This window comes from Amborella trichopoda, chromosome 10, assembly GCF_054954075.1.
Source record: "Amborella trichopoda isolate Santa Cruz 75 chromosome 10, AtrichopodaSantaCruz75HAP2 v2.0, whole genome shotgun sequence".
NCBI lineage: Eukaryota > Viridiplantae > Streptophyta > Magnoliopsida > Amborellales > Amborellaceae > Amborella > Amborella trichopoda.
This window is the reverse complement of record NC_142345.1, coordinates 5,071,529-5,193,424: the sequence shown is the minus strand read 5'-3', so window position 1 is coordinate 5,193,424 and position 121,896 is coordinate 5,071,529. Positions and strand designations below refer to the sequence as shown.

General features: G+C 37.0%; 7 protein-coding genes and 1 non-coding gene across 66 annotated transcripts; 6 read left to right on the top strand and 2 right to left on the bottom strand.

Annotated features, from left to right (window-relative positions):
- The first annotated feature begins 554 nt into the window (after positions 1-554).
- LOC18434686 (uncharacterized) lies at positions 555-31,806 on the top strand. Of its 10 annotated transcripts, none has more exons than XM_088850515.1 (10): positions 555-753; positions 3,407-3,458; positions 3,816-3,846; positions 4,359-4,441; positions 4,869-4,992; positions 10,629-10,687; positions 30,825-30,931; positions 31,141-31,190; positions 31,296-31,378; positions 31,470-31,806. In XM_088850515.1, exons 5-10 carry the CDS (start codon positions 4,912-4,914, stop codon positions 31,582-31,584), a joined length of 495 nt encoding a protein of 164 aa, XP_088706641.1. In that variant the 5' UTR covers positions 555-753; positions 3,407-3,458; positions 3,816-3,846; positions 4,359-4,441; positions 4,869-4,911; the 3' UTR covers positions 31,585-31,806. The 10 variants fall into 10 exon arrangements, 9 of the variants coding, with proteins under 9 accessions (XP_088706641.1, XP_088706638.1, XP_088706643.1 ...); XM_088850512.1 differs by having other exon boundaries at positions 4,869-5,027; XR_016043424.1 differs by lacking the exon at positions 3,407-3,458 and having other exon boundaries at positions 4,869-5,027; positions 31,018-31,190.
- Positions 31,807-37,483: 5,677 nt separating this feature from the next.
- On the top strand, positions 37,484-51,323 carry LOC18434687 (uncharacterized). 8 transcript variants are annotated; one of them, XM_088850508.1, is made up of 8 exons: positions 37,484-37,555; positions 39,387-39,545; positions 46,215-46,304; positions 47,703-47,795; positions 47,892-48,035; positions 49,834-49,941; positions 50,814-50,865; positions 50,950-51,323. In XM_088850508.1, exons 2-8 carry the CDS (start codon positions 39,528-39,530, stop codon positions 50,970-50,972), a joined length of 528 nt encoding a protein of 175 aa, XP_088706634.1. In that variant the 5' UTR covers positions 37,484-37,555; positions 39,387-39,527; the 3' UTR covers positions 50,973-51,323. The 8 variants fall into 8 exon arrangements, with proteins under 8 accessions (XP_088706634.1, XP_006844813.2, XP_088706636.1 ...); XM_006844750.4 differs by having other exon boundaries at positions 37,484-37,602; XM_088850510.1 differs by lacking the exon at positions 46,215-46,304.
- A 4,144-nt stretch (positions 51,324-55,467) lies between these two features.
- Positions 55,468-69,705, bottom strand: LOC18434688 (uncharacterized). 40 transcript variants are annotated; one of them, XM_088850499.1, is made up of 7 exons: positions 69,637-69,705; positions 61,723-61,919; positions 60,791-60,883; positions 56,589-56,936; positions 56,165-56,211; positions 56,012-56,071; positions 55,468-55,879 (listed from the first exon to the last, which is right to left on the bottom strand). In XM_088850499.1, exons 4-7 carry the CDS (start codon positions 56,881-56,883, stop codon positions 55,871-55,873), a joined length of 411 nt encoding a protein of 136 aa, XP_088706625.1. In that variant the 5' UTR covers positions 56,884-56,936; positions 60,791-60,883; positions 61,723-61,919; positions 69,637-69,705; the 3' UTR covers positions 55,468-55,870. The 40 variants fall into 40 exon arrangements, with proteins under 40 accessions (XP_088706625.1, XP_088706627.1, XP_088706628.1 ...); XM_088850501.1 differs by having other exon boundaries at positions 60,791-60,842; XM_088850502.1 differs by having other exon boundaries at positions 61,723-61,868.
- On the top strand, positions 57,768-57,872 carry LOC148780019 (U6 spliceosomal RNA). The gene has a single exon (XR_016043472.1). It is a non-coding gene; the product is annotated as a U6 spliceosomal RNA (small nuclear RNA).
- A 4,362-nt stretch (positions 69,706-74,067) lies between the features above and the next one.
- On the top strand, positions 74,068-76,936 carry LPA2 (low psii accumulation2). 2 transcript variants are annotated; one of them, XM_006844752.4, is made up of 2 exons: positions 74,068-74,601; positions 76,443-76,936. In XM_006844752.4, exons 1-2 carry the CDS (start codon positions 74,115-74,117, stop codon positions 76,580-76,582), a joined length of 627 nt encoding a protein of 208 aa, XP_006844815.2. In that variant the 5' UTR covers positions 74,068-74,114; the 3' UTR covers positions 76,583-76,936. The 2 variants fall into 2 exon arrangements, with proteins under 2 accessions (XP_006844815.2, XP_088706598.1); XM_088850472.1 differs by lacking the exon at positions 76,443-76,936 and adding an exon at positions 75,321-76,213.
- LOC148780018 (uncharacterized) lies at positions 76,526-84,244 on the top strand. Of its 2 annotated transcripts, none has more exons than XM_088850471.1 (3): positions 76,526-82,821; positions 82,914-83,041; positions 83,292-84,244. In XM_088850471.1, exons 1-3 carry the CDS (start codon positions 82,662-82,664, stop codon positions 83,331-83,333), a joined length of 330 nt encoding a protein of 109 aa, XP_088706597.1. In that variant the 5' UTR covers positions 76,526-82,661; the 3' UTR covers positions 83,334-84,244. Both variants share the same exon structure in this region; 1 of them encodes a protein (XP_088706597.1).
- A 7,414-nt stretch (positions 84,245-91,658) lies between these two features.
- Positions 91,659-95,758, top strand: LOC18434690 (transketolase, chloroplastic). The gene is made up of 7 exons (XM_006844753.4): positions 91,659-92,593; positions 93,191-93,281; positions 93,384-93,489; positions 93,670-93,952; positions 94,045-94,193; positions 94,293-94,446; positions 94,586-95,758. Exons 1-7 carry the CDS (start codon positions 92,096-92,098, stop codon positions 95,543-95,545), a joined length of 2,241 nt encoding a protein of 746 aa, XP_006844816.2. The 5' UTR covers positions 91,659-92,095; the 3' UTR covers positions 95,546-95,758.
- Positions 95,759-101,822: 6,064 nt separating this feature from the next.
- Positions 101,823-109,608, bottom strand: LOC18434691 (N-(5'-phosphoribosyl)anthranilate isomerase 1, chloroplastic). Of its 2 annotated transcripts, none has more exons than XM_088850470.1 (5): positions 109,481-109,608; positions 109,147-109,286; positions 103,782-104,143; positions 103,384-103,563; positions 101,823-102,253 (listed from the first exon to the last, which is right to left on the bottom strand). In XM_088850470.1, the coding sequence occupies exons 2-4, from the start codon at positions 109,175-109,177 to the stop codon at positions 103,390-103,392; spliced, it is 567 nt and encodes a 188-aa protein (XP_088706596.1). In that variant the 5' UTR covers positions 109,178-109,286; positions 109,481-109,608; the 3' UTR covers positions 101,823-102,253; positions 103,384-103,389. The 2 variants fall into 2 exon arrangements, with proteins under 2 accessions (XP_088706596.1, XP_011623578.1); XM_011625276.3 differs by having other exon boundaries at positions 103,397-103,563.
- Between the last annotated feature and the right edge of the window lie 12,288 nt (positions 109,609-121,896).

Here is a 121,896-nt window from a genome sequence, read left to right as displayed (position 1 = left end):
TTTTTTCCAATGGTTAGAGGGTGCAATTAGGAATTTTTTTATTGAAGTTCGAAGAGGTTATATCCCCAAAATTTGGAGTCCTAGAATTACTAGTAGGCCAGGTTTAACCCGCAGGAGTAATTGAAAGGATAGAATATAATCAAATTTAGAATAGAAGACATGAAATTTCTATAAAGCTTAGGCTTTATGAAAACAAAATAAAGCTTTACTTCAAATCTTTAATTGAAAAGCATTTTCTGCACTGGAAATCATCATGATGGCTCTAAAATCAATTTTACAATAAATTTTAAAATTAAAAAATAATACAAATCTTGGGGGTCCGTAAACACTTATTTTTAACATGAAATGAATAGCCTAGATGATATTTAAAATTTTAATTTTTTTTACTACCATAATATTCAAGCCGAGACGATAGATTTAAATTTTTTTGCACCACTTAAATCGCAATTTCAATCAATGGGTCATGAGGTGAGGCTTTACTTATTTTGATCGGGCTGCAGCCCTATCAAACCATTTTCCTATAGGAAGAGAGATTAGGGGGACGAGAGATTAAGGGGTGTGGAACTGGAGAATAGAAGAAGTTTCATGTGAAGGGAGCCAAACTAGAAATAGGCGGGAGAGGGGCGCTTTGCACGAGGAAATAAATCCAAAGTCTAGAGAGAGAGAGGTATTTGAGGGTTTATCAGGAGAGAGAGAGAGAGAGATATTTGAGGGTTTATCAGGATTTCCACAGAAAGCATCACAAATCAGGAGGTAAAAGTAGTCCTATTTCTCATTCCCTTACCCTCCTTTTCAATAATTTGCAGAGTCTCTGTTGGTTTTGTTATTTCTTCCCATTGTATTATCTTCGACTGAACTCTTACCCAATTCACTCAGCAACATTTGATTGCATAATTTATTTCAAGTAGGTATTATTTTTAATCTTTCTGTACTCACTTAATTTCAGTTCAGTGCATCAGTTTCATATAGTTCCTTTTATCTATCTAATTCTCCTTTTTGTCCTGAGTTGTTTCTATTGAATACGAGGATAATTATTTCTTGCTTTCTTGAAATATTTAAAATGCACAAATCGGTCATGTTATTTGTTAATTAATTGCAGAGGAGTGATAAGATTAATGCAGTATAACACTTTCGATTCTTATCTATTACGAGAGCTGCATTTAATTTTATTTTTTGTTGATTCCTTGCATCGAATAAGGTTTAAATAACTTCAGTATGGCTGGCTAGAATGTCTCTAGAGGGCCCTTCCTCCTTGGGTTGTTGCATAGGGCATGCGAGGCCCTTATTAATGTATGTATGCATTTAGTTCAAAAGGATTTTAGGCATGGTTGTGAGTATGCGTTGGTGTCATGGTTGAAGCATCAAGGATTACCAAATTTGATGATGTTTGGGAGATTTTTTTTTGGGTGAAATGATATTTGGGAGATGACAAGGGTGATTCTCTCAAGATGGTCATAGAATATAGGATCTCCTCCCATAGTTTTTTCTTTTCATATCAATATTCATGCCATAAATATGAAATTCTTACCACTGGCCATCACCAACAATTTTTTTTTGGGGTTGTCAAATTAATTAGCAATTTGGATCAGCACAATGGCCTATAAACACAATAGTTTTGATGCTGGAGTTCTTTGTTTGGCCATCCACTATTGCTTCAACCACCATTCTTATTCCTTTTTTCCAGATTTGTTTGAGGGCGAGCTTTCTATGGTCTCCAAACACTACCTAAGATATGTGTGTCTAGGGACCAAAAGCCATCCAGTGTTGATTAGGCCATTGGGAGTGAGCCAACAACAACTTCATACATTATTTACAACCTAACAAGGATATTTGGTGCTAGCATGTGATATTGTTGTTTGGTTTGCCATATTAAATATCCAAACCATGTCTAAAACCCTCCTGAGGATTAAAGATGATTTCCTAATGCTCATCGATGCAATTAGATCTTTGAGGTCCTCAATGAGGCGCACAAATATTCAGGGTGAGGAGTTGCAATGCAATCATATCCTGTGAGGTGTTTAAGTTCAGAAGCATACATTCAATGTGGAGGGATCCTCCATCATGGGTAGTGGGACGCTAAAATTCACTGTACTGGTGTTTAACTGCAATGAGTGCATCTGATGGAGGGCAGACTGAAGCGAGAGGGAAACTTTCCATTACATTTTTGTTAGGACTAGAAGGCATCGATCAATTTCCTCAATGCTATTTTTAAACCCAAAACCTCCAACTTGACCTAGCCAGCCAAATTACCTCATATTCCTCCTACTTGGCCTAAATCCTAAACCCTAAACCTTGCACTTTCAATAGAGCCTTGAGTAAAGTTGGGTGAGATTTGACTTTTGAGAAAGGTAATATGTAACCTATCACGAGAGAAAGCTAGATTGTGTCTTGTGGAGATCCCCAACCTGCCTTGCTTCTTACTTTCCAATTGCCCCTGCCACACAGCCCCCCCTTCTCTTCATGGGTAATCCTACATTTTCCATTTTATTGCTGACCCTCCTTCCCTTGCTTCTAGCTTTCCAGGTTTCCTACTGTGTGTGTGTGTGCCGGCACGCGTGCAAGAGGATAGTCCTTCCCCTGTACTCTCCTCTCTACTCCCACTCCCCTCACCAAAAAAAGAAAAAAGAAAAAATAGAGCTTGCCAAAGCCACAGTTTTCACATCAGGGCTTTGTCAAGTATTTCCTTCAGTCTTCAATCATGGTTTTGTCAAATCTTTTGTTGTTTAATATTGTTTCTGTGTTAATTTTGGCCTGGAATTTCTGTTGTTTGTTGTGCTATGGCTTTGTCCTTTGTACTTCAAAACTTGATGCTCATATCAATTCCAATTGCTTCCCTTCTATTGAAATTCTCATAAACTGCCGTTTTATGCTTGAATGTCTCTTATGTGGATAAGCATGTTTCTAACAGTGTTTTAAAACTTTATTTTTGATTCTTAGTGTGAAGTCCTTCTATTTCGAATTGCATCATTTGTTTTCTGATGTATTTATGATGTGGTGAGTGTGGTTATGGAAACTAGTAGTGGCTTCTGAATAAGAATTGATGTAGGTTTAGTTTTAGCTGGTGAGAGTTTGTTATTATCAGCACAGAAAGACCCTTGTGTTCAATTTAATATCATCGAAATAGATATCTGTAAATCAATGACCACATTTCTTGAAATTTTCATTGGAACCCTTTATGTGTTTGCCCCTTTTTCTTTAAGTAGCACCTTCCCCTGTGCATGTGTGTGTTTTTCTTCTAATGTTTGCTTGCAAATTACTTTCCAGTTACTCAATCATGACATTATAGGATGATACCATGCATTCTCTTATCAATCAGCCTCATTTTCCAATGTTGCTTACTCATCATAGGGTTTAATATGATCCTTCTGCATTCCCATGTTTTCTGAATCTTTTTTATGAGATGCAGAGAGTGGATTGATCTTCATAGACGTCTATGACATGGGCCCTCTTCCTTTAATGTACTTTGAGTGAGACTGCCTTTGCACTTGATTTTTCATGCCATGTAATAAACTCAGTGCTTGTCAAAAAACAGGAAAGAAAGAACGACATGCGACAAAAAAAAGTTCGATTATTTATATGCCTTTTTGACAATACTTCTTTATTTCTTTTTGATATTATTGCCTATCTTGAAGTTTTATGGACTCGGATCTGTATTTACCTGAGTTCTTCTAACTTCAAATTTGTCAAGGAGGTTGGCATACTATATTGTAATCTCATTCTTTTTGATGGCTTATATAAATGCGTGTTATTCTTCAACTTACTGAAATATTTATTTGTCTTCTATCTCGTTCACTTTCATGCGGTTTTGGAAACAGGAAATGGAGCTTAAAAGGATGATGGAGAAAGGTTGGAATCTTGGAACACTCCTCTTGATAATCCTTCTAGTCATGTGCTGATAGTTACCTCAAATGGATAAATGTTGTCAGAAAAAATTGCAAGTGTTATTAACGTGGTCTTCATTCCTTTTATGTTTAGTATAATTTCTTCAAGTAGTTGTCCTTTACTTTGAATAGTTTTACGAAGATAGACTGTTATTTGCTTCGTATGCAATCTTGCCTTTTCATTTTGTTTAGAATATTTTAATTTACTATTGCTTTATTCAGTGGCCGGTTTACCTTGTATGTTCAGATATTTCTATAAAACCTTGGTGCATTCATATATTATTGTGACATCAGCTAATGAGTCTTTCACATTCTTGTGGATATATTTTGACATGTTCAGAAATTCAAATCTTTATATGATGTTCGAAATCCCTTTATATGTGTTTGTTAGTCATGGTAGATCATGCTCGCATCCATTCCGGAATATTGTGAATAATATTTTTCCTATATATTTCTCACAATTTCTACATCTTACAGGTCTTTTGTCTTCCTTTTCAAGATCATTGCATATGCTCTCAAAGAACATTCAAGGATCCCTCAATCTGCATTTGCAACCTCTGGTGAGCAACTGTTATAAGGAGATGCATCTGTCAAAACTATCTGAACTAACTTTTGCATGTTGTCCTTGGGGCTGTTCGTCTTCTGTGGATATCTAATGCTTTTTATTCATTGTGCATGCCTTGATTATACATGAAATGTTCAACTAACTTTATGTTGTTATGATAATTCTGAGGACTTTGTTAAGCTACACTATATGTACTACCAATGGCTGCTAATGTGATAGATTACAAGTGAAAAATATCATTTTTAGTGTGGTGCCCACTCGGTAATAAATTTGCTGCTTTTATTAACTGTTCCGCCTGTTGATTTAGACCGTTAAAGGTATCTTTGGCAAAACATCTATTGGTGCGATTCTATTACTTTTTTAGAAATATCTATGCTACTGCCTTATGCAGTTTGTCTGAATTCTTTTATATATTTTTATAGGGAATTTTTGGTAGAAGAGAATATCTGTCTAAAGCCTACTTTGATGGTGACAAAGGATGGACCTCTTCTGGCTCTATACAGGGTGCAGCCCTCAAGAGTGGCAAGGCAGAGCTCCAAACTACAGGTCAAAGATTTTCAATGCTAATGGAGAGTTTAAAGGTCATTAAAAAAATTGTGCCTTAGCTAGCTTCTTATTCAGCATTTTTCATTATTTTTGCATTCGATCATGATATGATTTCAATTCCTCCTTCAGTTTTGGGTAACTACTTAGTTTCATTTTTCTCATTGATCATGCATGATGTTTTAGGAGTACTTTCACCATTGACTCTAGAGGAAATAAAGTGGCTGCATTCTTGTCAGTATGAAATTACCATGAAAATGGTGTGGTCTTTACTTTGAGACAGTGTAAGTTACAGTGTTAAAAAACCTCAACTCGCTCTGGGAACTGGGCAGGGCCTGGTTTGGGTCAACTCGTTGAATCCTTAGTTGAATTGGTAAGCCTTGCTTGGGTCCCAAAAAAGAAAAAAAGGGGAAAGCAATCCAAAAAAGTAAAAAAGAAAAGGGAAAAAAACCTTAAAAAATTATGAAAAAACTGAAAAACAGAACATGAAAATTTTAGAAAAAATTGAAAACATATAAACTGCTAATATTCATATGCAAAGGGTTGGCAGTGGGCATAGCCCCACCCAGGTCCTCTAGGGTTGGCCCAAGCTCTCCCGGCCTAGACAGGTTCGAGGGGCCTCTGGCCTAGGCGTGGCTCTGGCCCGGGCTGGCCTAGGAGACTTAACATTTTAAAAATAAAAAATTAAGGGGGGAAAGCCCAGGATGGGCTGGTCTTGTTGTGCTACTAGCCAAGGTCGGCAAGTCACATTTTGTGTCCCAGGCCATAGTTTTTTAGGTCCAGGCTGACAGGGCAGACCTGCCCATTTTCAGACCTACATATGTAGATATGTTTGCTTTGATGCCTGTCATATTTGGCATACATGTGATGAAATTATGGTGTAACATTTAATGATTCTACTGCAAATTCAGATGACTTCAATCTTCCAAGTACCAACACCATATTAAAGAAGTTCAACATTCAATCCAATCCATAAAAATCCTACTGGAGTCCAGAGACAATGACATAAACACTTCGCTAAAGATAAAAAAAAAGAAAAGAAAAAAGGAAAAATAAATGAGGGACTCAAATCCTCACCTACAGTTTACGATAAATATGAACGTTGTGGAGGATCATATTCATGCTGGCTATCTTGTTGGTGGCACCCTGAATGTCTTTGTGGGTTGGCTAGCCCCTATTCAAAAGTCTCCAAGGCTAGTCGAACCCTCATACACCCTTACCGCCTTCCTCATGGTTGCCACCTCGTTCTCTGGAGTTGCCATCACTATCTTCTTACATTGTCTTTAGAGGTGTTGTCATCTTACCCATCTTCATCTTCTTGTCCTCATCCCTCTTGTTGAGTCTCCTTGTCCTCCCTTCCTTCCATCCTCATTGATTGGCTCGGTCGCTTCTTCAAGCACCCTCTTGTTGAGGATTGATTCTTCCTGCTCCACTAGCCATTGTTTTGTCTGATCTTTTACTAATTTGTAATTGAGATGTACATGGTTGTAATCATACCCTCCCCTCAATTGCCTTTTCCTTAAGTTCAAGTTATATTGCACGTTCACCAATTTATGAAGCTTTGTCGTAGCCAACCTGTTCCTTGTTTGGTGTGTGAATCTGCTGGAGTGTACTCCAGTTTTGCTTGCACCTTGTTATGGAATATATTTGGCTTAGGATCCTGATTGCTTCCTGGTTGCGATTCTTTCAAGGTGGGGGTCTCATTTCCATGTATCTCCTACTGCTATGTTGAAAAAGTAGAAGACAAATTACTCAAGTGAGAGTGCAGTCATCAAATAAAATACATCACAAAAGTAATGATTCTTTGAGCCTGTGACTAATAAAAATTGAAAGCTAAACTGACTCTAGCTATGTGCCACTTCTTATCACATGGCTTTACCTAAAATCTCCTTGTGTATCCCTATATCGAGCATATGACACATGATCTCAGGATGGTTGCTTTGATCAGGGATGTGGTAGTATGCCGTTCTAAAGAAGAAACCTACATACGTTTATGAATTCGGCTTGACCATATATTCGTAGTGAAATAAAGAAACCCTCCACAAAGCTAAGGCACATAAATCACAACTTAAGATTTATTTTTCGAAGGTTACCTGCTGCATGGATTGGGCACTGCAGTGGAGAAATCCACTTGTCATGGATAATGTTCTAAACTTTTTTATGGTACTTGTGATTGACTCCTGCGGCTTGCTTTGCACGGTCCTTTGCTTCATAGGAAAGCCCATGTCAAGCTAATAATTTACTTACACTTATCTTAAAATCTTTGGCTATTGATGATTCTTTGACTTCTCTTGCAGCTGGAGTCTTTGAGATAGGTGAATGTAACCCCTTCCTCTGATCCTGAGGCAACCATATTCTTCCACCCTAATTGGGACTTGAGGGTTGACTCTATGGTCAAATGTGAGATTGCAAATCTAGTAATGTCTGACCTTATCATCTCTTACTTCTGTGCATGTCCTCCTGTTGTTTAGGATCCATTGGTGATTGTTTATGAACTTTGCCTTCCTTTCTCAACGTATTCCTTAGCTTGCTTCTGTTCACCAATTGTTTCCAACATAAGGTCAATGTAGTGAGCTGTGCATGTGCTCCAAACAAAATGTTTCCTCTTTTTCATAAGTCTCCTCCTCAATATCAATTATGACTTGAACTACATGCTACCCCCAAATGGCTCCACACTATCGAGTATCCCACTCTTGATTTTGTTAGAGGCATATACGCCACTAAAGTGGGAGATTGTGCTGCATGGACAATGTAACTAATGATTAAAAGCCCAAACTAAGGTCTTGCTCGTCGGGGTCTTAAGCCCGAGCCAGAAGCTGACTCTTCCGAGTCGTACTGCTGATCTGGAATAGTCAAAATAAAAAAGCACATCAGAATAAGTGACTTGGGTCAGAGGCGCCAAGAGTCTTAGATTATTCGCCAGACCTGGCACTATACCTTGTCTGAGTGTCTTGGGCATTTATAAACCTGAGTCATTGATTTCTAAAACACTGCAGTGTACCGAAAAATTGATTAGGCTCCTTCCTTTGGTGTCCTTTCAGCCATCTGACATTATTGTCACCCTTGTCCTTTTGCTACATTGTCTTATAATACTCCATAAATAAATCAACCTTGGCCACCTCCTGATTCAAGCAAGGTCCACCAAGCTCATATGTGTTTGAGGGCTTGAATCTAGGCTCCACAGTTGCAATAGTGGATATCATGGCTTCATAATATTCACTATTTGCATGACAACATCATAAAACCACTTACAATTGCCTTCATAATGCACTTCTTAATTGTCTTGCTCCATGGGAACTTTGGGTTCCTTACTTTTGACTGGTAATTGGACTAATAGGGGTCAATTTGACCCTAGATAAGCTGGAGAGGGTGAGGCTGGGAAGGCTGCATGGTCTGGGTAGGCTGAGTAGTATTATGAATTCTTGCCTTTCAAACATGCTTTTTTGACCTTAATAATCCTAGCCTACATCCTTTCAAGCCAGGTACTAAGTGACTTGATCCAACTCCATGCGCCTCACACCACTGTGCCTCCCCATGCTGTTCTGCTGACGATATGTATTTTCTAGACTAGTCCTCCTTGCATACTCAAGTTGGCCATGCAAAATCATTTTCCTCTTCCTGTCTGGAAGGCACCTAATATTTTGGCTTCCTATCTCTTCAACCATTTTCTGTTTTTGTGCCTTCTTCCCTTTTCTAATTTGATGGGTACAAGATTGCTTCCTTGATGTACTTGGGTACTTTATCAGTATATCAAGTGGCATAATATCCCTGCCAGACTTCTTCTTCCTATAGAATACATGTTTAAACTTTATCCTTCTCTGTGAATCCACCTCCCCCATATTTACACCCTGGATTCTCGCCCGCCCCTTGACATTTTCTAATGCTTGAAGTCTTGGAATTAATATCACTTGAACTTCGAAGCTTGAATATATGCCTACACTGGCAGAAGGTACTACTGGTCCTATATTTAAGTTGGCAATATGTATAAAAATATTTTCATGTACATTCAAAAAAAAGAAAAGGTTAATTTACTATTTTTTGAGTGAAAATGTTACTTTGAAAACAAAGCAAGCATGATAGAGGCATAAAAACCCTACGAAAAACATCTCATTAGGTGATACCACATATATATGTGTATAAAAATGGTTTCACATAAAAGAGTCATTTACTGTTTTTTTTTAAGGGAAAATTTTACTTTACAAACAAGTAAGCATGAGTGAAACCCAACCAAAAACATCTCATTAGCATCATCATCAAGTTGAAATGAGAAAATCAATAGATGATACCCGCATGCAGATACGTATAAATATATTTTTCAAGTAGATCTTTATCTGATTTTTTTGAGAGGAAGTGACATTTTATGAACAAAGTAAACCAAACAGAAAAGTCTTGCAAAGCATCAACAAGGTGAAAAATAAAATAAAAAATACTGGAAGTTATAACATGAAAAGAAATACTTTCACATACATTCAAATATAAAAAAATCTTTTGCTGATTTTTCTAGGAGAGTTGTTACTTTGCGGACAAAATAAGCATGCTATAGATATAAAAAAACTAAAAACAACATCTCATTGACATGAACAAGTCGAAGAATAGAATGCCAACAAATGATACCCCCATGTAGACATATACAAAAATATTTTCATGTACATTTAAATGTCAATAAAAATGTGAAATTATCGATTTTTGTTTTTTTGACTCCACAAATCATGTTCATCCTAAAAACAAAAATAAAAGAAAAGAATCATTCATAAGAAAAGGAAAGAATCATTCATAAGACTTTAAATTGAAAACACAAAACCTATTATCTTACCCAAATTTTTGAAGCTAATCCTCCTAAGCTGTATTCCCTTCCAATTGCGGCCTCCAATCTTTGCAAAAAGATCCTCAAATGCCACAAATCAAAGCCTCTAAACTATTTTTAAGGTGGGCATTGGATCCACTTGATCTGAAGATCAAAAGTTCTGCCCAAATCCTAAAATCTCTAATGGAAATCTTGGATTTGCAAGACTTCAGGCCCTTTTTTTTGGGGTTAAATTCTATGCCTTGGATGTGAAGGAGGGCATGAAAAATAACCCCAAATCCTTTTTCTTATAGCCTGACCACTGTTGTGGCTGGAAAACAGAATGAGGGGGTTTGGCTTTCTGGCCCCTCTTCCATCATATCTTTCTAATTGGTGTTAGACTCAGAATGTCCTTGAAGTTTCATTCCAGACTCAAAGAATTGGTCAAATCTGACACAAAAATGCACGTATCTGCACATTGGCTCTGGGGGTTTAGTAAATAACATGGCTTCTAGCAAGTTGGGGTATAGTAGGTGAGTTTGATTTGCCTGAGTTGGTACTGCTAATTTTTTGAATACTGATAAGGTGCTTTGTGGATTCTATAGCTCTTTTCAAATTTAGGATGCATTTTCCTTTTTCCCATGCTTTTTATCATTTTGGTTAAACGAAATGATATTCTATCAATACCCCCTTGGTGATGTATATGAAGGTAGTTTTGGCATTTTACACCACGTACATGTATATGTTTAGAGTGCATCAGAGCTATAATATTTCTTAAAAATGTTCTATTTTTTAGGTCAACATTTCTTAAAAAGTTTTTTATGGAGCCCTGAAATGATTGTATGTATTTTTTCAGCGCAGACATTTTTCAACAACTGGAAATGGTGCTGATGATCAAAAAAATGAAAAGGAAAAGTGAGTGTCGAACTTATCTTTCAGATATTGGGAATGACTATAAATGAATTGAAATGTACTTTTCTATATATATATATTGTGTGTGTGCGCGCGCGTGTGCGCATCTGCGTATGTGCATGTATACATGCACACGCATGCGCAGTCACACCTATCTCTTTTATGTAATCTTGGTTGTAAAAAGCATATTGTGTATCTGATAACCATTTCTTGTAACTGTCTTTTGAAACGATCTTTTGGTATCAAAGGTCCATAATCAAATGGCTAAAGTTTAGTGACCAAAACACCAAATTCTTCCGTATGACCGTGAGCCACATGCATAGGGAGAACATAATATGCCATATTACAATTTAAAAAAAAAAAAAACATAATATCCCATATTAAAGTGGGGCATCGGGCCTACTGCCAGCTTGAGGTGGTTGATAGAGCTATTGTCAAATTTTTCAGGTAGGTTTTCTTTGCAAAGGTTACCCCTCGACCTACCATGAGCTCTCTCTCTTTCCTACCCCTTCCTGATGCAAAACAATAGGAGGCCAAATTCAAATTTTATTTTATCTATAAATTTCATGAATGTGGTGGGTGGTCTTCATTTGTTATTGTAAGCTCACTTAGGGGGGGGGGGGGGGGGGGGGGGGGGACTAGATGGGTATTTTGTTTTTATAATGTGGCTTGGTAAAATTTAGCAAATTCTACTTATTTAGGATAGATTTGAATTTCCTCTAGTATTGAGTTCTTTGATTGGTAGTTCCATAATTTGAGGTTTGGATAACGTTGGACCTTCTCTTTTTCTTATTTTTCTTCCTTGAGGTATTTGGTTTCTTTAAATTAGATGGGGATAACATGGGAAGCCAAACGTGTAGGATCTAGAGAGAGAATCACGTGAGTTTGAATAGTGTCCTAGGTTAGCGGGTTTGTGGCATGTGTATGAAATGGAATTTTGAATTAAAAGGAAAGGTGCACGAGCTAGAGAGAGATATAATATTTGGGTTTTTCTATTTTTTATTTTTATGACTGGCTTTTAACATAAGGACTTAGCCATCCCATGACAAGACTAGGTGTTATTCTGTGAAGAGTTTTTTATCAAAGAAGAAAAGAATTCTTCCTTTTGGCTTCATTACGTTAAAAGCTAGTTGGCTTCATTACGTTAAAAGCCAGTCATAAAAATAAAAAATAGAAAAATCCAGATCTCTCTCTAACCTCGCATGGAACTTCTCTCTCCCCCTCTCTCTCTCTCTCTCTCTCACACACCTCTGCCATTACTGTTCTTCCAAATTATGCAACTCCTGAAAACCCCTTCTAACTCATTTTCTTTTGGTTAAGGAAGCAACCTGGTAGCTTGAACTTAGGATTGCAAGTTCTTCAAGTTGTAACCACCATCGAAGCTCCATGAGTAAATGGCATTGGTTTGAGTCAAGTTCCCATTTGCACCAGTGATAACCACAAATAATTCTTTGCCTCAAATTCTTGAGATTCTTGAGAGTTATTTGTGGATCGAAATCAAGGGTTTTAAGTGGCATGAAGCAATGGAATTACTGATTCTAACTTCAAGAGTGTGGGAAATAGAAGCTTGCTTAGGAGGTAAGATAAACGACAAATTTTGCTAGGAAGAATGGAGATACCATGCGCCTTACCACTCGACCCTTCAGTTCATTAGTCCTTGCTCCATCCCCATCTCTTGTACCTCCAAGCCTGCCCAGGAAGTTTGTAGCTCTAAAAAATCCTTCGCAGACATTGTGGTTTCTAATATTGCCCAACTTTCTTCCTCTTGTCCAACCTCTACCTCCCTTCCTGCACCCTCTTCTTCATCCATTATCCTTGTATCTTGTGACAAGCCAGCTCACCCCACCCCCCTCACCCTCCTCCTCCTCCTCCAGCCCTTTTTTTTTTATCCAATGGGGTGCCTCTTATTTTGCTCCCCAAAACCATTGAAACTCTGGAGCATATTTCCTCTTTAAAAAATTCCTTCACAGCTTCATTCCTGCCTCAGAGAAATGATATCAAAGGAATCACTAAATGGTTCCAGTCTATTTTAAATAATCATCACATCCTTTGTAGCCCTTTGCACAACGGAACCTATCTTATCTCTTTACCAGATGGTGCCCTCATCCCTCCTGATGTATCCCTAAATTGTCTTTCCTTCAGAGGGGGGCAGCTGACTCTCAGAACTTAGAATGAGTCCATTGATGCCGAACTCAAAACCAAGCTATGGATTCTTATCCAGGGTATTCTTATCCATCTTTGGTCCCATTTCATATTTAAAGCCATGTGGTGGCTTCATTCCAATTAATTGGAAATCCTTAGGCTTTCACCCCTTAGGCCGCCTTATCCTATGATGGCTTCCTGTGGTGGCTTCATTTCAATTAATTGGAAATCCTTAGGCTTTCACCCCTTAGGCCGCCTTATCCTCCTTGTTGAATTCCCTAATCCCGACTCCATTCCCTCATCTTGCGTTCTTAACTCTAATGGCTTCTCTTACCACCTCAAAATCTCTATCTAGGGGTCTGCAAACCCTGATTGCCATGAAAGGGTCCCTATAGACCATGAAGGTTGGACAATTCTGTCTGTGCCCAACTGCATATGGTCTCTCCTCAGGACCATCGTAATCTGGTGCACCTCAGCCCCAGCAGCGGGCTCCTGTGGTCGCCTTAAATGCTTCCCTCTCTTGCTCTCTCCAGGATTTGATATTCTCAAGGACCCACCACCTCTTGACACGTCCCCCACAATCATATCCCCCTAGCCTCTCCTGCCTAGACCTTTTGACGGCAATCCATCTTCTATGTCCCATTTCGCCACCTTGTCATCTCTTGATGCCATTCCCAATGCCCCTCATGCGCGGTCATGCGTTGGGGGTCAATCAATCACCTTTTTGGTATCCCCATCTCCGGTACCTGCTGCCCCTCATTTCCTTGGCTAGCTATTAGTACGCTCTCCCCGCCTCTTCCCAATGCCCCTGCCATTAATTCCATTTGCTGCTCTTCTATTCCCCTCTCTATTCCTTATTCTCTCTCCATGTCCCCCTCATCGAAAGCTGCTCCCTTTGGTAACCCCCTCTCCTCCCCTCGTCCTGTCCTCAAGACCTGCTATCCTGCCTTTTCCTCTTCCTATCTCTCGCTCCCTTTCCCTTGCTTCTTCTCAATCTGCCACCTCGCAATCCACCCTCGATATCATTTCCCCCCTTCATCATGGCGTTCTTCAGTCGTCTCTCCTTCCCTAGCCCTTTGATCCTTCTCCCCCTCTCTCAATCTCATCTCCATCCCCCATCCCCTCCACTAAAACCCCTATCCCCCCTTTCTTTCTCCGGCCTCACCCACTCTTTCCCTTCCGGATCAGTCTTTCTCTATCTCTGCATTCCCTCTCATGCCTAGAAGATAGAAACAACGCCTAGTCCTCCCGGGTAGGTGGTGGAAGCCTTAGTCCTCCTCTGCCCCCCCGCACTCCAACCCTCCTACCCCCCTTGGTTCAACTACCTCTCTATCCTTCTTACGTCCATTTCGATGGCTTTCCTACCCCTTCTTCAACCAATGAGTCTTCTCCTCCCCCTATATGTCTTTTTTTAATCCTCACCTTCTATCCCCATCCCTTCTAATTCCTTTGCCCTTCCTCTCCCTAATCCACCTGGGTCGGGTCTTGCCCAAACTGACTTGGACACCTTGGTCCCCCTTTCGCTAGAAATGAGGCTGCCTCTTAACACCTACCAGTCCTCCCAAGGAAGAATTCCCCCTGTCACTTCCCCTCTAAATTACTTTTTCTCCCCTCCACCTACCCCTCAATCCCAACTACAAAACCTCCCCCCTCTTCTCTCTCCACCCCTCTGCAAATAATTTCCCCTGTCTCCCCCCCCCCCCCTCCTGTTCACCCTTTTTTCTAATCAGAATCATCAAGGCTTCTTTGTCGATTTTGATGCCGACTCTAGTCGCATATAGAGGTGGATATCTAAGAGCTTTAGAGAATCGACAGAGGAGAGCCGCGTGCGGCTAACATGATTCGAACCATGGGCCTCCTTTTTTATGGCAATATTTCAGATATTACTGACTCCCTCAGGCAGGACACAAGAGCTGTGCAGGCAATTGCTTCCCCCATTAAACCTAAAGGATTTAGGGAACTTATTAATCTTCAATCTTACGTCAATTATGATTCTCCTGCCTCTTATTTTGCTCTTGTTCCTCTTCTAGCATCTCTATCACAGAGTTTCAAAAAACGTAGGTTTAGAAGAAAAACCTCCTCCACCCTAAGTCCCCCTTATGAAGATCCTTTACTGGAATATCTTGGGCCTTGGGCCCCATACCACTGGAATATCTTGGGCCTTGGGTCCCATACCAAGCGCTACGCGGTTCGATCCCTTATCTCCTTGCATTTTCCGGACATCATTGCTTTGTTCAAAACTAAACTCCCCACCCCTGACCTTAGCCTTATTAGGGATACTTGGGGGAGGAGACCTTGCAACTAGATGGCAAAAGGCTCCCTTGGAGCTTCTGGGGGTATCTGCGTTCTTTGGAACTTGATCATTTACTAGGTTGTCTCTTCCTCAATTAGAAGCTTCTCCATCAATATTTTCTTCTGTAGAATCTCCAATAGATTCTCTTCCAAAGTGTCCCTCATTTACGGACCCAATTTTCCCTCCATCTGCCAATCTCTTTGGCCGGTGCTCCTCTTTGAAAATCCCTCTTCTGGTATCCCCTGGCTTCTAGAGGGTGACTTTAATGTCTCTAGATGTGTTCATGAGAAGAGTGGTCCTATCACGACCGCGGTGAGAGCATTTTCGAAATTTATCGACTAGGTGCCCCTCTTAGAGATTCCCCTTTTAGGTGCCTCCTTTACCTGGTCTAATCATGTTACCCCGCTAGTCATGACCAACATTGACACATTCTTGGTCTCTAATTCCTGGGAAATGGCCTTTTTGGGTACCCGGTCTAGTGCTTTACCTAAAAAAACCTCGGATCACAAACCAATCCTTCTTGATATCAACTCCCTCCAACAGGTTAGAAAACCCTCAGATTTAAACTTTTCTAGTTCATCACGAACCCTCCTTTCCTCTTTCTTCAAATCTTGGTGGGCATCATATTCGGTTCATGGGGTTCTACCTGTCCAAAAACTCTAGCTACTGAAGGCTTCAATGAAACATTGTAGCCGGAACTTCCCTAGCGACTTTAGAGACCAAATCCTTGCCAGTAATAACCTTATCCAATCCTTAGACTCCCTGGAAGAAACCAGGCCTCTCTAATCAAGAAATTGCAGACAGATCCTTGGCAAAATCCTCTCTCCTCCTTCTCAAAAAGGAAGAGACCTTCTGGTACCAGAGGTCTAGAATCAAGTGGCTGAACGTAGGGGACAAAAACACTGCCTTTTTTCACAAAACCGCAGGTGTCAGAAGAAGAACCAATGCTATCACCCAAATTTCTGTAGGCCTTTCTACCTATACCCGCCCTGAGCAAGTTAATAGACTTATAATTGGATACTTCAAAAGCCTTTTCTCCGCCTCCGCTAGACTGAGGCCCTCCCTACCTTCCTTTTCTTCTCTTTCTCCTTCGGAAGTGGTCTGGTTAGAAAGACATTTTGCGGAGGAAGAAGTCCATAGGGCTGTTCTTGACTTCAGCAGAGATAAGCCCTTGGCCCCGATGGTTTCCCCATTGTCATCTTTCAAGAATTCTGGGACACTTTGGCCCTAGATCTTATAGCCTTTTTTAATGAATTCTATATGAGGAGCCGACTCAATTCTGTCATAAATTGTACATTCATCACCTTAATTTCTAAGATTGAAGGGCTGGAAAAATGAGAGACTTCCACCGTATCCGCCTTCTCAATTCTTCCTACAAAATCATGTCGAAAGTTCTAGCCTTCTACCTCCAATATGTCCTCCATACCATTGTCTCCCCCACTCAATCAGCCTTCATCGCTAATAGGCAAATCTTAGATGGGGCCTTCTCTGCCCACGAAGTTATTCATTCCAGATTTTCTATAGGGACCCAGGGCCTAACATTAAGCTAGATTGGAAAAAGGCTTATGATAGAGTAGACTGGGACGTCTTAGATGATTTGCAGGTGTGTATGGGTTTCAGCGCAAGGTGGAGATCTTGGATCAAAGCTTGTATTTCTAATCCCTATTTTTCTATCTTGATCAACGGATCACTCGTGGCTTTTTTCCTATCTCCAAAAGTCTCAAGTAGGGGGACCCGCTATCGCCCTTTCTTTTTACTCTCATTGGAGAATTCTTCTCCAAATCTCTTTCTGGACTTTATAATAGAAGTATCATGCGAGGTTTTCAAACCTCCTCTTCTAGTCCAATTGCGTCTCGTCTGCTTTATACAGATGATAGCTTGATTTTCTGTGATGCTGAACCACAACAACTTGATGACCTTTGGTTGCTCCTTAGATGCTTCGAAGTCACCTCTGGGATAAAATTTAATATGTTCAAAACTAAAATGATGGGGGTGAAGCTATCCGAGGTTGAGACCTTTTCCCTTGCCCATCATTTGGGTTGTGACATGGATCCTCTACCCACCAAAAACTTGGGCCCTACTCTTTGCTTTGGCCAAGTCAGAAAGCATTTATGGGATAACCTTTTCAAAAAATTCACCTGGAAATTCGCTAATTGGAGGTAAATTCCTCTCTTTGTGGGTTCAAATTATTCTCATAAAGTCCACCCTGGCCGGCATCCCTATCTATTTTATGTCCCTTTTTCAGATTCCCTCCTCCGTTGTTCTTCGCCTTGAAAACCTCGTGAGAAATTTCCTGTGGAGTGGCGCCACAGAGGATCATAAGCTCCATTGTGTTTCCTAGAAACGGTGTTGCATCCCACAAAAATTCCACAGTTTAGGTATCAAAGCCTTAAAAAATCATGAATACTGCTCTTCTGGGGTAATGGTGTTGGAGGTTTACCTCCCCACATCCCCTTCTATGGAAGGACATTGTCTGGGCTAAATATGGGTTGGAGGAGATGGTTGGCTGCCAAAAACTCCTTATTTTAGAGCCTCTGGGGCTTGGAAATCCATTTCCTCCTCTAAGAGTGCCTTCAATGTGTCTGCTAGATTTATGTTCGATGATGGTCAGATTAGATTTTGGAAAGACCTTTGGGTAGGTTCCTCTGCTCTCGACCTTCTTTTCCCTTCCCTATTTCATTTGGCCATTGATCCAGTGCCCTTATTGCCCATTATGTGCAACGTTCTGGCTCTGATCAGTCTTAGACTCCAATTTTTAGAAGGAGCCTTAATGATTCTTAATTTCCTACCCTTAACTCTCTCTGCCGTCTTTTGACTCTTGTTCTCTCTCCTCACTAGACAAGACTTCCTTCTCTAGGCCCCTAATTCTTCGGGTTGCTTCTCAGTCACCTCCTTTTACTATTCCCTCCTTCCCCCTTTGAATCCGACCCCTATTCTCAATAAAGTGTGGTCTTTTTCCATCCCCATAAGGTCCAGGGATTTTTTTTTATTCTGATCCATGGAAGATCTCTAATCCTTGACCAGTTGCAGAGGAGAGGTATTTCCTTGCCTAACCATTGTATCGTATGTCTGAAGGACAAGGAGACCATCCCCCACCTATTCATTCACTGCCCCCTCTCCTTTTCAGTTTGGTCTTTCTTTCTTAAGCCCTTCAGATTTCATTAGGTCACTCCTCAATTTGTTGTGGATCTCTTATGGGCCTACATAGGCTCTCCCTTCCCCAAAAAAGGTAAGAAACTCTGGACCATAGCCTTAGCAGCTATTTTGTGGTCGATTTGGCTTGAGAGAAACGCTAGAATCTTCTGTGGCCTTGCAAACCTCTACCCCCATTCCTAGGCTCAACTACCTCATTGGTCTCCTTTTGGGCAAGTAGCATCCCAATCTTCTCCCAAATCCCCTTTTCTCACCTCAGTGACAGTTGGTTTGATCTGCTTTCTCTTAATTCCGCTTCCCCTCTTCTAGGCCTTTGTGGCATCCCCCCTCTCCAGAAGTAATTAAATTGAATACGGACGGAGCCTGCTTTGGAATTCCGGGTCCCTTTTGTTATGAAGGTTCCCTGGTATTTTTCTCCTATTCTTGGGCCCCCTGGGAATTTCAGATTCTAACTCTACAGAAGCCTTCGCCTTATTGGAAGGCCTCAAGAAGATCCATTTCACCAGTTGTCATAGCTTGGCAGTGGAAGTAGAGTGTGATTCTAGCAATGTTGTCTCTTGGGCTTCCAAGTCAGTGCAGCCCCCTTGGAGATTGACGGCCATTTTTGACCTCATAGCCCTTACTTGCAGCAACCTCCCAACCATAACTTTCACCCATGTTCATAGAAGTGCAAACTCAGTGGCTGACGCGCAGGTCAAGGGTGGAGCTAGAGCCGCTTTCCCTACTATGGAGTTTCTGCCACAATCCCCTGCCTTTGGGGCCCTCTTCCTCGTTCCTTAGTAGGATCAGCCTTCTGCTCTTGCACATCGAGGCCGCTTGGTACAAGTTACTGGTACACTCTTCGACCATTCCCTCTACTCCCTCTTATCTTCCTCTTCTCTCATTCTCTCTCTCCTTTTCTGTCTGTTTCCAATACCGCATGTTCCCCTACCTATCTCTCTATCTCCCGCAACTCCCCCCCCAAAAAAAACGAACCCTGGGAGAAGGGGGTAAGAAAGTAGAGAAAAAAGGAAAAAAGAAGAAAGAAAACAAAAATGAGGAGAAAAAAAAAAAAAGAAATTTTTTTTTTTTAACTTTTCAAGAACAAATTGAGGAAAACTCCTGCCCCATCTATTTCACTTTCCTTTCAGGTCGTCCCCCTTCTCTCCTCTTATCTCAATGCTCTTCTCATTAATCTCTCCCCTCTGTACTTCCCTTTCACCCTTATCTCTCTCTGTACCCCTCATGTTCTAATTCGCTCGTAAAAAGAGTCAAGATTCAAGAGAAAAAAATGGAAAAAGAGTTTGGGGAAAATATAAAGAGAAAAAGTGAAAAAAGGAAAAAGAGTTGTAGGAAAAAAAGAAGAAGAGCAAGATAGATAAAGGACGGAGAATAAAAAAAAGAACCAAAAAAAAGGAAGTAGAAAAAAGATAAAAAAAAATTGGGTTCACTGCTTTCTTCACCCCCCCCCAAGTCTAATCTTCTTTTCTACCTCATCCCTTCTTTCTATCGCTTTTTTCACTCTCTATCTATTGAAGCTCTATTTGCTTCTGGTCTTCCTTTCTCTATTTTAACTTCTTCTCATCCCTATCTCCCCATCTCTCTCTCGTTTTCTCTTTTTATCTCTCTCTCATCGTTATTCCCCTCTCATAACTCGGCTAATTCCTGAGACCCCCAGCGCCCCCCCCCCCCCCCCCCCTCTCTTCTCTTCTTGCTCTCCTCCCCCTCCTCCTCCTCCTCCTCCTCCTCTTTCTCCCAATCCCTTTACCCTTCTCTCCCTTCTCTCCCCTAGTAGTGTTTACAAATAAATTCTTGTTACTACACTGAGCTGTACTAGATCTTTTTTCGCTTATTCCCACTGCCTCAGCCCAAGGATGATAGCGTACACCTTTTCACTTAAGGATTCCCTCGGCGTCCCGAAGCGTAGTCATTCATTTGACGGAGCGCACCAACCTAGTCTTGAGGATCTCAGTCTTGAGAAGACCATTTTTTATATTCTAGCAAATGGTTATAGACGCAGATTTTCCATGTTTTTCTTCTCGTTGTTTTTGTTCTTTGCTTTACTTTATCCCCCCGTTGTAGTCTGAGCACCCAACCTGTGAGATGCATTTTATTTTCTCCTTGTTGTTCTATTGTAATATTCTTAATTTTTATGCAATGAAGTTAACCATTCCCAAAAAAAAAAAAAAAATATGTTCGAAAACACTTAGTTACTATGATAGTTGGTCATGGAGTTCATGGCCATAGATAGCTGATATGATCTGATTGTGCAAGAAAATCGACAAGCGGGCAGAGATAGTTGCACAACTGCTGCATGAGCAAGACCAGCAACAACGTGCCCCAAGTGATAATAGATATTTGGGGTTAGATCCAAATCGTGAGGGTTTTCTAGAGATTGGTACGAAACTACAAATCAGAGCCCGAGTCTGAGAGGGAGCAGGCTGATGATGTTTCTGATCATCCAAAGGTGTTCAATGTGCGATGAGAGCATCAATTTGATGGAGAGTTGCACAACCGACCACCTTGAGGCTGATGTGACTGGCTTAGGGGCATGGACAGTGGGGAAACAGATATTTTATGAACTCTCTCCGAGGCTGATAGTAGAGAAATCACATTCCTATCTAATGGTTCCCAAAATTAACATGTCAGGGATTGGGATTCTCCACCAGTCTTTGACGAGTCCGGGGAGGATTTAGATTTTGTGAAAAGTTCAACTTTTGATGAATGATTGGAGTTTGAAGAAGAGAGGTTAAGTTTTAAAGAGGTAAATGATGATGATGGTGGTGAAGAGGTAGAAAGGGAACGAGTCGTAAGGGGAAGGTACAATGGGTTCCTTTCTCTCATCAATATCTACTTCGAATTAGAAGATTTCACCTACAGATGCATGCTGCCAATGTTAACTGTGCCAAAACTCTCAACCATTTATTCAAAAATATTTTGATTGGGCCCATTACCTGTTGGTCCCAAATCCCAATCAAACTTGAATGTCTGGGTTTAAAGGATTCATATTATCCCATTTCAAAACTCGATGATGAGTTTTCTAACCAGCGGAGTATGATGGAAATCAAGAGAAGGGTGAATTCAAATTTTATTTTATCTATAAATTTTGGAGACATGCTTGCTAGTTTTTATTTGATATTGTTAATTTGGGTTTACTAGCTTAGGGGGACCAGAATGGTATTTTTATTTTATAGTGTGGCTTGGTAGTAATTTAGCAAATCCTACTTATTTAGGATAGATTTGAATTTTCCTTAGGATTGAGTTCTTTGATGGGAAGTTCCACAGTTTGAAGTTAGGATAACATTGGGCCTTCCCTTTTTCTTATCCTTCTTTATTTAGTTATTTGGTTAATTATATGGGGATAACATGGGAGGTCTAAAAGTTTAGGATGGAGAGAGAAGCACGTGAGTTTGAATAGAGTCTTAGATTAGCGGGTTTGTGGGAGGTGTGTGGAATGGAATCTTGAATTAAAGGTAAAGGTGTGTGAGGCAGAACGTGAAAGGACATATCGGAAATATATCCAATAAGACCATTCATCTTGTGTATGAGGACGTCACAACTGTATTTTTAATTGCGGGATGCAGTCTCGATACGATCGGGGGGACCGATGCAGCTCGATACGGTCCAGATGCGGAGCATCACTTGATGCAATCGATAAATAGAAAATATTCACAAAACATCTCAAAAAATGGGTTAGTGCATGGAACAAAATATGGAGGTGATTTATGTAATAGTAGTTATTTGATTTATTCATTAACTCTAATATTATCAACTGTTGGAGATCTGAATCCCCTGATTGAAGACATTATAAAGTAGAAACTAGAAACTTGAAAGTAACTTTATAGAAGACATTAGAGAGACCTTGAATGATCTAGATCGTACAAAATCGCAAGGATCCCTAATTGGATTATGTTAGAGGCAATTGTTATCGAAGTAAATTATGACGGCAGCTCTCTAGACAATCCCGATCCAAATGGGGCCATTTTTAGGAAACTGAAACGAGACCTACTCATGTTCTTGGGACCTTTGGGTATTGCAATTGCCACTTGGGTAGACTTACATGCACTACTTACTGGGCTCGAAATGTTGGATAACAATTGGGGTTCCTCCCTCTCAGGGGAGGGAGACTCCCAAATGTCATAAGTTAGGACAATAACTAAACTAAATGCCCTAGGAGATTGGTGCAATCCTTTGATAAAATTTCTCTCTCTGTCAAAGCCTACACATCACTTGCATAAATATAGTGGAAGGCCAACACACTGTTGTGACTCTGACCAGAGAAGGGTATGTGATTGGATCTTTCAATGTGTGGAAGCCATCTCCCTGAGCTAGCGCTCGCATCTGCTAACAAGAAGTTTGTACTATCATGCTAACTCATAGTAATATTTTATGTAACCACCATCCGCAAATTTTTTTTTGCCTGTGATGCACGATAAATTGTACATTTTGACACAATCTATTACATTACCATTTCATCCAAAAAGTATAAAAAGAAAAAAAAAGATGGGCATGAGTGTGTGGGAGATCAGGGTTATCTGTGAGAGAGGGATGAATAATGGATGTGGAAGAGGAAGGGAAACTAGCTGCATATGTCATCAGCATCACACTAAGCTATTGGTTAGGTTAGAATTTCATAGTGTCAATACCATGCAAAACTTCAATTTTCATGCGTTAGCACCATGAAGAAGGGTGAGGGTGATCCTACTTCTGATATGGATAGCCTACTCTCCCTTCTCTCCCGTCTTCTACCCCTGCACCCACCCTCTTCCTTCCCCCCCCTCCCCTCTTCTCTCCTTACCTTTTGAACACTGTCTTAGGATAACGGACCTTTACAAGTGCTCTATGGTCCGTGTGTTCCATCCTCAAAGGGACGATCTCCAAGGCGTCGAGAAATGGGGGAAATTACTATTGGGAGACCCATCCCTTTACTGCAGAAAACTCTCTGATGGGTCCTTTCTCTTCTCCTTCTCATCTCAGAGCCTTGCCATCTTGGCCTCCAACTCTCTTGCTCCTGTTGTGCTCTTGCATCTCCCTTGCCCCCTTTTGATTCTGCTCCTCTCTCCCCTCCTGTTGTGGCCTCCATCTCCTTCGACCCGTCCACTGTTCTTCCTCCATCCTCAAACCAGTCATCACCCCCCCCCCCCTCTGGTGAACTTGGACTCTCCCCCTGGGTCACCTCCCCCCCCACCAAACCCCGAGACGTGCACTATGGATCCCTTCTCCTCTATCTACTGGAACCCAAACCCTCCCATCCTCATAGGTTTCCCTGCTGACCCCTCTAGTGGGGACCCCATCATTGTCTCTTTCCCAGTAACCATCCATTACCCTGCTGCCCCCCCTCCCATCCCCTCTTTCCTCTTTGAAACCCACCCCTTGTCTTGGAGGACCTCATTTCTTGGGATCCACCTTCTCTTTCTCTTGCGCCCTCTTTCCCCTTTTCTCTTTAACCCCCCCCCCCCCCCCCCCCAGCTCCTCCTAATTCTTTCGCTGTAAATCTTCTGGACTCCCCACCTTACAATTTCTTGGACGATGAAGCTGCAGTATTTAGGCCCACACCTCAGGACAACCTCAACGCTATTGGTCTGACTTCTTTCTTGATGCAGCCCTTTTCTCAGCAACCTCCTCCTTCGGGAGAAGGATCTTCGGTGCCTCGTAGCGCCCTTGGGTCAACATATTCTAGCTCCTCTTCTGTCTCTCCCGTCTCCAATGTCGGTGGACTCATCTTTCGTAGACAGAATTGATCTAGCACAAGGAAAGATTCATAATGTTATGGACGTCATGGGCTTCCCCTTCTTTGGACCTAAAGGACTCTTCAATGAGTTCTTCAAGACGAAGACCCCTGCCAAATTCAGGGCAAGTCGTAAAGGAAAACGAGAACTAGATAATTTGGTATGTGATATTAACTTAGATCGTGCTGCTTCTCTACCTCTATCGCCACCTGCCTTAGGCGTCATTCTCCAAGGGTCTCTGGTAAGAAGATCCTTGAGGATCTCCGCCTTAATACGCTTGCCCTGATGCTTATTCTTCCTTGGAATATCTGAGGGTTAGGCGTCCCTTATAAAAAACAAGCGGTGAGGGATTTTTGTATGAAATACCATCCCTCTATCCTTGCCCTCACAAAAACAAAGCTGCCTGCACCCACCTTGCTTCAGATAAGACGTGTTTGGGGCAGACGGCCTTGCCAATGGGAAGCACTTCTTGCTAATGGAGTCTCTGGAGGCATTTGGGTAATTGGGATCCAGCAGCAAAGACCCTTATCCATGTCTTCGTGGGTTCTTTCTCAGACTCAATATTATTGTCCAGAGTTTCCGATGCTCTGCTGTGGAAATTCTCGGCCATTTATGGGTCAAATTTGGACTCTTTGAGACCCTCTTTCTGGGAAGAAATTAACTCCATAGCCTCCTATCTGGTGTTTAGATGGAGATTTCAATGTTACTCGATGGTCCTTCGAAAGGAACTCTTCCCCTAGAATTATCCCGACGATGCAAAGTTTCTTGGATTTTGTTGCCCTAACAACCTCTTGGATATCTCTATCCAGGGCTCTCAATTCACCTGAGCTAACCATTCCCAAAGCCCCTCCTCTCCAAACTTGATCGTTTCCTGGTCTCCCTTGACAGGAATAAAACTTTTGCTGGTTCTCATGTCTCTGCCCTACCTAAACCAACCTTAGACCACTACCCATTGCTACTCGACACACACCTAGTTTTAAGAGGACCAAAACCTTTTAGATTTGAGCTGGCTTGGTTCGAAGAGGATTCTTTCTCCTTCCTTTTCCCTACTTGGTGGTCGTCTCTCAGGGACTCTGTGGTTGGATGGGCGAGTTTCAGATTTCAAAGAAAGCTGCAGCTCCTAAAATACTCTCAAAGCTTGGAGTAGCAACCTCCCAGGTTCCTTTGGACCTCAAAAACAGTCTACTCTTTTTGCCATCCAAGACCTGGATATGCTCGAAAAATCTAGACCCCTATCTGACTCTGAGCATCTATGTAGATCCCAACTTAAACTGGACTATCAAAATATCCTTAAGAAAGAGGAGATATTTTGGTTCCAGAGATCAAGGACCAAATGGCTTAAGTTGGGAGACCTTAATACTGGAGTTTTCCATAAGACTACAAACTGTACACGTACGGATAATTCTATCTCTCACCTTAAGGATGGGGACTCTCTGGTAGACCAACCTAATCAGATTGAAGATGCCATCCTATCCTATTTCTCTAACCTCTTCTCTGCTCCTCAAGGACCAAGATTAGTCATGGGGAACCTCTCTTTTCGCTCTCTTCCACTCTACAAAGCCTTGTGGCTGGAAAGACCTTTCCTAGAAGAAGAAATACTTGCAGCCATCTCGGACTTGGCTCTTGACAGGGCCCCTGGCCCTGATGGTTTCCTAGTTGCCGCCTTCAAAACTTATTGGGACTCTTTCCGCAGTGATTTCTTGGCCTTGTTCTCAGAGTTCCACTCAATGGCTGTCATTCACGGAGCTATGAACGCCACCTTCATAACCCTCGTCCCAAAGATTGATGGGGTAGAACAAATCAAAGATTTCATACTCATCAGCTTAGTCAACTCGACCTACAAAATTGTCTCAAAGGTCCTAACATCTCGCCTTAAAGAGATCCTGCCTTTTGTTATATCCATCACCCAGAGTGCCTTTGTAAAAGATAGGCAAATCTTGGATGGGGCTGTAGTAGCCCATGAGTGTGTGCACTCTAGACATCTAAGTAAACAACCAGGCCTAATTGCTAAACTTGAATGGGGAAAGGCTTACGATCACATGAATTGGGCCATCCTTGAGGAAACTCAAACCATAATGGGGTTCAGGGTGAAATGGTGATCGTGGATGAAAGCATGCTACTCCAACCCCTACTTCTCCATCCTCATCAAGGGTTTGAGACAGGGAGACCCCCTGTCTCCTTTCCTCTTTGCTATTGTTGCGTAGGTTTTTACTCAATCAATCTCCCGCCTCGACGAAGCTGGTATGCTACATGGTTTCTCTTGTGGAAACCAGGGCCCAATTGTCTCGCACTTGCAATATGCAGATGATACCCTGGTTTTTTGCAACGCTGATCCCGAAGAGCCTGATAACCTCTTCTTGTTTTTAAGATGCTTTGAGTTCGCCACGGGCTTCAAAGTCACTTCAAAAAGACAAAAATGATGGGGGTTTCCATTGATTCCCTTTCTCTTAAAGCCTATGCCGACAGCTGGGGCTATGAGGCCCAAGCTTTACCGTCCAATTACCTTGGACTGCCTCGGTGTTTAGGTAAACCTAAGCATAGCTCTTGGTCCCACATCATAGACAAAGTTGATAGGAGATTGGCAGGATGGAAGGGTCGGTTCCTTTCCCTAGTCGGAAGGACGACCCTGATCAAAGCAACCATTGCCAATATTCCAATTTACCAGATGTCTATTTTTCATATGCCGGCCACTGTGGCGGCCAGGATTGAACTACTCATTCGCAGATTCAACTACTCATTCGCAGATTCTTTTGGCCTGGAGTTGGGAACGATCACAAATACCATTTGATTTCGTGGGACAATCTGTGCCCAACCAAAAAGACAAGGAGGACTAGGTATTAAAATTCTCAAGAAACAGAACCAGGCTTTACTTGGAAAGTGGTGGTGGTGCCTATCAACTCAATCTGATCAACTGTGGATTGAAATCATCAAACACAAATACCATATCCCAGCTTCTCCTTGGATTCCCGAAATTTGAAATCACAGTAGAGCCTCTGGTATTTGGAGATCTCTTTGATCTTCATGCCACTCTTTCAAGAACTGCACTCGCATTCACCCTCGGAGGGGCAATCGAGTACATTTCTGGCTCGATATATGGCTTGGTCCTACTTCTTTCAAGGATAGGTACCCAAGCCAGTTCTCGCTGGCCTGCATCCAAGACTCTTCAGTGGCCACGGAGATGTCTTCCTGGGGAACTTCTTGCTCCTGGAACCCATGTTTCAGAAGAGTTCTGAATGACCTTCAAATCCCTCCTTTAATTGAGCTCTTGGCAGCCCTGCAAGCTTGTTTCATATCTCCTACAGGAGAGGACCAGCTGATTTGGACACCGCCTTCATCTGGTGCCTTCTCAATTTCATCCTTTTACTCTTCTTTCACTTCTCCCCCAACCTTTCCCTATTCACTCACCCACTTCTGTTGTAGCATTGGCGTGGGTGTCTTTGTCACCCCCTAAACTCAAAGCCTTCATGTGGGTTGACCTTTGGTAAAGGGTTCTCACTACTGACTGGCTACAGAGAAAAGGTCTGCCCTTGGCCAACCGATGTGCTCTCTGTTTGGAACTAGAGGAAACCAATGACCACTTGTTCCTTCATTGCCCTTACGCCTTTGCTATCTGGGGTAAGGTACTAGAATTGTTTCGCGTAAGTGGATACTAGCCGCTACAGTACCTAACATTCTTTCTAGTATCAAACCTCATCCATGGCCTAAACCAGGGATCCTTCTTTGGAAAACAGTGGTGGGAGCAACAATTTGGGCAATTGGGATCGAGAGAAACAACAGAATTTTCAAGGGAGTCTCTTCGACTTATCCAACTTGTTTTGCTAAGCTCAAATCTTCTATGGTCTTCTGGGCGACTAGCCATAAGGATTTTAAAGGCATCCCCCATACTGTTTTCTTCAATGACTGGAGAGCCATCCTTCAACATCATTATAAGAGCATCTCACGAAGTTCTGTTAGAGACCTCCTGAGCCAGGTACCCTCAAATCGAACCTCGATGGGTGCTAAACCCGGGTCCAGTCGGAATAGGGGCACTCCTAAGGGACAATTTCCGAGCCACTCTAGCCTCCTTATCTTTATCCATAGGTCATGCCAACTCCACGGAGGCGGAAGCAACTGCCTTTCTTCAAGGGCTCAAACTTTGCTTACCTTACCGCTCGGAGCCCCTCATTATTGAAGGAGATTCCAAAAATGTTATAGCTTGGGCATTTAATATTTTACCCCCTCCTTGGAACTTGGCACACATTTTTGATGAGATTCACTACATTTGCAGGGATGTTCGCGTCTCATGGAGGCATATTTGGAGGGAGGGAAACCACGCTGCAGACACTAGCTAAAGATGGAGTGGTTTTAGAAGAAGCCTAATTTTTGGGATAGACATCTTTTTGTTGGTTTCTCTGTTCCTCGCATTGTAATTGATAAAAAAGATGTTTTTTGGAACTTACTATCTCTCATTCCCCTTGGCATAAATGTTCTGTTTGCCTTCCGTCTGTGGAAGTGCACTTCTCACTTTCTCTCTGTACTCTCTTCTTTATATATATAACAGTTAACCTCTTCAAAAAAAAGAAAAAGAAAAAGGGTGCGGCATCAACACCTCAAAAGATGGAATTAACGTGTTCAAGCGTAAAAGCTAACTTTATCCTCAAAATGACTTGGTTTGGCCATTGGCGTATTACATGCATTTATAGCACTTCTAGGTTCCTAATCCTAGCTTTTATAAGAAACTAACTGCTATTACATAAGGGAAAACATGTGTAATGACTAACTTCTAGAAAGAAATTCAATAAATATGTAACCGTAAACTTTGTGGAAAACCAACAAGTCATCATTGTCATCATCATTTTAGCCTTTTCCCAATTAATTGGGGTCGGCTACATGAATGTTGGTTCTCCATTCTGCTCTATTAAAGGCTGTAGCCTCAGTGAGGCCATCAGTCCCCATATCTTTCGGATTACTTCCAACCACGTCTTTTTGGGCCTACCCCTTGACCTTTTCAGTTCTTCCACTTGAACTGATTCGCACCTCCTAACAGGTGCTATACTTGGTCGGCGCCACACATGGCCAGCCCCACCTAAGTCTACTCTCTCATTTTATCGCCTATTGGTGCCACGCCTAAATTCTCTCGAATAGATTCGACTTCTATCCCATCTTGTCTTGCCACTCATCCATCTTAACATCCTCATCTCCGCTACACTCATTCTATGGGTATGTTGTTTTTTGTCCGCCCAACATTCCACTCTATAGAACAAAGTTTATCGGGATTCATGATGGGTTTTGGCAAAATTTTACGTTGGCTACCTACATAACAGAACTATGCCCCTTTACCCAGGCATGGGTGGGGTTAAGGGAAAGTTTAAGGTCATCACGACTATATGGAAAACCAACAAGTAAAGAAAATAAATATCAATCCAATTGTTTTCACATTGTGGGCTGGGTGAATTAACAACATTCGAATGAATATGAATTCAGGAATGGTTTGTGGTTATCAATTAAACCTAAAATTCATGGCTAAATTCATCAACATACTTCTAATCATGATTTGGGCCTTGAGATGCATTCAGCATGGAAGTCCTTGGAATGAGGTGCCATAGATCTCAGAGAGATCTTCTAGTTGAGCTTTAGATCACTCTAAATGGACATGTGGGTGAAAGACTCATCTTCTGAAAGTGCTCTGCATCAATATAAGAGAGGCCAACACCACTGCTGTCAACCTGGCCAGAGAAGGGATTGTGATTTGGTCCCTCACCACGTGGAAGCCCTTGTCCTGATCTGTATATCGCATCTACTAACAACGATTTTGTACTGTCGTACTAACTCACAGTAACCCTTTTTGTAATTAACATCCACTAACTGTTTTTTGCCCTGGTGCAACAAGAAGTTGTACATTCTGGCCCAACTTAATACACTGTTACTTAAGTGGAACAATACGAAAAGAAAAAAAAAATGGGCTTGGAGTTGTAGGAGATCAGGGCAAGTGGTGAAAGACAGATGAAGGATGGATGTGTAGGAAAGGGAACCCAGCTGCATATGTCATCAGTTCCGCACTAAACTACAAGTTAGATTAGAATTGCATAGAGTCAACTCCATGCAAAACTTGGATTTTTCATGCATTAGCTCCATTAATAAGAGTGTGGCATAAACACCTCAAACTCTGGAATTAACATATTCAGGCTTAAAAGCCAACTTATTCTTAAAATAACTTGGTCTGGCCATAGGCATAGGACATGTATTTCTAGGGCTCTTAGGTTCCTAATCCTGGCTTTTATAAGAAACCAACTCCTATTCTGAAAAGGAAAACGCGGCCAATGACTAATCTAGAAAAAATTCAATAAATATGTAACCGAAAATTATGTGGAAAATCAACTAGTAAAGAAAACAAATCTCAATCTAATTGTTTTCACAATGTGGGCTGGACGTAGACGAATCGATAATTGTCGAATGAATATGAATTGAAGAATGGTTTGTGATTATCCATTAAACCTAAAATTCATGACTAATTCATCATTATTGTCTTCAGGAAGTGGTCTGCATTAGTATATGAGAGGGATGCACATGCGCAAACATAAAATGCACAATGATCATGCATACCTTTTCAGAAATATTTTATCTTGGATTTGGATCGTGATGAACAGTTGTCAAGTTCCATTTTTCATGTCTGTCTTCATTGGTGGACCTAAGGCTGCATGTTATTTTGGTATGGTAATCTGTGTTATTTATTCACATATGGACCTGAAGAACTCTGCTATCGTTTGACAGTTAACTTGCTTCAAAAAAAGAACTCTACTAGTTTTTATGCTTTTTGCTCATTCACTTAAGGCAAGAATTTGTTTGGTGATTTGGAACACAACAGAATCTCTGTGACATTCGTGGACAAGGATGGTAATGAGAAAGAAATAAAGGTCCCGATTGGCATGTCCATGTTAGAAGCTGCTCATGAAAATGACATAGATCTTGAAGGTAAATGTCCTTCATAAATTTATGCTGTTTATTTATTTGAGAAATGAAATTCAAGACTGTGATTGCCTTCCTCTCGAGTCATTCAGGTTTGTGGACGCTGATTGCAGTTTCTCAATGATCTTGATTTTCCTTTCATCTGTGGTTTATATTGCATCAAGTGCAAATCAGAATGAAAATCGGCCTTCTGATAGATGCTTTGTGATGTATAGGGGCATGTGAAGGCTCCCTTGCATGTTCAACTTGCCATGTTATTGTAATGGTACGCATGCAGATATCACTTTTCTTTCTTTATTTTTCTGGTTTGTTTACTGACGGCAATGTCTAAATGTAAAGATGATTAATCATGGTCTGGCTGCTTTATTAGGATGTGGACCACTATAATAAACTGGAAGATCCAACCGATGAAGAGAATGATATGTTAGATCTCGCCTTCGGACTTACAGAAACGTGGGTCTCTCTCTCTCTCTCTCACTCTCTCTCTCTCATGTTTAAAAGTCATGGAATGATCAGAAATGTCTCAGCTTCATTGTATCCACAGATCACGGTTAGGTTGTCAAGTGATCGCGAAGCCTGAACTGGATGGGATCCGCCTAGCTCTGCCGGCTGCTACCAGAAACTTTGCAGTGGATGGATATGTGCCCAAGCCTCACTGAAACTCGAATGATAGAATGCATCCTCTTTGAGTGTATAGAATGCGACTATAGCAGTTTTGTAATATCTTCATCATGTAGGCATACCAAGGAAGGGCTCTCGGCTCTCCCACCTGTGCTTGTTTGAGAAATCCATATTGACAGTTCATGGTCATGAACATTTGTTCTGTAATATTATGTACTGTCTGTTCTTAATGGGTATGCTACACATTTATTGATAACAAAGAATAGTTCAATTATGGAATTTTGTGGTATGAAGAGTGGGTCTATTGAGCACTGGTACCTCTTCTATATGGCGATTAAACAGGAAACTCTTATAGTCCTATTTATAGTTCTCTTTGATATTTAAAGCCTGGTATTTTTAGCTCTGAGGCCTGAGAAAATTATGTGGATTTAGTGTCCATGTCAATACATCAGGAAAGCCAATTTCAGGTCATACATGCACGAACACAGCACGCACTCACACACACGTACCCACAGAGGTATGCGGACACACGTACACCGAGACGATACAGAGACGTGCACATACACAAACATGGACACACGAGTTAACCCCACGTAAGCTGGTTTTGGGGTTTATAAAAACCCTGCCGAGGGTAGTTCTCCCAGGGTTTTTGGATGGAGCCCAGTTTTTTTCCTACCCTCAGCCAAACAACCAAAAGGTCAAAATGGATCATGGCAACTCCTGGCGTCTTCCTAGAGCTTAATCATGAGCGCATTCTGAAGTGTCCACCGCATTTAGTGAAGGAAAAAGTTTTTATATAAGTGCGAGCCTCTAAACAATTAAATTAAAGCGCACCTCAAAAAGAGGTGATTTCGATGCTGAAAAACCTTCAATTGATCATTTAAACCTCAAGATCCATGGACATGAGAAAAAAATGTTTCCAAGTATTGAAAACAGTGCATTTTGTAATGCACTATCTAGACAGTAAATTTTCAAGATTTTTAGGTGTTCATAGATCTGCTTTATCTACATTATTTTTCAACTTAATATTAGAAATAAAATAAATTTTTCTGGCCATTTTAAAGATTTTTAATATTAAAATAATATATTTCAATACTACTTAAAGGTGTGCCCCATTTTAATTGTTTAAAGCCTCGGCTTTATATAAATCACACCATTTAGTTAAGGGTGCAGTTTGTATAGAGCCGAGGTGCTAAACAATCAAAGTAAAGCTCACCTTCAAACAATCAAAGTAAAGCACACCTTCAAATAGGTGATAGGCTCCTATTAATTAAATTTGTGTTACGGAGGAGATAATTAATGTAATTTAATGCTTATTTGCCATATGTAGAACTAAAGACAACAATTAGAAGACAATTTTGAGAGCACATGGATGGGCTAGTCTAAAGAATACAAATTAGAGAGGGTATTTTTAGAGAGTGACTTAAATAGTCATGTAGAAAAGATATGAGATAAGGGATGCTATTCTTGATGATGCTATGGCTTATGACCTACCAATAGCAAATGCCCGCCATAAAAAGCGATATGAACATTTAATAACTTACAAAAGATGATCATAAAAGCGGGATAGACTTTCTTCTAGCTAAGAAGGCATATCGATTATCATGTAATGATTGTAAAGTTATCTCAGAAGAGAGTTTGACCGCTCAACATAAGCTTGTGGTTATGGATGCATAAAAAAATGGAAGAGGATGAGTGAAATTAAGAGGCGTCCAAGAAAAGGAAGTGGAGCTTAAAAATGGAGAAAATATATATATTTAGGAATGTAGTGATAAAATAAACAAAATAAAATTATAAGGACTAAGTTAATGGCATGTGGAATGAGATGGTTAATTGTATTAAGAAAGTGGCAAAAGAAGGTTAAGGATAATATAAAGGGAAAAGACATCCATATAAAGAAGCTTGGTGGATGAGTGATGAAGTTAAAAAGGCGACTATTAGCGAAAAGTGATTATGTTAAGAAGCTTAGCAATGGGATATAAATGGCCAAAACTTAGAAAAATGTACAAATGTAAAGAAGAATGCTAAGAAAATAGCAAGTAAGACTAACCTTAATGTATATGATGATCTATATAATAAATAGGGACAAGAGCATGTCAATGAGATGTCTTGAAATTGAGAAAATGAAATAAAATAAGTGTAGGAATCTAGATCATGTTAAATGCATTAATAGTGAGGATCGTAGGATCTTGGCGAAGGATGACAAAGTCGACGAAACATGGAGAATTTATTTTGAAATGTTAAATGATAACCACTTTGGGAGTACAACATTAGGAGGAACCTTTGACATAAATGATGTCAGAGGTCATATATATTTGTAGGATTACGATATCTGAAGTGAAAGAAACTTTAATAGAGATGAAGATAAAAAAGGTTTGAGAACCACATAATAGAGGTTTAGAAGTGCATGAGAGAGATTGACATATTCTGGTTGACTAAGTTGTTCAACAAGATTTTGAGAACAAAAAAGTCCCATATATAATTGTACGAACAAAATTTTTTTGTGATACATATTTATAAGAACAAATGAGACATACATAATTGTACGAACTATCAAGTGATAAAATCTATGAGCCACACTATAAAAAGAATGTATCAGAAAATTAATTTGGTTTTATGTCAGGTAGGTCAACTATTGAGACTCTTTTCATACTTAGGCAATTGATGAAGAAGTTTATGGAGAAGAGACAAGGCCTCCACACGGTATTGATTGATTTAGAGAAAGTATGTGATAGGCTACTAATACAGGTAATTTGCAGGGTGTTGGAAGAGAAACGAGTATCTAAATGATATATCAATATGGCGAGGGATATTTTCGATGTTAGCACTAACTAATGTGAGAACAACTATAGAGAGACAAATGAGTTTTTAGTGACAATATGCCTACATCAGAGGTCAGTTTTAAGGTCAATCTAGGGGATGCTCTAATAAGCAATAAGATGTAGGTGGTCGGGCCATGCAACCTCGATAGAGAACAACACTGGTTAGGAAGTGTGATTTAATTTTAGTAGGAAGCTCTAAAAAGGTAAGGGGAAGGTCCAAAAGGACATGGATCGAAGTAGCGAGAAGAAAAGTGGTGGCTTATGGTTAGACTGAAGTATGACCTTTGATTGATTGAAATGGAAAAAAAAATTTAAGTAGTTGACTCCAAACAATTGAGATAGATTATGATGATGATATAAATTACAAATTCAATAAAAATTTTCAAGGTAAAACAAGTATTCTAAGTTTAAAAACTTTAACTTTACAAAAACATTTTGTTGAAGCAGTAAGTTGCTTTAAATGTTATTATTTCTTCTAATAGTATGCTTACATAGTTCGAGATTTTTTATAGAAATTTAAAAAATGATAACGACCTAGAGATATTTAAATCAACAAATTTACTAATAAATGTTTGCTTTAAGAAAAATCCTTTGGTTACGGTATCATCAAGAATTTTGTCAAAAAAAATGCTCAAATAGTTCATTCTAGGTTTGCAAACAATGAACTAATGAGGGAATTTAGAAAATTTTACCCACTTCAATTACTTGAGATAATGGCTTAATACTTTTACTTGTTCTAGGTTTCAAATTTGGATTATTTTTTAGGGAAAATTACATATATATTTGTTATAGTTTTCGTTATTACGGCTCTACCGAATATTTTTCGTTATTACGGCTCTACCGAATAATTTATTATCACCGTGTCCGTTTTTTTCATGTCAAAATATGAATTTTTAAAAAAAACGACTTTACCATTTTTCGGTTGTTGAACAACCGAATTCAAAGTATTTTTCATTGTTAAAGAACCCAAAATACACCAATTTCAGTTCTTGAAGAACGAACAATTTAAAATTTTATATTATTGAAGAACCTAAATTTTCTGCTCATCAGGAGTCTGAAAAATATTTTCTCTACCTCTCTGAAGTCATAGTTATCACATAAAATCAAAGGGGAACAACTAGTTTGAGCCCCTAAATTTAGGAGAAACCTTACGGATTATGAGATTAGAAGATAAAGAGAAATCTTGTGGCGTATTCTCTCTCTACCCCTTTGAAGTCATGGTTATCCGATAAAATTAGGGGAACAACTAGTTTGAACTCCTAAATTTAGGAGAAATCTCATGAATTATGAACTTACCAAAAAAAGATGCTAAGTGAACGGGAGAGAGAGTAAAAAAAAAACCATTTTTACCCATGTAAATGTAGAGAGAGAGGTAGAGAGAGGATACGCAGACCCGCAAGAGAGAAAAAAAATTTAAGTTCTTGAAGAGCTGAAATTTTTTAATTTCGGTTATTAAAAAAGCCACATTAGCAAAATACTTTGAATTCAGTTGTTCAACAACCGAATATGGTTAAAATGGTGAATGAATAGATCTTTCATTAGTATTTTAATAAATTTCTCTTAATTGTTATATAAATATTTTTGAAATGGTATTCTCAAACTTTTTATTATCTTTATTAGAAATATTTGCTTTCGAACTTTTTATTATCTTTATTAGAAATATTTGCTTTCGAACAGGACATTTTAATAAGCCTACTAGTGTGGGCTCGAAATTGAGAATGTGTACAATTTGTTAGGACTGATACATCACTATTTAAATAAAGTTAATCATGATAATAAATTGTTTTCTATTTGGTAGCATCTCACATGAAAACTTATATGAAGATTTACATAAAGTTTATCTTTTCGAGAAATTGGTTTTACTTTATTAAGAGGAATTTGTTAAAATCACATTTTTAACCAAAAATAACTAAAATATAGCTAAAAGTATCAAAAAGTTGGACAAGTAAATATGTAGAAGGTTTCTATGAGTGGGCCGACTCACCTATCCAAATGAGTCCTCTCTAAAATATATTTTAGAGATAGATTTTAGATTCAAAATTTTGAGGAATGTATAATCTCAACTATGATAAGCAGTAACTTAAAAAAAAAAAGAATACAAAAATAAATTTTTTTAAGAAAATATGATAAGCAGTAACTTGAAAAGAAATAAGAATACCTTTTGGAGCTATCATCGTCCAACATCAATTTACATGATGGATGTTATATGCGTAAGTGGATGCTATTGTAGAACTACCTCAGTGGATGCCACTGTAGAAATGCTTCCCATGGAGCACGATCTTCTTTTCCATGGCAAGGCTTCAATGGGTTGGCCCACTCACCTATTCAAATAAATTTTTTGTCGAATAATTTATCAAAAAATATATATAATGGGATCGTCTACTATACAACGAGATCACAATCACTAATAAGTGTCATATTTAAAATTGAGCGGTTAAAAATATATTATTGATGGAACACAAAGTCCAAAACAACATTCGTCATAGTAAGTTTGTGTATTATTGATGGAACACAAAGACCAAAACAAAATTCGTCAAATTTCGTAAGTTTGTGACATACTTAAATATATCGAGTTACACTTCGATCTATTTAATTGCTCATCCAAGGTTAAAAAATGTTTTTGACCTTTTTATACCAATAATAAATAGTGTTGTAGTTTTCAATCCCTAATTTATATGCGTCTATGATTTGATGGCGAGCATTCGATTCAAACTTTCCCTGCAACTACGCGAAGGCCTGCCCCTGATCAGCTTCAGCACCGAACACGCTAACCCTGAATCGCCAGGCCCAGCGCAGCGCTCGTCTCGCATTTTCAACCTAATCCGGCATCAGACAAATTCGATTCAGAAAACTCGATAGTGAGATCCAGAGAAGAGATCGAGAGGAAATTATAGAAATATCCCACTTCCAATCCCGGTTCAGCAAAGAAGTCAATTAGCAAGATGGCCAGAAATCATCCCTTGCCTGATAACGGATGTTGACAACCAATTCTCTCTCAGACCAGTTATCTTTTGCAAGGCCAAGACGAGGCAGGACAAGGAGGTCAGAAAGACCAATCTCGAACTACCTTGTATACCCTTCTTCCATTGTTTTCCTCTTTTCTATAACTCATCAGTGATGGAGGATAACAAGGCCTCTAGAAATGATGACGCTCCGTTTTATGTTGTTCGCAAGGGAGATATGATCGGTGTGTACCGATCTCTCGAGGACTGCCGCTCGTTGATTCCTTCTTCTGTATGCAATCTCTTTTCTTTGCAATGTTTTTTTTATTGTCACAGTGGTTTTTCATGTTTGGATTCCTGAATGGATATGTATTTAAATGCAAGTGATAGTTTGTTGTTGTAGTGTTGTGAATTTTCATGTATAATGAATTAGATAGAAATAGTATTTCAAAAATTGCAACCTTGGAATCAGATGAGGCTCTCGATTTTTCATGAGATTTTTTTTTTCTTTTCTTGTTAAAGTTCACCGAATTCTATTACTTAGAACTGGGTATATGGTTACCCACGATGATAGAATATATTGATGCACTATATAATAATAGAAGCCATCAACATCTGCCTATGTTTACTTTGGAGGGAGGGAGGGTGTTATCGTAATAGAAGCCATCAACATCTTCCTATGTTTACTTTGGAGGGAGGGAGGGAGGGAGGGTGTTATGGTGTTATGATGCTCTTATGAGGTAGCTATTCTACCGTCCTCCAAATCAATATCATTTATTGGTTGGTTACTACATATTCTTGTTACATACATTGGGCTCTAACTATGACTATGAGATTGTGGTATAGAAGTTACATGCTGACCGTCAATTGCCCTCAGTAGATTTCAACACAAATGGACAATTGATTGTCCAATTGACTATTTAAATAAGCGTGCCCCAAGAATTGCAGATTTTATTGATCACAAATTGGTTAAGAACAAAAGATAAGACAAATGAAGTTGTTTGAAAAGGCAGATCAAATTCTTTTTTGGTAGAACTCAAAAGAGCTAATTAGAATGGTTAAGGAGTTGACATTGGTACACCACATCTAATGTTTGAACCCCACAGCTGGACAACCCAAAAGAAAACAAAATCCAGATAGCTAGAAAATAATAAAACCATATAGTAGGATACTAAACCTGAAAATTACAAAGGCATAAGTGAGCCAAGTAGTTCATGACTTGCATCCTTTGAGCTAATGGAGTACACAACATTCTTAAGATTGTGATAAAGAAGGTATTCTTCTAACTCTTTGCTAAAAGACTGCCCTTTATACTCAGTAACAAATGGGTCACGTACCTAAAGAAAGCATTGGATTCTCCTCAGGGGTTTGGTAAAATTCTTTTATGTCATTCAACATACGAGCTTGTGCAGTTTCCCTGTAATTCAAAATGTGAGACATGTTTTGAACATGTTAAATGGAAGCTAGTTTGTTTTTACCTCTTCCTTTATCCTTTCTTGCCTTTTACCTATGTCAAATAACAATCTTTTACCTATATCAAATATCCTATTGTGGTCTAATAAGAGTGAGTACCTTAAATTTTCCCTTAACCCGTCCCAATCCCGGGTAAAGGAGGTGGGTTGTGTTAAGTAGGCAGCCAATGTAAAACTTCGCCAAAAGTTTCCATGAATCTTGAATCTGTTTGGAAGTGGTGAGAAAAGATATGGGGACTTAAGGCCTCATTGAGGGTATGGTCTTTGATAGAGTAGAATGCCAAACCATGATTCGTATAGCCGACCCTAAATAGTTGGGAAAAGGCGATATTGATAATGATGATGTAATACTTTATTATATTGCATACTTCCAGAGTACTTATGGTTTGGAACTACTGCATGTGTTATATTTCATTCAAATATCACTTTCTTTTGAAGCATTTCCTCAGTTTTACATTCTGACCTATGTCTTATTATTTTAGGAGCAATAATGAATGTAATTTTATGTATGCACTTTCTTACAGATGTCAAAGTAGTTCCCTTCCTTCTTGATTATGCATAATCAATATATGGGTATGTTCTGATTTATATGTTTTTTCTTTAGGTACATGACCCATCTGTTACTGTGTATAAAGGGCAGTCTTTGAGCAAAGAGTTAGAAGCATACCTACTTTATCGCGGTCTTAAGAATGCTGTGTACTCCATTAGCTCAAAGGATGCAAGCGATGAACTACTTGGCTCACTTATGCCTTGTAATTTTCAGGTTTAGTATCCTACTGTATGGTTTTATTCTTTTCTAGCTATCTAGAATTTTTTTCTTTTAGGCTGTTCAGTTGTGGGGTTCAAACTTCAGATGTAGTGTAGCAATGTCAACTCCTTAATCATTCTGATTAGCTCTTTGAGTTCTACCAAAAAAGAATTTGGCTACCACTTATGACTTTTCATACATCTCTCCTTGTCTTATCTTTTATTCTTAACCAATTTGTGATCAATAAAATTTGCAATTTTGGGGCATGCTTATTTAGATAATCAATTGGACAATCAATTGTCCAATTGTGTTGAAATCTACTAAGGGCAATTGAAGGTCCGCATGTAACTTTTGTACCACAATCTCATAGTCATAGTTAGAGCATCATAGTTAGAGCCCAATGTACGTAGCACGAATATATAGTAGCCAACCAGTAAATGACATTGATTTGGAGGACAATAGAATAGTTAACTAATAAGAGCATCATAACACCCTCCCTCCCTCCAAAGTAAACATAAGCAGTTGATGATGGCTTCGATCATTATATAGTGCATCAATATATTTTATCATCATGGATAACCATATACCCAGCTCTAAGTAACAGAATGCGATCCCGAGTCAGCCACAAAATTCTCGTTCCTGATTGGACTCTAGCAAGTCCCAAGTTGGACAAGGGAACTTTAACAAGAAAAGAAAAAAAATCTCATGAAAAACTGAGAGCCTCATGTGATTCCTGGGTTTCTTTCAGCGTCGAATTGCCAGGCTCTGGTGGGAGCTTGCACATGCTATTTTTGAAACATTGTTTCTATTTAATTTATCATACATGGAAATTCACAATACTGCAACAAATCACCACTTTCATTCAAATATATAGCATCACCTCTTCAATTCTAGAATGCAAATTTGAAAGACAACTGCGATGAGAAGAGAAAATACAGAGAAGGAAAAAGATTGCGTACAGAAGAAGGAATCAACAAGTGGCAACCCATGAGAGATCAGCACACACCAATTATATCCCCCTTGCGGACGATGTAGAAAGGAGCATTAATATTACTAGAGGCTTTGTTATCTTCCATCGCTGCTGAATTCTAGTGTTTAGAGGAAGGCAAGGGAAGAAGGGTTTACATGGTGAGTGAGTTCGAGCTTGGTCTCTTCTCTGCTCCTCCTGAGGTGGGGCCAGGCGATTTCGAATATCATTTCATTTTCGTGGGCAGGGATTATCGGAGTAATAGTACACGGAATTGTGAATAATAATTGTCGGGCACGTCTCTAAAAGTTGGGCAAATGCAGCCTAAACTACAAACAAATGTCTGGATTTATATTTCCAGTGACATGCTAAATTCTTCAAGCGCTTTACTATTGGTTGTTGTCTATATAGTTATGTTATGCTTATGCTGCTATAGAGTAGAAGGAAAAACTGCAATTATGTATAGTGTACTATTCTTTGTGTCCATTTGTATATATATAAGGGTAGTGAAGTCTTTTCCCTGAGGGTTTCATTTCTTTAGTGATGAGAAACATTGTGAACATTATCATTAGGTTACATGGTATAAGAGTCTCACAATTCAAGCCCTAGAAAATTAAAATCCTAAGCTCCTTGTGTCTCAATTTCCGTGTAATCAGAAGCTATAACTTATAAAATGCACAAGCCCAGTGTCCCTTGCCTTTTATGAGGCTCGCTGAGAAGGCATCCTTGAACAAGGCTAAACTATGTCAGAACATGTTGCTGTCCCAAAACTATGAACATTTTTGTTCTTATTTATATGAGCATTGGGAGCTGTATTTAGAAAAAAAGTTTTAAAGAAAATGGGGCAGCCAAGTGGATATTTTCAAAACCTTGCCATCTTCTTCTGAGAACTTGTATGTGCCAGAAATTGGTATCATTTTAAGGATCTGCTGAGGTTTCCAGTAGTTCAGCTTAGATCCAGAGCTTAGCAAGAAAAAATCCTTATCTAACATGTGTCCCAGACAAGTATGAATGTAAGTCATTTTCTTAGTCCATCTCATGTGTGAAATTTTTGGATCTAGAAGCTTGGTGACCTGTCTAGTGGGAAAATATGCTTTATGATGCAAATGGGACATAGTATAAAGACTGAGATGTACAAGGATATAAAAGGTTCAGATGAGTATTCATTAGAGTATCACTCAAGCAAAGATATCTACCAACTATTTTATAATTTCGTATTCATTAGAGTATCACTCAAGCAAAGATATCTACCAACTATTTTATAATTTCTTACGCTGTTATCTAAAAGTGAGACTATTAAATGGATGTGAAGAACTCCTTTCTTGACAGTTATTATGTCGAGGGGTTTTATATGTCTTATCCTCTCAGTTGTAAAATATCAACTGCATCTATTGATTTCAAAAGCTGTTGTTGGACTGATAATCGCTTCTTGAGCTTGCTTTGAAATATGTTGTGTTCAGGTTATTTTTTATGGGCTTAAATGAGCATTTTATGTAATATTTGGTAGATGATCTGCTGATGCAATTGAGATACTCCTTGTTTATTGGTATAATATTGTCAATCAAGTTGTTATCATTGAGCCATATTTTTTTTATGAGCCAGTTTTTACCTAACTTTGTATGATGTGGATGATCTTCAATTCTTGCATTATGGTCCCATGGTTACAATAATGCAATTTCTACAATATGTTAGATGTAGCTACTACTGACTGTTATGCACTTAGATTTATGAACCACTTACATGCATAAATTTGAGTTTGACTAACTCTTATTCACTGTGTTCATGGCTCCCTCTCAAACATGACTGTTGTGCACAACTTACTTAAAATATATTGCCGTCTAGTTTACCACTACTTTAGTGGAGATATCAACAAGATGAGCTTTTATCTTGTTTTTGGGCATTTGTATGACCCAGGTCTCAACCGTTTATCAAGTGAAGTGTCAAACAACTGCACTATGATTTTACATTCATGGAATGCTGAGGTTGACACGGATGGAAGTCGGTTGTTCAAATTGACGTGAACGGGACAAGTGACTAACATTTCTACATCTTGAAGTAATGTCTTGAGTTTTGACATGTGCTAATTGCAGTCTATTCTTTACAACTGCTCTATGCTTCTCAATCTTCCATGTTGTAAGGATATCTCCAATCGTTCTGTAATATCTTGCAGTTGATCTTCTGTTCATAAGGCACCCAGTCCAATATGCGTCCAAGTGCAAATTATCAAATAGTTGCTGATTCGTGGACCTTAGCCTGGCCTTCCATGACAAAACTTCAAATATCTTCATATCCAAGTAACTGAATCCTTGGGGATTGCATGTTAATGTAACCTAAGATCAACAACTCACAGATCTTTAAGTATAAGATCCAAAATCAAATTTGGAGAACTCTTTAAATTCAAATAGAGTTAAATATCTAATCCACGAAACTAGATAAACAAACTTGTGTAAATAAACTGTGATTCAGGAATTTGCTTTAATGCCCATGAGATGAGATTCCAAATCCTTTATGGATTCTATTCTAGCCTTAAAGAAAATTAGCTGAATAAAATTGATTCTGATCAAATTTAAAACTAACCTATAGTCCAGATAGGAAAAGTGGGACGAATAACTTCAAAGTAATTCTGGATGTATCCACAACTAGATTTAGGTTAATGGTGTGTAGAGAAATTAGGTTTTTGACATTAAATGCGGAATAAGGATTTATGCTTTAAGGAATTTTATTTGGGCTAATTCTAGGAGGGGAAGGGTTATTTTAAGGATTTAGTGGTTTTTAATGGGGTGAGTGTTTGCTGGTCTGGAGGGTTATAATAAAAGCAAAAGGATTGTAGAAAGAAGAAAACATGAAAAATAGCAGAGAAAAAAAAATTAAGAAAGGGAGGAAGAGTACTAAAGAACTTGAGGAAAGGAAAAGGGAAGAAGGGCAAGAAAGGCAATGACAAAAGAATAGGGGAAGAAAAGGGAAGAAAGGAGAGGAAGATAGTAGGGCAGAGAAGAGAATAAGAAATTGAAAAGTACCTTGAAAGAGAGGGACCTTGGGAGGTGCTACCTTGTCTTGTCTTGTTGCATTCAATCAAAGAATTCAAGAAGCCCTTTCTAAAGTTTTTCTCTCTCAAGTTCTCAAAAAATTAAGACATCCAAGGACGTGGATGTCCCTCTCTCCCTTTTATACAATTCGTCTTACACATGAATGACCTAAAGTACCCCTAATGAAACATTTTTAATGAAATTAACCACCTCTGCAGGGATATATGCATCTTATGGAGGAGTACCTGGAGGGAATCGAACCAAGAAGCGGACACCCTCGCTAAGGAGGCGGCGACGCAGGGCAGCTTGTAGTCACTTGGTTTTGAATCGGCTTCTTTTTGTTAGTTGCCGTGCTTTCACATCATTGTACTTATAAAAAAGATGGCTTTTTAATTCTTCCCCCTTCCTCTATTTATGGTGGGGCTTTTTGTATATAGAGCTTCCGCCTTGTGGATAGCCTATACTTTTCGTTTCTTTGTAACTCTTTGTACTACTAATTAATGGTTAACTTTCTCAAAAAAAAAAAAAACTAAAATAAAATACTAAAATGCTGAACTACCCTTCAATTCTCTACAACTCCAAAGAAATAAGTACCCTTTGGTCACTAAAACATAGGAGAAAGAATGGTATGACCTTTCATCATTTGGGTTTTCTAAGTTTGAAAGCAATTATGACTGCTCGTAAACACAACCCTTGAGGTACTTGACCCGCCTTCCCTCTCTTCTCTCCTTACCCCAGTGGCTTTAAGTGTCTTTGCCAGTTGCTGGCTTGTGTAGCATCTTCTCGCTCAGGGTTCGTTGGCTACACATCAAAGCACTCGCTTCGCTAGGGGGCCCTTTCGCTAGACCTTCACCTTGGATTCTTCACACACCCCGGTGGGCCACAACCCCACCATGGTGGTAGTCTTACTAGTGATAGTGAGGCACAACAGTGAGAATCTCCAGAATCGATGACAGGCTATGGAATGACATGTTTTTTTGCCGGAGTCATATGGAAATAACCTAATGGTCTTTACGTCCCCTGGCTTCTACACATGGTGCAATGGACAAAGAGAAGTAGGATCGACAGAGCTGTGATTGTTGAAGCATATTCCCATGCATGGCTTGTGAAACTAAATGTGATCCCAAGCCCCATTTCAGATCACAGAAACTATGAGTGTCATGGGCCAACTTTGGCCCTTCCCGTAAGCTCGATTGCCACTACTGCTAGGGTCCTCCGCTACTCTAGTAGCAGGGGTTGACAGTCCAATAGAGTCGCTTCCTTAGGGGTCAAGAATAAAGGCTTGAATCTCTGGATTGAAACATAGGTCTTTGGAACAATGGGAAGGATGTTTCTTTTTAGTATTCTATCGATCGAATGGGAGAGCCCAATAGAGTGCTTTGACTAACTCAAATTGCTCGGGACTTTTCTTGTTGCGCTAATGACTGAACTCGTTGGGGCTTTGCTCGTTGCCTACACTGCCTTCAATGGAAGAAGAATCGCCCTAACATGATAGATCGATTTATGTTCAAGTGTAGGGAGCGGAGAACAATTGAAGGATCAAATAACCTTAGTTTTCACTCTCTAAAAACAAAAAGATCAAAACTCTAATGTGACAATGTCCTCATCACATGTAGTGTGTGCATGGATTGGCTATTCAAAAGGATTGCTACCTGCATAATTTGGTGTGTGCATGCTTATGTATGTGCGTGCCAATCTTTTATGACTTGTCATTTCTGTCCTTGCTTCTTATTTATCATTTGACATGTCAATTTGATTACCTAGCAAGTTACGTACTCAACTAGAGTGTGATCTGATTGGTAATGTAATGGAGGTAGCTTTTTATGTTTATATTCTTGGTTGAATTCTCTGATTGATTACGAATTTGTCATAGATTACATGTAGAGTTATTTCTATATTTCTCGGTAATAGACTATTGGTTTGCCAGATTCAGTTTGTTCTACTTCAACAACTAGTGAGCTTTTATCGCAACATTCCAACTTGAAAAAGAAAAGTGAGGAACCTGTAGTTTTGGCTCATCCTGTAATTTGATGTTTTTCAAATGAGTGGGATATACTGGTTAGTGGGGTTGTCACATTAAAGAAGTTCTTGCTGATAAATTTTGCAAGATTTTATCATAAGGGTTGGTATTTTTTTTGGGTCAATAAAAAAAAAATGTTGTGGATGTTTAAAAGGTGTACAAGCACCTTTTAATGGCTCAGATTGAACTATCCTCATCCAAGAGTTAACAATGAATTTCGTTTTTTTATTTTAATTTTTATTTCAAAATGATATTAATTTGAGATTTGTGTTTTAGCTGCGTTTTTGAAAGTAGAATTAACTAAAAATAGAAAATATTTGTCAAAATAAAGTTAAGAGGTGTTTCGGTTATTTTTTATTTAAATATTTTTAATCACTTTTATTTAGTTATCTTTATAAAAATAAATCTACACCCAAAATTCTGATAAATATTTTATTTAAATAAAAATGAAAATAAAATATGAAATTAATTTTGGGCCATTAGATATGGCCATGTGAAATCTCAACCATTAGAAGGGTGGTTGTGCACCCTTCCACATATCGCCATGATGTGGATGGGATACTTTTCTTTTTGTCTCTTTGGCTTAAAGTTGGCACGTCCAAATGTACTCCAATATCACACATGGATTTTTTTGGGTAGCTCATATTCTTTTGTTGCTTATGGATTTGTAGGAAGCTGCGGGTTGTACTTCATTTTCCAGTGAGCAGCCATTAAAGTGTTCTAAATTGAGGAAGATAGGTGATGCAGTTTCTTCTCGCCCTGTAAGTTAGCATTTCATGTAAATGATGGATGGTATTAAACGGTAGTGTAGTATGAAAAAATTCTGGCTGCTAACTTGCAATGTAAATAAATAATGCTGATAGAAAATCACTTCCAAGTTCTTGTTGTATCTATACTACATTATTAAGTCAGAGTTAAGGGGTAAATACATGTTGTGAAAATAAGAAGGGACCCTAATAATATAGAGATTGTAGGATAGGTCACATTGCCCCATCTTGAGAAAGATAGAGTACGAGAGGCGAGGATGAGAGAGGAGAGAAGATGCCCAACTTTATGGGAAAGAAATGGAAAGAGAAAGAAATGGAAAGAGAGATGTAGATGAGAGAGAGATATATGGAGAGAAAATTAAGGAGTAGGAGATTTTTGGAAGATAATTTTATGGATAGAGAATATTTAGAGAAATAAGAAATATAATTTAGGGAGAGAGATTTGGTTACTGAAAATGAAAATCAACGTGTAAGTAAGTTGATTCCTTTTTCACTCTTCAAATTAGAAAAATAAAGTTATAAGAAAGATAATCTTTTGAGAAAGGATTTGGTTAGTTATAAAGAAGTCAAATTGTAGGAAGGGTTAACTCCTTAACTTAGCTAATTTTAAGAAATAGAGATAAAATAGCGTAATTCTTCTTTCAGAAAGTACAATATTTATCCAAAATAAGTCCCTTTTTCATAATCTAATGTCTAAATTGAGTTCAAAAGAGAGGACAACTCTCTAGGGCTTTCCATTCTAAGGTGGATTTATGAAGATCTTCCCTCAGATTTCAAGGAGAGACTCCAAAGACATTAGTCGGTTGGAATATCTTTGGGATGAAATCAAGAAAGGGCAAGCTGAAATTCCTGAATTTGTACAATCTCATGACAATGATCTTGAGCGCATGCCTTTGATGACTATAGCATAGTGCCAGACCTTTTTTCATCTTCATGAAATGCCTTCCATGGGGTATTCATATATGAGGCAAGAAGAAAGGTGGATTCCACCAGCGTGCTCTTGATGTGTTTAGATCATTAAACACTTCATTATGAAAGTTTGTATATGCTTCAAGTCTGATATGTCAACAGATAGGGACGTATTTGTTTCCATCAACTTCACTAGGTGCCCAAGCTACTCTGTAACAAGGTATGGAGAGAGAGAGAGAGAGGGCATGGGTAGGAGGGTTATGTTGAGAGAGGGAAACACCGACTAGAGAGAGAGAGAGAGGAGAAAAAAAATAGGAAACACGCCATTGCCATATTGCTAAAAAGAAAAATGTTTCTCTTCTCTTCATTTCTACTTGATCAAATTTTGTATTTTTTATTTATGTTTTTTTGGTTGAGTGGTGTTCTTTGCATGTGTATTGTAACTCTAAATTCAAAACATCAGAATGACGATCTACTTAATAGGTCGCGTATCTTCTTGAATTTGATGGTGCTTCAAAAGGAAATCCAGGAAAAGGTGGTGCAGGAGCCATAATTCGAACTGAAGATGGAAGAGTGGTAAATGTTTGCTTTAGTAATATTTTTTGTTTTACTGTTACTTTAGTTGAATGTCTAGGATTGAGATCCTAACCAATTTATGAACCTTGTATGAAGGTTTGTCAATTGCGTGAAGGTTTGGGTGTCGTGACTAATAATGTTGCAGAATATAGAGCTCTCATATTAGGAATGAAGTTTGCTCTCAAAAAGGGATTTGACCGAATACGAGTACAGGGTGACTCCATGTTAGTTTGTATGCAGGTATGCTTTTGCATGTGAACTTTAGGCTTCTGGTTTTGTTTCTGTGAATATTGTGCCTCTTGAAAGAATGGTGATAAATTTGTCAAATTGCATTTTTTTTTTTGAAATTAATTCCTTAGGTTTCATTTAGAAAAGGCTTCTAGTATGGATTCTGGTGCTATATGCATGAGATGGTGTTGACAGTCCAATGTTCGTTTTGCAAGACCCAATCCCATACTCCCTATCATGTAAAAGGCTGCTAAATATACTATTTTTCCATTCTATTTAAAAGGGAACCCTTTTCTCTATTTTATGGAGAGCAATAGTGCACTGACAGTAATCCATCACCTTTGTCATCTATTGCCAATCCTGAACAAATTGTCAAAGGAATTGACCACATTCAATCCCTACATGTGGGGAGCTTGGCTTGGCAGTTGGCCATCCTACATCAGGATGTCGTTCTGGGGATCCTGGAGCCGGAGCTCAGATGGAGCTCGTTCAGCCCTGTCAAGGCACCGTGACCTAAACTAAAACGAATCTTGGTTCCTCTGGATTGGGGAGTGCAACCTAATTGAAATTGGGGGTGTGATTTTGGTTTGTAGGGATCTTAATCCCAAAGGGAGTTTCAAAAGTTTTTGAATTATGAACTTGAAGTTTTTTATTGTGTTGATCTTTTTTTGGTCTCTTGGTGATATTCTAGCTAATGATGAGCCATCAGCAATTTTGTTTTCCATTGTCATTGTTGCGGTTTGCATCAGTAGTAGAAAAGTTGTAAGCTGACTTGAAGTCGCCTGAGTCGGTTCGAACCTAGGGGTGTCCTCAGTCCCGGATGGTCCGTAGGCTGTCTAGAACCGGGCGGTTCTCACTTTAGTGAATCGCCTTGTCCCACCCAGTTCACTGTAGACTCAGCTGATTCCTTAAGGTTGGCGTATATCATGGGCCTACGATCTCATTTTTCTTTATTTTATGGGCTTTTGGGCTATAGAGTTTGCATTATGCATGTGTGTAAAATGATACTAGAAAGTGGATTATGTATTTTTCAATTTTTACAAGCACTTTAAACAATAATATTTGTGTGTATAAATGACTAAATGATCACTGGTGCAACCAAAAGGTTTAGAACACCTCATAGGATGTAAACATGCACAAAAACTAACAATTATAGTGGCACGCATTTAACTATGTTCCACATTTCCACATACTTGCTTAGTTAAAAACAAATCCTGGCACATACTAAAATTTGTGATTATTTGGGGTATATATTGAAGGAGTCTTGCCTTGCTATGTATCTAAGGTGCATTACCTGACCAAGACATGCACAATACACTTGTTTTTTTCTATAATTATTGCAGTGCCATAATATGTTAAAGGAATCTTACTTTTTCTATGTATCGTAGATGTATTACCTCTCCAATGCTTGGAAAATATACTTGTTTCTTGCTATAATTGCAATGCCTTGCTTTTCCATGCTTCATACACTTCCATTTGGCTGCCATAATCATTCCCAAGAGAAAATTTTGGTCTGATCTTTTTTTATTCTCAAGGCAAGTATGCTTGAAAATTGTTTGTTACTAATTTTTGCACCATTTGGATTCCTTTTTCTAAATAACCCAATGACTTCAACTTTTCTGATGTAACCTTTTGCCTGTGATCATGCTGTTAAGATCTCTACTATTCATTAAGTTTTTCAATATCTCTGTAATATTATTTGTTTACTCCATAGATACTTTAGTCCTCCGGTTATTATATGATGATCAGAAATACTTGATAGATACTATTTCCTGTGAAACTATCAGTGCTTATCTTTTGAAATTTGCAGATTCAGGACATATGGAAAACCAAGAACAAGAACATCATGGATTTGAGTATGGAAGCCAAAGAACTGAAGAAAAAGTTCACATCTTTCCAAATCAATCATGTTGGAAGAGTATGGTTTTTATTTTTATTTTTTTTATTGCATCATTTGTGTTTGTGTATGTGCCCATTCGTTTTATTTATTTGTTCAGATATATCTCTTCTTAACATAATTTTATATGCTGTTTATATTTTCAATAGATGTCGTCAATTTTGTATCTCGTGCATTTTATTATGTGTGCTTTATATGTTACAGCTTACCTAAAGCTATCCAATATTGGTATATTTCTTTGACAAGATTTGCAACAGAATAACTCAATTTTAACTTAGCCAAATCATTTTACTCACATCTCTGATGCCCTGTTGATCTTGTACCAATTTGACCATCACTCTCAAGCTATCTTGAGACATCTTGCATCCTAAACAGCTTTGTAAACTGAAAAGTTTGTCACAGATTTCATAGCTGGCCTGGTAAGTTCTCTATGCCTATCCACCACTTGAGAACAATGCAGCTGGCCTGGTAAGTTCTCCATGCGTATCCACCACTTGAGAACAAAGTGCATTGCTGTACTCGAGCATTCGACAGTTTAGCCACGTGTGTGACTTAATTGAGGTTTGCCATGTTTCTATTCTCTAGTATAAGGTCTATGTAATGCATGGTGCAGTGTATTTTATGCATTCTAGGATTGAGTTTTAAGCAAAATTCCGACATCAAAGTTGTTGACTATCCATCTATTTTTTATTGGACAGTATTCAGTATTCTCATTCATGGCTTCTTCCTACGGCATGAATGCTATCCATATGTTCCTTTATTTAGCTAGAACCTCTCTCTTCTTCCTCATCATTGTTATGAGTAACTGATTTTGTTCCTGCAGTAGACATAGGCTTTTTATGGATATGAATTCACCTTGAGTATTTATAAGTTTCGTTGGTTTGTTTTACAAGGAATACAATTCTGAAGCTGATGCGTTGGCCAACGCAGCCATAGGACTTGGAAGTGAGCGCCTCTAAACCAGTTAATTGTATTTCAGAATTTGTCGCATGTTATTCACATTGTCACAAGATTGGCTTCTCTTGCCAGGTGGTGAAGTTCAAGAAGCCTGATTAGATCTACTCTGATATAGCAATCTTTCTGACAATTTTGTGCATACATGCTAGCAGTGGTACAGTGATATGGGCCATACAATCCTTTGATGGCAACTGCTTGCCTTTCTGACTCCCTGTTCTTTTCTGGGAAAGTGATATTTGTATCCTGCAAACGATTGCTGAAAACTTAATTCCTAGCAGAAACAAGTGAAAATTGCTACTTTGTCTTAGACCATTTTCCCAAACTAGCTACTGGTTCATGGTCACTTGAGGGTGCAGTTACTGCAGAGATGCTATTGCTATTCGCACTTTCTTGCTTGATGTAAATTTATTGGAAATTTATAGATAAATAGAATACTGTTTCTCTAAGATAGAGAAAAGGTGCGATGCGTCTATTATAATTTTTTGTATGTAATCTATTTTGAGATGTCATTGATAGATGCCCCTTGTAATGTTTAATTTTCAAAGTAGATGGCATGTCATATTTTGGGCAATTGTGGTGCAATTTGAACTTGGTCGTAGTGTGGTAGCTATAAACAACTAAACCAACGAGCCCGTTCCTAAAGCAGATATGACCTTTCGGCAGCGTACGTTCTTTATCTTGGAAATGCAGAGTAGATGCATTGCTGAGATAGAGAGATACATAACGCATCTCCCCAAGTTCTTGTTTCATAACCGGGAAAACACGAAAAATACGTGTTTTCTTGGTTTCTGTCGCCATCCCTAGTGGATTGGGAACAGCCAAGAAAGATTCATTTCCACACTTTTCTCCATTTATGAAGGGATGCGAAGTGGGAGTGTTGGCAAAAGTATAAAACCTATGACTATAAAAGAATAAAAAATCTATAAAATTTCATTTTCATATATTTTTTTTCTTTTTTACATTTTATGTAATTAATTAAAAATTAGATTAGAATTCTTTTTCTTAATTTGTATTAATGTTTAGAATTTATGTAATTTATTATTTTAATTGTATTTGAATCCAATTTATTTTTTAATGTCCCAAGGTGATCTAATATCTTTTCAAAAAAATTACGCGATAACGAAGGGGAAGAAAGAAGGGAGACGAGGTCGCCCCATTCCCTATCTCTGTAGCCCAAACCCTTCTTCACTATCTCACTCTCACCATCGAGCCTTGTGACCTCACCTTGTCTCTCTTCCCAAGCACTAGACCCCTTTCTCTCTCTCTTCAAACTCTAGAATAAGAAGCCTCTTGTCTCTCTCTCTGCTCTCTCTCCTCTCTCTACAAGCTCGATAATAAGAAGCCTCTCTCTCTACTCCACTATAACAATGTCTCTCTTGCTTTCCCAAGTTCCCATTCGTTGCCTTGAGCTATCCTTTTGTTATTACATCAACCTGCCCTCTCTTCAACTGCTATATCTCATTTTTATTGTATTTTTCTTTTATGTTTTTTCTCTCAATTTCTTGCTAGGATCGAAGCAATTGAATTATAGGCATATTTCTTGTATGCATCATCATCATTAGTGTTTTTTTCTAATTATTAATGGTCGAGTACACGAACCTTGATATGCCATTTACTTTATCAATGACCATATTTTCAGTGAGGTCATAAGTTTTCATATATTTTCTCACTATTTCTAATCATCTTTTTTTTGTCCATCTTTTGTTCTTTTTTAACCTTCTACTTGAACTGATTTGTACTTCCTAACATGTACTATGCTAGGTTTGTACTGCACATGAAAGCCTACTTCAGTCTACTTTCTCTCTTCATATCGTCGATTAGTGCCACACCTAAGTTCTCCTATATGTATTCATTTCGAATTGCAACTTATCCATCTCAACAACCTCAACTCAATTGCACTTATCCTATGAGTATGTTACTTCTTGACTATCCAACATTCCACCTCATAAAATAAAATTGTCTTATAGTTGTCCTATAGAACTTGCATTTTGATTGGTATGCCGCGTTCACATAAAACTCCAGTTGCACACCTTCAGTTTGCTCACCCAACTTTAATTCTATGTGCGACATCATCCTCAATCCCTCTATTTTCCTAGATTATCGATCAAAGATATTAAAAGTGCGTGCTTTTTGGTATTTCTTGGCTATCAGTTTTAATTGCTTAATCATTTTTACTCTTATTATTATTAAACTTGCATTCCATATACTTTGTCTAAGTCTGGCTAATTTTAAAGCCTTTAGATTCTAGAGCATCACTCCAAAGTTCTTTGTGTTGATGCTGATTTGGATCGCATCGATCAAAACTATGTCGTTTGCAAACAACATCCACAACATTATCTCGTATTATAAGTTCCTAGTTAAGCCGTCCATAACTAAGACAAAGAGGCATGAGCCCAACGCTAACCCCTAAAATAGACCTAGTCACTGAAAACTCACTCGTCTCTCTACTAGTTGTTCGCCCGCTAGTTAGCACTCCCTCATATATATCTCTCACCAAGTCAATGTACTATTTGTATACTTCTTTCTTTTCCAACACCCATTAAATTAAATTTCAAGGTACTCTATCATAAACTTTCAAAAATTTGAAATATATTAATATTTATCAGTAAATAAAAAACTTTGAAAGCAAATTAATAAATTTGCCGATATCTACTATTTTTTATATTTATCAATAATTCAGTAAACTTGTCAAATTTATTATGTGTACTAGTATTCACTAATAATTATAGAGTTCAATTTCTGTTCATCACGCATTTGGGTTCAATTTCTCTGTATCATTTTGGTTTTAGTTTCTCTGCATATGGATGTTTCTCAATCCTTCTAAACTGGTTTTCAAACTCATCCAATTATAGTTTTAGCTGTTTAGTTATTTGCACGCAAACTTCTCCGGGGTTTGTTGCTTGAATTGGGTACTTATCATAAGGGGCTATTTACATGGTTTTACTCTGTATGTCTTTCATTTGTTTAGCCAATTTCTCCTATTGTGAGAGGATAATTCGATATCCAAAAATCCTCAAATATCCAAATATCCTCAAATCGATCATATGAACGTTAAGATGTATGGATATGGAAAAAAAGGGATTTCAACTCTCGGAAGCAGTGCATCTTGTAATGCATTTTCTAAACTTTCAATTTTTAAGATTTTTAAGTGTTCATAGATCTACTTGATCTGCAATATTTTTGAAGCTTCAAATTTTATAATTAAAGTTGAAAATAAATTTCAAGCTATTACAAAGATTTCCAGTACTAAAACATCTTTCGACACTATTTAAAGGTGCGCCTTTGATTATTTAGGGCTTTGGCCTTATACAAACGAATAGAAACAAGATTCAAACCAGATAGGAAAGTATATAACTCTTTCCTTGAGAGGAGAATGTAACAAAATAGGAAAATATACATACTGCATGTTACAAGAAGAAAGGTGTATATTACACCATTGTATTACCATTACCTATACAATAACAACCAAAAGACAATGTTAGGCACAATTATCTTTTCACAAAGTCCATTTCTCTCTCTAAAATTCTTTATGGTACCAGAACCATTGCCCCTTGTGATTCGATCTGTAACACACAGCCGATAGAGAGCAAATTCAAAAGTGAAACCTTACAATCGTTAAAGGTAACTCCACAGGCCCTCTTTCGTTCTTTTCATTTTCACATCTCTTGCTATCTTCTCATATTCCGTAACTTTTTCCGCCTGTTTTATCTTCCAAGCCATTATTGTTCCCAAAGTCCATATTCAATCATCTTGTTTTTATGTCTTGCTTTATTTTCACGTCTCTGGTTTTCACGTCTTTCTCTAAAATTCTTGTTCTATACCTTCAATCATCTTCATATCATATTCCCTTTCTCACGGTTTTTTTTGTTTGTGCGCTAAAAGCCATACCATCTATCATCGTCTTCTACATTAACCCATACCTTCCATTATCTCCATTATATTACTTCGTTAAACCATCAACTTCATATTCCTCTCTCACGTTTTTTATTTCAGCCATCCAAAACCCACTAACTTTTGTCTGCTGCGCCTCTCTTAGCTCATCAATTTATTTCCAAATATTTCTTTGTTCCAATGAATTTTACATCCTCAATGTCAGTTATTTAAACAGAAGTTATTAATAAGCTGCGAAATACTAGCCATGTTAGTATAATAATATAAAAGAGAAGTTGAGGAAAAGGGTTGCAAGAAAGCTTTTAGCCTTCCTGATTTTACCATTTTAAGCTGAAAATTTTAAAAAAGCAACAAAAAAATGGAGTAACAAAATGAAATAACTGGATCACCTAAGCATTTTCCCAATGCAGGTAATTTAAGAGCCCCTCACAAGTCTGGTTTGATACATCCAACAGTGAATAGCTGATACTATATAGTAGCAGAAGAAAGTTTAGGACTCCTGAGATTCTTCCATGCAACCCAAGAATAAACATATGATCTTATACCAAGAAAGGGATTATGCATCACCCATAAACTAAGGAAACAATTATAGAGAGAGAAGTTTACCATCAATGGCTTCCATATTTTCATTTGGAAAAGCTCCAACAGGTGAGCCATGAACAGACAGTAGCATTTCACCAGGTTTTGGTAGTCTCAGGATTTTGGAGTAATACCAATAGATAGCCTCTGAGCAGAAACTTGCAAAATTATAGTTCACAAACACTTAGGCAACAGTAAACGATGGTTAACATTACACTCGTGGAGACTTCAACAGAACCCTCTCAAAAAAAAATTCAGACTGGACACCAACACTAAAGTCATGAAGCACAACAATCTGATAACTATTATTATACTGTCAGCAAAATCAAATAGACCACAATTTGGTGCTGAGTACTTGAGTATTCACGTCATAAAAAGGATACAAGTAAATTGGGAAGGGATAGTACATGATGGTTCAATCAAGGATGGACTCAAAGCTACATCCACATCCGTTCCCAAAGTCAGAGATTAGAGAGTAACTCTACCAGGGTGAATGTCTATGGGGCTCCAACCCTGTTAATCATCAACCATCCTGCAACGGAATGGATGGAAATGTAGCTTTATATCAAGCCCATTGGACTTTGTTGTAGTTCCCCAGTCACATGATAGGTAACCAATTGAAAACAGAAAATGATGTATAAGAAATAGGGTGAAGTATACAAACCCCAGGAGTTTGAAAAGAATCTTGGATTCCTCGAATTTTCTTTTCCTGATTCTGAAAAAGCTTGAAAATAGAAAAACCCATCATAAAAACTTTTAAGCAAAGCCAGCACTAAATTATTTGGGTCCTAAGAAAAGCGCTAGCTTTATGACTTACAAAATCCTCGATCTGCGCACCTGAAGTCTTCATTCTGTTCTCTGCCACTGCAAGGGATTAGAAGAAGTTTTAATAGTCCAATATATTATGATTTGGGAAGGTATACTGTCATCAATTATATAAAGCATGCTTCAGTCAAATACCAATTAGGGTCATGACCAATGGATGAAATGATGAATGGCATGGAAGGAGTGGAACCTGCCAGAACAGACATTATAGTGGTATCCATCTCTCTCTCTCTCTCTCTCTCTCTCTCTCTCTCTCTCTCTCTCTCACTCACACACACACACATTTAGCCTAATGGTAGGTCTCTGTCTCTCTATCTCCATTTCATTGGGATGTTCATGGCCTTTGACCATGGTATAGCTTCTCATATGCTGCTACTAAAAAAAAACTGCCATGCCTATCACCTAAAATGCATTACCTGAAAATGGGAAGCCAACAAAAGCAGGCAGAGTATCACAATTATGAGGGTATGCCAAGTAGCCTTGTTGCCCAACTGAACCACAGGGTCCCAATAGTGGAAGCATGGTTTTGTCCTCAGGGAAGCTAAGCGATGGGTTGCAGTCCAAAGCTGTCCATTGTAGAAGGCATTCTCCATACTCATCGTGCTTGACAACCATAATATTAGGGCACTTTTCCTCTATAAACTGTAGAAAGGGGGTCTCAAGCTGCTCTTTTGTGAAGAACGAATGCAAATTACGCAAATGGCTCAGCATGTATTCAATCTCTCCATTGCCAATGGCACGGATTGCAGCTTCACGACGTTCAACTGTATAAAAACAGCCCAATATAAGGATTAAACAAACACCTATAACGAAACTGCATGTATGAAAAGCCCAAGCACCAACAAGAAAAGCTGTAATTGAAATCCACATAATATGATCAACTCTTCTTGGAAACAATGATACAACAATGACAATATTTATCCAACAAAAAATGAATATAAACGGACAAATCTAAAGGGACATTCTGAGTATTTATATTGGCATTTACAGGTTTAGAATTTCAGCTGATAATAAATATACACATGTCGGTTTTTACGAATTATCGTGCACACACTCTCTCTCTCTCTGATTTTTACGAATTATCGCACACACACACACACACACTCTCTCTCTCTCTCTCTCTCTCTCTCTCTCTCTCTCTTACAGAGTAATACACTATATAGATGTGTCTAAAAGACCAACTTTTTTACCTTTCATACGAGACACTTTAGACACACGTAGACACCGACACATGTGTCACGGTCTATGTAACACTGCTAATGCTACATACTCGAATTTGCATCTAAAAGTTCTGAAACCCTATCTCCACACAACTCTCCTTGGTCTTCTCGGAACAACCAGTAAATGAATCCCTATCGGCTACTGAATCAAAAAGAAGCTCAGACCTCAGTCCTGATGACATATCATATCAAATATTATCTCAAAAACATATCATATCAAATATTATCTCAAAAGACTTCCAAACGAACCCCATCCATATAATTAATGCCCCTAAGGAAGTTCAACCAAAGTGCCTTGTCTCTCACTTCGAACCTGGCACCTCACAATAGGAAACTGGTGAATCATTCACCCTAGTCACTCAAGCAGTCAAGCTACACTATCAATTATTCACCACAGTAAATTGGAATGACACAGAGAAGATTAGCATGGCCCCTGCACAAGGATGACATTTACCCAGAAACAACAAGGAAAATAATTATTCACGCAGTCACTCACGCCATGAAAGGCAGCACAAAAGATTAAGCTCATCAAGCATCAGAGACCATAAAACTCACAGTCAAGTAAAATGCGATTCACTAACCATGGGGTTTACGAACTCTGAGCTCAATTAGAAAGGCTTGACCTTAACCTTGAGGTGTTGGTTAAAATCAAGCAAACCCCAAAAGAAATTTTTTCGGAACTACAAAACTGGCAACTGCTAATTCCTATGGCCAAACCCAGTTTGATACGGTACTACCCTATTGGTTAATAAAAGTAACAATGCAAACACAGATATTGGTTACCACTAGGCACACACAGAGACCGGAAACACTACATGTAACAAGCAGTTAAATTTCAATTTCAATATTTATTTAAATGCTATATGGCACTCTGTTATATCTAAGCTCTGATACAATAGAAATTTTTGCTTCTTCCGATGGATATAAGATTTGCTGCTACAACCAGTTTTGAGTTGGTGTCTTCTCTTCTTAATAGAGGATTCCTCCTTATGAAGGCATCATGGTTCGGTCCTGCTATAGCTCATGTTACGTCCTCCCAGTGTCACTTCCTAGGCAGTAAACTTATTAGATTCCCTAGTGAGCAGAGAATTGTAGGTTCCAAGTAGGCAATGTAAATGGGTTGGGTCCAAGTCAGGTTGACACCCAAAGGCAGGGTCAAGGATTGACCTAGACCTGGCGGATCATGCCCCGGTCAATATATATAATATACATATAGACATGCACGCACACACACTGTGTTGGGGTGACCCTACCTCTAGGCTGGACTACCAGACCCAAGGCAGGCCGACCCGACCCATTTATCACTCCTAGTTCCATGTCCTAACTACTTTGGACCAACAACATAGATAGAGAGACTAGCCCCAATTTCACATTATTCATTCATCTAATTTGTCAACTTTGCCTTCTGAACAAATAAGATTACAAGATGAAAAAAAGTAACTGCATAACTACTTGATTCAAGCTTTGGACAAAATTATATGGACTCTTTTTTGGAGGAAAGTTCCATCCACGAGTATTACTTAAGAAAGGATCCTTTGACATACAACACTGAAGAGAAGATTCAACGGAACTACCGAACAAAACCAAAAACATTGAGATTGGAAATCAATCCCCATGAATCAGCAAGGCACTAACTCACACAAGACACGGCTGAAATCCACCAAATCATTGAGATTCAGATAAGACATTTTAGGGACAATGCCCATAGTTGTTAGGATTGGGAGCACATCGGAAGCAGGATAGTTATCGAAAGGACATGGATCGTAAACAGCTAGAAGATCATTATGGTTGGGAGTGTCGTCTGTACAATGTACATGTTGGAGATCGGGATCCTTAAATATTAGGGATCTCCCGATCTCAACTTTTTGGGAGTCTTGCTCTTAACCATAAAGAGTATATATAGTCTAGGACTATACATACTCTTTAAAGTAAAGATCTCTTTGCTTATGGCCAATGCAACTACATCAAAAGTGTAGTTGCATTTCTAGATGGCTTGCAAATTATATTTTTTGTCATTAACTTGGACTTTTAAGTGGGGATTAAGATCTCTAATAGTGGGGATCATGATCCGTAACAACGGATTGAATCCCGAAATTTAAAAATCTTGATCCATCAAAGATCCATTTTCCTAGACGCAGGAGCGAGTTTTCGGAGCGGGATCGCCACCTAAGTTGGGAGATCCTAGCCACCATGACAACGCCATTTTTATCTGTCAGCTCATTTTAAGAATCATGAACTTCCTAGCTTGGTCTGGCACTTTTCGCTAGTGAGCCCATTCCTTTTCCTTTTAATGATTGACTCCAATACCTTGTTGGCAACTTATGGCTAGTTTGATTGTACCCAAAATCATCAAATTTTTGGATTGTCATTCAAAAATCTAGCAATGAACACTTTAAGCAGTTTGGATAAGAGTCTAAGACCACGTTTTATATATTGAAAATTGTCCTATCAAAGCAAAAAGTGACATCTGAAAACTTCAAGTCAGACTTGAATTTTTTGGATGTCAAGTTCCACCCTTCTCTCAACACCACCTCCAACCCCCACCCCGCTGCAACCACACACCCCCCTCCCCCCCCCCTTCCCCCCCCCCCCCCCCCCCCCCCCCCCCAAAAAGCCCAACACACACCCCCTCTCTCCCCTTGCCCATTCAACCCATATTCCATCTCTCTTCTTGCTGCCTACGACAGAATTCTCTCTCTCTGAGTTCACCCCCTTTCCAAAATAGATACACCACTACTGCATGCTCAAAGAGTTGATCCCTCTCTGAACATATCCCACCAAGCCACCATAGTTCCAAGTTGAAGCTCAAAACCCTCACCCCCTATTTTGAGCAACAAAAGAACCAGTCTGCCTCAGAGAGAACGTTTAACATCCAGGGTTTGATGAGAGAAGCCCCAAGAGGACCTCACCCAAAGAGAACCACCCATGAGAGAAAAAACCCAAGCCCTCATAGAAAGAAGGATAACACATTTTATCCTATGTGTTATATTTTTGCAATATACGCTCTCTCTTTCCCGACCTTAAGTAGTTGGGATAAAGCTTTCTCTCTTTGATAAAGCTCTCTCTACATGAAAGGAGAGAGTAAGAGAGAATGAATAATATCAAAGAGAGAGAGCTTTATCCCAACTACTTAGGGTCAGGAAAGAGAGAGAGCGTTAATCGGAAAAATATAATACATAGGACAATAAGACTGCCATATATTGAGATCCGAGAGAGAGGAGAGAAAGGGAAGAGTTCTCCCAGTTGATGGCAGTGACCAGAATATAAAAGAACATCAAGTGTTATCTTTTCCCAAACTCATTTTCCTTCCTCTCTCATACACCACCAATTCGGCACCTCTCTTTCCCTAACACACACTCTCTCTTACATGAACATATGCAACAAGAGAAAATATTTACCTCACTGAATTGGGCCGGAAGTTTCTTTTGGGGATTTTGCAGGGATGACTTGCTGTGGTTTCAGATAGAGAAAATTATATGGAAGTAAGAGAGCTGTTGGTGGTGGTACCGATAGAGAAAAAAGACACTTTTAAGAAACATCCAACCAACTTTTGTAAGAGTAGAAAAATAAGTACAAAAAAATTTCTTTTTAATGTATAACTGAAAAGGGTGTCGTTTGCATAAGGTTGCAACCTTAGACAATCAAAGTAAGGTGCACTCAAAAATTTTATCATAAGATGTAATTTATGTGTCAAAATTTTTAGAATGGCTTGAGAATCCATTTTCATCTCTAATTATAATTTTAGACTCCAAATCTGATGCAAATCAAGTACATTTATGAACACATGAAAATATTGAAAATGAACAGTCAAGATAATATGTTGCTAGATGCACTATTTTTGGGACTTCATCATTTTTTTTTCATATTCATACATCTCGATGTCGATATAATCAATTAGTGGGTTTTCCAACTTCCAAAAAGTCTTTTATGATGGATTTTTTAGGTACACCGTAATTCCACATTTTAAGGTTGCAACCTTATATAAAATTTTTCCATCGGAAACACATGTAAGTTTTTTGAACAATGAGCATTTTTTATTTGACATCCAAACCAGCCCTTAGTATTATTTCAAATTATTTTAAGCATCATTACACACGATAAATGAAAAAGAACAAGAAACACAGTTCAGATGCCAACCCCATACTGAACAAGAAATCATAAATCATGCCAAGAGTGCATTAGCCCTTCAAAGTTGGAAACATGCCAAGAGTGCAATACCCCTTTATATTGTCACAAGGATTTATTATAAAATGGTCTACATACAAAAATTATCTAGGTTTGAAGCAAAATAAAGAAGCTAAAGTAGCTTGAGGTAGCTTTGCTCATTTACCTTCTTGTTCACTGAATGTAGAATACTGCTGCTTTTCAACCAGGGGCTCATGTTTACTCTCAAGAGAGGCAGGAGGTTCTTTCGTGGTCCTTTTGGCTCTTCGTTTTGGCATGATAGACCTATATTTATTGAATGTAAAAAAGTTGCTGCCATGTCGATAAAGAGTCAATTAAACTCCTATGCTTGGATCTCCACTTCTAAATGTAAGAAAAAGGTGTCATTGTCAAATATTTAAATATAGATGAAGCTTTTATATTGTAAAACTTATAACATAAAGAAGTAGAAATGATGAAAGAAACTAATAAGCTATTCATTCAGAAAATCATGAGTGACCTTGTAAGTTGACATAACAGATCTTTCTCTAAGCATGCATTCTTTAATAAAGCTTCTTTAGACAAGCATTTAGTCCTAACTAATCATTGAATGCCTCAATGCCCATAAAAATATCTCAGCTGATCAGTAACATTTTTTAATCATATCCTGAAACTCTGAGCATGCAAATAGAAGGATATTTTTCATTCCGCGCATTCAAAGAAAGAAGTAAAGAAAACATCAGTCAGTACAAAGTAAATCATGTGATACAAGGGGATACCGATCAGAAAACAATAATACTTCAACGAACTTGCAAATAAAAAGGGAATTTTTCTTCTACAAATTTAGCAGTCTTTGAAAACCAACCCAAGTATTAGGACCTGGTAGTGCAAGCATTAAGCATGTGTAGAAGCTAGAAGTACAAAATATTACTTCCACATATTAAGAGGTCTTTTAATAAACTTTTTCTAAAAAGCAGTGTTTGAAAATTTAGCCGCCCAACCGCCTAGGCGAAAAATTTCAAAAAACACCTAGGCGCTATTTGGGTGGTGGAATTATGCGGCCTGTCTCCGAGCGCCTGCCTCCTAGGTGCTACTATTTGGGCACCGGCCTAGGCGCTGCCCAGTGATTTAGCGGAAGGGCGAAAAAAACCCTTGGCGAGGGTCAAAACAATGTCATTTTTCCCCCCCTAAAAAGAGGGGAAAAGGGTTTTGGAGGATATTTTAAACCCCCAAAATAAAAACCGTGGCTGTTACGGTGAGAAAAACTCCCCATAAAACTAATCTTTTGTGATTTATCGAAAGATAGATAAAGATTTGATTTTTGCGATCCGAAACAAAGGCAATAGTTTGTGGTGTATTTAGAGCTTCTAGTAGTTGATTTTGAGGATTTTGGGCGACCCAAGAGACGAAGTTTGCACCATCGATTTGATTTTGATATTTTTTAAGTATTATCATATATGAAAGAGAGTTTTTTATTTTATTTTGCTACAAAATATTATGTTGTGAATCATGTATTTTTTCTTTTACAATATATTTACATGTTTGGTGGATGACTTGATGTATTTGTTTTTTTTATTTTGCCTTGTTGACTTTGTATATCGTTTCTAGTTTAGACTTCTAGTTTCCTACAATGATATTTGGGATTTTAAGCATTTTAATGTCTTACAAGTTACAATCTCTTTGAGACTTGTATCTGTAAATCTGTTATGTGATTATACTATTACATTTTTGTCTATTTCACAAGGAGTTTGGGGCTCTAAAATTGCCTTAAAAATTCCCAAAGTATTAAAAACATGCCTTAAGAACTCCCATGTTTTTTTTGTTTGCACAGGGAGGGTTCAATTTTGGTGAGGGCACCCTGTCTCTGGGCTGACACTCGGGCACCTAGGCAGCCAGGCACCCAAAACGCCTAGGCACCTGAATAAGCATTTTTGAACATTGATAAAAATAATTTTTTTAACAATAATAATTGTTTGGGCTCTAGAGGGAGGGAGGAAGGGCAGAGGGCGGCGGCGGAGGCGGCGGCGGATTTTTGGCGACCCAAATTTGGCTGATTTCTTGACTTTGTACAGGCTTAGGAGGGACACCACAGGGTAAGGTCCACCTTTGAGGTAGATTCGCCTGATTCCATGAAATTGTTCTAGGGATAATCAAATTAGACTTTTCAACATTAGTTTGGAAAATAGTAGTTTGGCCTTTAGAGTCAATTCTCCTAACATTAGGACAGATAGTGGTCATGGCTTTGTAGCAGACCCTATAGGTAACAACAATATTTTGTGACCCAGCATCCATGTCAAAACCATTAGTTAAAAGGTTAAGAGTAAGGACTTTCAAAATATGAGGGTCAGTCAAAGAAACAGAGAAACTTGGGGAGCAGTTAAAATAAATTGGTCCCTCACAAAGACTAGATTCAACAGCTCCTAATAAAGAGTCCATAAATTGTCTATGCCTACTGTCTCTTAAGCACAGGAGGATAGCAGTTTGAAGCCCAGCCTTGGTTAAAGGTCTAATACCAACTTGAACAAGGCCAATATGGAGATAATTATATTTTTTTCTTCTAAATTCTTCAATATGATCCTTGTTTAACAAATTTATGGTAGTTTCATAATTTAAGACAGATTTGGTTTCTTCTTTAGTTTTGATTGCATAATCACTTCTGAATTCAAAAGTTCCTTTACTATATATTTTGGAAGTAGAGACCTTAGGGATATTCCAATTGTTTAAATCTTTGTCAATGTTGGCAACAACAATTTCTTCAGAATTTCTTACTGATCTACCAGATGAACTAGCTTCAGCATCAGACCTTCGAGAGAGGAGTCTGAAAAATCCTGTTCATCGAATCAATAATGTAATTACGCACTCAAGTCAACCAAGTCAATGAAATATTGGCCTGTCTTTGGCACAGTTCACGACTTTGGCGACTTATGGTGGCTTATTACTATTACAACTGTGATAAACAGTATTTTATCAGGACTTAGAAAGAGTGCTGATACAAAAACTGTTTATACAGATAAGATCAGTAGCTCTGATACCAATTTAAAAGTACGTCAAGCGAATTTAATATAGCATTAAATGAGACAAATAAAATAAGGAATTAAGACAAAGACAGTAATATTAATTCAAACTGATACAAATTACAACATAGAAATACAAATTACAATATGGAAACAAAGTACTTACATCAGGTAGAAATCACACCAGTACACTACTAGCAATCCACACTAACACACCAATCTTCCAAACCTTAAACACACTCTAAACCTTTTTACAATCTTAGAGAGAAGGGAAAGATGGTAGATAGAGGAAAGAAGAAAAACTAGGTAAAGTCCTCGAAGTGGTGACCTTCAAGGAGGGGCAGATCCTCTTTTTATAGCCTCGGACTTCAAATTTCTTTTAGTCGAGTTTTCTTCATCTGGGAATGTCGGTCCATTCATATTCTTCCGTGTGGAAAGGTAGTTGTCGGTGGTGTCGGTGATCTTTGCCACATAGAAAGGTAAGGAATAGTAATAGCTATCCTTTTATTTCTGTAGGCAAGATCTGAGCCGTAGGATGAAAAGTTTTTACTTTAGTATTTTGGTGGGCCACATGTCTTGGAGTTTGGTGGAGTCATACCGGCCCATTAATTGAGTGGTGGCAGAATTCCAGCACTATTTCAAAATTTGATATGAAATCTGGATTCTAGCAAATTCAAATTGCAGAGAGAGATAGATATAAAACCGCATTTACTGTACCATGTGGACACTATGAATGAAATGTAATGCCATTTGGATTAAAGAATGCTCCCTCTGAATTCCAACACATCATGAATGATATATTTACACCATTCACCCAATTTATGATTGTCTATATTGATGATGTGTTAGTTTATTCTGATTCAATAGAACAACATTAGAAACATCTCACAATCTTTTTGCAGGCAATTAAAACTGCAGGACTAGTCTTGTTTGAAAAGAAAATCCAATTATTCCAAACAAAAATTCAAGTTTTAGGCCACAATATCCATAACCATTCTATCATTCCTATAGATAGGGCAATAAGTTTTGCACAACATTTTACTAATGAAATCAAGAATAGAACCCAATTACAATGCTACCACTCAATTAATGAACCGGTACGATTCCACCAAACTCCAAGACACGTGGCCCACTAAAATATTAAAGTTAAAACTTTTCATCCTACGGCTCAGATCTTGCCGACAGAAATAAAAGGACAGCTGTTACTATTCCTTATCTTTCTATGTGGCAAAGATCACCGACACCACCGACAACTACCTTTCCACATGGCAGAATATGAATGGATCGATATTCCCAGATGAAGAAAACTGGACTAAAAGAAATTTGAAGTCCGAGGCTATAAAAGGAGGATCTCCTCCTCCTTGAAGGTCATCACTTCGAAGAGTTTACCTAGTTTTTCTTCTGTCCGCTATCTACCATCTTTCCCTTCTCTCTAAGATTGTAAAAAGGTTTAGAGTGTGTTTAGGGTTTGGAAGATTGGTGTGATAGTGTGGATTGCTAGTAGTGTACTAGTGTGATCTCTACCTGATGTAAGTGCTTTGTTTCCATATTGTAATTTGTATTTTCATGTTGTAATTTGTATCGGCTTGAATTAATATTACAACCTTTGTCTTAATTCCTTATTTTATTTGTCTCATTTAATGCTATATTAAATCCGCTTGACGTACTCTTAAATTGGTATCAGAGCCACTGATCCTATCTGTATAAACAGTTTTTGTATCAGCACTCTTTCCAAGTCCTGATAAAATATTGTTCATCACAGTCATAATAGAAATCAGCCACCATAAGTCGCCAAAGTCGTGAACTGTGCTGAAGACAGGCCAATATTTCATTGACTCAGCTGACTCGAGTGCGTAATTACATTATAATTCTCATAGGGGATTTTTTTTCCTCCATTAGCATTTTTAAGCTTGGTTTTAACCTTTTCTCTGAATAGAGTTGGGAGTCTATTTAAGAATTGAGACTTCCAATGTATGTCTCTGGCATCGTTTCTGGTAAGTAACTGAGTATGAAAAACATCTTTGTACCATCTATAGTGAGAAAGATTAGGACATTTGAGGTTCTCTAAAAGTTCTCTGGTTCTTTCATTCCAGATAGAGGTATCTCCTATGAAGTGTAGGGCAATAGTATGAATTAGCATATTGACACAGTCATCATCCTGAGAAGGTATTTCTTGTTTGATACCCTGGTTATAGACGGTGGTGAGGGTCTGTTTTTTAGCACTTAGAACAATATTTCTCTCATCATCCCTTCGGTAGAAGTCCCACCATCCTTTTAGTTGCCCTGTAAACCCATTGATTATAGATCTAGTAATGTCGGGATCTCTATTTCCATGGTTAGCGGATGCTTGAGCATACATAATCATATGCTTGATTAGATTCATCTTTTGATATTCTGACAGAGCATCAATATTCCATTCAACTATAGATCTCTCATCATATTGAATAGCATTAGAAAATATATCTTCTTCATATTGGAGATGGACAGGAGAAGGCCTAGGATAATAAACCTTTGAAGTAGCAGTGGGCCTAGTCTTTGTTCCATAGTTTATCCTATTAATTTGATCAGGTTGATCAGGATTCCTAAACATATCCTCAAGTTTAAGGATTTCTTCATTGCTAATATCTTCAAGCATGTTTGCAGCTGGATTTTTATCTTTATTTTTGTTGCTCTTTTCATCACTTATTTTAAGAGTAGCAAGCCTGTTAACTAATTCATCAAAGAATTCATTCTCTTCTTTGAGAGTTGGTCCAAGTTTAAAAGTTTTATTGGAAAGAGGAATAGTAGGTTTAAACAAGACGGGTTTAAGTTTCTCCTTTTCATCAGGAGGCTAGATTTGTGCTGAGGTAGAGGGCCCATTATTTAGGCGTTTTTCTATCCTTGTGGTTTGTTGGCCTATACTCTGTAGAAATAGGTTAGTATAATTATTTTGTTCAATTAGGTGGTTAAGGCTTTCTAAATTTACGGGTCTTTGTAATATTCCCTCTTCTTTAGGGGTATAGGTCTGTTTATACGGAACAGCCCTAGATTTAGGTAAATCCACAGCTGCTTCAGGAGGATGAATACTTTCTTGATCTCCATTTGGAGTCTTGTAAATCTTATATATTCTTGTAAGGACGGAAATGGCTGCAGAATTCCTATTTTTAGGAACAAACAAGTTATTAGGAAATTTTTATTTTTTGAGTCCATATAATATTTTAACCAGGTAAAGAACCTTATATTAATTTTGTTCTTTATCATTGTTCTGATGTATTCATCATCAAGAAATTTCTTAAGGGGTTTACTATGTTTAAGAAACCACTCTCTTATTTCTCTATTTTCCTCAGAGAGTAAAAATCTTGTCTTAAGAGTTTGTAGTATTTCGAATTTTTCAATTTCAAGCATATTAAAACAGACCCTTCAGGGATATTGGAACTGTATCCCATATCAGAAAAAGTTGGTCATTGGGAGCCATCAGAATCTTTATCATTCTGTGTTGAAGGGTTTTCTACCTTATAGGTAGGTTGAACAATTTGTTGATTCTTAAGCTGATCAAGCCCCTCTATAACCACATCCTTACTATTATTGCTTTTTTCTTTAAGAGTTTATGTCTGTGGTACAGAAGAGAAAGAAATTCTAAGAGGTTCAACCATTCTAGATGATTCAGAACTAAAGGACATTCTTGGAGGCTGCCTAGGGATCCTATTTTGATTAAAGAAAGTTCTAAGGAGGGGAGAGAATAGAATTTTTACCTTTCCTTCAGCGTACTGAGTTATTTGGCTGATTTCCTGACTTTGTACAGGCTTAGGAGGGACACCATAGGGTAAGGTCCACCTTTTAGGTAGATTCACCTGATCCCATGAAATTGTTCTAGGGATAATCAAATTAGACTTTTCAACATTAGTTTAGAAAAGAGTAGTCTGGCCCTTAGAGTCAATTCTCCTAACATTAGGACAGATAGTGGTCATGGCTTTATAACAAACCCTATAGGTACCAGCAATATTTTGTGACCCAGCATTCATGTCAAAACCATTAGTTAAAAGGTTAAGAGTAACGACTTTTAAAATATGAGGGTCAATCAAAGAAACAGAGAAACCTGGGAAGCAGTTAAAATAAATTGGTCCCTCACAGAGACTAGATTCAACAGCTCCTAATAAGGAGTCCATAAATTGATAAACCAGTTATGGGGTATTCGGCTTATTTTGAAGTAATAGAGTCTTTTCTCGTGCTTCAATATAATCATAATAATTGTAACTCTTGATTTTAGAGTAGCTTTGTTTAAAATATCGAGGTTTAAGGGGATCAAATCCCTAATACTTGTAGGCCAGAATTTTCTTTATTCTGAATTTGGAATAGGCAACAATATCATGTCCCTTGTATTTCCGGATAATTTCTACTTATCATGTTTCCTTTAAGATCGTTTCGTAAAAGAGTTGTGGCTTGAATTCATCTCTTGGATGCATATGATTGACTAGATAATTTTTTGCGATTTCATCTGGATTGAGATGCATAATAGGGAGATATGATTTTTCCAAATATTCTGAATTTTCAGTATAAGTATCAATTAAAGATCGATTATTGAAGTTAGAATGAAAGTACATTCAGCACATAAAAAAATCAGTACTACATGACGTTCAAAAAAATTAAGAAAAACTTGATAACTAGTACTCCTACTTTCAAAAGATTTTCACGTTTAGGATGGAGAGACATGTTTTCCTTTTTCAAAGCAAATCTTCTTATTATGGACCAAACCACGCATCAACAGAAAATTAATTTCAGCAAAAAAAAAACCATAGCCTGCAAAATTGCCAAAAAAAAAAAAAAAGCTCAATAACCCATTAACTTGGGGTAAAATTGATTTATCACTTAGGAAACAGAATCAAAATGGTTTTAGAATGAAAAATTTTTATATCCCAACTCATTATCCAGCAAGAACGAATCATCTGTAAAAAATTAAAATACAGAGCTACATGACAACCAAAAAAAATTATCAAAAAATTAAATGAAGAATCACATGGTATGAGCATCAAAAACGGAGGGAGAAATGAAAAACTCCTACGCCATACAAAAAAGCCCCTAATATGTCAGAAGAAAACCCACTAAGGTACCTTTTTTCAGCTGATAACTCTCAGATCTGAGACGTTAAGGATGCCGAGAACAATGGGTGCATGATTCCTCCAACCCCGCTGCAAATTCAAATGTTGCGAGTCTTGTCGTCGTCGTCGTATACCGTCCACACCACACTCACGAATGTCGTCCAAGGCCGCACCTGTTACTATGCGGGCTTGGAGATATACACCATCCACCAAATAAAGAGTAGATCTACACCATAAATAATAGTCCTCCAAAAAAAAATAAAAAGTAAAATCACTAGTTCAAATATATATTTTTTTAAAAATTAAAATTTATTTATTTTTACAGATTATATATTTCCTAAAAATTAGAATTAAATTCTATTTCAAAAATAAATTATTAAGAGGCCCGTATTTCTACAAGTGAGTCCCGGGACTCATAAAAACCTTGTCAATAACCTTCAAATAGTCTCGAACTATACTGTTTCAGTATAAGGAATCTTTGTTATGGCTTTAAAATTTATTTTCATCTTGAATATAAAATTTAAAGATTAAAATTAATGTAGAATGAGTAGATCTATGATATTTGAAAATTTTGAAAATTGACGTTCTAGATAATAGATTACAAGATGCACTATTTTTAAAATTTGAAATCTAATTTTACTCATGTCCATACATCTAGAGGTAGAGATGATCGAATTTAGGGTTTTTTGAAATGCGCATTAATTTGATTGCTGAGGGCCTTGCCCTTATATAAACTTTTTCTATAAAAAAAATCAAAGTATATTATGCTCTTACTCAAGCATATTATTTGGTTATTCCCTAAAAAATAGACATGAATCACTAGATAATTATTTTAAAAAAAAAACATTACTCTAACACACTTGAAAAATTGGACCGTTCAATGTTGGAATATTTTTTGAGTGCATAAAGGGTATTATTTGGAAGATTTTATCATGAAATTGTTTACAAAGAGATAATTCATCTTTTGTACATGGATGTCATAATCATTCTTGTCCCTTAAATTTCAAAATGGGTGGTTGTAAGAGTATCATTGATTAGACATAAAGTTTCGAAAATAGATGTCAGACTTCGTGATTCACCCCAAACCATCCAATTTGATATTTAACGAGTGTAAATAATTGTGACATTCATGTAAAAAAGATAAATGATCTCTTTGTAGACAATCCCTTTATCTACCCAAATCTTGGGATCTTAAAAAAATTATTGATTGGGTTTTGCGAGAGGAAGTAAATAGACATTTTGCTCATGAGGGAGCTTGAAATCGTACGAAAGAATTAAAATATGAGCCTTAGAGATGAATTATTTTGTAATAAGTAGAGATTGCTTATCTTAATTCGGCAAATATTATATCTCTGTATTATTTTTGAAACTCCAACTTCATCGATCATAAAACAAGTTTAGAGTGACTTGAGATGTATTTTGGGTCAAGTTTAGAGTGACTTGAGATGTATTTTGGGTCAGAGTCCCCCAAAAATTAAAACAATCACCCCTATTTCTTGTAGCATATTATTTATTTAGGAAACCTTTAAATTGTGGTGCTACTTCATGAATAGATGGCTAGATATCTTTAATTAATGGCACTAGTTATCATTTGGGTCATGAGTCCCTCACAGTGAATACCACATTTTTATTTTTATTTTTTATTTTACAAGGAAGTACATGATTAAAATTTTAATATTGTAAAGGGTGTGGTTATATAAGGTTGCAACCTTAAACAATCCAATTAAGGTGCACCTCCAAATTTTATCATAACATATAATTTTGGTGTAAAAAATTATTAGGATTATCTAACAATCTATTTTTATATCTAATTATAAAATTTTAAACTCAAAAAATGGTTAAAATCAATTAGATCTATAAATATATGAAAATCTTGAAAGTAGACGGTCTAGATAATGTGTTGCAAGACATACTATTTCTAGGACTCAAAAAAATTATTATTATTTTTTTTATATTCATATATCTCGATGTCAAGATGATCAATTAGAGGGTTTCTCAACATTAAAACAACATTTTTCGATGGATTTTTTAGGTGCACCTATAATTCTACATTTTAAGGTTGTAACCTTATATAAACTTTTTCCTATTGTAAATTGCCCATTGTTTTTAGGGAAAATTGTCAGATTACCCATAGATTGACTATTTAACACCTTAACGTATCTTTTGATATTATCAAATTATCCATAGCATATTAACCATTTAACACTTCAACATAACTTTTGGTTTATTTCAAAATATCCATAAAAAACACAAGATCTTAGAATAGTTCTAAATGATAAATTGTTAAATAGTTCATCTCTCATGGTTATATTAATAAATTTTCCTTTTTTATGATAAATATTTTTATTTTATTTTATTACATTTGGCCCTATAAGAAGTGGGCACACCAGTCCAATTTCCATGTCAATGTGGTTTATTAAAAGGGATTGTCTACAAAGAGTCCATTTTTTTTTTGTGGATGGTGGTCAGAACTATTCTGTCTCATTAGATATCAAATTGGATGGCTTGGGGCAAGTACCGAAGATAATTTTTATTTTGGAACTCTGTGTGACACTCTTACAACCACCTATTTTGAACTTTAAGGTATAACAATGATTGTGCCCTCCATGTACAAACGATAAATAGTCTTTTTGTAGGCAATCATTTACTGGAAAAAAAACTTTAAGCAGTTATCCAACCGTTCATTTAAATCAGATGGTCTTAGGGGTGGCAACGAGTCGTGTCCGACTGGACCTGGGCCAGACTTGAATAGTATTCGGGTCTAGGTTTTGGACCCAAACTTGACCCCTTGGGTCCAAAACTTGGACCCAAACCCATACTTGTCGCGTCCCGGGTCTAGTCGGGTCCATTGCCACCCTCATTATGAGTTTCTTTATTTTTAATACTATATACTATATTATTAGCAACAATGTCGCAATCACCCGCCATTAAATTTCAAGTCGTCTGATTTGTTGTTTAATAGGTAAATATGACTATTTATAAGTTCTTACTCTATACAACCTTTAATACACCCAAACGATCAGGACTTAAAGTATTTTATGTCCAACAGTTTAAGGGTATAGATCGAGTCCAACCGGACCCGAAATGGTGTGAAATAGCATCTCCTATGTTTTATATGTGATGGCGCCACATAAAAAGGTTTCCCTTATCTATCTTAGCGTGGTAAATGTAAGTGAAAAAGGGAGATGTCTATGAACATGTGGCACACAAGAGAGCAAGTTATGTAGAAAGAGGTATTTTAAAGTCGGGTGAGGTCTGCATCTTATGCTAGACAAGTGGCGCATACCTCAAAATTCACTCGGAAGATATTTTGGTGTTGAAAACCTTACCATGACTTCAAAATCTATATTCAACCTTAATTATAAAATTAAAAATTAAAAAGATAATACAGACTGAACGGATCTATAAACACTTAAAACTTTTGAAAATAGATGCTTAGATAACTTGTTACAAAATATACTATTTTTAAGGTTTAAATTTCTTTCTTATCTTTATATCTATGCATCTTGAGGTTGAGATGATCAAATAAAATGTTTTCCAACTTTAAAACACTCTTTTCTACCTAACTTTTACCGAGTATAAGGTTGCAATGTTATAAAAACTTCCTTTTACAATAAGGTGCAATAGAAGGATGCTCTATAGTGATATAGGTGACAATGGGCTGGGCTTCCTAGCCAGGCCTGATCTTGCTCAAACAACCAATATTCCTCCCATGAAATTTAGAGTAAATCTAGGCTTAGTGGCAGGCTGGGTTAGGCCTAGGTTCAACACCCGGTTTGACCCAACTAGTTTTTATTTATTTTTTCTATCTATAAATATATAAAACAAAAATTTAGGGAAAATTGTGTAAACCCTTATGGACTATAATTTTTTTTTTTAAAACCATATCATTAACTCTAATACTATTTGTTTCTGCATCCACTTCAAAAAGTAAGAAATTAATTTTTTAGTACTAAAATACCTTGTGTCAATTTTAAATTTTGAGATATTATCTCTCTAAAAATTGAAAAATTGATATAGTTTCTCTATGGAAAATTTGAGGTAGTTTCTTTATTTAAAACTTAAAATTTGATGTAGTATCCTTTTTTAAAAAGCTTGAGATAGTTTCTATTTTTAATAGTTTGTTTCTCTCTAAAATTCTAAAAATTTGGGATGGTTTATTTCTCAAAAATATTTAAACTAGTTTCTCTGTCTAAAAATTTTGATAAGGTTTCTCTCTAAAATTGTAATTGAATATAGTTTTTCTTTCTAAAATTTTTGAGACAGTCTACTTATCTAAAAAATTATCTCAATTTTTCTCTCAAACATTTCTGAGATAATCTGTTTATCTAAAAAATTTGAGATAACTTATTTTGTCTAAAGCTTGAAATTCGATTTAATTCCTACAAAACTGTGAACATGTAACAATATCACATTCAAGATAAGGCTACTAGGCAGAGGACCAAACAAGCAAGCAGAAGAAAGCGGTTGCAAACGATGCCGTAGTTATCATGGATCACATGATGGCACTTCATGCAGGTGGCTTTGCGCCGCCACGGTGGGTGGTGGGATTCCGCCACCGCCACTGCTTTCACATTATGCATTCGGACGGCAGGAAGAGAAGGATAGCAGTGAGAGCGGCGGAGGAGGAGGAAGCACCACCACCGCCACCGCCACCGCCACCGCCACTGCTACCATCACCACTTACAACAACAGTAAAGAGGACTGAAGGCGGCAGCGGTGGCGGTTTTGGTGGTGGATCATCACCGTTGTCGAAGACGAAGAATAGTAGGAATAAGGGTTCGGGGCGTGGTAAGAAGGAGAGGGAAGAGCCTGTGGTTCGTAGAAGAGATCCCCTCCCCTCCTCATTTTCTTCTCCATTGTCCCCTGAACAGCAGCAACAACAACCTCCGAAGATGGAAGAGGCTGCCTTTCTCCTGGCGTGGCTCGGCCTCGGCGCTCTCATCTTCCTCGAAGGCATCGGTCTCGCAGCATCAGGTACCATAACTCTTCCCCTTCTCTCTTTTGCCCCATTTTGTATCTGGTAATTCTCATTCTGCTGCCCTTTCTTTCTCCTTTGTCTTCACATTGTGAATTTCAATTCCTTAATTTTTTTTGCCCTTTGAACCAAAATATCTCTTAGATAGAGTGGAGCAGCCAGTGAGAGTGTCTTTTAATTTCAGAACGATTGCTTTTGAACTTTTACATTCAGGTTCAAGAAATGGAATATCTGCAATATTTTCAGATATTATCTTAAACCAAATGGCATTCTTTATAGCTGAACCTCAACGAATTTCAAAGTTGCAACAAGCTCCTTTCCCTTGATCAGGGGGTTTGAACTCTTTCGTCTCTTTTTAAGTCGATCTATGATCTTAATTTATTTGTGTCAAGAGAGATGCACTATAAGTAGCATAAATTGTACCCCTTTCATCAATAAAAATAAAGAAAAACATTTTACCGATTTCAAGTTTTTTCCGGTAGATTATCAATATACAGATTACAGAGAAAAATTGAGGATGAATTTTGATTGGCAAGGCGAACATAGTTGCCATTGTATCATACATTGTTATTGTCTTTTCTCACTCACAGTTTCATAGCATATATTTTATTTTTGAATTGTTTGCTTCAGATTTTATTTGCATCTTAGCCATATTTCCTAAATTCCTAAGTTAATGAATATTTTTTTACTCTGAATTTCTGAGATTGACACTTGCTAGTTGGAATCCTTGAAGAGTGCTCCACATCATGGAAAAGGTAATTTACAACGTTAATGATTCTGAGTAATCCTCTGCATGGATGGTTTAGATTTCCTGTTTCAACAGTCCTGATATTTCTTGAAACCTCCTGATATCTTCTGGACTTGGAAGTTCGTTTATGGTGACTTATGTGGACCTCCAGTGGTTATTTGTTGTCCCGGACCCCGACAAACTTAGAGATTCTAGGTTCTTCTAAAACATTCTGGAAGAATTTAGTATTGTGATTATCACATGCGAGCTTCTATATTCCAAGGTAGGTTCATTTTCTTCAAGGGGAATGGAGGGGGCAGATGGGAGGAAGTGCCTTATGGTGCGACAATTAGGACTAGTTGATTCCATGATGCTGATTTGTTACATCAAGTTTGGAGGTTTTGTATTATGAGTTATTCTCACTTTTCGCTAGGTATTTGCTGCTAGTATTATTGCCTCCATTTAAGCAGTCTTTCATCATATGTGCTTTCGGACTTTACATTATGGATGATAATAGATTACTTCTTACCCTATGAGAACTTTCTTGCCTGACCCCTCTCCTCGAAAAAAGAAAAAAAATAGGAGGCACCTTTTTCTTGCTTCCCTTTTCATGCTTCTTTGGATTAAAGAGTTATAACGGACGTGGTTGACAACACCAATGGCCGTGCCTGAAGTGTCATGGATGTGTTGTATTAGCGTTTGGAATCTATTAGAATGTTCAGCATATCGACTTTTGGAAGGATAAGTCAAGCGCCTCCAAGTATGGTATGTCAAGTTTATGAGTGATGTACTCAAGATGGCAAATCATCTAGTGTAAGGACTGGCCCTTGTAGGATAAAGAAATTCAAGAATTATTAGAAAACATCTGGCGGTCACTCAGTTCCATTTTTCTTCTTGTTTATCTCATTTCCATTTAGCATTTTTTCTAGATTATCTAGCAAGACAGTTTTTCATGTTTTTTCATAAGCAAAATTTTGAGATGATTTATTGAGACTATTTATTTGAACTCAGGCATTCCATTTGCAGATACGTCATCTTTTGTGAAGTATGTGTAGTAAAAGCTAAAATGAGCTATCAAAGCATTCTACAAAAACGTGAGTTCTTCATTTGCAGGTTTCTTACCCGAAGAATTGGATGCGTTTTTTGTGAAGTATGTGTATCCTTCATTCACGCCGACTGTTGTCGTATTTGTGGGTGGGACAGTTGCTTATGGGGTGTTGAAGTACCTGGGAAGTGGGCCTCGCGAAAGTTAATTTCTCAGAGTGCTATTCCATCCACAAGGAGGAAAAGAAATGGATCGACTGAATTCTGTATGGCACATGTCAGCCCCGTACTGGTGTTTATAACTAAGGAAAGTGAAAGGGAACTATGTGATCTTTGCCACCCATTCTTCCCTCTGTAAGGACCTCATGGGTTGGCAGGCAGGCCTGAAATTTTGCATCTCTGCAAGGATATCGGGCATTCTAAAAGCTAATTAGTTGTTAAAGCTTCACACTTGGGGCTCAGTGCTTGCCCCATTCCCTGTAGTTTCAAGGACCTGACATTGGAATTAACTGACATAGTTCTTTTCATCCTTACTGATAATGTGGAACTACAGAGTTTGTTTCCCTAGGCATTGTATAGCATCCGTAAGTGGGGGCGCTCATGTTGCTTGCACACATTAATGTCATTAGGATGCCTCCCATGCACCAACCATCCGACCAACCTTCCCACAATGTATAAGGTAGCGGTAGACACTGATGAGTCTTATGCTGCACCTGGGCCCCCCAGCCTTTGGGGGGAGGGGGATGGTGTGTCACTCGCACACCCAAGAATTTTGATTAAAAATGGTCTATGATAGATGCTCTTTCAGTTGTCTCTTACCCTTGATCATTTTCAAATAACAGAACTGCAGAAAAAATAAGTTTTTCTTCGTAGATATAGCAAAGTAGATAAGAAAAAGATAAATGGCACTTCAAAATATTTGACAAGTATTTGTTTTTTGTTTTTCCCTTTTAATTTCCTTTAATTATAATAACTACCAAAAGGGAATGACTTAAAATTGCGTGGATTCTTTAGTTGTAAATTTTTTTTTTTTAGCTATTATTCATTGGGTGGGAAGTATTTCTTCTCGTTTCCAAGGAATTGATCATTTAAGCAAGCTGCGATTCAAACACTGACACCATATATCCTCCAGTCATAACATCAACAAACTCAGAACCAAGGTAAATTTCTGAATGATATAGAAACTAAAGACATTTCATAACACCAACCCTCACAAAAGAACTTTGCGAATATTTGTGAATGATTTGGAAATAAAGATCGGATAATTTTGTTGAATCTTGGATGTGAGTATTACTAGTAATGTTGTCTGCCACTGGATAATTATTGGTGATATTTACCACTAGTGAATTATAGAAATGTGCGCTGACAATTTTTGAAGGAATGTACATGTTACCATTATCATCTGTAAGTACAGGGAGCTACACAGATGGAAGTGCCCATGCATGTGAGGGTGGCAATGGACTGGGGCTGCCTGGCCCCGAATGTATTAAAGGACCTAGTCCAGGCCCAGCCAGACTATATCAAGGGGCCCGGCTAGTAGATATTATTTATTTGTCTAAATTCATAAAAAACAAAAGAAAGGCATAGATGGGCTAGGCCTGTCCAAAACCCCTAGCCTAGGACCAGCCTTCACATGCGGCCTAGGTTTACAGGCCGAGACCCTACCTTGGGCCAAAATCAGTAGCTCAGGCCCTAGTTGTTCCGGGCTGAGGAGGCCTGTACATACACACTGGTTCTAAGCAGAGGAGGAAAGCACAAGTGGGGCAGTCTTCAACTTCTATAAGCAGAGGGAGAACTTGCAGCAAAAGTGGGAAGGTCCTTGTCAAAGTTGTGGGCTACCCAATATGGGATTGGTTTGGAAGAAATTGAGGGGCTTCAGACTAAAACTTCTGCTGGCAGTAAGCATGATGGGAAACCTAGCATTGTACCATAGAACAATCTCCGTATTCTCGATCTCCGGGTTCCTGTCGAAGACCATTCACTCATACACTTTTGAAAAGCCAAACAGTATAAGAGCAAGTGGGGAAAAGGCTGGCATGGTAACTTTCTGACCAGACTGAGATGGTGTTGTCCCCGTAGTTTTGACAGATAAGTAGTCCCCTGGCGCATTCCTCGCTCCAGTTGAATGGTTTCACCCAGTGTTTTAAAAAACGCCGAGTCGAATCGGACTCGTCCGGTTCGACTCGAAAATCATGAAAAGGGGACCGGATCGCCTAAAAAATCGGAAATCGTCCGGTTCTAGAGAGAACCGGACGATTCTGCACAGTGACTCGCCGAGTCACTGTGCGGAATCGGCGAGTCCGTGAAGAACACGGGTTGCATAGTGTTCTTCACGGGATTCTTTGAAATTTGTCATTTTTGATCATTTTTTTTGTTTTTTTTGGCATGTGATCTAATTTGCAGGCTGTAAACAGCTTTATTCAGCTTTTTCAAGGATTAAACGGTTGAAAAATTTGGTGTCTTTGGATCACGAAAATTTTGGTATTTAGGGTTTCCGCCTTTTCTGAAAGTTTCATGTCAAATAGAGCATGAATCTTTCAAAATTTGTAGGCATTTTGATCGTAAAGCTGTGAATCAAAACATTTTGTTACTAATTTGTGATAATCGTCGAGAAAAACAGAGTTTTTTGGAGATTGAAGGCTTCGGTTCACAAAATCAGGTAAGAAGTTTGGGTTTTTTTTTTTTCCGCCATTTGATTTATTTCACGGCATATTTTGAACATAATGAGTTCAATAATTAGGGTTTTTAATCTTTATTGTGTCTAGTATGATTTAAAATTTTCAATTTTACGTAATCTGGTCAATTACAGCATGAAATTTGAGATGAACACTGAGATGTCTGCGGAACCAAAATTCCGCTGTTTTTTTTTTTTTTTCCGCCTTTTGATTTTGTTTTCATGATATATTAGAATAATGTGTTAAAAATTTAGGGTTTTGATTCCTTATATTGTTGTTTATCAGAAAATATACTCAATTCGATGTAATTTATTCACTTAGAGGTGGATTTTTGAGTTACAAGCGCTTATGTAAAACGGCTCTCTGAAGAACGGAATTTTTTTTTTTTTTTTTTGTAACCCATGATAGAATTTTTTGTAATCCATGATCGAATTTTTTGTAATCCATGATCGAAATGTTTGTTTGTTTTTTTTGTAATCCATGAGTGAATTTTATTTTTTATTTTTTATTTTTGTAACCCATGATAGAGTTTTTTGTAATCCATGATCGAAATGTTTGTTTTTTTTTTGTAATCCATGATCGAATTTTTTGTTTTTTGTTTTTTATGTAACCCATGATAGAGTTTTTTGTAATCCATGATTGAATTTTTTGTAATCCATGATCTAATTGTTTTTTTCTTTTTTTGTAATCCACGATCGAATTTTTTGTTTTTTTTTGTTTTTTTTTTTGTAATCCATGATCGAATTTTATGTAATCCATGATCGAATTTTTTGTAATCCATGATAGAATTTTATGTAATCCATGATCGACTTTTTTGTAATCCATGATCGAAATGTTTGTTTTTTTTACTTGTAATCCATGATCGAATTTTTTGTTTTTTTTTTTTTTTGTAACCCATGATTGAATTTTTTGTAATCCATGATCGAATTGTTTTTTTCGGTTCTCGTAATCCACGATCAAATTTTTTGTTTTTTTATGTTTTTTTTTTTTTTTTTTAATCCATGATCGAATTTTATGTAATCCATGATCGAATTTTATGTAATCCATGATCGAATTTTTTGTAATCTATGATCGAATTTTTGTAATCCGTGATCGAATTTTTTGTAATCCATGATCGAATTTTTTGTAATCCATGATCGAATTTTTTGTAATCCATGATTGAATTTTTTGAAAATTTGTGATTTTTTTTTTTAATCCATGATCGAATTTTTTTTGTATTCCATGATCGAATTTTTTGAAAATTTGTGATTTTTTTTTTTTAATCCATGATCGAACTTTTTGAAAATTTGTTAAATTTTTTTTTTAATCCATGATCGAATTTTTTGAAAATTTGCTGTACTTTTTTTTTTTTTATTTCTTTTTATCCATGATCGAATTTTTTGAAAAATGATGATTTTCCGAAAAGATGTGAAAATCGTGATAAAGTTTTGATTATCATGATGTATTAAACCCAATTTTTAATTTTTGTTGTTTGAGTTTGCTGTAATTTTTTTTATTTTTTTTTCCATGATCGAGATTTTTGAAAAATGATGATTTTCCGAAAAGATGTGAAAATCGTGACAAGGTTTTAATTATCATGAGGTATTAAACCATATTTTAAATTTTTATTGTTAAAGTTTTTGTTGAAAAAATTGTCTGTTGATGGATTATTTATGCAAAAAAATGCATGTTATTATATTTTTAATACAAAACTGTATTTTTTTTATCTATTGTTCATGGATTTTTTAGTTGGAATGACTGATGTTAGCTGGCTCTTTGAAGAATTGTTTTTATTATTAATTTTTTAATGCAAAAAGTGTATGTTCTTGGTAATTGAGTTGTAGCCATGTTTGGAGTTTGCATTTTGTATTATATTATTCTGAATGTTTGTAATTGATATGTACGAAAATATTATTGTCAAAAAAGGTATTTTGCAATAACAAATAACAACGAATATGACTACATGAACTACCGCAACATATTATCACTACACATAGTGATTATTTTTCTTTTTGAACTGTCAGGTTAATTTTATACTTTTTACATCTTAAAACAGTTGAATCATGTCAAGGTCTGCAGAAGACCCTGCATAGCAACATGGGGTCAGACTTGATCCCAACAAGAAAGATAAAATTATTTGTAATTACTGTCAAAGAGTGATAAATAGTGGGGTACATAGGTTCAAGCAACACTTGGTAGGGGTTAAGGGAGAAGTTTCTGTATGTACTAGTGTCTTTAGTAATGTAAAAAAACAGATGGTGGCAATTCTTAATGCTAACAAAGGTAAAAAAATTGCCAAATATAGGATGAATGAGGAGATAGTTAGTTTATATACACCATCAAGCAGGAATGATACAGAAGAGCAATATAATAATGACCTAGAAGAGCAATATAATAATGAGCTGGACATGGCCACAAGATTGAGTTTACATGAACAATATCAGAGGGAGCGTGGGTTTAGAATGTCTGGTGGGTCTAGCTCAGACATGCACGGTGGGCCTAGCTCCGATATGCATGGTGGGCCTAGTTCAGATATGCATGGCGGGCCCAGCTCAAGCATGTATGGCGGGCCCAGCTCAAATATGTATGGAGGGGTTGGTGGCAATATGTATCAAGGAAAATCAGTTGTTGAAGAAATTGTTTCTAGGTTACCTAGGAGTGCCAGTATTGCAAGTCATGGTCGTAAAGACCCATTTCTCTCAAAGCCTAAGTCACAACAGATGACCCTAAAACGCATGGTTAAAGGTACAAGAAACATGTTAGGGAGATATGTTGGTAAATGGTTCTACGATAAAGGGATTCCCTTTGATGCAGCCAATAGCCCATATTTTCCACCTATGATTAGTGCAATCCAGAGAGTCGGGCCCGGGGTAAAACCCCCGACGGCATATGAACTCAGTGGGCCAATATTAGATGAAGAGGTAGAGGAAGTTAAAAAGTGGATTGAAGAATATAAACAGAGTTGGCCAAGGACAGGAATTACTCTCATGAGTGATGGTTGGTTGAATAAAGTTAGCAAAAAGGAGTTTTTAAACTTCTTGGCCTATTCCCCAAAAGGTACAGCTTTTTTGTCTAGCAAAGACGTATCAGGGACGAAGAAGGATGCAAACTTCTACGTACGACTATATGATCAGATAGTGGAGGAGGTGGGAGATAAGCATGTAGTCCAGTTTATTACGGACAATGCGCGTACATGTGTTTCTGCGGGTAGCAAGTTGATGGATAAGAGGAAGCATCTAGTATGGACCCCGTGTGCTGCACATAGCATCGATCTTATGTTAGAGGAGATCGGTGAGATCAAAATTGTGAAGGAGAATCTAGATGAAGCAAGGTTGGTGTCGAGATTTATATACAACCACTCTAAAATTTATTTCTGTTTAGAGAGCACTCTAAGAAAAAAGAGATAATCAGGCCTGCCATAACCCGCTTTGCAACCGATTACTTAGCTGTGGACTCCATTCGAGAATCTGAAGGTGCATTAAAGAGATTGTTTACTTGTGAAGAGTGGTTAAATGACCGCCTCTCGAAGTCCAGTATCGGTATAAAAGTGGACAACATAATCTCAAATAGGTTGTTTTGGTCTCGATGTTCCAGTGTTGTAGAGGCCACTGCCCCTTTGGTCACGGTGTTAAGAATGGTGGATGCTGACAAGAAAGCTACCATGGGTATCCTTTATGAAGGTATTGAGAGGGCGAAATCAGCTATTGGGGAGAAGTGTAATTTTGCTAGCAAAGTGATCGAGATTATAGAAAAGAGGTGGAACACCAAATTTGGACGTCCAATTTATTATGCTGGTAAATATATATTTATATCATTACAATGTTTCAGTTTAAATCATTTTTTTATGAAATTGTAAATGACATTTTTCTACCTATATATTTTTTAGGTTACTACTTCAACCCAAAATTTTTCTATTTGACACCTGAACAACCCCACAAGATTATGGAAGAGGTCAGATACATTATTGCAAGGTTGGAGAGAAGCCAACGAAACCAAGTAGCCGCAATACAAGAGGTATTATTTAATGTTTGGGTAAGAACTTCATTGAGTTGTTATATTTGTGAGGAATAATGCACTAAAACGTAATATATTTGTTTTAGCTTGCTATGTATAGGGATGTTATAGGATCCTTCGGAACTAGACTTGCCAGAAATTCTCGAATTATGATGGATCCAGATTATCCCCTCTCTAATATTTTGTTCATTCATATATTTAATCTTATGAATTGTTCTTGCCTTACAATGCTTTTTACATTTTAATCCAGCTGAATGGTGGGAGAAATATGGTACTGATGCACCTCACCTAAAGAGGATAGCAATCAAGGTGCTCTCTCAGACATGTTCTGCTACTGGCTGTGAGCGCAACTGAAGTACGTTCCAATGGTTGCACACTACTAGGAGGAATCGACTCGCTTATGAGAAGCTTCATAAACTAGTCTACGTTCATTATAATTTAAACCTCAGAGAGCGACAAATAAGAAGGAAGCGTAAAGACTATGGGCCGATAGACTTAGACACAATATTTGTCACAGACACAGCAGACCAATGGGTAGTAGAAGAGGAGGAGCCAGTGTTGCACAAGAGAGCGTTCCTTGAGGCTATAGGTGATGAAGATATTGAAGAAAGTGATGAGCAGCATGAAAGAGGAAGCTGCCAGCCAATGAATCCACAATATGTCGGTGATATTGCACCTAATGAGGAAGAGTGGGAAGGGGGTCAAAGAGAAAATGAGAGAGATGATGATTCTGAGGCCACCCTATCTCAGCCATATTATTCACATATCGAGTTCCAACAGCAACAGTGTAGGGATGAGCACGACAGTGCAGGTGAGCATGAAGGATGGACAAGTTTAGATTGGGAACACAACAAAACACTAACACTCAGGGATTTGGGAATAGTCAGACGCCCGCTAATATCGATGATTCGTTTTTAGATCGAATCAATGAATTGTCAAACGAATTCAATCAATGGCACCAGCGTGATCAAGAAGAACAACAACGTCGTCTATCATTTTATTTTTAGATCGTATGTTACTAATTTTATGTTTTATTGCAGTCCATGTATGTTGATATACTTATTCCATGATAATTATATGTTTATCTTTTTGTCTGATGTAAATTAAATGCTGAATGGCGGTTCATGCAGGGAAAGAACATATCAATATTTGCATATTCATTCAAAAACATGAAAATTCTTAATGGAGTACCCTCATTTCTTATTGAATTCTTAAAAAACAATATTTATAATGAATTTTAATAATTTTTTCGGATTTTTTTTAAGCTTATTCTGACCGATTCACCGATCCGAATCGATTTTTTGGAAGCTTGATCCGGGTCACCGATCCGTTTTTTAAACCATTGGTTTCACCCATATCCAACAGCACATGAACTGAGAGAAAGACCCGGATAGAAAAGGTTAAAAATGGATCAGATGAGGAACACATTTAAACTTTTTGTAACTAATCAGAGTGGACTCGCGTAGTTGTTGGTGAAAGAGCTTCTCTTTGCGGAGGGCCTTCGAGGTCCGGCAGGCTGGCAATTGTAGCTATAGAGAGTAGCTGACGGGTTTCTGAAAACAGGTTGCCTTATTTGGGTTTATGAGGTGGAACTGAGATGGTTAATAAAGGTGAGCTTGATTATCACATCCTCAGCAATGCTCGTGGGGGAGGTAGCTCTTTGTAAGCACACTCCTAACTGTGATCTCTTGCTTCACCACCTCCACCTCCACCTCCACAAATGAGTTGTTGAAACCATCAAATCTATATCCAGGTAGATTGTGATGAAATGGCCATAGATCGAATAAATCACATTTTCCGATCGCAGAATCGCATCCAAGTCGGCTGTTTTTGAACATCAATAATCCTGCGCAGCCATATATGCCCTTCCACCGTTTGTTGCAAAATGAATTCATAGTATTGGATGGGTCAGAGAACCACCGAAGTTCATGTGCAAGTAAATAGATGACATCATCGTCTTCATAAAAGCGTTTTTCCAACTAATTGAGATCGGCTTGTTGTAATCCACAACATTATTGTGAAATTTCAGTAATACCCAATCCATGGCATAATTGTGAGTACGGGCATGTGTGTCAAAGTGCCTCCGTTACAATGTGACATCATGAGTTCCATTTCTATCCGTTAAAAAATAGAGAAAGAGAAGGAAAAAATAAAAATAAGTCTACATTGAAATCATGGTCTGCGAACGGGACAACCATCCGAACAACCAGAGTCACCATGGACCTCACATCTAGGATCCATTTTTTGGGATCTCAATAAAGAGCCATTTTCCCCCTGTTTGGTGTTACATAGACACTGATACGGGTATCGATATTTGTGTGTCTTGTAATTTTAGTTTGTCATGATATATCCGTATATTTATTTTTTATCAATAAAATATTAAATTCAATATATATATATATATAATATAATTTTATATTTTATGTCGTTGATTGAGTTGGAGTAGCAGTAGAACTTATGAGATGAGTACCAGAGGAGAAAGGTCCATACCCTCACCATGTCTCTCTTTTTAGATCTTAACGTGTTACCAAGTTGACGAGGACATAAGTTAGGGATATTTGGCCTAAAGTTAGCACGAGAGTGGTTCCATAGGGGTTTGGTGGACCCAAGTATTTGGCCAACAAATTTAGGAGAGGAATTATGTTATTTTCCAAAATATATGTAAATCATCTCGAAAATTTTCTCTTCTAATCCTAAAATCTGGTTGCAATCCATTAAAAGGTCCTCACAACATGATTTGAGTTTGAACAGAGATCTCCTCGCTTTGAAAATTGAAGGGAAATTATTTTTATGCACCCTATTTTGGTATACTATTTCTCAACGGATTTATAGTTTTAAAAAGTTTTTCGCAGAATAGGAATACCATAAAGCATATCTTCGAACTTTTTAGAGGTTTAAAATGTTTCTTGCAGCATGGAGATTCTACCAAACATATTTTCTAACCTCTTGGAACTAGTTTACCCCTTTTGATTACTTCTTAGAACTAGTTTATCTTTTTTTACTACATTTTTTTAGCCCAAACAAAGTTAAAAAAGATAATTTTATGTTTTATCTATTTCTTTTTCTGAACGTCACTCTGCCTTTCTCTAGAACATCATTCTCTCCCTCTCTCCTCTCTCTTTCATTTTGAACTACATGGATAAAAAATAGACATTATAGAGCGAGGTTTAGAAAAGAAATAGATAGAGGTATTGTTTAGGCAAAAAACAGTGCGGTCAAAAGGGGTAAACTAGATCTAAGGAGTTAGAATATATTTTTTATGGGATCTTTATGACATCAGGGGGTTAGAAGATATATGTTGTGGAATCTCTATGTCACCAGAAACTTTTAAAACAAAATCTTTATTCTACCATGGGGTTGGAAGCTATATTTTTGTAGAATCTCTATTCTACCATAAACTTTTTAAAACTTTGGGTCTGTTGATAAATAGTACATCAAAATATGAGATACATAGATATTTTTCCAAAATTTAACTCTACCTTTTTTTTTTAATAGTCTATATATGTTTAGTTCAATGGACAAATTTACATAATTTTTTTGCAACCTTGGCAAATTCCACCCATTTTGGTGCAAAATTTCAAATTTAGGCGGGTAATCTAAAAGTACAATCAGTCGATTTCTCTCAAGTCCAAATTAAGTTAGACCAACCAAAAATTTGGAGGTTAAAGCCACCGCAACCAATAGGCGTAGCGGAATTTCTCTTAAATCTAAAGCCTTGTCTGAATCGAGGGAACCGATTAGAATCTTTTTGGTACAAAGAATATCCTGAAAAAGGACGTTTCCTTGTAGACTCGGTCGATTGGGCCGAATCGGGAATCGGGTCTGCACTCTGTACGGTAAAGTGAACCAGTAAAAAGTACTGTGAACCGAGAAAGGGGCTGGGGGTGCTGGTAGCAACCCCACCGCAATTTCTTTTTTTTTTTTGTGATTTCATTTCCACCGCTAACACTATCTCATTAATACCTTTGAAAAACTAACTTCTAATATACTTGAAAAAATGGCTAGGGCCTGTCTTCCCCACCGAATTACCAAAAAAAACTACTATGAACCATGGTCTAAACAAATCAGGGCTATTCCATCATTCAAAAGCATATGAATTTGGGACCATTGTTCCGAGCCAACTCAGCCGACTCGCCGATTATTTTCTATCATTGTGTAGATTGGTTCCCATGTTTTCAAATTTGACCAAGGCCCAGGCTCCACCGGGCCCAAGCGGAGAAACTTGGCTTCTACAAAAATTTCCTAAAAACAAAAAGTAAAATATATAATACCTTCAACGAGTCGCCCGAGTCCACTTTAACTTGGGCTACTTACTCGAACTCGCCCAATGGACAAGGATGTGTGGGAACGAGTTCCACGTCAAGTCACCCCACCCTTCCTAAAGGTGAAAATGATATAACAAGTTAGAAAAAATAAAAAGATGGAAAATATTGCTTTAAAACGCTCATATTTTTTTTAATCTTTTCAAAATTATTCAAGATTTAAATAATCAAAATTTTCAATAATCCATCTCTTATAGAGTTTTTTCATCTTTTTAGACCTCTAATAATTTCTACCGCATCTTTTATATAAATAAATAAATATATATATATATATATATATATATATATATATATTAATTATTTTAGTTTACTTCCTTTTTTTTTTATTTGCCTTATTTTATTATGCAAGACTCAACCAAACTTGGATACAACCGAGTCACTCAGCTTGGCAAGGGCTGAGTTTCTTGAGAAATACAATAATTAAAGGAAAATGTTTTGATAGGGCTGCAACCCTATCAACATGAAGTAAGGGATGCTATGAGATCATTTATCCATATTATAAGGAGGTCACAGTTACTTGTAATTATTGGATATCAAATTAGATGGTTTGGGATGAGGCATAAAGTTCGAGATTTTTTTTGTACTTTGAGTTTAGTCAATGATACTCTTACACTTGCAACCACTAGATTTGAAATTAAACGGACAATAGTGATTTTGATCTTATGTTTTTTTTTAGAGTTGATTGATTGTTACCTTCTTGTACCAATAGTAAACGGTCCATTTGAATATTTTTCTAATAAGTTAAACCTCACCTCAAAACTCACAAGAAAATTACATTTTTGATATTTGAAAACCTTCAAATCGATCATTTCGGCCTCAACCAATATGGTTATTAAAAAAAAAAAAGATTTCAAAGCTTAAAAATAGTGTATATTATAATAAATTATCTAGACTGTCCATTTTGCTTTAAAAATAAATATTCACATATTTACAAGATCTGTATTATTTTTTGAGTTTCAAATTTTATAGTCAATATAGGGAATTGATGATTTTATAACCATCATGGCAATTTCCAATTCCGTTAGTGCTTTCTAGGAGAAGATTCCATGTGAGACCTTCCCCCTTTTTCTTTTCTTTTTTTCGTTTTTTTCCTTTTTTGTGTGTGTGTGTGACAAGATAAGTTAAATTTCATTCAATCAAGGGAGCCATTACAATCAAGAGAAAGATTAAAACAACGAAAAATATTTATATAAGGTCTCAACCTTATACTATACCAGTAAGGTGCACCTAAAAAACCCACTAGTGAAGGTTACTCTTTACTGAAAACTCTCAAATCGATCATCCTGACCTCAAGATTCATAGACATGAAAAAAAAGAAGAATTTCTAGTCCTAAATATAGTTATCTTCTAACACATTATCTGGACCGTTCATTACAAAATTTTCAAGTGTTTACGAGTATGCTTGATTGTCACTATTTTAAAAATTTTAAATTTCATAATTGGGGCAACAATAAATTTTCACATGCTTTGTGGGACTGAAACTACATTTTTGGTATAGTTTAGAGGCCCACCTTACTTCAATAGTATAAAAAAACTAATAAAGAACCTAATGATGCTGCTTTCCTGGCCAAGTCATTAGACACTAATTGGCCTCCCTATATACATGATTAAAACTGAAAACATTAGCCTGCATGATCTCGTAAGTCTATTGTACCACTTGATGGCATTAGATGGCATTAAACGAGTCCCTTCTATGCTTAATGAATTCTCCAAAATTTTCTCCTTCCAAATTAATATCCCTTGCAATAACGTTGCCATTTCAGCATGATTGGTTGTAGCCAATGGTTTAAAAAACGGATCGGTGACCTGGATCGGGTTTTCAAAAAACCGATCCGGATAGGCGAATCGATGATCTGGATCGGGAATCGGGTGAATCGGTCAGAATAAAGCTTAAAAAAAATTAGAAAAAATTATTAAAATTTATTATAAATATTGTTTTTTAGGAATTCAATAAAAAATGAGGGTACTCCATTAAGAATTTTCATGTTTTTGAATGAATATGCGAATATTGATATGTTCTTTCCCTGCATGAACCGCCATTCAGCATTTAATTTACAGTATTTCGTGCTCATCCCTACACTGTTGCTGTTGGGACTCGATATGTGAATAATATGGCTGGGATAGGGTGGCCTCAGAATCACCATCTCTCTCGTTTTCTCTTTGAATAATATGGATTAAAAAAAAAAAAAAACAAATTTTCAAAAAAATCGATCATGGATTAAAAAAAAAATCACAAATTTTCAAAAAATTCTATCATGGATTACAAAAAAAAATTCGATCATGGATTAAACAAAAAAAATCACAAATTTTCAAAAAATTCAATCATGGATTACATAAAATTCGATCATGGATTACATAAAATTCGATCATGGATTACAAAAAAAAACAAACAAAAAAAACAAATAAAAAAAAACAAAAAATTCAATCGTGGATTACAAAAAAAGAAAAAAATAGTTCGATCATGGATTACAAAAAATTCAATCATGAATTACAAAAAACTCTATCATGGGTTACAAAAAAGGCAAAAAACAAAAAATTCAATCATGGATTACAAAAAAAAAAACAAACATTTCGATCATGGATTACAAAAAAAAAACAAACATTTCGATCATGTATTACAAAACATTCGATCATGGATTACAAAAAATTCTACCATGGGTTACAAAAAAAAAAAAAAAAACAAAAAAATCGATCATGGATTACAAGAAAAGAAAACAAACATTTCGATCATGGATTACAAAAAATTCTATTATGGGTTACAAAAAACCAAAAAATTCCATCATGGATTACAAAAAAACAAAAGCAATTCGATCATGGATTACAAAAAATCGATCAAGTATTACAAAAAAATCTATCATGGATTACACAAAAAAAAAAAAAAAAAAAAAAAAAAAATTCCGTGCGGAATCGCCGATTCACTGTTCGGACTCACCGATTCCGTACAGTGAATCGGCGATTCACTGTACAGAATCGTCCGGTTCTCTCTAGAACCGGACGATTTCCGATTTTTTGGGCGATCCGATCCCTTTTCACGATTTCCGAGTCGAACCGGGCGAGTCCGGTTCGACTCGGCGTTTTTTAAAACCCTGGTTGTAGCTATATCCTAAGGGGCCGCAAAACAAAAGATATAATTACCGTTAGTATCTCTGCACACCTCTTGCCTTTCTCAGATTTTCAAGAGAAGACCCATCAAAATTTGAATTTTAGAGCTCCCCTCAATGGTTGAATCAAAATATTTCTAAGCCTCACCTTCAAAAGACACATGGAGATCTGATTAACAAAATTAATTTCAATATTATTGCGAGATATTCACCAACCCTCTTTAGTAACACTGAACCAACTTTACATGTAATATTTTATTTTGTTTTTTAACCCTATATAAACTGCAAATCCCTTTACCATTAACAGAAAAATGGTGGAATTATTGAAGCAAGAAAGTTTAAATTGTTAGAAACAAAGAATTTTGAAATGTTGGGCATGTTGGACCACAAAACACTGATGGAGAGTAGAGACAAAGACGTATACAGTTTTGAAGAGTCAGCCACCTCACCTATTATCATGCGGCGCCTTTTCTATTAAACCTCCATTTCTAATATGGATGTCAAAAAAACTGTTCCACTAAAATTAAAGGTAAATGGTTTGATAGGGCTGCACCCCAATCAAAATAAGTAAATCCTCACCACAATACTCATCGAAAATTGTAAAGTCAAGTATTGGAAAACCTTTACATCGATCTTCTCGACTTGAACATTATGGTTGTTAAAAAAAAAAAAAAGAATTTCAAGCTCTAAAAATAGTGTATATTATAACAAATTATTCAGGTCGTCCACACATTTTAAGAAAATAAGTGTTTACACATCTTCAAGAATTTTTTTTTTTTTTGAATTTCAAATTTTATTGTTGGTGTTGAAAATTGATTATAGAGCTATCATCACGATTTTCGTGGCATGAACGAGAATTTGAGGTGAGGCTTTATTGAAACTTCAACTAAATTAGAATGAAAGATGGCAAAAAGGAATTAAAAAAGCATTTATATTTTTCTGAAAAAAAAAGTTATAAATTTAGATCTACCGAACCTTTCAGGATCGAAACTAACATCTTTGGATAAGGCTGATTCATCAAATAGTTTTCCACTAATTATGGGAGGAAAATGAAAATTTTCTAAATCGGACGGTTTACATTGTTTCGAAATATCGGACGTCTCAGATTGGCTAAAGATCTTAGATGTAAGGGTGGTGGAGATTAAGATGTGGTTGGTTCAGTCATATGACACTAGCATCTCTGTCTTTCCTGCCACTCTCCCTCATTCTCATTTGCAGAGAGAGAAGGAACAGAGGATTCAGATTTTAGTGAGATAAAGTGTTAGAGAGAGAATCCAATCTGATAGTGTTAGAGAGAGAGGACTTAGAGAGAGAGTGTGTAATCTGACAGTGCTAGAGAGAGAGAGAGAGAGAGAGAGAGAGAGAGAGGACTTAGAGAGAGAGTAATCTGATTTGAAGATGGTGGAAGTAAGGATATAAAGAGTGAGGGTGTGTGTGTTTTAGAGAGAGAGAGAGGACTTAGGGAGAGATTAATCTGATTTGAAGATGGTGGAAGTAAGGATATAAAGAGTGAGGGTGTGTGTGTTTTAGAGAGAGAGAGGACTTAGAGAGTGAGTGTAATCTGATAGGTTATAGAGAGAGAGGACTTAGAGAGAGAGTGTGTGTTTTAGAGAGAGAGAGAGAGGAAAAATATGGCGTCGTCGACGATGGGGCTGTCACAGGCGCTGGTAGCCGGAGCCCCGGCAGCCCAACACCAGCAACAGGCAGCAGCAGCAGAGCTGAGATGGTCCATTCTCAATAACAACAATTGCGCCTTCTCGAGGAGGATGAAAGCAGTATTGCAGACCACCATCTCTAATAGCCGGGGGAGGAGGCCATGGTCCTCGCGGGTGGTGGTGAGAGCGGCTGCGGTTGAGACGCTGGACGTGACGAGCACGATCGCATTGATAGAGAAGTCGATCAACACCATCAGATTCCTCGCGATAGATGCGGTGGAGAAGGCGAACTCCGGGCACCCTGGTCTCCCCATGGGGTGTGCCCCCATGGGCCACATCCTCTACGACGAGGTGATGCGCTACAACCCGAAGAACCCCTACTGGTTCAACCGTGACCGGTTCGTGCTCTCGGCAGGCCATGGATGCATGCTCCAGTATGCTCTCCTCCACCTTGCTGGCTATGACAGCGTCAAGGTACTGCTACCTCCTCCTCATCTATCCATTATCTTCTTCTTAATCACTGATCTATCTCAACTAATTGACTGATCAATCTCGAAAAAAAAAAAAAAACTGGAATCAGGATAATTTTAGCTAGCATACAGACTATGACTGATCAATCTTGAAAAAAGAAAAAAAACTGGAATCAGGATAATTTTAGCTGGCATACAGACTATGATTTTGTTGATAACAGTCTTTCTATTTAAATTTTCTGAAAGCACATAACACAAACTAAAATTTTGGATAGTTCCTTAATTGATTTGATCCTCCTTTTTTTGGAGAAATGCTTTGATATGATACTGCATAGAATTCCTGCTCGGTTTGAATGTTTCTTTAAGTACATGTTGCTGGATCAACCTGAATGTTTTAGCCAAATCTGGTCTGATATGAAGGAAGGAGAGCAAATACTGCTGTATGATGCAGTATAAGTGATGTATGTTGTTGCTCTGTTTTTGCAAGCATGGTTAAACTGTTTGGTCTGTTTCATCCCATCATTTAAGGTTTTTGTTTTGTTTTTTTCGTTTCAATTCAGTCGGATTCCCTAGTTAGAACTGAATATTTATGGGTTTGCAGGAAGAAGATTTGAAATCTTTTAGGCAGTGGGGTAGCAAAACCCCTGGGCATCCTGAGAACTTTGAGACCCGTGGTATTGAAGTCACAACTGGTTAGTGACTCTCTCTCTCCCTCTCTCCCTCTCTCACACACACACACAATCGGAACCTTTAGGGCTGTTTGTGACTGGGCTGTTTGTGTCACACTTGCATAGGTCCTTTGGGCCAAGGAATTGCAAATGCTGTCGGTTTGGCTCTTGCTGAGAAACACTTAGCTGCCAGATACAACAAGCCTGGTTTTGAGGTTGTCGATCACTACACGTATGTTTCATCTACTTGACATATGCATAAGCTTCTTCCTCTTCAAGTTTTAGACTTTTAGTGATCTTTCCCTTTGCAAATAACAGATTTTTTTTTTTTTTTGAGAATTGTTGACTGCATCATATTGATATTTACAATGGAACAGAATCGTTTATTGGTATGCCTAATTTGTACAATTAGGTACTGCATTCTCGGGGATGGATGTCAAATGGAGGGTATCTCTAATGAGGCTTGCTCCCTAGCTGGGCACTGGGGTCTCGGTAAGCTCATTGCTTTTTATGATGATAACCACATCTCAATTGATGGTGATACTGAAATTGCCTTCACTGAGAGTGTTGATACCCGTTTTGAGGGCCTTGGTTGGCACGTTATCTGGGTTAAGAATGGTAACACTGGCTACGATGAGATCCGTGCTGCCATTGAAGAGGCTAAGGCTGTCAAAGACAAGCCCACTCTCATCAAGGTCTCTCCTCACCAATGCAATTCGATCCACTACTTTGTGATTTCATATTGCAACTACTTTAACGTTCTTTGTCTCCCTTGTTAATTATGCAGGTGACCACCACCATCGGCTATGGGTCCCCGAACAAGGCCAATTCATACAGTGTTCATGGAAGCGCCTTGGGAGCCAAGGAGGTGGATGCCACCCGACAGAACCTTGGATGGCCATATGAGCCCTTCCATGTCCCGGATGATGTCAAGAGGTAGGTACCATGCTTCCATGTTTCCTTCTCTACAAATTGCATTCTATTTCTTTTTCAGATTCACGATGATCTCCTTATGCTCATTGGACATCACTGCAGTCATTGGAGCCGGCATGTTCCCGAAGGTGCTTCCCTGGAAGCAGAATGGCAAGCCAAATTGGCCGATTATGAAAAGAAGTACAAGGAGGAAGCTGCAGAATTCAAGGAACTCATCTCTGGTAAATGGCCTGATGGGTGGGAGAAGGCTCTTCCGGTGAGTGGGAAAATAAAAATGCCATCCATAATCTAATGAGCAACCATTTCTCTTCTTCTTCTTGTACTCACTGGTGGATGGTCCTGATTATTATTGTTGCCCTAAATGGTAATGGCTGTCTCGTTTGGTCTGTTGTTAGGCGTACACCCCTGAGAGCCCTGCTGATGCCACCAGAAACCTATCCCAACAATGCCTCAATGCGCTCGCAAAGGTTCTCCCAGGACTCCTTGGTGGCAGTGCGGATCTTGCCTCTTCAAACATGACATTGTTGAAGATGTTTGGGGACTTCCAAAAAGACACCCCTGAGCAGCGGAATGTGCGGTTCGGTGTGAGGGAGCATGCCATGGGTTCCATTTGCAATGGGATCGCCCTTCACGGCAGTGGCCTCATCCCTTACTGTGCTACCTTCTTTGTTTTCACAGATTACATGAGGGCTGCCATGAGGATATCTGCTCTGTGTGAAGCCGGTGTCATTTACGTGATGACCCACGATTCCATTGGGCTCGGAGAGGATGGCCCCACCCATCAGCCCATTGAGCATCTTGCAAGCTTCAGGGCCATGCCCAACATCCTGATGCTCCGCCCGGGCGACGGCAACGAGACTGCCGGTGCTTACAAGGTCGCGATCCTCAACAGGAAGAGACCCTCAGTGCTCGCTCTCTCTCGCCAAAAGCTCCCTCAGCTGGCAGGCACAACAATAGAGGGAGTTGAGAAGGGAGGGTACATAGTCAGCGACAACTCAATGAGAAACAAGCCCGACCTCATCCTTATCGGCACTGGTTCCGAGCTGGAGATCGCTGTAAAGGCAGCAAATGTGATCAGGAAGGAAGGGAAGGCAGTTAGGGTCGTGTCCTTAGTGTCATGGGAACTGTTTGATGAGCAGTCCGACGAGTACAAGGAGAGTGTCCTCCCTGCTGGGGTGTCAGCGAGAGTCAGTGTGGAGGCAGGGTCAACATTTGGGTGGGAGAAGATTGTGGGGAGCAAGGGGAAGAGTATCGGGATTGACCGATTTGGTGCCAGTGCTCCTGCCGGAACCCTGTACAAGGAGTTCGGCATTACCGTGGACAATGTCATTGCAGCTGCCAAAACACTTTTGTAATCTCTCCATTCTATCCCTCGAAGCTTATGCTGCTATCATCGAGTATGCATTATCCACAGACTATTTTGGTTACATATGTGGAGAGACAGACGATGCCACCAAGAGATTTGAGGCAGACATCTCCAAGTGTGATAAGAAACATTCTTTCCTTTTTGCTCTTTTGTGGTGTGGACTCTATATCAGCTCTCATTATAAAGCTTGTGGTTCTGGGTATTTTCTGTTAGACCTCTTTTTCCTTCAAAGTAATCCATGATCGAAATGCGGGTCTGCTCTTTTCTAATTGCTTTCCATGGCCATTCCAACCTCATCCTCTCCTACTTCACACAATATGTAACACCCCATCCATCTCCCATATCATGCTATTTTTTGCCACTCACTAGGTAGTCACCTTTCAGCTTTCAATGTTGAAACACGGGAACCCAAAAATGCGAAAACTAATGAACGGCTTATGCTCCGATCACTGTGTTAAATTCACCAGGTGTCCTAACTACTCTCGAATTTTGGGAGTCAATCAACCTTAGCTTAACCGAAGACAGTAGTAAAGTTCATTTGGTTTAGTTGAATGGCAGGAATCAATCTTACATCTTGAGCTAAAAAATATAGATAATAATGGTGGTAGACGGAGGTAGGTGGCTTGCATCTAGTGCTTAACAGATTCTTGAGCCAACTAGGAGGGATCTATTTATAAGCTCATCCAACCTATATTCCAATATTTAAATGACTTTTCAGGCATTTCCCTGTTTTGGTTGGATGTTTGGATTCTTGTAGTATCACACTTCAATAATTCTTTAGTTTTGAGAGTTGTCTGGTTAGGATTCATTTTTTGTATTAAATAAAGTAAGATCACTTCTACCCTGGCAATGAGTACTTGCTGGTTTTCTTATTTCATTTCTTGTTTTTTTATTCAATTCATTGCTTGCATATGTGAGCTACATCAACACAAAATAACAAAAAAACAAAAGGAAAAAAGTGGAGAAAAGGAAAGTAAAAGATTTCTTCAAATATTGTATCTTTTATTGTATTTTTCTTGCAATAATCATAACAATATATATATATATATATATATATATATATTTTTCCATTTTACTGCCATTTTGATTTGAACAACCAAATATATTACCAGAGTTGTACATCTTTACATGGTATCCATGACTTTGGAAAGGAACACTAGTTGTATTTGTGCATGGGCACCATCGAACCACCATTAGGGCAGTTATCTTCATGTAAAACGCATTATTAGAACAGGTTTTTAAAGAATGGACTGTGGTGCTGACTCAGGCACTTAATGCTCAGGGTCGCTTGGCCAAATGCGGATGAGTCAGCCTAACATGAAAATACAAAAGAAAAATCATAAAACAAAGCCATGCAATCAGAGTGAACTGCCCAATCCTAGACTACCATGGCGGACCCCTAGGTCTGAGTCGGCTTGATTAATTTGAGCCGGTTCTCCAATTGTCACGGATATGAACCACCCAAAACCACATCTAGTGATCATTATTATTATCATTATCGTCATCATTAGAGCTTTTTTCCAATTAATTAGGGTCGGCTACATAAATCATAGTCTATCATTCTGCTCGATTAAAGGCCACCCTCAATGAGGCTATAAGTTTCCATATTTTTTCTAACTACTTCCAACCATGTCTTTTTGGGCTTACCATTTGTTTTTTTTTTAACCTTCAACTTGAATTAACTCGTACCACCTAACATGTGTTCTATTGGATTTACGATGCACATGGTCAACCCACCTTAGTCTACTCTTTCATCTTATTGCCTATTGGTGCCACATTTTAAATTCTCCCGAATGTTCCATTTCGAGTTCTATCCCTAATTTTAGATAATTGATGATTTATCATTATAATGAAAACATATTGTCAATATCCCACACTTTAGGTGTTGAAGCACATTGCATTATTGGGAACCATCTAGTCTTTCAGCATCAAAGCCCAATGGCAGTCACCGCTCAATATTATTACATTACAATGGAGGTAGGATACATAGATTCTAATCAAGTTTTATCAGGTTTTAAATAAGGGTGCCGTTTATATAGAGCCTAGGCTCTAAACAATCAAATTAGAGCCTACCTTCAAATAGTGTCGAGAAATGTAGTTTCAACACTGAAAATCTTTGTGATAGCCTTAAAATATTGAAGATCTATGAAAATGTGTAGATCGACACTATTTTTGAAGCTTTAAACTTTATAAATAAAGATGAAAATATATTTTAAAGCTATCACAATGCTTTAAAACTTTATTATGAACAAAGTTTTAAACTTTATGATAGTGTAGATTGGCAGATCTATAAAAACTTGAAAATTAACGATCCAAAAGTACATTACAAAATACATTATTTCCAAACTTGAAAACTATTTTTTCCTCATGTCCATGCATCTTGATGTCGAGATGATCATTTTGATGACATTTGGGCATCAAACCAATCTTTTCTAGTGAAATTTTTGAGGTAGGTTTTAATTTGATTGTTTAAAGCCTCAGCTCTATATAAACTTTTCCCTTTAAATAATGTTACATTGGAATCCCCCAATTCAGATCGAATTCACTAGACATGAAATGTGCATAATTGGCTCTTAAAAATGATTAATTTCTACCAATTTTTATTTTATTAATTTATTATTATTTTATTAATGTGCATCATTGGCCCTTGGTTTACCAAACGGCTGATCCGCCGATGCTGGGTTTTAAACAATGGTTCCAAACTGAATAAAATATTTGTATCACCGCATCAATTTATGTATGCTGGGAGACATGGGGAATCTTCAATTCAAATCAACGTGACATTGAAGAGAGAAAGAGAGAGAGTCTCAATTAAAAAATCATCCTCATGAGAGAGAGAGAGATTTTCAATTAAAAAATCATCTCTACATTGTATATTTGTGATGAGAGGGAGAAAAGATCTACAATTAAAATTACCTATTGAAATTTACTTCATCATCATCATCGTATTTTTCAACTATTTGAGGTCGGCCAACTTACTGCAACTTACCTATGCTTCGTAATTAAACTCTTTAATCACAATCATCTAATGCAGTTTAGATACGTTCTCAAAACAAACAAAGTGGCCTTTCCTACATTTTATACAAGGCATGAACTGTGAAACAATATGTAAAGAGGGCGTTCTTTTTTTTCTTCACCTAGATAATTGCAACTTTCAACTTTCTAAATGGAAAAAAAAAAAAAAAAAAGAAGTCCAACAAAAAATAAGAAGACCAATTTGCTTTGTTTTCTTTCTTTTCATAGATTCAGTCCACCCTTGAACATTAATAAAATTCAATGTCTTAAGACTCGGCCAAGTTACTCAACCTCGCCCTTTTAGATGATTTAGATGGTTTTCAAGATGATTTAGGAACTCCTTTCAAATGATCTTTTTTTTTTTTTTCCTTTTATGATTTTTTTTTTAAATATTCATGGTATAAATTAAGATTTTCTTTCATATATTTTTTCATCTTCTATAATCTTTAATGCTTTCTATTACTTCTTTTTTTTTTTTTTTTTGCTTATATTTATTATTTTAAAACAACTTTTTGGATTTTTTATTGTTTTTACAATTTTCCATTTGGTAAACCCTGCAAAAAAACAGTTATAAAATATTTTCGGGTAGCTCTACAGCAGGAGTCAAACTTATTCTTGAGCTCAGAAATATATGGATAGTAACAGTGGTACACAGAGATTGGCAGCTTACATTTTGAGCTCAAGAGATCTTGAGCAAGCTGGGAGGGATCTGCTTATAAGCTCAGCCAACCTGTAATTCGATATTTAATGACTTCTTGAGCATTTCTGTGGATTCTTGTAGAATCACATTTTAATTAATATAGATTCTGAGTTCTTTTGTTTTGAGAGTTGTCAGCTTAGGATTCAGTTTTGAATTAAAATAGATTGAGATTTTTTTCTACCCTGGCAATTAGTGCTTGTTAATTCGCTCATGTTCTTGACTTCATTTCTAGTTTGTATCAGTGGGTTCCATCAAAAACATAAGGGAAAAAGTAGAAAAAAAACAAAATAAAATTAAAAATAGGAAAGTAACAGATTTCTTCCAATATTTCATCATTTACTTCTCTTTTTCCAATAATCATAAAAGTTGTTTTTGCCATTTTACTGCAATTTTAATTTGGAAAACCTAAACATGTTAATGGAGTTGTTTTAACTTAACATAGCATCCATCACTTTGTAAGGAACATCAGTTGTATCTGCATATGAGCATCTAAGAACCACCACCAGAGCAATTCTCTTCAAGTAATTACCCATTATTTGAACCACCCCAAAACCATGTCTAGTCTTCCTGTAAATCGTAATTTTAAATAAGGAAAAAGTTCATATAATTTTTGACGAATGATAAGGTTGACAACTTTAAAATGTAGAATTAAGGTGCAACTCTAAAATCCTTGGAAAAAGGTTGTTTCCATATTGGAAAACAATCTAATTGATTACCTTGACATTGAGATGTATAAATATATAGAGAAAAAAATATTTTAAGACTGAAAAATAATACATCTTGCAACACATTATCTGAACAGTTTATTTTCAAGATTGTATGTGTTTATAAATTTGCTTGATTTGAACCGTTTTTTTAGTTTAAAAATTTATAATTAGATAATAATAGATTCTTGCACCATCCTAAGAATTTTTTACTCTAAAATTCTATCGCTAAAATTCTATCGCATGACAAAGTTTGGAGGTGCACCTTATTTCGATTGTTTAAAGTTGTAACCTTATACAAACCACACCCTTTAAATAGTTACTAATTTACAATTATAGTTCATCATAATATAATGAAAGGTTATGTTAGGATGCTTACACTATGGAGCAATTTATTATCGTACTTAACTATGTTGAACACTTTTATACTCTTGTTTTGTACATGGGGTATTTTTTTAAAGGTATTTTTTGCTATTAGGAGGGGTGTGATGTCGTTAATATGGGGTGTGACATCACTTACATGGAGTACACTAATGGCAGGTGATGTCACACCCTATGTAGATAATGTCACATCCATCCTAATTACCAAAAATGTCATTGCTAAAAGAAAGCTTCATATAAATGTCAAAAAATTATTGAGTACAATAATAAATTACGCCATAATGTAAGTATTTTAACACAACCCTATTAAGATGAAATGCAACTATCCATATCCCTCATTCGGTGCACAAACTGAAGCAAGATTTTTGCCCCATTTTATTTGTAGGCAAACACTGAGGCTGGCCAGCGAACATTTCATTAGAAATGAAGATAGGATACAAATGAAGTGGCAAACTAGCAATCTGAATTGGAATTGCCAAAACTTGATGTGGTCCAGTGGTTGGGCTATCCAGGTATATGGCCCCTAGAATTGCCTGATTTCCATTAAGTTTTATTATTATTATTATTTTCACTGAATCGGCCTATCCTGATCCGTTCACTAGTGGGCTGATCCATAACCCGATTTTAGATTTTAAAACACCGGTTCCAATGGTTTACAACACAAAAATGCGCAATATGCCCATCTAACACACATGCAAGATGAGAGAGAGAGAGTCCAAACAAATCTTTGTTTTTTATAAAAATATACGGGGTTCGTGAAAACATGATGGCATGAGGCAAATTTGGGGCTGCTGATTCGTTAAAAAAGGAGGGAACTACCAACAAAACCTTTGTGATTAAGAGCCGTAACCCAGACCCGACCTGGGACCCGACGAACCAAAACTTGGACCCGGCAGGTCGGTCCGGGTCCACATATTGGACCCAAACACTATTTGTGTCTAGTCAAGTCCGGACCCGACCTATTACCACCCCTATAATAAGAGGCTTTTGATCTAACCAGAACATTTTTTTTTCACTTCTCTGCTGTAAATATTTTTGCTTTTCGCCTTCCGCCGGTTGGGGCATAAATTATGTTATTCACATGGTAAATCTGTTTATTGTTAATACAAAATGAAATGAGAGAAGTCTTCCAAATAATTCACTGGTGGGAAGGCAGGCAGAGTGAGTATGCTTCTGATAGCAACAAGTTTTTTTTTGAACCCATTAACAGCAACAAGTTCACTTGTTCTAGAAGATTTTGAACTCGAGGTGTTTTCTTGAGCATTTGGTTATTGCCTTCAGGTAAATTAGACATGAAGTATGATTACCATTATAACAAAACTGTAAGTCGACCTCGTTTGCTTTCTTGTGGGGTCTGTTTATTTGGGGATGAACTTCAAAGGTCGAAGCCTTGAATTCATAACCATGGATGTCATCCACCATGCTACAGCAGTGAACCCTTTGCGGTATTTTATCAACTCACAAGGTTTAAAAGATTAAACAATATTTATTCATATAAATTTAAAAATTTTCTAGATATTAAACGTTTTCCATACAATAATTCAGAGGTTCTAAAAAATTACCTCTTCCATTTCTGCACTTAAACTTGGAAAACTGAACCAAATCACCAAAAAGAAAATGGCAATTTTGGGAGCTCCTATCTCTCTCTCTGCACAAAACCAGAGGTCATGGTTGCTTCCTCATTGACCTGATGTTACTCATGAATGAGAATATCTGACTAGGGTCCTTCTCGATCCCATCGAAGCCACAAATACCGCTGCTCACATCAACTCCATCTGGTCTTAGAACAGAAACAGCCTCGCTTACATTCTCAGGGTTCAACCCACCTGCTAAAAGCCATCCATTTTTGGTGCTAATATGAGGTAAACTAAATCTTCTCCAATCAAATCCTTTCCCACTGCAACACAAAACACACAATAACAACAATTTATGAATATATATATATATATATATATATCTATATATATAAAAGTCTTCCCAACGCCCATAGGTAAAAATGAACACGTCTATCCTCATCGCCATCCAAAGTTCATCACATGATCACGAATGTCCGATAGCGTTTCATTTTTCATTTTTTTTCTACAAATCGAAATGACTTGAAATTTGAAGCGTATGTACATCTTAGTGAGGCACACCTAATAAAAATATAAAAATAATAATTCGCAAAATAAATATTAACCAAAATATCCCCAAAATTTTTTGGGGGTATTTTGATCAATTCTTTTCATGTAAAATAGTTTTTTGATATTTTTCATAGATTCACCTATTTTTTATGAACACACACTCTAAATTTTAGGTCATTTCGAATTGTAAAAAAAAAATTAAAAATGAAACACTACAGGACAATCGTGACCGTACGATGAACTTTGGATGGTGATGAGGGTAGGCGAAATCATTGTTCATTTTTGCCTATAGACGTTTTGTAGTATCTTCCATATATATAAATATATAACAAAATACACAATAACAACAATTTATCATTGTACTCAACAATTTTGGACACCTATATACCCGTGTTTTATACATGGAGCATTTTTAGTAAGCATATTTTTTTGTCATTTCGAGGGGTGTGACATCATCAACAAAGGGGTGTGATGTCACCCACATAGACACACTAATGGCATTTAATGCTCCAGTGGATGATATCATATCCCATGTGGATGATGTCACACTCCTAATGACCAAAAATACCCTTATGAAAAAAATTCTCCATGTACAAAACAAGACTATATAAGTGTCCAAAATTGTTGAGTATAATGATAAATTACTCTATAATGTGAGCACCCTAACATAACCCACATATATATATATATATATATATATATAAAGAGAGAGAGAGAGAGAGAGAGAGAGAGAGAGAGACCATGATTCATGCATATAGGCAGTATCCTCTCTCTTATCAATAGTTCTTGATTTCTATGTACTTATAGAATGTTTTTTTTCTCTTGGCACAAACCTAATATTATTCACTACTGAAAGAACTGTATATGAGCACTGAAATGTAACATGAAGGAAACCAAATCTAACAAATGTTCAAGACCTGCCACCACACAAACTGTCTACCAAAACCCAGTCAGGCGAAGCGAGGGACTCATCATCTGATATCCCATTGAGAAGCTTTCCAGATTCATCAGCATGCAAAACATATATGACCGACCTATGTTGTGACACGATAGGAAAAGCAGCCCGAGCACCATCTCCATGAAGCTGCAAAAACTCAACAGGTGGTCCAGGTACAATATCCCCATGTCAAAAGGTATATACTTCAAACATAAATATTTACAATGTTAAGAGCATAAAGCACCGTATATTTACATACATAGAGCGTGTCTTTGCATGCAATGTCTCTGTCTTTGGGGTGGGAGAGAGAGAGAGAGCATACATCAGATTTGCGTCATTCAAATTTTTCTCAAATTGAGATTTACCTGCACAAGCTCAAGATTGGCTGCATCAGAAGCCTTCAATATCTGGTCTGCATCTTCATCAACAAAAACTCCCACAGGGTCTACCCCATTATCTCTTGCAACCCTTGATATTTCTTGTGCCACTTGGATTGATACTGATCGTTTGGAATTGGGCCATACAATCATCCCTATGAAACTAGCACCAGCCTCTATGGCAACCGCAGCATCTTTAGCAGATGTAATTCCGCACATCTTCACCAATGGGATGCTCACTTGTAGAGCCTCTTTGCTGGGTGAAAGTTTGGCAGCTTGACAAGCCCTAAAATAGATCATCTTGTGATTGTGACGTTTGCCTGATAATTGGAGATTCTTCATATGGAAACCTGAAAATGCATATAAATGGTATATTACAGGAAAACCATGGCTGCTAATGCCCACAGATAGACCCCCATCCCTCAAGTGGGCCAAGAAAGGATTGGTAATGGAGTAAAGGACAAACAAGTTCCATATGGAACTGTGCTTATTTATGAGGAAGTACCTTCAGCCTTGACCAAACATGAGTGAAAGATGAAGCTGGTGCGTCATGGTTCACACTCACATGTGACCTAGAGGCAGAGATCCTTGGTGCAAGACCTAGGACAAGATGGTGTAGACAAATGGCCAAGTTGGTAGGACTTAAGGACTACCGAGACCAAAAGATTGATGCTTGGATGGTCAAAACCATGGGCATCACAACCTGAGAGACATTGGCTTGACTCATATGCAAGAGGCATGGCTGACCGTGCACATGAACAGGCAAGTATATTGATCAGAAACCGTCAAGCGTGGGTTTTGAGTTCAAATTTTGTAACACCGCATACATGGGCTTATGTAATGGTCATAGGCCATGTGATAAAGGATTAGTGCACATGTAGTGGTCTTGGGTGGGCATTAACAGCCGTGAAATGACAATGCAGGTTTCAATTTCCATGCATGGGCAGTGATAACTCATGGAGTTGTGGGTTGACCAGACCCTTGAACCCCCCCAAAATTAATAAGCAATGTGGGCCGTCATTGGTGGTGGGACGTGGGTTGGTTTAACTGCCATACAAGTTGGTAGGCAACAACAGTGGCACATGCCTTAACGGCCATGTAATTGAAGTTGAGTATGCTGGGAAATACTCCAGGCTGTATAAACCCCTTGCCCTTCAGGGGCATTTGTGGCTGTGTACAAAACAAGTGTGTGGAATGAAACAAGAGCGGGCTGTAGCACTTGTTGATAACTTGTGCGTAGGATTGGCAATTAGGTCAGGTCAAGCCGAACCAGGTCTGCATACAAGTCCAGTCGTTGGACCAGGCAGTCTGGGTCCAATAAGCCTGGACCCAAGTAGCGCTCGGGTAGGTTCCAGGTCCAGGTCAGATCAACCTGGATATTAGTTAAATTAATACATATCTAATACAAAAATCTAGTTAACCAGAAATTTAACCTATAATATAATAATATTACCTTCAGAAATTTAACATATAATATAATAATATTACCTAAAATCAAAATGGCCAAAATAATTATCATTTTTAGGTTTTTTTATAAATTTGGGACAATAAACTATTATTTTCTATGTTTTAATACGGATCATGTCAGCTTGGTTCGAGTCGGGTTGATCCAAACAGAATTAATTTCCGGGTTGGGTTAGGGTCCTCTCAAATCAATTCAAGTTGGGTTCAGGTAGGGCGACTCTGGCCTTGGTCAGGTCTGGGTCCCATAGGCAGGTCTTCAGGTCAGGTCGGGGTCAGTCCCGACCCGGAACTGACCTGACCTGTTGCCACTCCTACTTGTGCACTTGCTTGCTCCATTCCTCTTGATTTTGCCCATGGAAGGCTAGCCTCGCCTAGTTCCGATTCAACTTTGGCTGACCATTACACAGTTTGGTTAAGTGAAAATGACACCTACTACCCACCATAGGTTAGAGACTAGAATCTAGGCATGATTAACTTAAAGGACACTTTTTTGTGACTCTAAACCTGTATCAGTGGGGTACTTATAATGTAAACAAAAAACTTGCGACAAAGAGCTTTTGGAAAGGTAAATGTACTACAGGATTTGGATGAAGTACAATTCTCATGAAACTGCAACAGCCACATATGAAAAGACTAGATTGTACTATAGGGACAATCAAGTAAGAACAACATGAAGATATGACATACTGGTAGGTATAAAAGAATAAAGAATACAAGGAGGAAGAATAATGCGCCTCAACATGAAGATCATGCCATCCCACGAGCTGACAGCTACAGTGTCAGCCAACATCCCAGATTGAATCTTCGCCTAATCCAATGGTCACGACCTCATTTCATGTTTGAATTTTCATTTTTTTTATACAAATCCAAATCACTTGAAATTTTGAGCGTCTATTCTTAAAAAATAGTAAAATCTAATAAAAATATTAAAAAATAATTCGAAAAATATAAATTGACCAAAATACCTCCAAAACTTTTAGGGGTATTTTGGTCAATTTGTATTTTACGAATTATTTTTTTATATTTTTATTAGGTGCGCCTTGATGAGTAGAATGTACGCCTAAATTTTCAAATGATTTGGATTTGTACAAAAAAAATGAAAATTCAAATACGAAATAAGGTTGCGACCATCAGATCGCCATTAGCTGATACTGTAGCAGTCAGCCCATGAGCTGACAAAAACTCCTGAGAAGTACACAACACTCCACTATTGAAAATGTCGTCCTTTATGGGGCCCAGTAACATAGCTCTTATACCAATTATCAATTCAGTTGCCCCTAGAGCTACAGATGACCAATTGTAGCACTTAGCACATTTCATGGGCCCTAGTGTTCTAATACCAATTTGTGGCATTCAGTACCCCTCTAGCTCTAATGCCAATTGTAGCATTCAGTGGCTCCTGGAGTTCTGATACTTGTCATGCTCAAGAAAAGGCTTAATCTGACATTCCCGAGGCTTCTTCATACTTGTGTGTTCACAAAGTTTTACTCTAATAACACTCATTGGAAAACAAGCTATGCCCTTCTACAGACTGCTAGGTAGAGAGCCTGCTCCTCATGTCACCTGGTAGGATCAAAATGCTACTCCTACTCATCCAGGCACTAGCTTCAAAGCCAAGTTTTGCCCTTCCCATGTGGAGCAGAATTATATGCAGATATTACACTGGGAACCAGGTGTGCAGGGGGATAACACTATGGTATTAACCATTGGGAAAGATTGGCCCCCATTTTGTTACCATACCTATGTTCGAAAGCAGTGTGAACCATTGTTGAACACAAGCGCTTCAAATGTGCCTCAGTCCTGTCTTGTACATCACGACAATAATCCAGCTAGGCTTTGCAATGGCATAGATGCTCGATTAATCATTGCAAAAGGGAGTATGACTAAGCATAACTTGATTGTGATAATTATTTGCAAACAAGCTACTCCCTGAATAAGGGACTGGTCTCTCAAACTCTTAAAAACGATAACCATACTCTAAACCCATGATGGGGAGAGAGAGAGATTATGTCTAAAGGCTCAAAGATCCTTCTGTCTTTATAAAAGAAAAGTATTGCAAATTTGTAGTGCCACCATTGTTTCAAAAAACAGCCCGCCCAGTGCCTAGGCAGCTGTCTAGGTGCCCAAGATGCCATAGGCTGCGCTGCCTAGGCCTGGGCAGGCCTTCCTAGGCAGAAGTTCTTGGGTACCCTCCTAGGCGGTTACTTAGTGCCCAGTCCTAGAAGGGCGCCTGGGAGACTTACATAAAAATGGCAGAAAAAAGATTGTTGTGGGGCCATTTTGGGTCATTTTGAGTCATGAAAGGGGGGTATTCTAAACCCCCAAAGTAAAAAACTCCTCCTATGCTCTAGAAACATCCAAAATTGATCAATATCGCTATTGTTTCAAAACGAGAAAATTTTGAGAAGTTTGTAGAATCATCCGAAACCTTACCATATCTTATTGCAATCAACTTTTGGGTCCAAATGAGGTTCTTAGCCAGCTTTTGGGATGATTTTGAGCTTGTTAGACAACAGTAATATTGAAGATAAAACATCCAAAACATTGAATAAATATCTCCTCTTTCTTTTCATTCGTGTAGCATCTTTTGTACAACATCATTTTCTATTGATCATCTGGTCTCATTGGAGACTTGGAGTAGTATGACTATAAGAAGTATGCACTATAGAGTATGGTGTATGGACACTAAATCCCTAATACAGTATGTATTTGTGTTCTTTTCACTAGTTAGTTATTCAAAGAAGCAAACTTTTCAGTGACTTGAACGTGTTCCAACATTCACTCGCATATGCTAGTATAAAAAAGTTAGAAAAAATATAAATATATGAATATACATATTCAACATATATAGGCATTTATGTGCATTCAGGCAGCACATAATATGCATATATGTGTATATCCCACACTTTGGGCACCTGAGGTTCTGGGCGGCCACCTAGGCGTTGGGCACCTAGGGGTCTCCCAGGGTTTTTTAAACCTTGAGGCCCACCGCAGCGGTCCAAGAGATAACAGCAGAAATAACATTCTTAGTTCTCATTTGCATTCTATGGTTTTGAATTTTTAAGTTTGTTGTTTGTATCTTGTTGTGTTTTCTTCGTCTAGTGTTGTAGATTTATCTCATTTCTAGAAGTTGCTAGAGGCTACCCCATCTTGTTTATATAAAATGGGCTGACCCCGCCCCCCCCCCCCCCCCAAATGTAGAGTGCACTCAACCCACTATGTAAAAATACTTGACAAAAACAGGTGTAAACAAAATGCATATCACAAGCATCCGATGCGAAGTATAAACATGTTGGTGATGGTCCTAAAGTGTGGTAAAAAGAATAATAATCCAAACTTGCTACTGTTCTCCTAAGCAATACCACCTTAAACATTATTGGGTAATCATTCGTTCAGCAAACAACTTCCAAATAATAAGATATACTCAAGGCATGAAAGCCAAAAGAAAAAGCAAAAACCCAACTAGGAATATCCACATATTTCCATTAACTTCCTGAACCCCCCCGGCCCCCTCCCTTTTCAATTTGATTTGCCTTTTATCCATAATTTTCTTAGGGTCAAGATTTCATCAGTAATTGAGAATGATTGTAATTCGACAAACAAAAACACATTACATTTCTTTCTTCCTTCTGAGATTAGTGACTTGAATTCAAAATATAAAGGATTCCCCCAGTTCTAGTCATATTCCTTATGATAATTCAAGCATAAGAGAAAAACTTCAGAAAATTATATCCAAATTTAGAAAAACAAAAGATCATGAAATGTGTGGAAAAAAAATGTATAGGCCCATTGTAATTATTCTCGTACTTTCATAACAGTTAAACCTGTAGGAGACTAGCAATACATTATTAAAAAAATGGAAATAGAATGAAAAAATAAAACTGCTAACCTGGCAGTACCGGGCGTATAGAGATGGCCATTTTGTGATAACACGCTACTGGGCTTCCAGTAAAGCTCAAACCAATCGATGGGAATTTGAAGTTAATATTTCTCACTTGGGTTTTGTGTAATTAGATAGACTGCAAATCCCTGCACATAAAAAGAGATAATAAGTTAGGTGTTAGAGGAAAACGGAAGGGAGGGGGCAATTGCTATAGTTTTGCGAATCAAAGTAAGAAAATTGGGGAATGTAGATTTTCTCCATGGCTCTTTGTTTTCTCAGGCCTCTCTCTTGCTCATAAAATTGTTGGGTACGATCCAATTTTCTATGACTAAGTCATTACCAGAAAAAATTGGCTTCTTAGAGGAAACTGTTAGTGATCTACGAGACTATGCCTCTCAAAGGAATTTCATCAAGCACTTGGAGAGCTTCCATGGCTCCCTCTCTCTTTCTGTGTGTGTATGTAAGTATTTCAGCAGTCGAATGTTGCATGAAGCTTAAATTTCCATCAACAACCTACAAGTCACTCTTACTGGGTAAAAGCTCAATCAAATCCAAGGGAGAGGGCTTGTCCTACAGAGAGAGAGAGAGGAGTGTGCCATTTCCACAAAGAAAATTGCCCGATCGAGTTGGCAGGGAAGAGCAGGAACCAATCGGACTCGATAGGAGTCTTTTGCCAGTGATTCGGGGCGATTTTGTTAATGTAATAAGCGGCCCTGGTAAGAGTGTGTGGTAATTCCTATACGATGTATTTGTTCCTCACCCATTCGGTGTATTTGTTTTGTTTTTCTGAATTGTGATGAAGTTGGTTTTTGCCAAAAATACTATTGCCAAACATATAAATGCCTTCAATAGAATTTGGTACTCTCAACACCAAACATAAGCTAAGGAACATGTATATTATGCTTCCTGAGGAGCATTCTTTGACCTCTACTCCATTAGTCAAAAGACTAATGGGGAAGATTTGTTTCAATATGAAATTTTGGAAACCACTTGAAGGACCATTCTCAAAGGGAAAAAAATTAAAATTTGAGTTGTCTAATAGTCAAATCTCACTAACTAATATTGGATGTGTTGGGTTTATGTGGCCAGTAATAGGAGCTTCTATAAACATAAATTAAGTGGGAGTGTGGTTCTCTTGTGGATCATACTATGCAAATATTATTGTCGATACTCGGATTTGGTTGGACATGCTAGGCTAGTCAAGTTGGGAAACCCAAGGTACCTGGACATAGAGTTAAACCGATGAGGGTTCAGTGGATTATCCCTTGATGAGGTCAGTATTGCCCAGAGGAGTGAGCCGAGAGACTGTGTGGTCCTTGTGTGTGATGGTGGACCTTTAGAGACTAGGCCAAACCCTTATCCCTGACGGAGATAGAGATCCACTATGGAGGGTGAAGCGTGTACATGCGCGAGAGATTACCTCTATGCACTATGGAGCCGTGGTTGCATCATGGTCTAAGGGACTATAGATTTGTCTTTAGGGGAGAACATGTTGTCCATAGACTGGGTCCCTTAACCTATTAACTGATTTTGGTGGTCTAATCATGAACCCCTGCAATAGACTGTGGGTTATGGAAACTGCTGGATCACGTTGCGAAAGCTAGTGAGGATCGTGGTCCATACAAACAGAATGCTCCAGTATATTCATAATTCCTAGACCTATACGGATCTGATTCTCATCAAAATTAATTAGTTTTAATTAATTTTATATTATATAATTTTTAGAATGATTATTTGAATTTTTGTGATTCTCTTGATATTTTATTTTAATCATTTGGATTTATAATATAAGAGAAAATCAATTTCAAATAAACTAAGATAAATAAATTATATTTTAAAATTTTAAAAATCAAAATAAATATTTACTAAAAATATGTGGGACCCTTCATACGGTATGGGGGCCTATTTAAATCACATAATAGAATTTAGTGGGGCCCATTAGAGGTAACCTAGGGTGGCACGCCCTACCCATAGGAGCCTTTTTACTAAATTTTATGGGAAGCCTCCATGCTGTTGACTTTCTATTTTTGCATAAAACCTCCTTAGTTTAAGAATGAATATAATGTATTTGGTATATCTTGTGAATCAAAATATTTTGATTGAATAAATAATGAATGAATATACATAAAAAGAGAAATATGAGTATATTTTTTTATTTAAATATTTGATGAGAATAGATTTAGGAAATAGATGTTAAGATTCTAGCATCTTTCTTTGAATCTTGATGGTGGATCAAAATAATTGATGGCTCACATCTTTCACCCCAAGTATATAGTTTTTTTAAGTGCATAGTACGTACACTTAGATAATTTCTTTTATTTAATGGATGGTCTTTATTCAATATCGATAGTCTCTATTCATTATCGAGATATTATTTTTTCAAGTGCATAGTGCGTGCAATTAGATCATTTATGTTATTGAGATTAATTTAAGGGTTGAAGAGGTTATATCCCTAAAATTTGGGGTCCTAAAATTAATTCAAGACGGGGTTTTACTCGAGGAAGTAAATGGACAACATTCTTCTATGGGAGTATAACATCTTTTTGGTAAGAAAAAGACATTAGTTCAGTAGTAAGAGTATTACATTTAAAAGAAAAACAATGGAACATGTTCGTGCTTTTAATAAAGCTCGAACTAAGAATATTGAGCAATTATCTTTCTCTTATGTTCAGTATTGAGTACCGAATTTTATTAAAGGCAAGAATAGTGATATTTTTCATAAAACCAACTGCAACACAATTTCAAACTCAAAATACCAAATTAATAAGTGTATTAATAAATATAAAAGGAAAAAAAATGGCATTTACATAAAATTTAATATTTTTTAATTTTGAGACATTTTTTAAATATCCCTAAAAAGAGATATTTGTGTTAAATCTCCCAAACTTTTATATTTTTTTGACCCAAGAGAATTGTGGATTTGAATCATTATTATGACAAGCCAATACCACATGATAGATTTTCAAACTTTGTTATTACTCTCTTTTCTTTTTCTTTTTCTTTTTTCCTTTTTTTGGCAAACCTTGCCTCTAAATCTGAGTTTTTAATTTGACCATCATCATTGTTAGAGCCTTTTCCTAACTTATTGGGGTCAGTTGCCCTAAAATATATTCAATTCAACATATTTCAAATATTTGAAATCAATGAATAAATATGGAAAAAACAAGGAACTAGTAAATGTCATATTCATGGATTACAATTCAATTCAAAGATTGTTGTTGTGTCAATTTTGACATGGATAGCTATTTGCAAATATTGGCTTTAGAGAGAATGAAAACACCTTAATTACTCAAATATTTAATTACATATAAAAAAGGAAGAGATGAGAAGCATGATAAAATCAACCTATAATATATACAAATACTGCTAAACATATTGATAATTAAGAAAAATATTGTTGAAAGATAAATGATAATATATATTAGAACACAACAAGTTGATGATGACATTACAAATCAATTAGATTAATATGAACCGCTAGGATAAAATATTGAAAAGCAAATAAATAAATTATAAACATATCAAAATGAATTAAAATTTTGTCGTATTTCACATCAGGGAGAAAACCTGCATAGGGATAATACATCAGTAAAAATTAAATCATCAATAGAAGTATAAAATCAATAAATAAAATCTCAAAAAATAATATATGTCTAATAACAAATAATTCTTAAAAATTATTGTTGAACGATTTTTAAAGGTAAAAAAATCCAAAAAAAAATGATGTACTAGGATGTTCTCTCTTCTCAAATTAATTTCTCTTCCCCTCTCCCTCCATACCCCCTCCCTTCTATAACCACCTCCATCTCTTTCTCTCTCTCTCTCCATATCCCCTCTCCCACCTCTCTCTCTCTCTCTCCATATCCCCTCTCCTCCCCCCTTTCTCTTTCTCCATAAGCCCCTTCCCTCTCATGCGCTCTCTCTCTCTCTCCATATATTTTTTTAGGAATTGTCTGCAAAGCTACCATTAATTTTTTACACATAGAGATCACAATTATTCTTGTTCATTAAATTTCAAAATGGATGGTTGTCAGAGTTTCATTGAATATATCCAAAGTATTATTGGAAAGATTCCAAGGGGTCTGTAACATAAACCCTTCATGTAGTCTAAAGAGTAAATTCATAAGAATTTCAAATGGAGAGTGAATCATGACCAAGAAAGAGTATAATGTGGAGCCTTCAAAGGGCTCCATTTTGTTTTTCCTTCAAAACTATTACATTAAAAATCAAGATGATTAATTTTTTAATTGAGATTGACATGACTTAAATTTTCTTAGCTTCATGTTTTATAGCTTAAAATAGGCTCTCTCATTAAATTTAACAAACAACTGTTGTGCTTGGCACCAATTTAAAGAAGACATCATTAAACTTCCTAGGTTGATTAGATATTTCTCTTTTGATGACAAACTTATCAGTAAGAACCGATTCAAAACTATCAGTAAAGAGCTGCGTATATATACAATAGAAACATATCAGTATTTTTCACACAACAAATGCTTGTGTATTGGCTATGTACTATTAACTGTCACAATGTTTGCTTTAACTACTATAATCAAAGTGTAGCTGCAATTATATAGAATAGCACCATCACAAATTTACCTTGTAATTGTGTAATCTAGATTGAGAGGTTTATCTACTAAATATGTCAAACAATTGGTTAGCGATGCCCCAGTCTCGAAATGCCAAACTTAGGTGTTGATTATGGTATAAAAAATAGCAATAAGACAACAACAACAGTAATGCATATATAGAAACTTCAATCACAATTTAAACTCCAAATTCAAAGAACTATACATTAAAATGGAATTTTTTGTCCTATTATTCAATCTTATTCACATTTAACCCAACTTATAGACGAAGTCCAAGCTTAAGAGAGAGGAGAGAGAGAGAGGGGAAGAGAGATGTTGTTTATAGATTCAAGTACACAATGAGAGAGGCTATTTCATGTGTTTAATGTTGCTGAATTGTAATTCGAACCTCATAATATATTTAGAGAGCTGGCTACTAACCACGTTGTTCTTTATATTATGGAAAAAGCTTATAAAGGTTGAGACCCAAAACAATCATCTCGAAAAAATTATGATTTTGATCATCTTGACCTTAAGATGTATGGACATGGAAAAAAATAGATTTCAAGTTTTGGAAATATTAAAGGGGTTAGGGTCGTGGTGGTAGCATCCCCATACCCAGTTACCACATCATGGTATCCATTCTTACACTGACACCCCCCACAAAAATGTAACTCCCTAATCTATTGAAAAAATGAGTATGGGTCTGTCTTCCCCACTAAATTACCAAAAAAATAAAAAATAAAAAGTTTTGAAAATAGTGAATCTTGTAATATATTATTTAAACTGCCAATTTTAAAGATTTCAAGTGTTGTTTGATCTACATTATTTTTGAAACTTTAAATTTTATAACTAGAGATAAAAATAAATTTTCAGGTCGTCATAAGATTTCTGGTACGGAAACAACATATTTCGAAACCATTTGAAGGTAAGCCTTACTCTAATTGTTTAGAGCCTCAGCCTCAACCTCACCCTTATACAAACCACACCCAATATATATATATTTATGACCTTCTTGAATTATGGGTAAATAGTCTTATAATATACAATTCCACATATATATAACTAGGTAATATTATGTGCATTGCAAGTATTAATGTAATGAGAGATAAAATAAGAAAATAGCCCAAGCTTAATTGCTTAATTGGAAAATGGCTCCATCTTTTTTTTCCTTCAAAGCTATTATATTAAAAATCACGATGATTAATTTTTTTTAATTGAGATTGGCATGTCTTAAATTTTCTTAGCTTCATGTTTTATAGTTTAAAATTGGCTCTCTCATTAAATTTAACAACCAATTGTTGTGCTCTGCACCAATTTAAACAAACCCTCATTAAACTTGCTAGGTTGACTAAATGTTTTCCCATTGATAACAAACTTATCAACAAGAACCGATTCAAAGCTGTCAGTAAAGAGCTGCGAATATAAACAATAGAAGCAGATCATCGCTTTCACGCAAAAAGTGTTTGTGTATTGGCAATGTACTATTAATTGTCAAAACTCAAAAGGTTTGCTTTAACTATTATAATCAAAGTGTAACTACAATTATATAGAATAGCACCAGCACAAATTTACCTTGTAATTGTGTAGTCTAGATTGAGAGGTTTCTCTCACTAAATATGTCAAACAATTGGTGAGTGATGTCCCAATCTCGAAATGCCAAACTTAGGCACTGACTGTGGTATAAAAAATAGCAATAAGACAACAACAATATTGATGCATATACAAAAAATTCATTCACAATTTAAACTTCAAATTCAAAGAACTGTAAATTGATATAGCATTTTTTGCCCTAATATTCAATCTTATTCACATTTAACTCAACTTATATACAAAGCCCAAGCTTAAGAGAGGGGGGAAGAGAGAGGTTGTTTATAAATTCAAGTACACAAAGAGATAGGTTATTTCATATGTTTGATGTTGCCGAATCGTAATTCGAACCTCATAATGTATTTAGAGAGCCGTCTACTAATCACGTTGTGCTTTATAAAATGGAAAAAGTTTATATAGGGTGAGATTCTAAACAATCATCTCAAAAAAATTATGAATTTGGTCATGTTGACCTCAAGATGTATGGACAAGGAAAAAAATAGATTTCGAGTTTTGGAAATAATAGGAAAGGGGCTGGAGTCATAGTGGTAGCATCCCCACACCCAATTACCGCATCATGGTATCATTCTTCTTGCTGACACCCCTACAAAAATGTAATTCCCTAATCTATTGAAAAAACGAGTAGGGGCATGTCTTCCCCACTGAATTACCCAAAAAAACAAAAAAAGATTTTGGAAATTATGAATCTTGTAATATATTATCTAAACCATCGATTTTTACAATTTTTAAGTGTTGTTTGATCTACATTATTTTTGGAACTTTAAATTTTAGAACTAAAGATAAAAATAAATTTTCAGGTCATCATTAGATTTCTGGTACTGAAACAACATATTTTGACACCATTTGAAGGTGCGCCTTACTCTAATTGTTTAGAGCCTCAGCCTCATACAAACCACATCCAATATGTATTTATGACCTTCTTGAATTATATAGGTAAATGATCTTATAATATACAATTCCACATATATAACTAGGAAATTTTATGTGGATTGCACATATTAATATAATGAGAGATAAAATAGGAAAAGGGCCCGGGCTTGATTGCTTAATAGAAAAAAGGCTCCATCTTTTTTTTCCTTTCAAAACTATTACATTAAAAATCAAGATGATTAATTTTTAAATTGAGAATGACATGTCTTAAATTTTTTTAGCTTCATGTTTTATAGCTTAAAATGGGCTCTCTCATTAAATTTAACAAACAACTGTTGCGCTCTGCACCAATTTAAAGAAAACCTCATCAAACTTGCTAGGTTGACTAAATATGTCCTCTTTGAAAATAAATTTATCAACAAGAACCAATTCAAAACTGTCGGTAAAGAGCTGCGTATATATACAATAGAAGCATATCAGTATTTTTCGTGCAAGCAGTGTTTGTGTATTGGCAATGTACTATTAACTATCACAATGTTTACTCTAACTATTATAATCAAAGTGTAGCTTTGCAATTATATAGAGTAGCACAAACACAAATTTACCTTGTAATTGTGTGGTCTAGATTGAGAGATTTCTCTCACTAAATATGTCAAACAATTGGTGAGCGATGCCCTTGTCTCGAAATGCCAAACTTAGGATTTGATTCTGGTATAAAAACTAGCAATAAGACAACAACAACAAAGTGATACATATATATAAACTTCAATCACAATTTAAACTCTAATTCATAGAATTATGAATTGAAATGGCATTTTTTACCCTAATATTCAATCTTATTCACATTTAACCCAACTTATATACGAAGCCCAAGCTTAAGAGAGAGAGGAGAGAGAAAGGGGAAGAGAGAGGTTGTTTATAGATTCAAGTACACAAAGATAGAGGTTATTTCATATGTTGAAGTTAGAGAATCATAATTCGAACCTCATAATGTATTTAGAGAGCCGTCTACTAACCACAATGTGCTTTATATTATGAAAAAAGTTTATATAGGGTAAGACCCTAAACAATAATATCGAAAAAATTATGAATTTAAGCATCTTGACCTAAAGATGTATGGACATGGAAAAAAAATAGATTTCATATTTTGGAAATAGTAGGAAACGGGCTAGGGTCGTGGTAGCATCCCCACACCCAGTTACCACATCATGATATCCATTATCACTGCTAACACCCCCACAAAAATATAACTCCCTAATCTATTGAAAAAATAGGTAGGACCGGTCTTCCCCAATAAATTACCAATATATATATATTTGAAAATGGTGAATCTTGTAATATATTATTGAAATTGTGGATTTTAAAGATTTTTAAGTGTCGTTTGATCTACATTATTTTTGAAACTTCAAATTTTATAACTAGAGATAAAAATAAATTTTCAAGTCGTCATAAGATTTCTCGTACTGAAAAAACATATTTTGACACCATTTGAAGGTGAGCCTTACTCTAATTGTTTAGAGCCTCAACCTCAACCTCAACCTCACCCTCATACAAACCACACCCATTATATATATTTATGACCTTCTTGAATTATGGGTAAATGGTCTTATAATATACAATTCCACATATATATAACTAGGCAATGTTATGTGCATTGCACGTATTAGTGTAATGAGAGATAAAATAAAAAAAGAGCCCGGGCTTAATTGCTTAATTGGAAAAAGGCACCATCTTTTTTTTCCTTCGAAGCTATTACATTAAAAATCACGATGATTGACTTTTTAATTGAGATTAATATGTCTTAAATTTTTTTAGCTTCATGTTTTATAGCTTAAAATGGGCTCTCTCATTAAATTTAACAAACAATTGTTGTGCTCTGCACCAATTTAAAGAAAACCTCATTAAACGTGCTAGGTTGATCAAATACTTCCCTTTTGATAACAAACTTATCAGCAATAACCTATTCAAAATTGTCAGTAAAGAGCTGTGTATATATACAATAGAAGCAAATCAATAATTTTTGCACAAAAAGTGTTTGTGTATCGGCAATGCACTATTAACTGTCACAAGGTTTGCTCTAACTACTATAATCAAAGTGTAGCTCTAATTATAGAGCATAGCACCAGCACAAATTTACCTTGTAATTGTGTGGTCTAGATTGAGAGGTTTCTGTCACTAAGTATGTCAAACAATTGGTGAGTGATTCCCCAGTCTCGAAATACCAAACTTAGGCATTGATTGCGGTATAAAAAATAACAATAAGATAACAACAACAACATTGATGCATATATAGAAACTTAAATCACAATTTAAACTCCAAATTCAAATAACTATGAATTGATATGGCATTTTTTGCCCTAATATTCAATCTTATTCACATTTTACCCAACTTATATACAAAGTCCAGGTTTAAGAGAGAGGTTGTTTATAGATTCAAGTACACAAAGAGAGAGGTTATTTCATATGTTTGATGTTACTGAATCATAATTCGAAGAGAGCTGTCTACTAACCACATTGTGCTTTATAAAATGGAAAAAGTTCATATAGGGTGAGACTCGAAATAATCATCTCGAAAAAATTATGAATTTGGTCATCTTGACCTCAAGATATATGGACAAGGAAAAAAATAGATTTCAAGTTTTAGAAATAATAGGAAAGGGGCTGGGTCATGGTGGTAGCATCCCCACATCATGGTATCATTTTTCTTGCACAAAAATGTAACTCCCTAATCTATTGAAAAAACGAGTAGGGGGCATGTCTTCCCCACTGATTACCCAAAAAAAAAGAAAAAGTTTTGGAAATAATGAATCTTGTAATATATTATCTGAACCGTCAATCGTTATGATTTTTAAGTGTTGTTTGATCTACATTATTTTGAAACTTTAAATTTTATAACTAGAGATAAAAATAATTTTTCAGGTCGTCATAAGATTTCTGGTACTGAAACAACATATCTTGACACCATTTGAAGGTGCGCCTTACTCTAATTTGTTAGAGCCTCAGCCTCATACAAACCACATACAATATATATATTTATAACATTCTTGAAGTTTGGGTAAATGGTCCTATAATATACAATTCCACATATATAACTAGGAAATTTTATGTGCATTACACGTATTAATGTAATGAGAGATAAAATAGGAAAAGCGCCCGGGCTTAATTGCTTAATAGGAAAATGGCTCCATCTTTTTTTCCCTTCAAAACTATTACATTAAAAATCAAGATGATTAATCTTTTAATTGAGATTGACATGTCTTAAATTTTATGAGCTTCATATTTATAGCGTAAAATGGGCTCTCTCATTAAATTTAACAAACAACTGCTGCGCTCTGCACCAATTTAAAGAAAACCTCATTAAACTTGCTAGGTTGACTAAATATTTTCCCTTTGATAATAAACTTATCAACAAGAACCGATTCAAAACTGTCGGTAAAGAGCTGCGCATATATACAATAGAAGCATATCAGTATTTTTCGCGCAAACAGTGTTTGTGTATTGGCAATGTACTATTAACTGTCACAATGTTTGCTCTAACTACTATAATCAAAGTGTAGTTGCAATTATATAGAATAGCCAAGCACAAATTTATCTTGTAACTGTTTGGTCTAGATTGAGAGGTTTCTCTCACTAAATATGTCAAACCGTTGGTGAGCGATGCCCTTGTCTCGAAATACCAAACTTAGGATTTGATTCTGGTATAAAAAATAACAATCAGACAATAACAACATTGATGCATATATAGAAACTTTAATCACATTTTAAACTCCAAATTCAGATAACTATGAATTGAAATGACATTTTTTGCCCTAATATTCAATCATATTCACATTTAACCCAACTTATATACAAAACCCAAGCTTAAGAGAGAGAGAGGAGAGAGAAAGGGCAAAACATATATTGTTTATAGATTCAAGTACACACAGATAGAAGTTATTTCATATGTTTGATGTTGCCGAATCGTAATTCGAACCTCATAATGTATTTAGAGAGCTGTCTACTAACCACGTTGTGCTTTATATTATGGAAAACATTTATATAGGGTAAGACCCTAACCAATCATATCGAAAAAATTATGAATTTAATCATCTTGACCTCAAGATGTATAAACATGAAAAAAAAATAGATTTCAAGTTTTGGAAATAGTAGGATAGGGGCTAGAGTCGTGGTAGCATCCCCACACCTAGTTACCACATCATGATATCCATTCTCACTGTTAACACCCCCCAAAAATGTAACTCCTTAATCTATTGAAAAAAATGGGTAGGACCGGTCTTCCCCATTGAATTACCCAAAGTCTTCCCCACTGAATTACCAAAAAAAATAAAGGTTTTGAAAATAGTGAATCTTGTAATATATTATCTTAACCGTCGATTTTTAAGTGTTGTTTAATCTACATTATTTTGAAATTTTAAATTTTATAACTAGAGACGCAAATATATTTTCAGGTTGTCATAAGATTTCTGATACTGAAACAACATATTTTGACACCATTTGAAGGTGCGCTTTACTCTAATTGTTTAAAGCCTTAGCCCCAACCTCACCCTCATAAAAACCACACCCAATATATATATTTATGACCTTCTTGAATTATGGGTAAATGGTCTTATAATATACAATTCCACATATATAACTAGGAATTTTATGTGCATCGCACATATTAATATAATAAGAGATAAAATAGAAAAAGAGCTTGGGCTTAATTGATTAGCGCTTGACGATTTGCAAGGCTATGTCCTGGGCTCAATTCCGACCAAGGGTAGGGTCCCTCTTCCCACTTACTCACCTCAAAAAAAAAAGAGAGATAAAAATAATAAAATCTAATTCAAATAGAAAAAATAAATCAATGATATATTTAATATAAAATGTAAGTAAATATGGGTGCAAAATAAAAATAAATCAAAGAACAAATGAAATTAATTAGACAATTTCAATTTACTAATCTAATGTTAGACAAAATTTCAAATATATATTTCTACATTCCAAAAAACTAAACCAAACTATTAGAGTTGTGAATATTTAGAAATTCATTTAAAATTTTTGGAAAATGATTATAAACCATTTTAAAATATAGAAAATTCACTTAAAATAACCTCAATTTTTATATTTAAAAAAATTCTTATAAAAAAACATGTCATTAACGAAAGTTTGAAGCATGAAAAATACAATATTTACAAATGTACGATATCTAAAACTGATTTTCTGTTTTTATAGTATGTACTATGTATTTTGTTTGGACACTTTAAGAATTTTAATTTTCAGAAATTAAATAAAGTTGGTTTCATTTTTGTAAGCGTTCGAAAACGTCTATAAACAAATAAAGTTCGTCCACTACTTTTAGTCAAGAGATAATTGACTTAAAAACGTTGAATATCGTAATTAAAAAATATGAATCAGTCGTAGATATTTTTTAGAACATATAAGTTGTAGATTAAAATGTTATAATTTCCTTGATAAAAATACTTAAAATCATATAAACAATTTTAAGAATCATAATATTTTTTAATGAAATTAAAATATTAGATTACAAAAGAGAAAATTAGCAATGATAGTTCTTGAAAAATTATTAAAAATATTTTCATGAAAATAAAACATTGTAAGAATTAGAATAAAGATTTTTATATTTAGAATTTTTAGAAATTAGTTTTTGGTAAATTTAGAAGTATTGATATAAATATAAATTAAAAATTATTTGGTTGTAAAACAT

Coding starts and splice junctions, on each gene's coding strand:
- LOC18434686 (XM_011625272.3), top strand. CDS start 3,819: ATGGAGCTTAAAAGGATGATGGAGAAAG. Junction 4,442..4,868: donor ATCTGCATTTGCAACCTCTG/GTGAGCAACTGT, acceptor ATATTTTTATAG/GGAATTTTTGGTAGAAGAGA. Junction 5,028..10,628: donor TGCTAATGGAGAGTTTAAAG/GTCATTAAAAAA, acceptor GTATTTTTTCAG/CGCAGACATTTTTCAACAAC.
- LOC18434687 (XM_088850503.1), top strand. CDS start 37,486: ATGGAGGATAACAAGGCCTCTAGAAATGATGACGCTCCGTTTTATGTT. Junction 37,603..39,386: donor GCTCGTTGATTCCTTCTTCT/GTATGCAATCTC, acceptor TTTTTTCTTTAG/GTACATGACCCATCTGTTAC. Junction 46,305..47,702: donor ATGCAGTTTCTTCTCGCCCT/GTAAGTTAGCAT, acceptor TCTACTTAATAG/GTCGCGTATCTTCTTGAATT.
- LOC18434688 (XM_088850474.1), bottom strand. CDS start 61,834: ATGCCAAAACGAAGAGCCAAAAGGACCACGAAAGAACCTCCTGCCTCT. Junction 56,212..56,307: donor ATTGGTCATGACCCTAATTG/GTATTTGACTGA, acceptor AATCCCTTGCAG/TGGCAGAGAACAGAATGAAG. Junction 56,072..56,184: donor GAACAGAATGAAGACTTCAG/GTGCGCAGATCG, acceptor TCTATTTTCAAG/CTTTTTCAGAATCAGGAAAA.
- LPA2 (XM_006844752.4), top strand. CDS start 74,115: ATGGATCACATGATGGCACTTCATGCAGGTGGCTTTGCGCCGCCACGG. Junction 74,602..76,442: donor CATCGGTCTCGCAGCATCAG/GTACCATAACTC, acceptor CTTCATTTGCAG/GTTTCTTACCCGAAGAATTG.
- LOC148780018 (XM_088850471.1), top strand. CDS start 82,662: ATGGTGGATGCTGACAAGAAAGCTACCATGGGTATCCTTTATGAAGGT. Junction 82,822..82,913: donor ACGTCCAATTTATTATGCTG/GTAAATATATAT, acceptor TATATTTTTTAG/GTTACTACTTCAACCCAAAA. Junction 83,042..83,291: donor AAGTAGCCGCAATACAAGAG/GTATTATTTAAT, acceptor ATTTTAATCCAG/CTGAATGGTGGGAGAAATAT.
- LOC18434690 (XM_006844753.4), top strand. CDS start 92,096: ATGGCGTCGTCGACGATGGGGCTGTCACAGGCGCTGGTAGCCGGAGCC. Junction 93,282..93,383: donor TGGTATTGAAGTCACAACTG/GTTAGTGACTCT, acceptor ACACTTGCATAG/GTCCTTTGGGCCAAGGAATT. Junction 93,953..94,044: donor ACAAGCCCACTCTCATCAAG/GTCTCTCCTCAC, acceptor TTAATTATGCAG/GTGACCACCACCATCGGCTA.
- LOC18434691 (XM_011625276.3), bottom strand. CDS start 109,177: ATGGCCATCTCTATACGCCCGGTACTGCCAG. Junction 103,564..103,781: donor CCAATCTTGAGCTTGTGCAG/GTAAATCTCAAT, acceptor GAGTTTTTGCAG/CTTCATGGAGATGGTGCTCG. Junction 102,254..103,396: donor GACAGTTTGTGTGGTGGCAG/GTCTTGAACATT, acceptor TTTGTGTTGCAG/TGGGAAAGGATTTGATTGGA.